Raw genomic sequence first — 117728 nt, forward strand, 5'->3', positions numbered from 1 at the left:
TGCGGCCGAGGGGGTCATGGGAAAGAGTCCACAGGATTTGGCCACTGCCACAGGACCCAGTTTTCCACCGAAAGGTAGGAAGAAGAAAGGGCCCAATGGCAAGAAAGGCCAAGCAAAAGGTGGGAGCAAGAAGAAGCTAGGCTCGACCGGAGGCGTTGGCAAGTCAAAGGGGAAAGGGAAATGCTTCAAGTGTCAACAAGTAGGACATTGGAAGTCTGACTGTCCCATGATGAAGAAAGCTCAAGGTATTTCTACTGCTCTTGTAACAGAAACATACTCAGTTTCGAGATCTTCCCATCAATAGGTTGTTGACTCGGGTGCAACTGACCATGTTTGTTACACCTTGCAGGGGTTCCTGCGGACAAGGGAGCTTCGTGGAGGCGAGCTGGCACTCTCCATGGGAAATGAAGCAAGCTTACCTGTTGTTTCAATTGGAGATGTGAATTTATTGATTGATGGACATGTTTTGGTTTTGAGAGATGTACTCTATGTTCCGGGTTTTCGGAAAAACTTGATTTCGACTATTCAATTACGAAAGTATGGATATTCTGTTCTTTTAGAAGACAATGCAGTATTCATCAAAGATGGTCAAGTTTTATTTAGAAGTGCGGCTGATTCTCTTTATACTTTTTCATGTCCATTCGATTATTCTTCATCTACTTATACTTTGACTACAAACCAAAAGAAGAGAAAGACTTCTTCTCAGGAGAACCAAACTCTTCTTTGGCACCTAAGATTAGGTCACATCAATCTAAGGAGGATCCAAAGACTGGTTTCCGATGGTATCTTGGAGTCTCTCCAAGTAGAACCAATCCCAGTCTGCGAATCCTGCATAGAGGGAAAGATGACGACTCGGCCTTTCAAGGCCAAGGGGTATAGGGCCAAAGAAGTGTTGGAACTGGTTCATTCTGACTTGTGTGGACCCATGTCCACTCAAGCTCGTGGAGGGTACGAGTATTTTGTCACTTTCATTGACGATTACTAAAGGTACGGATACATTTACTTGTTGCGCTACAAGTCTGAATGTTTTGACAAGTTTCAAACATTCAAGGCGGAAGTAGAGAAGCGACATGGTAAAAGTATCAAGTCATTGCGATCTGACCGCGGTGGCGAATACCTCAGTAACGAGTTTAGAGCATACTTGTTAGAATCTGGGATCACATCTCAGTTGACTACACCGGGTACACCCCAACAGAATGGTGTAGCAGAGAGAAGAAATAGGACTCTTCTAGAAATGGTTCGTTCGATGATGAGTTTCGCTACTTTACCTATTTCGTTCTGGGGATATGCCTTAGAAACAGCTGGTTACATTCTAAACTTAGTGCCTTCTAAGTCGGTTGCAAAGACCCCGTCCGAGCTGTGGTCAAGGCGTAAGCCTTCTCTTAACCACATCCGGGTTTGGGGCAGTCCAGCACACGTGCTGAACAAGGATGCCGATAAGTTGAGCCCTAGAACTGAAGTAATGTTGTTCATAGGATATCCTAGAGGAACGAAAGGTGGTTATTTTTATTATCCTAAGGATCAGAAAGTCGTTATTAGCACTAACGTAAGATTCTTGGAAGAGGACTATGTAAATAACCACAAAAGTAGGAGCGAAATCATCCTCGGTAAGGTCAAAGATGATTTATGCTTAATTGTTCTAATTTTAAGGGTTTGCATGTGCAGTTTTTAAGTTAAATCTTCTGGAAATTGGTGCGTTTTATGGTTTATTTTATGCTTTGCAGGAGATTTAGGTTTTATAGATGGAAGAGTGCAATTTTGGAGATTTTGGGCTAAAAATGGCGTTTTGAGCATAGCTTTGTCGCCAGAGCTGAGCTGCGAGCATAGCTCTGTCTCCAGAGCTGAGCTGCGAGTTAGCTCTATCGCCAGAGCTGAGCTGCGAGCGTAGCTCTGTCTCCAGAGTTGAGCTGCGAGCATTGCTCTGTCGCCAGAGCTGAGCTGCGAGCATAGCTCTGTCCCAGAGATGAGCTGCGAGCGTAGCTCTGCCGCCAGAGCTGAGCTGATTTGTAAGTTAGAGCCGAAATTTGCAGAGCTGAACTTCCCTGTGCATAGCTAAAATCTGCAGAGCAGAGCTGAATTCGTTAGAGCTGACTTCCAGCTCTGTCATGCTGTTCCAAAGCTGACTTTCGGCTCTGACTATCTTTCCAGAGCTGACGCACTAGAGTTCGCTTAAGTTCCAGAGCAGAGTTACTCTCGCCAGAGCTGACTTCCAGCTCTGCCATGACCGTCAGGGCTGTCCAGCCCTGCCCTGCCAGGACCGTCAGCGCTGTCCAGCCCAGCTCTGCCATGACCGCCAGAGCTGACTTCCAGCTCTGCCATGACCGCCAGAGCTGACTTCCAGCTCTGCCATGATTGCCAAAGTAAATTTGACAGAGCAGAGCTAAGGATCGACAGAGTCAACTTATGCAGAGTTGACTTTTCAACTCTGCACTTTTTCAGAGCTCGCTAATGCAGAGCTGACTTTCAGCTCTGCACTTCCCTTTCCAGAGTTGAACGTGCAGAGTAGTTAATTTCTCGCCAGTATGGAGATAACTTGCAGAGCACGATTTTGATGGACTTACCTTCTCCTACATGATTCTATTTCCTTAAGAGTCCAGCTTTGCAAGGCAAGTTTGAGGATAATTAGGGTTTGAATTGAAGTCTATAAATAGGGTAGCGTGTATTACTTGTAAAAATCATCCCTTTGTCCTAATCTTTAGTTTCCGCTAGGCAGCCAAAGCTTAGGTTTATTGCTTTCTTAGTCTTAGTTTCGATTCATGTTCTTAGTTAGTTTAGTATAATTCTTTTAATTCATGTTTTAGATTAGTTCTTCGTTTAGAGTTGTAATTAGGTGATAGATTACTTCTCGAGACGGTTTTACGGTATTTCTTTAATCAAGTTTATTTATTTGTTTTTACTTGCTTTCTTTAAATTCTGCAATTTGAATTATGCCTTTTTAATTATTCAATTTAGTTTATGCGTTTTTATGATGCTTTCCTTTAAATTATGCACTTTAAATTATGCAATTTAGTTTCTGCCTAGTTAGATTAGATTAGAAGTTTTAATTAAATTTATTTAAATTTAATTTGCCTAGTTAATTCTTTACTTTAAGTTCATTTAATTCTTGCCTAGGGTTTAATAGTTTCACGCCTAGACAATTTTAAGATTAAGTTTTTAGTTAAGTTTAAATTACAAGCATTAGTTAATAATTCATTTTTGCCTAGTTAAGTTTAATTCACGTTAATTTACTTTCCATGTTTTAGTTTAATAATCTTAAGTACAGCTTTCTCGTGACATAATTAATTGCCCTTAAAGATCTTCCTTGAGAGATGACACTGGGTCAACTTACCATCGCTAGAATGTCCTTGTTCTATTGCAAGTCAAACTAGAGGTGTTTCTAGGTTGAGTCAAATTTTGGCGCCGTTGCCGGGAAAGGTATTAGGCGTTTTAATTGTGTTGCTTTTTACTTGCTTTATTTAAATTTCTGTTTTTCTCATTTTTGTTACCTTTCTCTCCCTCCGGTGCGTTTAATCCGTGTGTTTAGTGTTGTGCATGGAAGGACTCCGCAGTTTGAAAGGACCGTTGGTGTCTCCGTTGGATAGCACGAGCACAAAGGTTTTCAAAAAGAAAGGAGATGAGAGCTCTGATTCAAGTTCGGACGAAAGGGAAAGTGACAGAGCTGACGAGCTCTGCTCTGACCTCGACCGTACAGAGCTGAATTCAGCACAAGAAGATAAAGAAGAAGAGTACAGTGCTGACGAGTCCAGCACTACCGACAAGGAAGAACAGCCACCCCTGCACGCCAAAGAAGATATGGCGCAAAACATGGAGTACATGGGAGATTTCACCAGGCCCGTCATCGGAGATACCAACACATCGACTATTGTGCTTCCCACCGCAGTCAAAAATTACAATCTTAAGCCGAATGACTCAAGTTTGCTGTCGTTGTTCCATGGGATGCCGAGTGAGGATGCCCTGCAATTCATCCGGGATTTTTGCACGCAAGTTCAAACAATTCCATTGCTGACTCTTACGGAGGATCAACTCAAACTTAAGTGCTTTCCTTATGCCCTTAAGGATAGAGTAGGGATGTGGATGCTATCTCTGCCGCCCAACTCCATCACTACTTGGGGAGAAGCTTGTGAAAAGTTTATGCTCAAGTACTATCCCAGCCACAAGACACAGGAGCTCAGAACGCAAATCATGGAGTTCACCCAAGGATCGGACGAGCCCTTACACAAAGCGTGGGATAGATATCAAGAACTCCTCCGTCAATGTCCACAACATCAATTTCCCAACATGATGTTAATGCAATTTTTCTACGATGGGTTAGTGGAAACTGCCCAATTCATGGTGGACAGCACTGCAGGAGGTAACATAGCTCGGAAGACTGCAGCAGAGCTGAAAGAGATATTCAAGACCTTAGCCGAGAGCTCACAACAGAAATCATTCCGTGGGAAGAGAGTTGAGGTCAGCTCTATGACGCAACAGTATGAGCTGCAGAAGCAAGTAGTCGATCTTGTGAGACAAGTGCAGCATCTTAAGATGGGCAAGATGGAAACTCCTCCCGTCCCGGTGCAGAATGGCGAGCCTTGTGGAATATGAGGAGATTTCAACCATGCAGTCAATGAGTGCCACAGAATGGGCGAGTTTACTCCGGAGGGTGAAGCTGAAGTCTATGCTGCACAAGGATTTCAGAGCTATAATCAAATGCAGAGAAGACCTGGCTTAGTGCAAAACTACAATCAAGGGCAAAGCCATAATCAAGGACAGAGCTATAATCAAGGGCAGAGCAGACCACAATTCGGGCAACACTATAATCAAGGGCAGAGCAGACCGCATAATTATAATCAAGGGCAGAACGTCAATAATGGATGGAGAGGTCAGTAGCCATGCCCACAGCAACAAAATTTTCCCCGACAATATCTACCGAGGTATCAACAGCAAGGGAATTTTCAGCCTTCGCAGCAACACGCTCAGCCCCAGAAGTCATCACTTGAAGATACTTTGCAAGCTTTCATGGAGATTAGCAAGAAAAATATGGAGATGACTAAGCAGAATATGGAGTCTCAAGCATCTACCATAAAAAGACTTGAGACCACCGTAGGGCAACTGTCGGGCACCTTGAACCAATTGCAGCAGCAGCAGCCGCCCGAAAAATTTCATGGTCAACCTCTGCAAGCTCACCAAGCTTTAGCTATCACTGCTCTCGAAGAGCAGACTTGGATACCGGAACAAACATGGATTCCAGAGCAGACCAGGGTACCAGAGCTGACGTGGATGCCGGAACTGACTTTGGTACTAGAGCAGAAGAAGGTAACAGCGCTGCCCAGCCCAGCACTACCGAGTGCAACGCTGCCCAGCCCAGCCCTGTCGAGTGCAGTGCTGCCCAGCTCAGCCCTGCCGAGTCCAGCGCTACCCAGGCCAGCCCTGCCGAGTGCAGCGCTGCCCAGCCCAGCACTGCCAGTTCCAGATTTGCAGAATTCAGCCCTGCCCAATTCAGCCATGCAGAACTCGGTCCTACAAGATCTAATCCTGCAAAGTTCAGCCCTGCAGAGTCCAGCCCTGCAAGATCCAGTCCTGCAGAAGTCAGCCTTTCCGAATCCAACTTTGCAGACTCCAGCTATGCAAAACCCAGCTCTGCGGATTTCAGCCTTGCAGAATCCAGCCCTGCCAATTCTAGCTTTGCAACCTCCAGCCTTGCAAAATCTAGCTATGCCAAATCCAGCACTCTAGCATCCAGCTATGCGGTATCCAGCAGTGCAGAATTCAGCTATGCAGCATTGCAGAATCCAACAGAAAAGGACGATAGAGCTGATAAGGCGGCCTGAGCATAAACTTCACAAGTCCACTAAGCCATATCGACCGCCGAAAGTTGTCCAACATCCCAGCCCACCTCTGCCACCACCAATTGGTGATCCAACCCAACCATTACTGAAGCAAGGAGATCCGGGCAGCTTCGTTCTTAGTATTGGTTTGGGTAGAGCTGGAGAGTTCTCGGGAATGTTAGACTTAGGTGCAGCAATCAACTTAATGTCGTTTGCCATTTTTCAGAAATTGGGCAGGAACGAACATGAGCTTAAAAGCACGAATTTGAGACTTCAGCTCGCTGATGGCGCAAATTGCAGCACCCGTGGCATTTTAGAGGATGTCGAAGTCACGGTGAGAGGAATTAAAGCACTGGCAGACTTTGTGGTGCTCGATGCAGGGCAAGGCATTACTGGAGAAAATGGCCATCTTGTTCTGCTTGGCCGGCCGTTTATGGCAACTACCCAGACCCGCATTGATGTGGGATCTGGAACTGTGAGTATGGCCGGGTCCGGTAGATCGGTAACATTTTCTGTGTTCGATAAGAAGCCTGTTATTCCTACTTCGTTATTGCATTTCTGTTCTTTTGTTGAGATGTCTGACCTTGTGAACGAAAGGGAAATTTTCAGCGCTAACAGTCTGTTGCCTAGCATTCCAGCTATGACCATCGTGCCAGCTTTGCCCAGTCCAGCGCTGCCTGTCCAGTGCTGCCCAGTCCAGCGCTGCCGTTTCTACTCTGCAAAAGGCCGCAAACCTCACTTTTCGCCGCCTCTCATGATTTTTCAGCTTTTTAATGCCGATAATCAGGGATGTTTTCTACCGCTTTCTCTTTTGTGCCCTGAGGACATGGCATGCTTTAAGTGTGGGGGTATTGTTTGACTTATGCTTTCAATTGGGCGAGATTGGTCTTTCTATGCTTAGTTTTTTTTCCTGGGATTCATGCTAATTTTGCTTTAGGACAAGCAAAAGGCTAAGTGTGGGGGGGGGGGGAAGGGGTTGATTTATGCTTAATTGTTCTAATTTTAGGGGTTTGCATGTGCAGTTTTTAAGTTAAATCTTTTGGAAATTGGTACGTTTTATGGTTTGTTATATGCTTTGCAGGAGATTTAGGTTTTATAGATGGAAGAGTGCAATTTTGGAGATTTTGGGCTAAGAATGGCGTTTTGAGCACAGCTCGCCAGAGCTGAGCTGCGAGCAAAGCTCTATCTCCAGAGCTGAGCTGCGACTTAGCTCTATCGCCAGAGCTGAGCTGTGAGCGTAGCTCTGTCGCCAGAGTTGAGCTGCGAGCATTGGTCTGTCGCCAGAGCTGAGCTGCGAGCATAGCTCTGTCGCCAGAGCTGAGCTGCGAGCATAGCTCTATCCCAGAGATGAGCTGCGAGCGTAGCTCTGCCGCCAGAGCTGAGTTGACTTGTAAGTTAGAGCCGAAATTTCCAGAGCTGAACTTCCCTGTGCATAGCTAAAATCTGCAGAGCAGAGCTGACTTCCAGCTCTGTCATGCCGTTCCAGAGCTGACTTTCGGCTCTGACTATCATTCCAGAGCTGACGCACTAGAGTTTGCTAAAGTTCCAGAGCAGAGTTACTCTCGCCAGAGCTGACTTCCAGCTCTGCCATGACCGTCAGCGCTGTCCAGCCCAGCTCTGCCAGGACCGTCAGCGCTGTACAGCCCAGCTCTGCCATGACCGCCAGAGCTGACTTCCAGCTCTGCCATGATTGCCAAAGTAAATTTGACAGAGCAGAGCTAAGGATCGACAGAGTCAACTTATGCAGAGCTGACTTTTCAGCTCTGCACTTTTTTAGAGCTCGCTAATGCAGAGCTGACTTTCAGCTTTGCACTTCCCTTTCCAGAGCTGAACGTGCAGAGTAGTTAATTTCTCGCCAGTATGGAGATAACTTGCAGAGCACGATTTTGATGGCCTTACCTTCTCCTACATGATTCTATTTCCTTAAGAGTCCAGCTTTGCAAGGCAAGTTTGAGGATAATTAGGGTTTGAATTGAAGTCTATAAATAGGGCAGCGTGTATTACTTGTAAAAATCATCCCTTTGTCCTAATCTTTAGTTTCCGCTAGGCAATCAAAGCTTAGGTTTATTGCTTTCTTAGTCTTAGTTTCGATTCATGTTCTTAGTTAGTTTAGTATAGATCTTTTAATTCATGTTTTAGATTAGTTCTTCGTTTAGAGTTGTAATTACGTGACAGATTACTTCTCGAGACGGTTTTACGGTATTTCTTTAATCAAGTTTATTTATTTGTTTTTACTTGCTTTCTTTAAATTCTGCCTTTTTAATTATGCAATTTAGTTTATGCATTTTTATGATGCTTTCCTTTAAATTATGCACTTTAAATTATGCAATTTAGTTTCTGCCTAGTTAGATTAGATTAGAAGTTTTAATTAAATTTATTTAAATTTAATTTGCCAAGTTAATTCTTTACTTTAAGTTCATTTAATTCTTGCCTAGGGTTTAATAGTTTCACGCCTAGACAATTTTAAGATTAAGTTTTTAGTTAAGTTTAAATTACAAGCATTAGTTAATAATTCATTTTTGCCTAGTTAAGTTTAATTCACGTTAATTTACTTTCCATGTTTTAGTTTAATAATCTTAAGTTTACAGCTTTCTTGTGACATAATTAATTGCCCTTAAAGATCTTCCTTGAGAGATGACACTGGGTCAACTTACCATCGCTAGAATGTCCTTGTTCTATTGCAAGTCAAACTAGAGGTGTTTCTAGGTTGAGTCAAAAGACATTGGCACGACAAGTCAACCAACTCAGCCAATTGTGCAAGATGTAGTACCCCAAGTCTCATCAGAAAATGCACAAGCTGTCGATGCTGAATCTGCAATAGTGCCACGTCGTAGTGAGAGGGCATCAAAGGAAAAACCGCCAAATCGATATGCGTTTGTCAATGAATCTACGGATTCAGTTGATGATGGGCTTGTCGAAGAAGATCCCTGGACTTACTCAGAAGCACTAGCAGATCCAGATGCTCTTGAATGGGAAGCATGTATGGTTTCTGAATATGAATCCATAACTGCCATGGATGTATACGAGAAATGTTTGCTACCTGTTGGTCGTGAGGTCATTGGTTGCAAATGGGTATACAAACGCAAGAGAGGACCAGATGGGAAGGTTACGGCCTTCAAAGCGAGACTAGTGGTGAAGGGTTATACTCAACGACCTGGTATCGATTATGAGGAAACTTTTTCGCCAGTAGCCATGCTTAAGTCTATTCGAGCTCTCTTGGCCATAGCTGCCCATATGAACCTAGAGGTGTGGCAAATGGATGTCAAGACCGCATTCTTGAATGGGTATCTTGAGGAAGATAGAGACATCTATATGCTACAACCAGAGGGATTCATCAAAGAAGGTGAGGAGCATCTAGTGTGGAAGCTCAAGAAATCCATTTATGGACTTAAGCAAGCTTCACGATCCTGGAACAAACGTTTCGATGACGTGGTCAAAACTTATGGTTTAGAGCAGTGTGTCAACGATAGTTGCGTTTATAGGGTCTGTATCGATGGGAGTCTGGTATTCCTTATACTCTATGTGGACGACATACTTCTCATTAGCCATAATGTGAATGTATTATCTAGCATTAAGGAGTGGTTATCCCAACAGTTTCAAATGAAGGATTTGGGAGAGGCAACATATATTCTCAGAATAAAGATTGGTCGTGACCGATCTAAGAGAATGTTGAGTTTGTCTCAAATATCCTACATTGACACTGTTTTGGCACGGTTCAGCATGCAGAATGCCAAGAAAGGTTTTCTACCTTTCAGACATGGTGTTCCGCTATCTAAGGCAATGTGTCCCACAACGCCTGAGGAGATAGCGAGCATGAAGATAATTCCCTATGCCTCGGCTGTGGGAAGTCTCATGTATGCAATACAGTGTACCAGGCCTGATATTTGTTTTGCCGTTGGCATTACAGCAAGATATCAGGAGAATCCAGGTCAAGCTCATTGGACTGCTGTAAAGCACATACTCAAGTACCTTAAACGCACTAAGAAGTATGCGCTAGTTTACCAGTCTGATGATCTGACACCGGTAGGGTATGTGGACGCCGATTATCAAGGTGATAAGGACAAGAGGCGGTCTACTACTGGCTATGTGTTTAAGTTTGGGGGTGGAGCCATTGTGTGGAGAAGTGTAAAGCAGAAATGCAATTCATTATCTACCATGGAAGCCGAGTATGTAGCTGCTTGTGAAGCTGCTAAAGAGGCTGTATGGCTCAGGAACTTCCTAACTGAGATTGATGTGATTCCTAGTTTGCCGAAGTGCATCACAATTTATTGTGATAACGAGGCTGCTATTGCGAATAGCAAGGATTCAAGATGTCAACAATCCATGAAACACATTGATGGCAAGTATCATTACATTCGGTCTGTGGTCAAGCATGGTGATGTAGCTTTGATGCATATTGCGGGAGTTGATAATCTGGCTGATCCTTTCACGAAGAGTCTTCCTGGTGCGGTGTTCAACAAGCATGTTGAAGGCCTTGGAGTTCGTGGCCTCCCTATACTAAATTAAACTTTAGTATAAGTGGGAGATTTTGTAATAGCTAGAGGAAATTATCAGTTTTCAGTCACATTGTATACTAAAAGTTTGCTTTAGTATAAGTGGGAGAATTGAAGGGTTGTATACTGTAAGCAAGACTTTATGCTTGTATACATTGATTCCTTTGTTCACTGTGATTCTTCTATCTGAAATATTATTATTGCATAATCACATTATAGTCCAATTTATCTCATACTATAGATTATATGGTATGTTGTAGATCACGGAAGATCATATAATTGGAAAAAGTTGAAATATAAATTGAGTTTACAATCGAGGCAAATATGGACGAGTTGCTGGTTTAGATTGTAGCATAAATGGATAAATAGTTTGTCTTGGCCATTTATTTATGCTAGTACCTTCGTGTATTGAACAGGATCACAGTGAGATGAATTCTTATATTCTGACTAATTAAGAATCAAGATCTCGGCGACTTAAATAGTCTTAACCTTAGTTGGATTAATCGGTGTGAATAATAGATTGACTATTGCTTTGATTTATCATGGGTGAGAGTTCTCTTGAAGCTCAATATACTCGATACTTTGGGTGATAGCAATTATTATTTGACATGCGATTATATTGCAATAAGGATCTGTGTCCTGCTAATAACAGGATGATAATATCCTCTCGATGAACTTAATAAGTTTATCGTATTAAACCCTGCAGGTGGAATTAGTTCCGATACGATAATAAGTTTAAGTGGTAGCACTCGAGATGTCGTTTATAATTAAACGACTAATTAATTAATTAATTGATCGTCAGAGGAATTAATTAATTAATGGATATTGGATATCTTAAACACGGGGATTAATTAAGTCTAATACTAGCCCCGACTCACCTAAAGAATAAAGAGGTAATTCAGTATTAATTTTCTAGTGGAATAAATTAATACTTGTGTCTCGATTTTATTCTGGGCTGAATAGGAAAATCGAGCACTGGGAGGCCAAACTTTATTCAAGCTAGTAGATCCCCGCTTGGCCCAATAAAGGCTTAACTCCATATGGGGTGTCCGTCCATCTATTTCTCACGAAAGCCTTTGGGCTTTATTTTAGTTTAATTAGATGATGGGCTTATTATTTAAGGTTTTAATACCCAGTATAAATAATAGGTACAACCCTAATTCTAATTACTTGTGACATTACGTGAGATAAAATAGAGAGAAATTTGTGAGAGCACAGAAAGAGAGGCAGCGCGTTTCCCTAGGAAAATGAGAGGACTTGAAGATCGTTGTCATCCAACGTCAAGTCTTGCCGTGGGAACAAGTTGGAAGATCAACACTGGAGTCGATCATTGCCGGATTTGCAAGTAAGATTCTATCATCTTGCTATAGGCACATGGTTTTTGTATGTATTCATTTGATATCCGAAATGGATCACGGGCACGTGAATCATATGTCAAAATATGATTCCTTTATTTATGCCTCGTCACAGTTGATGGATAGTCTCTAGAGAAGCCCAAGACTAGGAAAGGACAGTGTATCCCATCAATCCTGTCCCCACCTTCCGGATCTACAACACCTTTTGTTGACGCTGCTCAGCTACTCGGTCGTGGGTATACCGGTTGTCACGCCCTGGTATCCCCTGGCCTTTGCTTAACACGGACAGCGTTTTACCAAATGGAGATCACCCGTTTGGCCCCTACTGCCCATGATTTCGAACAGATCCTTCCGGAACCACGAGACTCAACCGAAAGAACAAATGCCTCACGAATGTTTACATATTGACAACAATTATTTCCACCCTTTAAACCTCACCAAGGGAATTACCCACACATTGCAGTAAACATAAATGCAAAATTAATTAAACACAACATGTAACAAAAAAGAAATGCTTGAATAAAAGAAATAGTACCTAAGGCCACGAGCCTTACGATCTTATTCTTACTCGAATTGAAAACGGAAATGATAAAATACTGAAAATGTAAATTGTTTGGATGCCACAACTCGGCAGAATTTAGCGTAATAAACTAAGTAAAACAAAAGTTCAGTGGGGCCAAAAAGCTTCTTCACGCAGCTCGTCTTCATTCTTTTATACTGCAAAACGGTGGAGGTCTAACCCTAGCTGCGCCAGCTTCATATCTTCATCGAGATCTTCTTTCCTTCTTTAGCTCAATCCTTGATTGATCCGATTGGAGATATCTTCCAGCTGCGTGCTGTAATCAACCTTCCCCTTTCCAGATTCTTCCAGTTCCTTCTCCGTTCTTCTGCATCCTTCTGCCAAATCTTCGGGATTTACTTTCCTTTCTCGGCTTCGGCTGTTTGCTTCTCCTTGTAGTGGTCAGACGGATTGCTTCATTCGGCTTGACTCATACCAGGTGGGTTGCTTCGGGTTCCCATACCCCAAGTTAGACTTGAGAGGTACTGCGCCTAGGCTCCATGCTGGTAAACATAACATTGCAATCTGGGTTTGGTAATGCCCATTCCAACCATATTTCTTCTGTTTCCGCTCCATTGGGCCTTTGTTAGGTCCGAGGGGTCTCGAATAGGTGTATGGGGGGGGAATACACCTATAGGCTATTTTTGATCTATCTACCAACCTCAATCAGAGGGATCTCAGTCAGAGATAGAAAAGAAACTTTACACGCAAACCAGACTCCTGTTTAACCGAAATTAGTTTTGACCAACAGGGTTGACGACTGATACTGAAAGCTCTTCAGTAAAGAGTTATCAGTTAAGTCACAAGAACATAACTGATCCACGTAAGGGCTTCAGTCGTGTTTGCAAAGATAGAGATGATATCACTCTTCCTTACTATCAGAGGATAGTTCAGTCAGATTGATATCACACGCAGCGGAAATTAAACTTAGTTTCAAATAGCCTCGGTGGAGCAGATAGTTGGATTAAGGTTTCTCTAGCAGTTAGTCAGTGTTCAGTTTTATCAATAGAAATAGCACAGTTAAGAATGTAAAACTGAAAGTTGTAAATAACACAGAGACTTTTATGTGGTTCGGAAAAACCCTTTCCTACATCCACGGCTGGTTGATCAGACCAACAATCCACTCCGCAAGTGCTTGCCTGGTGCACTGCAAACCGTGAACTGAAGATAAACTCTCTTCAGCACCTACACACCTCGCGTAGGGTTTCTCCACCTATACACCTCGTATAGGATTTCAGCACCTACACAACTCGTGTAGGATTTCCCTGCTAAGCACACCTCGTGCTCAGACTTCTCTTTCAGAGTTCAGAGTACCTTCCTGAATCTCTGAATCACTCAAACACTCTTATGGGGGAGAGGTTTAAACGAGTGCCAACTATACTTACAAAGAACAAGTTCTTTGAAGCAAGTTTAACCTTTGGCTTCTGGGTAAACAGAATATTTGCCTAGGGTCTAAGAGAATGTTTGTAATCAGCAGTGACTGATTTCTGGCTTTGGAATTCTCTTCTTCGATTCAAGCTTTGAGCAGTTTAAGCTTTGGGCTGAGTAGCTATTTCGGCAGAGCTTCAGCTTATGTTGTTGAATCGGTGAAGATTGAAGTGATCATCGAGCGCTATTTGTAGGAGAACTCCTGAATAGATCCGTTGGCGTAAATCGTCCTCAAGATTTCTTCCGTTGGAGAGCAATTCGAATTTGGGCTGAAGCTTCAATCTTCGAGGTTCCTTGTCTGTGTGGAAACGGCTCTCTTTGAATGACAGGAGATGTGACATCTCTGAAAAGTAACCACCAGATAGGAATGACCTCTGCAGAGATAAGATATTGAGATATCCCTGCATTTAATGCGGCTGTACTTGAGCGTACGTGGCTTCCTCTGAACGTTGGAAGATCAGTCCTAGGAGGAATGTTCAACTGATACTTGACTTTAGTATCAGTCTATGGCGCGCATTAAATAATCAGTCTTCAACTGATTCTTCAACTGACACTTCAGTTGGTAACTCCAGTCTTCAGTCTTCAGTCTTCATTCTTCAGTCTTCAGTCTTTGACACCGCTACTAAACTAGAAACGAACTCTAACACTTGAGTCCAAAACGATTCTAGTCTATTACATTTGAGTCCTATGAATTTTGGTATCATCAAAACAAGGGTTAGGATATTCCACAAGGTTCCCAACAATTTCCCCCTTTTTGATGATGCCAAAACCACACAGCAGTTCTAGACAATAAAAAGACTGAGCTCTCAGTATAAGTTCTAGACGAGGGGTGAAAACAGTTCCCCCTTAACAATAGAACCTAAACAACTTGTACTTAGAGCAAGAACGAAAACAGTTCTAAACACAGAACTTAAAGAAGACAGAAAAACCATAAATCAGAGCCTGGACAAAGAGTTATTGTCTTCAGGGTGAGATCAATAAGAAGTTGTTCTTTTTATAAAGAAGAGACTGATAAAGCATCAGTTTTAAGATTACATCTTTAGAACATAAAAAGAACATTACAGAGTATTTTACTTAAGGTACTTGATTGTAGAGTTTGAATACTGCTTCCCATACCTTACCGGCTTCTTTAGAGTCTGGATGAAAGTTCCAGATTCTGCAGACGGCTCTGAATTCTTTCTTGATCTTCTCTCTGTCGACACCATTCCTGAATTTTGGTGGAGCTGCTACTTTCTTCTGAGGATCAGGTATGCTTTGCCCATAAGCCTTATGTGCTTCCAACATTTGATGAACAGGTTCTTGTTCCTGTAAATGCATCAGGAAGTACTTCCAGGCTTCATTCCTGCGCTCCTTTTCTCCTTGAATATTCGCAAACACCATCCATTTGGTGTAGCGTTCCTTAAGTTGTTCCCACCAGTCATTCAGCTTTGATGGTATCCATTTATCTGATCGCTCAAACTTTTCCAGATGAGATACAATCAGTCCACTCTTGAGATAATGCTCAAGCTTTTGACTTTCCTTCAGAGTTGAGATGAATTCGACAGTTTTCTTCTTCTTCAGTTCTGATTCACTCGAAGAACTTTCTCTACCTCTTTTTCTGCTAGCTTCAACTGAGGCGAAAGTGGGAGCGACTCTTGCCGTGATTTCCTCGGCCCTGTTTTCCATCCTATTGAAAACAGCGGGGAGCATGTCCGCTTCTTTTTGCATACGCTTTAATAAATCCTCTTCCCCCTTTTTGGCATCAGCTGGAGGAAGTCGGCTTTGTAGCTCTTGAAGATCAGTGAGCATCTTCTGAATGAGGGCGGTGTCAGGAGATTCTTTGGTTTGTTGAAGTTCCCTTTCCACTTTTGCAAGTCGTTCCATTATTGGCTGTACCGTTGTTGCAACGAGTTCCTGGACCTCGGTTCTTGGCATGAACGTCTTTAGGAACTCAAGTTCCATTTTCTCGAGCTGTGAAGTTAGACGAATATAGTGTGTTTTCCTTTCAATCTCTGCTTCGAGAAAGAGAGTGTAGAGTTCCTCGTGCTCCTTCTTAACTTTGGGGAAGCCAATCTTTGTATCAATCATCTCAAGCTTGTATTCAATCAGAGAATCCTTCTGTGCCTTTATCTTCTGTTGGATCTTATTGATTAACTCAGCATGATGGATCATGTCAGCGGTTGCCTGTTCTCCGACTTCTTTGAGCTTTTTCACAAATTTTTCACCATAGATTTGCTGTCGTTCGAGCTCGTGCTTAAGTGAAGCAATTTCAAGCCGTTGATCAGCAAGCTGGTTCAGCAGTATATCCATAGGTCTTTCTTCATTATCAGCGATCCTTAATAGATGTCTGTGTGGCCGATTTTGTTTCCAGAGAGTAAGACGCACATCAGTTTCTTCATCTGAATCAAATAGAACAGGTCCTTCTGGGCGAGGAAGCTCGACATGTTCTATTGGAATATCTGATTCGTCAGGAAGGTTTTGCTCTTGCTGACGCTTTTTATCAGTCTTGGATGTGGCAGGGCAATCTGTTTTTTCTTCAATGGATTGCGGAGTTTCTTGTTCTGCACTGATGTTCTGGCTTTCAGGTGGTATTGGCTCATCAGTGTTCAAGAATGTTGATGAGGTCGGAGGAGACTTCAAGATGTCATCAACTCGTTCTGGATCAGCATTGTCTGCTGATCTTTCTTCTTCTATCGAAGTAGGAGCATCAACTGCAGTGATGCGTGACTGGTCTGCTTCAGCCGGAAATGTCGGATAAGAGGAAGGTGGTTCCTGTTGACTGATTGAGTCAGTTAAAGGTTGATCATCAAAGGCAGGATCAACAGCAGCTTCCTCTGGTTGTGAATTTTCATTATCAGGAGAGTTGTGAGCTGTAATTACTTACTTCAAGACGAGAGGCTCATCCAACACCTTTGATGTCCCTGCTTCGTCGTTTGATGGCAGAGGGAGTCTGAATTGTTTGGACGAGTTCAAGTAATTCATGACAAAACTGTCAAAGTTATGAATTACGTCCCAAACATGTTCAATTTGAAAGAGGCTGATTAGAGAAGCCTCTTCCATTTCAAATGAGTCTTCAGCTTCAGGGCAGCAGAGACTTTTGATTTTCGGACATGGCGCTGTCTTTAGAAGAGTAAACGTGAGATGTCTATGAAGATCCCGGTAGACTTCTAGAGACGTATCATCATCACCAATTATGCGTTGTAGGCGATTGGTGGCAATTTGTTGAACTTCAGACTGCAGTTCAACAGCTTCTTGAGTACCTTCGAAGATGAAGGTGGAGGCTGGTTCTGGTACAGTTTCCATAACTGCTTTGCCTTTGGATCTTGGAGAGAATTTCCAAGGCATCTCTGTTGGTATCGATGGTTTCTTGGGGAGGAAAGTACGAACACGTCGTGGCACATTTGTGCGAGGATTTGAAGGAGGTGACTCAGGGGCTTCAGAATCAGATGATGGTGGAGAAGAGATGTCGATTACCTTTGCCTTCGAGGAAGGTTTGGTATCTCTTCTGGCGACTTTGAAGAGACGTAGGCTGTCTGAGAATTTGATCATCTTAGGCCATTGCACACACTTGTGCGTCTTTGTCCCCTCGATGATGATTTGGGATACTCTGTTCCCCTGTCGGACCATCGTTGCCGGTCGTGTGTTGTGGGCTTCATTGTAAAGAAGCTTTAGATAAGCTTCTTCCCAGTTGAAGCACTCCTTCTTCATAAGAGCAGCCATGACATTCTTCTGCGGTTGAGAGGCTTTGTCTGGAGTTCCTGTAGCACCTATCCAGCACTTCTGGATAATTTTGCCCAATCTGGCAAATTCTGGGTGAAGATGAGATAGAGTGATCTGACTCTTTGTTGATTCAGATTTATCCTTCAGGGCAGTCTTGAGGGTTTCATTCGCTTCATCATCAGTCAGTGAGGAGAGTAGAGATCCATTGTTTGGGAGTTTGAACAATTCTCTGACAATATCAGAGACGTTGAGAGTCTCTTCAAGGCAATTTGCTCCATCGATGATGCTGACCTTTGAGATTAGTACTCCGGATTTGATGAATTTGAGATTTTTGTAGAATTCTCTGACAGCTTCATCGAGTAAGTAATTTGGTTCGCTTGTGACAAACCTCATCCAACCATTCTGGCGAAGTATTTCAGTGACCTTCGTGAATTCAGGCTTCTTTTCAAATGATTCCTCATGCACTGTCTGTTCATATCTGACTTCTTTCTTCATTGAGACTTCCTTCTCGTTGTCAGTCTTCTTCATGTTAGTATTGACCATCTTGAATAGAATATCTGTGAAGAGAAATTTTGCAGATAATGATCTCACAGTAGATTGCTGTGGATTCGGAAAGTTAGAGAGAATGGGAAAAAGTGATGGAGAAGGTGAAATAGCAGTAGTAATGGAGAAAGTGTGATCGTGGGAGATGAACAGTTTCCTAGGGTAAGCGAAAAGACGTGAGCGCGGTTTGAATTATGCGCGCTAAGTCAATTATAATAAATTTTGACGTCCGTAGTAATTGCCTGACAATAATATGCCTAGAAAAAAGAGATATGCACTGATATAGAATGTTTGTCATAATCACTTGCCGTAAATAGGCGGCGAGCAGTGCCTGCAATGATTCGAAAAGATATGCACAAAAGGAGATTATGGAAAATGAAAGACAAAAGAAGTACGCAATGTCATCAGTTAGCCAAAATCATACCTAGACTCTATTTTCATTTATTCCAAGAAAAAGATATGAACAAGTTCCCAACAATAGGCAAAGAGGGAAAGAAAAAAAAAACTTGAACAGAGTTCCCCCTATATAAGATAACCTATACTCATCAAGAGAAAATTAGGCAAAGAACTAAAACTGAATAAGCATGAATCATTGTAAACAAGATACAAAACAATAAGAACCAAGTATGCCGAAGATCATAACAAGGAAGAGCTAGCTAGGATAAACTAAGAACATCATGTACAAAATAATGAGTTTCTGTTTAGATGACATTCCTTGTTCTTTCTTAGTCCTTAGTTGATGCGGAGTTGTTTGCTTGACTTCCTTGGAGGACTTCCTTTTGGTTCTTCAGTCAGCTTCCCTTTTCCTTTCCTGTCCTTGTCTTCTGACGCGGGGACATTACTGACTTTGTCCTGGATGTCCAATTGTTGTTGAAAATGAGTGACAGTTGATTCCAGAACAGCGATCTGGACTCTTTGCTCATATGAAACTTCTTCTTGAATGAGCATCCTTTCTTCTAGCATCTGGACTCTTTCATCAGTGGTGGTTTCAGTAGGCTCTTGTTCTTCAGCTTGCTTCTCTTCTTCGGTTGCTTTGGCTGAAGCCGACTGATAAGGTGGACCTTCAAAGTTCTCATTATTATCTTCTTTGAGAAGACCTCTGGAAGTGAGGTAAAGTCTGAAGTTGGGTGCCCAGTCGTGAATGCCATCCCAAACATTTGTGACTCTGAACTTCTCAAATATGCTATTCTCCAAGGCTTTTATCTCACCATCAGTGAGAACTTCATCAATCTCTTTGTATTGTGATTTGGGTAGGGTCTTGATGAAGATATAGAAGAAATAGCTGACGAGTGCTTGAAACTCTTCCGGATTCAGGGATGCTAAAACTGTGGGAAAAAGGGTAGTGACACAGTGTTCGGACAGTTGTGTCACAAAGCTTTTGAGAAGGGCTTTTTGATTGACAATGACTGAGGATGAGGATGCAGCATTGTCGTTAGAGACCTCATCAAACTTTCCCTTTTTGTTGAACCCTTCAAGACAGTAATGGAAGAAACCTCTGAGATGAAGTTCTTCAGATTCTGTTTTTCTGTCAAAGGTTGATTGAGTTTCCTCTGACGGTTGTTTTTCTTCATTTGCTGTAGTTACAGAAGGAGTCTGTTGTTGAGGAGTTTCTGTGCTTGGCATTGGAACCTTTTCAGAAGATTTTGGAGCGTCTTCTTCATGTTTCTCATTGTGGGATTCCTGTGGGGTATTCAATGAGATCTTTACTGGAGATGACATGCTTTCAGATTTTCTTTTGGTTGATCTTCGAGTCTTGTATCGTGACTCGAAAGAAAGGAGAGGAATTTCAGTCGAGATGCTGAAATTTCCTTTGAGTGAACTTTTCTGTTTTTCAAACAGATTGATGGTAGAAGACACTTGGGTAGTGTTCTTCCAGAAGCAAGTAGTCCCCTTAGCACTGTGGAGAATGAGTGCTGAGACTCTTGTACCTTGACGCAGATGTCTGGTGGAGTGAGACTCTTTCTTTTCTTCAGCGAGGATCTGAACGTAGGCCTTTTCCCAGTTGAATGGGCCTTTCTGCATCAGGGCGATCAACACTAGTTTGTGTGGTCTTGAAAGGTGACCATGGGATCCAAGAGTGCCAAACCAGCATCTCTTGATCATCTTCGCAATGGGTCTGAGATGAGTATGAATTCTTGAAGTACTCAGTACATTTGTGATGACGCGATCCGCAGGTGTATTGCTTGTGAGTGCTTCCCTCATGTGCTCAGTGGCTTCTTCGTCGTTGAAGAATGGGGCTGGTCCATCGGTTGGGAGATTGAACATATCCCTTACTGCTTCAGATATGTTGATGGACATCTTGGTTGAGTCTGAGAAATCTTCACTTGTAAACACAGAAATCTCTGTGATGAGTTCACCAGTCGATTCATCGGTCTTGATGTTATCGTAGAACTCTTGGATGATCGATTTGTCGAGAAGGAAGCTTGGTGAGCATTGGACGAACTTCATCCATCCATGTCGTCCTAGGATTTCCTCGATCTTTTTGAAATCAGCAAACTGTTGGAGTGATTCTAGTGTTGTTACAGATTCGTAACACACAACTTGTTGTGACGCTGATTTACCCATGAGGATTTTCTGAGAGGTTTTCTGCAAAAGTCTTGAAGATTGATTCTCACAGGGAAAAAACTGTGGATACTTTTCGTTAGTATTGCAGAAAAATGCACACTCAAAAATTTACCACACAAAGATTTCTCTGAGATTGAGTAAATCTTTTGTTGAAGATGAAACGGTTTTTGAAGAAGGTGTGAGAGGACGTGCTAGAGGCGGTTTCAATAAACATTTGAAATCCGTGCAAATGGAATCGTGCCACGTGGATCACTCCGCTTGTTAGTAAAAAGGGCGGGATCGTGTGATCGTGTGACAACTGACTTAAATGCAGGTGTGCACGTGCCAACAGAAAATTGTGGAGAAGGACACTTGGACAAATTAAATTTAAGCACAATACAGCCAGAAGTATTACAAAGAAGTAGTCATATATACAAATCAAAAGTTGAGGGAGACTTACATAGTGATTTACAAAAAAAAAATTCATTGATTGAAGTGTAAGTTCCCCCTGAGTTTTATGACTGATTTTCTTTGGATTTTGGGTCCGTTGATTGTTGTTGCACTCTTCTTTCTCGTTCAATCTTTCTTCTGTGCAGTAGTGACTCCTCACGAATCACTCTTTCAAAAACTTCTGACGTCGTTTTGAATTCTGTCTCAGTTTCCTTGAGACGTTGAAGAAGTTCTTATTTCTGAGACTGAAGAAGTTTCAGTCTGTGCTCCTGTACATCTCTTTTGGTTGCTTCGTCTTCATCTGAAACGAAGTGGAGCCTGACGATCCTTCGAGCATCTTGCACACGATCAATCTCTTTGAGAATCTGTTTGTGCTCCCTAAGAAGATCTTCAAATCTTGATCTTAGGTGTTGATACTCTAGTTGCATTTGATCATATCTGCTTGGATCTTCTGGTTGTGAGTGAGTTGGACTAATGTTCTCTTCTGGAAAGATGAATCTTTCTTCTTCATCGGAGTCCAATGGTCTTAACTCCAATCCGCTGATTCCGCGAAAATATGTATGAACATAATCGCTGGAGAAATCCTTCTTGTTCGTGTTCATGGTTAGAGTAAGCAGGAGAAGCACACAAAAGAAAAAATCACAACCAAGCAGATACAAGAGTAAACTTGAGAAGAGATTATGGATCAAATACAACGTCACCCCCAAGAGGATCTAGTTCAAATAGGAACTAGTCAGATACAGATAGTTCTTACGAACAACCTGCTCTGATACCAATTGTTAGGTCCGGGGGGTCTCGAATAGGTGTATGGGGGGGGAATACACCTATAGGCTATTTTTGATCTATCTACCAACCTCAATCAGAGGGATCTCAGTCAGAGATAGAAAAGAAACTTTACACGCAAACCAGACTCCTGTTTAACCGAAATTAGTTTTGACCAACAGGGTTGACGACTGATACTGAAAGCTCTTCAGTAAAGAGTTATCAGTTAAGTCACAAGAACTTAACTGATCCACGTAAGGGCTTCAGTCGTGTTTGCAAAGATAGAGATGATATCACTCTTCCTTACTATCAGATGATAGTTCAGTCAGATTGATATCACACGCAGCGGAAATTAAACTTAGTTTCAAATAGCCTCGGTGGAGCAGATAGTTGGATTAAGGTTTCTCTAGCAGTTAGTCAGTGTTCAGTTTTATCAATAGAAATAGCACAGTTAAGAATGTAAAACTGAAAGCTGTAAATAACACAGAGACTTTTACGTGGTTCGGAAAAACCCTTTCCTACATCCACGGCTGGTTGATCAGACCAACAATCCACTCCGCAAGTGCTTGCCTGGTGCACTGCAAACCATGAACTGAAGATAAACTCTCTTCAGCACCTACACACCTCGCGTAGGGTTTCTCCACCTATACACCTCGTATAGGATTTCAGCACCTACACAACTCGTGTAGGATTTCCCTGCTAAGCACACCTCGTGCTCAGACTTCTCTTTCAGAGTTTAGAGTACCTTCCTGAATCTCTGAATCACTCAAACACTCTTATGGGGGAGAGGTTTAAACGAGTGCCAACTATACTTACAAAGAACAAGTTCTTTGAAGCAAGTTTGACCTTTGGCTTCTGGGTAAACATAATATTTGCCTAGGGTCTAAGAGAATGTTTGTAATCAGCAGTGACTGATTTCTGGCTTTGGAATTCTCTTCTTCGATTCAAGCTTTGAGCAGTTTAAGCTTTGGGCTGAGTAGCTATTTCGGCAGAGCTTCAGCTTATGTTGTTGAATCGGTGAAGATTGAAGTGATCCTCGAGCGCTATTTGTAGGAGAACTCCTGAATAGATCCGTTGGCGTAAATCGTCCTCAAGATTTCTTCCGTTGGAGAGCAATTCGAATTTGGGCTGAGGCTTCAATCTTCGAGGTTCCTTGTCTGTGTGGAAACGGCTCTCTTTGAATGACAGGAGATGTGACATCTCTGAAAAGTAACCACCAGATAGGAATGACCTCTGCAGAGATAAGATATTGAGATATCCCTGCATTTAATGCGGCTGTACTTGAGCGTACGTGGCTTCCTCTGAACGTTGGAAGATCAGTCCTAGGAGGAATGTTCAACTGATACTTGACTTTAGTATCAGTCTATGGCGCGCATTAAATAATCAGTCTTCAACTGATTCTTCAACTAACACTTCAGTTGGTAACTCCAGTCTTCAGTCTTCAGTCTTCAGTCTTCAGTCTTCATTCTTCAGTCTTCAGTCTTTGACACCGCTACTAAACTAGAAACGAACTCTAACACTTGAGTCCAAAACGATTCTAGTCTATTACATTTGAGTCCTATGAATTTTGGTATCATCAAAACAAGGGTTAGGATATTCCACAAGGTTCCCAACAGCCTTCCTTCCCTAACAACATTGTTTTCCCCTAGATGGACCTGAACTGACACAAACAAAAGAGAAAAACAGGGCCAAACGGCCCAAAAGTCGAAGACGCATCAAGCTCCCTGATATATTTTGCCTGATTGAGAGAGAAGTGATGATTAGCACTTTTGGAAACTTGAATTCCCAGAAAATAGCTTACTAGACCCAAACTCTTTGAGAGCAAACTCTTGAGATAGTTGAGAGATTAAAGCAGAGACCAGTTTGCTATCTTCCCCTGTGATGAGTATATCATCAACATACACAAGAACCAATAGAAGCTTACTAGATTTTCTCATAATGAACAGTGAATGATCAGAGGTGGAACACTTAAAACCTGACTGAAACAAGTAATTCTTGAGCTTATCATACCAAGCTCTTGGAGCTTGTTTCAGCCCATAAAGTGATTATTTAATTTGCAGACATGATGAGGAAACTTTGAGTCAACAAAGCCTTCAGGTTGATGCATGGAAACAGGATGATCAAGATGCCCATGAGAAAGGCGTTGTATATATCTATATGTTGAACTTCCCACTTGAATGTAGCAGCAAGAGCAAACATGAGCCTAACCGAGACAGGTTCGACAACAGGACTGAAGGTCTCTGTAAAATCTACCCCAGCCCTTTGTTGGAAACCTTTGGCAACTAATCGTGCTTTTAACCTGTCAAGAGTACCATCTGCATTTTTCTTGACTCTGAAAACCCACTTACACTGAATAACATTCATATCATCGGAATAAGGAATCAACTCCCAGGTGGATTTGTCAATAATAGCTTGGAACTCTTGTTCTATTGCTTTAAGCCATAGAGGTTCTTTAAGTGCTTCAGAGGCAGTAACCGGTTCAATGATGGTGACAACAGTTTGGCCAGTATGTGTGTCAATTGAGGTAGTAAAAGATTTTGGCTTATGAATGCCAAGTTTTGCTCTAGTGTTCATATGATGTTTGTTCACAGGAGCTGAGGTGATGGTAGGATTGGTTGGTGGAGGTGGTGTAGGGTTTGGTGGTGGAGATGGTGTTGTAGATGATGAAGAAGATGTAGAATTTATAGGGGTAGAAGAGCTAGAGGAAGAACTAGTGACTGGCTGAATAGGAGGAGTAGCTTGAGGAAGAAAAGCAGGTACTGTAATATGTATAGGTGGGGTTAGAGTGATAGGTGGAGTAGGTGAGAAAAAAAAGTTGAGGATAAGGAAATTCAGTCTCATGAAAAGTACAGTACGAGCTATATAAATTCCGCCAGTAGGGTGAAGACATCTATAGCCTTTATGTGACATTCTATAACCAAGAAACACACATTTTGAAGAGATCTAAACTCAAGTTTTGTGTTATTGTAAGGCCTGAGTAGAGGAAAGCAACTACATCCAAAGCATTTTAACAGATGATATTCTGGGAGTGTGTGAAAAAGTTTCTAAAAATGAGATATATTACTAAGGGTAGGAGTTGGGAGGCGATTGATGAGATACACAGCAGTAGCAAATGTATCCCACCAGAATTTTTGAGGAAGATGGGCAGCAGCTAGAAGAGTGAGACCTAGCTCAGTAATATGCCTATGTTTCCTTTCTGATCTTCCATTTTGTTGATGGGTGTGAGGGCAAGGATGTCTAAAGTGAATTCCTAAATTGTCAAAGAGTGTTTTCAGTGGTCTATATTTCCCTCCCCAATCTGATTGAATGGCTTTGATTTTAGTATTGAATTGTCTTTCTATGAATGAGTTAAATTTGAGAAAGGTATTATAGACTTCCGATTTGGCTTGTAGATGGTATATCCAGGTGAACCTAATATAGTCATCAATAAAGTGGATATAATACTTGTAGTTTTCAGTAGATACAGTAGGACTAGGTCCCCATAGGTCAGTATGCACTAATTGAAAAGAAGTTGTGGTTTTAATATGTAATGAAGGAAAGTTCATACAATGAATCTTACCAACAGCACATGCATCACAGAACAAATGAGTAGAAGAAGGTAGTTTCATAGTATGTAAAGTTTTATTCAATACAGAGATACATGGATGGCCTAGCCTGTTATGCCAGAGATTGGCTGTAGTAGACTTATCTACTAAGAAACAGGTGGACTTCTGGATTGTGGCTGAAGCAGAAGTGTGTGGTTGGGGTAAATCCAGATGATAGAGTCCATCCTTAAGCCTGCCCTCCAGGAGTGTGTTGTGTGTTTGAGCATCCTTAACACAGCAGTAGGAAGAGTGAAACTCAAGATATACATTATTATCAAGAGTTAATCTAGAAATACTAAGCAAATTCTTGGTGATAGTAGGAACACATAGCATATTACTGAGCGCCAAAGGTCTATGGAGATGAGGTATTTGAGTTGAACCTACATGAGTAATAGGAAGGTGAGATCCATTACCTACTGTGAGAGTATCATGACCAGTGTAAGAGGAATGCATTTGCATGTTGTTGAAGTCAAAAGTGACATGAGCCGAAGCTACAGTATCCAGATACCATTCATGAGTTTAATTAGGTGTGGATGATGAGGATATTGTTGTTGTATCCTCCATTGGATCGACCACCACCTCTTCCACCATGATTTGCAGAACCTCCTATGCCATTACCACAACCACGACCTCTATAGTTTTGTTGTTGCGAAGAGTAGTTGGTGGTGTAGGCAACATTTGCCTGGGCTGAAGCAGATATTCCACTTGTCATAGCCTGATTTTGAAGCCTGATTTCATGCGTTTGCAACGCAAATTGAGCATCATGTAGTGTTAGTTCATCACACCGAGATTGAAGGAACACACTAACACTTTCAAATTCTTGACCTAAACCAGCCAGAACATGATTTACCAGATCAGATTCAGTAATAGGTTGACCAATACTGTAAAGCTGATCAGAAATGTCACGAAATTTAACACATAATCATCAATTGATGATTCTCCTTTCTTCATGGTTTGTAGTTGAAATCGGAGCTGCATAGCTCGAGCCTTCGATTGCGATTGAAATAATTTCTCAAAAGCAATCCAGATTTTAGAAGAGGACGAGCATTTGCCGATGTAGCCAATCATTGATGGTGAAATAGAGGCGAGAATCCAGCTGAAGACGTATTGATCGCGGTGAAGCCACTTGAGATACTCTGGATTATCAATGCTCTCATTTGAATCGGAGACGATGAGCTGTGATGGCTTTGAAGTCTGTTGTAACACATCTTCAAATCCAAAGGCACGCGCAGTGGCTGCAACTTGAGTTTTCCAAAAATTATAGTTGGAACGATCAAGTTTGACGCTAATAGGATGAAGTGACGGAAGATTTGTGGTTGAAGAAGAGGAATCCATGGTTGCGATGAGATTTTGAGTGAGGTGGATCTATGAAAGTGTGAAGAAGATGAAGGAAAGCGGAAGCTTAGATCTTTGAGAAAAAATTATGGCTTGATACCATGTTGAAATATAAGATAGACTCAGATTTGTGTGAAGGAAGCCAACCTTCCATAGATCCATTTCTTCAATATTTATAACATTGTGGGGGTACAGTATACAGCTGCATGTGCTAGCATGCATGAGATAATAACTCATATAACTACTCCTAAGAATCTAACAGCTCAGCAGTTGAGCTTTAACAACTCTAAACTAATTTCTCATTTGCATATTATTTAATACATATCAATAATTATGATGAACATGTCAATAATTTTTTATGAATGGACGTATTTGTTGAAAATCTTGCACTCCAGGATTCAAACGTCAAATGTTCAATAAAATTATTGGTATGTTCATATATATTTATTAACATGTTCAACGTTTCTAAATTTCGCAAAAAAAATAATTTCTCCATAGAAACTAACCATATATATAAGAATGGGTTATACTGAGAATGTTATCTTTCGTGAGAAATGAGAATGATTGCATAAGTCAGTATATAATGTTACATAAGCTGTTGTACAATACTACATAAAAATTTTACCTCAGTTCAAATCCTGGAGGGAGCGAAAATTTTGTCTAATTAATTGAATTTCGTTATGCAGTCATTACAAGCAGCTTATGTAAATTACTAGCATCTTATGCAACATATATATTGGCTTATGCAATCATTCTCCATTCTCACCATATTTGTCCATTCTCATTTGATCTTATCCCTATATATATATATATATATATATAGAAAGGTTCAACCGAGAAGTACAAGTATTTAGAGAAGAGAGAAGTGATCTGGAGCATTGATTCCTTTAAATCCAATGGCCGAATTTTAATCAGCAAAATCCCCTTAATTATTTTCGAAAAGGTCATTAATTTCATTTCATAACTAACCGTATAGTAAGATATGTAATCTTAAATTATCTTCTTTTTTTTGGTAAGATTTGATTATACCATACCTATTCAATAAAATTTCTCTGACTGTGAAATTCCTCCTACCGTAAAACTCAGTATCAAAATTCATTATCAATCTCAGAAGCTTCGTTTTAGAAAGTTTAAAAAAAATGACGTATGTTCTTCAGAATATTGAAGTCGGCTTCCATGGATGATACAAGTAATTTTTTTTTCGTTTCATTATAGTTTTACGCGGTGATTCCAAACAAGTATATATTTTTTGTTTTTTTTTGAACTCGTGCATTATATGTTCACAATGTGTTGGGAACCTTGTGGAATATCCTAACCCTTGTTTTGATGATACCAAAATTCATAGGACTTAATTGTAATAGACTAGAATCTCTTTGAACTCAAGTGTTAGAGTTCGTTTCTAGTTTAGCTTGCGGTGTCAAAGACTGAAGAACGAAGGACTGAAGACTGAAGACTGCAGATACCAACTGAAGTATCAGTTGAAGAATCAGTTGAAAACTGATTACTTAATGCGCGCAATGGACTGATACTAAAGTCAAGTATCAGTTAAATATTCTTCCTCGGACTAATCTTCCAACGTTCAGAGGAAGCCACGTACTCACAAAGTACAGCCGCATTAAATGCAGAGATCTCATAATCTTATCTCTGCAGAGGTCATTCCTATCTGGTGGTTACTTTTCAGAGACGTCACATCTCCTGTCCATCAAAGAGAGCCGTTTCCACCCAGACAAGGAACCTCGAAGATTGAAGCCTCAGCCCAAATTCGAATTGCTCTCCAACAGAAGAAATCTAGAGGACGATCTACGCCAACGGATCTATTCAAGAGTTCTCCTACAAATAGCGCTCGAGGATCACTTCAACCTTCACCGATTCAACGACATAAGCTGAAGCTCTGCCGAAATTGCTACTCAGCCTAAAGCTTAAATCTCCCCAAAGCTTGAATCGAAGAAGAGAATTCCAAAGCCAAAATCAGTCACTGCTGATTACACACATTCTCTTAGACTTTAGGCAAACCTCTGTTTACCCAGAAGCCAAAGGTCAAACTTGCTTCAAAGAACTTGTTCTTTGTAAGCATAGTTGGCACTCGATCAAACCTCCCCCCCATAAGAGTGTTTGAGTGTTTCAGAGTTCAGGAAGGTACTCTGACTCTGAGTGAGAAGTCTTAGCACGGGTTGTGTTGAGCAGAGAAATCCAACGCGAGTGAAACGTGGATCCTGAAGAAGGGTTTTCTTCAGTGGTACGGTTGTGTGCACCCGGCAAGCACAAGGTTTGGTTTGCAGTGCACCTGTTAAGCACTTGCGGAGTGGATTATTGGTCTGATCAACCAACCGTGGATGTAGGAAAGGGTTTTTTCGAACCACGTAAAAGTCTCTGTGTTGTTTACAGTTTTCAGTTTTACATTCTTACTTGTGTTATTTCAATTGATAAACTGAACACTGATTAACTGCAAAGAGAAACCTAATAACCAACAACGTGCTCCACTGAGGCTATTGCGAAACTAAGTTTAATTTCCGCTACGTATGATATCAGTCTGACTGATCTATCTTTTGATAGTCAGGAAGAGTGTTATCATCTCTGTCTTAGCAAACTCGACTGAAGCCCTTACTTGCATCAGTTAAGTTCCAGCAACTTAACTGATAACTCTTTACTGAAGAGCTTTCAGTATCAGTCGTCAACCCTGTTTGGTCAAAACTGATTTCAGTAAAACAGGAGTCTTTGTTTGCATGTAAAGTTTCGTTTTGATCTCTGACTGAGATCCCTCTGATTGAGGATTGTTTAAAAATAGCCCATAGGTGTATCCCCCCCCCATACACCTATTCGAAACCCTCTGGACCTAACACAATGATTTAGTGAGATCTTTTTGTTAATGATTTGCGTACTGTTCTGTTTGATTCTACACTTATCCATCTACACCAGTTTCTTGTATAATGTTATGCGTACTGTTCTGTTCGATTCTTAATAGTTTCTGTTCATTTATTTAAATGAATAATTCATTTGTGTAATGTGTTTTGCGCTGTCATTTGTACACATTTTTTGTTTTTTGTAACTACTATATATTAGCTTCGAATTTTTAATGTTTGCACTTCATAGTACATTATATTATTCCAGTTTACCTATAATTCATTTAATGAGCATTAACACTTCATCATGTTCTAAAATTGTCTCTATTGTATTTTTTGTTTTCAAGGATATCCGGCGTATGAAGAAAATAAAACAGGTGAACTTATAATCCCTGAATGCGAGGCTAAGAGCAAACCGTTTGTGGGGCAGATTTTTCCAAATTTGGATGTAGGATGTAAGTTTTACGACGACTATGCAGAGTTATGCGGTTTTACATCCAGAAAAAGCACAAGCACAAAGGATGATGATGGTACAATTATTTTATACTATGTGTTATGCAATAGAGAAGGTATTCCTCCTAAGCCTGACGAGTCATTGATGCCCAAAAGTAAACGCTCAACCAAGAAGCGTAAGAGGACGTCATGCAAGGTGAATTGCAGGGCTCAGATTATTTTCCAAATTTCAGATTTTGGTATGTATAATGTGCGCACGTTCATTGAGGGTCATAATCACACCATGGTTCCTACTGTATCTAGACACCTTATGCCCGTGAACAAGAACGTTACCCCTGCCCATGAGATGTGGATTACGTCCGTGATTAAAGCAAACATTGGGCCTATTAGATCTTTCCGTATGTACAGAGAGATTATGGGCGAGTATGAGGATATTGGTTGTGTCAGTAATGATTTCAAGAATTTTGTACGTGATCTTAATGTTTACGCACTTGATTCAGATGCTCACATGATTTTGCAAACATTCTTGAATAAAAAAGAGTTAGGCAATGGCTTCCAATATTTCTATGATGTAGACGATGAGAATAGGCTTCGTCGATTGATTTGGACCGACGAAGTCTCTGTTAAGAACTACAAATTATTTGGTGAAGCCGTGTCCTTCGACGCAACATACAATACCAACAGGTATTTTTAATTTTTCTCTGTTCTGTATAATTTTGTTCTTTTTTCTTTATGTGTCAAATTATTTATTAAAATCGTTCCTGTTTAGTTTTGTGTTCAAACGTTTTTACACAAATGTTCAGATTGTATTTGATAACTGTTCAAATAGGTTGAAAAGTCAGTTTTATTATTTTTTATATTGTTGTAGTATGAACATTTATTTTTTTCCGTTTTGTTCTCATAGTATTAAAGATTCATTTTTTTCTTTGACATGTATAAAATGATCTTCACACCGTTCACGGGTAGGGATAACCATGGCAAGTGTTTGTCTTTTGGTGCAGCCACCATATCTCAAGAAGATGTTGATTCGTATTCTTGGGTTTTGGAGAAGTTTGTTGAATGCGTGGGAAATGCCCCACCACTATTAATAACTGATCAAGATCCAGGGTTGAAAAAGGCTGTTGCGGCAGTTTGGCCTCAAACACGTCACAGATACTGCATGTGGCATATTACAATGAAGGTTGCTGAGAAGATGCCGCAAAGACTGAGGGATAGCACTGAGTTCAAAACCAACTTTGGGAATATTATTTAGTCTGAATTTGATGAGCCTGCTGTTTTTTAGGAGAATTGGCAAAATCTTATGGATGAGTACGACCTGTCGGATAATAGATGGTTTTCTGATATGTTCGATGATCGTTCACACTGGATCCCTGCATACTTTAGAGATGTCAGTATGAGTGGATTATTCAGAACTACATCGTTGTCAGAGAGCGAGAATAGCTACTTCAAACGGTTTGTCCATAAGAATGCAAATCTTATGTTGTTTTATATGCAATATTGCAGTGCATTGGAGGCTCAACGACATAATTATCATAAGACTACCTTTGCTGACGAGACTGGCGTTCTACCCATGAAGACGAGACTTAAAATAGAGAAGCATGCTGCAACCATATACACCAACAACATATTCAAGGAGATACAAGACGAGATAGATGATTCGCAAACCCATTGCAATATGTATAAGATGGAGGAGCAAGTTGATGAGAGCATATATACTGTGCATGACAATGTTGATGGGAAATTCGTGGTGCGACATAGACTGTCGGACACTTATACATCTTGCAGCTGCAATCTGTTCGTCAGGAAAGGTATTCTGTGCAAACACATTTTTCTTGCATTTCGCACATTGCAAGTTGAAAGAATTCCTGATAAATACATATCAATTCGCTGAAGCAAATTTAGTATATTGTCGGCCATGGTTCCTGGTTTTGAGCTCGGCGTGCACCAAGCCAAAATTCTGTTATTGGTAACAATAAATTTTTCAACATTGTTGGCAGTTGTATTGGGTATGTTGGTGACAATCAAGTGCTACGTGAAGAACTCCTTGCAGCGTTGATTGAAGTTGAAAAAAGATTTGCGAAGGAGAGGGCAGTACAGAGTCTAAGCTAGAAGCTAAGCATAGGCTTTTCAAGGATTTTTATGGTACTACAGCACCGGAAGTACCATCTGTGTTACCTCCTCTCATATCCAAAACGAAAGGCAGTGGCGCAGGTGGAAGAAGAAAATCGAACCAAGATAAGGCCATGGATCTTGCTAAGAAGCCATTGCGTAATTGCAAGAAATGCAATACGATGGGGCATCATGATTCGAGGAATTGCCCAACAAATAAGCTTTCTAATTGATCTAAGTGATTTACTCTTTTTTATTTTTTTTATTATTGTGAACCTTTATTGATTTGATTTTCAATAACGATGCTGGACTTTTTTAGTTGATATCATTTTGTTGACTTTTTTTATTCATTATGCGTATAGATCATCTAGTTAACATCATGATGTCATGAAATTCACGTATGGAAAAATTCTACCCATTTTCTGGCGACATATTTTGTATGTTCATTTTTTTATTTGTTTTGTTCAAAATTTAATGCAATCTGTTCAGTTCTATTTGTTGACTTCCATACAAAGCATTATTAAGTTTTATTAAATCTTAATATGATAGACTTTCCTATAAGTTACAATCGATTTTTGTAACGATTTTATATTATACTACTGTAAAGAACCATTTGCATAATAAGAACCATTGGACATGAATTTGAAATAAGCTTTCTAATTGATCTACGTTATTTAATCTTGTTGAGTATTTTTTTTTTATAGTGAACCTTTATCTATTTAATATTCAATAACGATGGTGGACTTTTTTGTTTTATATCATTTTGGTGACTTTTTTATTTTCACTATATCATGAAATTCACGTATGGAAAAATTGTACCCATGTTGTGGCGACATTTTGTATGTTCATAATTTGATCTACTTTTGTTCAAATTTTAATGTATTCTGTTCATTTTCCTAATATGATCACCTAATATGAATTTGAGATATTACACTTTAAATAGCAATTTAAATACAATTAAATAGCCCAATTGAATAAAGAACACTTACAAAAAAAATACCATAAATTAATAAAAAAACACAATTTAAATAGGTCCAAAAATCAAGATAATTCAACTTAAATCAATAACATCTCAAAAACAATCGAAATCCATAATATCTCTAAAAAACGATCAAGTCACTTGGGAGTGATAAGTTAAATATGTTCAAAATTCAAGATAATTTAAATTTATTTAGAAATCAATCTAACTCAACCCACCAAGACTGAATCTATGTTAACCGATGGATCACTGCATATCTTGTGATATTCAACTGCAGCATTCTCCTCAATCACTTTCTTCACTTCGTTCCCAGACCATGATATTATGGATGAGCAATACCTCACGCGCATTCGAGAGATTTGTCGTGTACTTGCGTTGGACATGTCACACTTCCAATTTGACGAACTATCTCCCATGAAGGTCTATAAATGTCGCATAAGATAAATAGCTGTGTCCAATGTATTTCTCTTGTCCGGCCACTTCAGTTTGACAATATGCATCTTGGAATTAGTCACCGATTTTGCCTTGATGGTCTCTTCTTTGTCGTTTAGATAATACACCAATAGTGTACGCTGCAATTTATAAAAAAAATTGTAACTTCAGACATGTATAAACATCTGTGTATACATCGATAGTACTTCAAAACACTTACAACTTTGGTGCAGAGGCTGTCATACTTCATCACATCAATGTCATCTGGTATGTCTATGAGATTGTCCAGCACAAAGATTCGTTCTCTTTTTAAATCCACACACAGTGCAAAGTATCGTTCTTGTTCATATACGGGAAAGAAAAACTGTCCAATAACAAATATATTTATAAATAATACTTACATTATAAAGCAAAGTACAATTCATGTTCATTTAAAAAAGTAGTTGCGTACCATGTCAATGTTCCCAACTGGATTTTTTCCAAACTCTATCAACTCTACATATAACTCCATCAAGAATTTAGCTCGTTGTGATTCAAGACTTAAATTTTGCGGAGCTATGCTATCGAGCTAAAAAAATAGTAAAATGTAAATTAGAGTCTATTTTTATTGAATATGAAAATATATAACTTACATATAGGCTGGCCGTAGAAAAAAACCGAAGTGGTGAACTATTTGATCGATATTGCTCTTTCCAGTTCAGAACTAGCGTCCATGCATCTATAATAGAAATGTTCACCACATTGCCTCTTCTCATTGATAACAACTCAAAACGCCTTACTTGTATATCCATCAATTCGAATAAAATTTCCTTGCTACATATAATATAAAAAAATTAATATAAACAAAATTCCTAGCAATATATTTAAAGTAGAAAAGTCAACAAAATAACGACTTACTTCTCCCCACTGTCCAAGTACATGGCATAAAATCCCAACTCCTTCTCATTTTTTTTCAACGGTTTTGAAGTGCTTATATCACATTGAAAATAGGGCGAGCGGAATTTTAAAGTATGCAAGAACATGCTCTTCCCTGTAGCTTTAGTCTCGCGTCTTTCTGGACTAATAATCTTCAAAGAAAATAAAAATGATTGAATACTACAAATGGATTTATAATAGTAATTCATATATATAGATCATCAAACACTCCCAAAATAAGATAAAATCATCAAGCCATCAATATAAACAATTCAAAAGGACACATACGTTTGTGTCAATGGCTTGTAACGGTAACCGATCCACCACAACTATTGTTTTGGAGTTCTCGTCAACCTGCTAAAATTATTTAATTAACATACAACCATATCGAATTATTTTTTTGCTTTCTTCACAGGGTATGCCACCTTTACCCCTGTCTTTGTTGTGGTAGGACGAAGCACCTGCTTCCCGGCATCACCCACCTGGATCCCCTTAACCTGACATGTTCCAACATACATTTTTTTTACACGTATAAGAACACATAGCAGAATAAAACGAACAAGTATAATACTCAAACGAACATATCTTGACAATTTACCCTGTTAGAACGTCTGACCTCCTGCCTAACAACGGTAGCGCCACTAACATCGTCGCCTTGAACCTTTTCACTTCCAGTTGCAGCATCCATTAAAACCTGAATAAACAAAATAGTAAAATCTCCATTTTTAATGGATTATAGATTTCATACCCATATCATATTTAGGGTTAGTAATCAAATACCTCATTCATGGTTGAACCATCTAGCTGACCCCTTACACTTTGAACCATCGTCTCCTTACTAACGGCAATTTCAGTTTCACCAACTATGCTTTCACCATTTTCAAGAAGGATTCCATCGTTAATCCAATCGTTTGACAAAGTTAAGAACAATAAATGAACATATCAGATAAATGTATTCGAATATAATTAGAGTCATGACGAAGGTGGCACTATCTTACCTTTTCTGTCGCGATAGTCTTGCCCACAACATCGATATTCTGAATCTCAGTGTCTGTCTCCTTTATATTTTGTCTTTCATTCTATTCCAAAACCTGCTATTAAAAAACATATAAAATAAATAAATATACATTATGATAATTTACTATGTTATATGCAAAAGCTAATGTATGGTTTGTTTAAAACATACATCATCCGTCAATCCCTTTGTTGCATCAACCTCAGACACGTCACCTAGCCCTCCACCATTTTGTCCATGGTTTTCAGTCACACTTCCATGTATAACACCACCCTTTGACAAAAATTTGTTAAAATAGTATGTCAAACCAATAAACAAACAAAATACAGCAAATAAACGAACAAACAAGCACATATAAACAAACTGAATTAAACTATTACTATTTTAAAATAAAGAATTTGAACAGAACAATTGTAAAATCGAACAGAATTATATTTTAACATATTTTAACACTTAAGAAAGAACACTTACATTGGTTTCAGGATATTCGAATTCTTGTTCAACGTTCAGCGAGAAACTTGGGATATCAACATTCGCATCCACATGCCTTGTTTTCTCATGCAAAGCATCAGATGAAGCTGCATCAACTGCAGCGTGAACTTCGTCCATATACCAATATGGGTCAGTTTCAGGTTCCATTCCCTCGGGCAATTTAGAATGCAACTTCCCATCGACAGCAATCTTTACTCCTATAATTTTTGAAGCTGCTACCAAGCTATCCTTGAAGTACTTTGAGTCCTTCTCCTCAGCTGAAACTTTATGGACTAGTTCTCGTGCTTTATGGATCATTTCACCAATTACAATTGCGTCCTTCATCAATTGTGTGGCCACTGGACCCCTGTATTCACCGTGTGCATCTTCACATGTTTCTTCAGCTTTGTACTCATCGTCTGGCAGATCTATTGGTGGTAAAACAGCACCACCACCAAAGAAATCATCGTCTAGCTCTTTTTCCTGACGGTCCCGCAAAGTTTTTCCATCCCAGTTCACGAAAATAGGAAAACTTCTAGGCACAGTTTCCCTACCGATCTGAACTCTATCCACGTAGAAAAGCTGTACCAAAAAGTGAACAAGTCAATAAAAAGAATGTATATCATAAGTTATTCAAAATATATGTACATATTTTTTTTAATGAACACTGTACTTACAACTAAGAACAATGTCGGCCCACCAAATACTTTTGTCTTGTCCGCCATCCATGATCTCTTGTGATCTATCAAACAACGCAGTAGATACTCTCCCCAGTTCCAGGTCTTGATTTCATTGATGTTTGCCAGAGCTCCAAATATGTACGGATGTACTGTCCCATTAGTGCAACTCTCCATCAACGAGAAACACATAGCAATGACGAAATGGCGCTTAAACCACGTCCCGCCATCTGCACAATCAATCATATGACGTAACACTGCCTTTATTTTGATTTTATCTCTGTTCACAACGCCGAAGAATGACATCCACTCTATAAAGAGCTCGTTCACTGCTGTGCGCTCAAATTCCTTAATGAGCTTTTTTCCCTTGGGAAATCCGTACACCCTGTAGACATCATCTTCCACAATTTGGACCTTGGTCAAATTATCAATCTCAAGTGTGCAATTCCTATTATTGAATCTGTCCAGCACCCAATATGCCATTTTTGATGGCACCCTATTCACATTAAAGTCCAATATCTTTCCGAAACCAATATCCTGGACGGCAGCCTTTTGGGCATCGTTCAATTCAGCCAATTTTTTGAAGAAAGCTCTAGTTGTTGTACGCGTCTTCAACTTCGGATGGTCTGCTTTTTCCTTCGGTTGAACACCATTTTTGTTCTACAGAACGCGTCTTCTACATTTGACATTCTTTGGATTTACAAATAACTTTTTTTACCCCTCTTTCTCTTTGGTTCATCTGTAAATATGTAAATCAAGTCCAAAGATTTTATATATTTCAATCAGCCATCCTAATCCTAAATATATTGAACAGACTAATTAGTTTAAAGAACACAACAAGTAATATTAGATGACATTATATATTTCGAACAAGCATAACAAATAATTTGAGCAGACATATAATATAAAAAGAACTCATTTATAAAAATCAAATACATCATTAACACAACAAGTAATATTAGATGAAAATCCATTTGTAGATAGCATAATATATTTCGAACAGACATCACAAATAATTTGAACAGACACATAATATCAAAAGAAATCATTTATAAAAATCAAATCCATCATTAACACAATAAGAAATATTAAATGGAAAATCCATTTGTATATGTCATTATATACTTCGAACAGACATCATAAATAATTTGAACAGACACATAATATCAAAAGAAATCATTTATAAAAAACAAATCCATCATTAACACACTAAGAAATATTAAATGAAAAATCAATTTGTATATGGCATTATATATTTCGAACAGTCATCACAAATAATTTGAACAGACACATAATATAAAAAGAACTCATTTATAAAAAAACAAATCCATCATTAACTACAAAGAACTCATTTGAACTGACATATAAACTACAAAGAGTTCATTTGTAAACACATTTGTTAAGAACAGAATATGTTATATACCTTCCATATTTTTCACTCCTGATGTTTCGCCGATCTTTTTCTTCTTTGCTACACGAGCAGATGACGATTCTTCGCCTATACATTATTTTATATTCATTAAATAAAAAATAATAATCTGTTATGCAATGTATCATATTAAAAATATTGATCACACCTTTTTGTCTTTTCCTTCCTTTGTGAGTAGTTGTACCATCTGTTATGCAATGTTCAATTAGCAACAATATAAAATAAACTATATTTGTAACCATTAAACCTAATCGATCCATACCCTCTAAAGCTTTTTCCTTGCCTTTTGCCGAACCCATAGTCAACAGAATTCCTACAACATTAATAGGACAACCACACTTTATCTGACATTTAAACCATAGTAAAATGAACAAATATAAACTGTAATACTAGTGGGGGACCATATTTTGTTTTTGGTAATTTCATAGATCTCAAAGCTCTATAAAAAATTCAATACCCAAAAGACAAAGAAGTGTAAAATTAAGGTGGGACCAAATTACGTTTTTTGGTCGACACCATGTTCTATTTCAGCACCCAAAAGAGATTTCAACATCAAACACCCAAGATCTTGTCGAAAGCATGTTCTATTTAAAGTCAAAAATCAAAGCCCCAATTGAAATTTCGAACAAATTCAAACACCCAATGTCATAATCTCTATATCAACCAATATTTTCAGATCTTAAATTCCCAAATAAGAACGAACAAAATCAAAAAAATCATATTGAAATTTTGAACAAAATAAAAAATCCTATGAAATTTCGAACACAAAATCATGAGCTGTTGAACACAAAATCGCAAACACATAAAATTCCTAGAAAATTTTCGAACAAAATCGCAAACACAAAATCATTTACAAAAATCAAAAGTAAAGAACAACCAAAAATGAAAAAGAAAAAAGCCATTTAACAGACTCACCTGTTGAATGTTTGTTCGAAATAGTGTTTTGATTCACCGATTCCCCGAAAAATCGCAGCACTCGCCGATTTCCAGAAGATTTGTAGCAGTCGCCGATTCCCCGGAGAAAACCCTTGAGATACTAGGTTTGGTAAATATGCGGTGGTTAAGAAGACGATGTGGCACAGTAAATGTGGAGTAATTTTTGGGCCAGCCGTTTTTACCGTGTTCAAATTACTATGCCACCCTTTTCGAATTTTAATCAGTATTTTGTATTTAAAAATTGTATATAATTGCATGTATTTACAATAAATATTAACCGTTAGATCTGTTCATTTATATGGTTAAGATCTATTCTTTATTCTCTATAATTGCATGTATTTACAATAAATACTATTCCTCCTTAACAAGATAACCTATAAACTTGCACCCAGAGGAAAAACAGAACAGAGAGAAAAACAGAGCGAGGACAAAACTGAAATAAGTAATCAGAGCCTGAACAAAAATATATTGTCTTCAGGTTGAGATCAAAATGAGTTATAATTTTATTTCAAAATAACTGATGAGAAATCAGTTGAGGTACAGAGCAGAACAAGGGAAAATAAAATACAGAGAAAACACAACACTGAAAAGTGTTGGACTCCAGCTAGATCTTCACCTTGATCTTCATCTTCATCATCTTCTTCTTGTTCCTTTGTTTGTTTCTTCTTCAACACTTGTTTTCCATTGACTCGAGGTTTTTCTGGTTCGTCTCCCTTTTGAGCTTCTGGTGATCCTTTTGCTTTACCAACTTCAGTCTCAGATGGTTTTTCTTTGCCTTCTTTTCCCCCCTTTTGGCAACATCAAAAAGGAAGGATGACTGATGATGGAAGCTATGATCGGACGATACCCAACTCTGTTTCTCAAAAGTCCGTGAGAAGATTCGAGAGGAGTTTGAGCAGAGGTGACTCAGAAGAGGATGACGCCAGTAGGTGAGGGAGATGATAAGGGATGGAGAAGATGAGCGCGGATGTGGAGATGAAGGTGGGTATGCATAGCTCTTGTGAAAAAGATAAAGAAGAGCGGCTATGCATACGGACCTCAAAGAGGAAGATGAGGGTTTGGGATGGAGAAAGAGGGAGAGTACGTAAGATGGGTGTGAGAAGAAAATATCGAATCAGTGACAGTCGTGAGGACTAACACTGTCGATTTGCCTGCGCCAGGTCTAAGTTGAGAAGACCATGCGCGGCAGAAAATGCCGGCAAACAACGAGTGAGGGCTCGTTGTTGTTGCATGCCATGTAGGTATACAGGATACGTGAGATGAGCTTGATAACCAGTTGAAGTAACTTTTGGAGATTGTTACTTCAACTTGTATCCTCCTGAAGCTTAGAAGCTTCTTGGCGCCTGGCATAAGGATGGAAGACACTTTCGTTGCTGGAAACAAGTGAGAGAAGAGAGGAACTTGACTTCGGAGAAGTGTTGCAATCCAGTGGAATGGTCCGGCATAGACCAGGTGTGCGAGCATCATTTTCCCACTCCATGACTTCTTCGTCATTGATCTCTCCATGGTCGGAACAAGAATTTTCTGTAGAAGGAAAGTGTTCTCACAGAAAAGTCTGTGGAAAATTGTAAGTTGTGATGAAGAAAAGTTTCAAGGCATAATGTATTTAAAATGCTAGAATTGTGAAGATTTTTCGATTTTGGTGCCTTAAACCAATTTTAATAGAAAACTTCACGTCCGCCGTCTCTGCAGGAGACGTGTACCTCAAAAGTAGAGAAAATCAAATCAATGATTCTTGTCAAATTAGCGAAGTTTGCAAGATTTTGTAGCAGAGGCAGGTGAAAAGGCGGAACAAATCGAGATATTTTAAAGGTAACATAAAAGATTTTGTCCAGCAAGGATAATTCAGTTAAAGTTTCCAACAACCAGTTGAAAGAAAAAAAAAATATTTATCTGTTGGAAAGTTGCTTAAACAAAGGTGAAAGTTCATAACTGAAGTAACTGATATACTGCATAATTTGAAATGGTTACTGGTCGACTGATCATTGTTGTCAGTCGATACCACGTCAACAGATGAACTGTTGAGATCAGTTCTCCCTTAAGAAGACACATCTTCTTGGATTGCTCAATCCTCTGGATATAGTAATCCGATCCTTCCACATAGATCATTGAATAATGTTGCAATATCTTTTCAATATACACGACCAACTTGTTATTTATCCACTCATTAATCAATTATCTATATTTATAAAATTAAATAAAATGCACAGAATACCAACAAATAGAAGAAGTGATACAAAATTAACTATCATAGCTTCTATTTAACCACCCTTTAATCATAAGCATAATTTGCAACACAAAATAGTATCAGAATTAAGAATAGTAGACAAGAATAATGCAATAAAATTAATTAGAATATAGTATATTTTTTTAAATCAGAGGTGGGCTGAATTATTATTATTTATGAATAATAATAAAAAAAATATTTATGAAACAAAATTGGGGGTGTGCTTCAGCCCACCCTAGCCCATACATGGCTTCGTCACTGTATATCTATCTATATATATATATATATATATATATATATATATATATATATACACATATATAATATATATATAGGGTGCTTCAATGGAGACCACTTCCCTATATAGAGAATAAAGACCAAATTAGAGCCATTGATCTCACCAAAATCAATGAATCAGATTCATCCGAATTCTTCAAGTTTAGGAAATCCCGTAAATTCCTCATTTTCTAATTCTGGGAACCAACGAACATTATTATTATGAACTTACGAACATACTAATGTTCGTCGATGCATTCTTATAAAAAATAAATGAACATACTAATGTTCGTATAAAAACAAATGAACATACAAATAAACATACTTATGTTCGTAAGTTCATAATAATGTTCGTTGGTTCCCAGAATTGGAAAATGAGGAATTTACGGGATTTCCTAAACTTGAAGAATTCAGATGAATCTGATTCATTGATTTTGGTGAGATCAATGGCTCTGATTTGGTCTTCATTCTCTATATAGGGGAGTGGTCTCCATTGAACTCTTCCCTATCTATACTATATTAGAAAAATAGTTTCCAATTTGAAATCAATTTCGAAATTGAGTGACAATTTTGTAGTTATAATAAAATTGAAGGTTTATGTTTAAACTATATTTTTCTTTTTATTTTTCATTTATGTAACTTCTTATTTGTTGTTTTATCTATTTCTAAAATTGTGAAATTCTATTAATTATAAATATTTAATATGCATATCAAATTAAAGATCACAATAAGAGCTTCAATTTGATATATTTTATACAAATATTTGAGTTAAAATGTACAAATTAAATTTGTTTAAATATTAAAATTTTATAAATTTCTCTCCCCTCTCTCATCTTTTTGAAAAAAAAATGTATTTTAAATTCTTTTTTATTAGTATTTTTTATTTTTTTATCTTTTTTTTTGCTTTTCATAATATCAAATTTTATAATTGTACATTATTTTTTATTTTTTATTTTTTTATTATTAATATTCAATTCAAATATATTTAATTAAAATTAATTTTTATTATATTTATGAGTATGATAATTAAATTAGTATTAATTTATATAAAATAAAAAATATTTTTCCGTCCATTGCACTGGCTGCAAATATATATATATATATATATATATATATATATGTGTGTGTGTGTGTGTGTGTGTGTGTGTGAATTTAGGAATATATAAGATTGGATCTCAAATTGTCATAAAAAATTGAAAATCCTTTATAGTAATTAGTTAAGAATGTTCAATTTCCAATCTACAACGGGTAAATCTATAGGACATACACGAACACATACTTCACAAGCAATGCATTTATCAAATTGAAAGTGGATTCGGCCTCGGAAACGTTCTGATGTAATCAATTTTTCGTAGGGGTATTGAATAGTTACAGGTAAACGATTTGCATGGGACAAGGTAATCACGAAACCTTGACCAATGTACCTGGCAGCTCGTATTGTTTGTTGACCAGCGTTCAAGAACCGAGTTAGCATAGGGAACATGTCGGAATATCTATAAATAAATTTACTCGTTTATTTCTCTTGTTTGAGACAAGTTATGAAGAATAGAATATTCTATTCCTTTACAGTGAAAGAAGTTGGAACGAAGTCGTTAATAATAGATTAAGGTAAATAAAATGTTCAAAAGGTGAGATGTATTAACTATTAACTTAATTTATTGAATAATTAGGTTATCGGTCATGCTTGAAAATAATGCTACGAGTTACCATTTTATTCTTGCTTTAATGTATCATGAACACGAACAGATAAAATTGCATATATTTTCTTTTTGGAAGTAGTTGTCATTGATTTCTCAAACAGAAATAACTAGCTCACCAAATATTAATTATAAATAATTTGTAATATTTTTTTTAGGAAATTATTTGTAATATATTGAAACTATATAATCTATGAAAATATTGTTCGTTGTTATTATATTTTTTAAGAAAAAATATTTAAAGAGTTAATATATAGAAGTATCCACTTTCATATTGTAAAATTAAAATCTAGCCTATGAAATAAAAACATTAAAATATGGCCAGTTTTTGTGTAAAAGTACAAAAGTACCCCCACTTAAAAATTGTAAAAAAATGGCCGGTCATAATTCACAACACACCTTCAATCCCCTCTCTCTCTTCCTCTCCGGTTCTCCCTCTCCCTCTTGCCACCCGTCCGCCGCGCCGCGGCCACTCAATCTCCGGCAATCGCATCGGCAGCAGCGCCGTACAGCCACCACCACCGCGACGCATAGCGGCAGCAGATCTCTGGTCGCGCTGGAAGCCTTTGCTGCAGATCTCGGGCTGGACGGTGTCGAACTCGACTGCGAAGATGGCGGTGGCTAACGGACGACGCGATGACGACGAAGATGGCGCCGCTCTCTTCGAGGAAGAAGGCGTGGACTTCGCCGAGGACATCGACCACTTCGATACACCTATTCATCTCCGTCCCCTCGTTTCCGCTTCCGAGTCTGGCGACCTCAACGCCCTCCGCCAAGCCTTAGGTTTTTAATACGTTTTTAATTTTTTTGTGATTTTCTTAAGAAGATGCACGATTCTAGATGAAATTTGTTGTTTTGCATTGTATATTAGAAGAAATTTGATGTTTTGGTCCTGCTTTTTGGTTTTTGACTAATTAAACCTACGCCTAAAGCTTCTTCTACAAATTAGCTCGTGTCTGAACCTCTGGGAAACCTCCTGGCGGTGGTGGTGGTGGTGACGGCTTTGGTGAAGCTGAAGATGGCGGATTTGCAGGAATGTGGGACGAGTTCAGCCAAGTGATTCTAGCAACTATGGGCTTTATATTCCTGGTACTCTTTCACTTGCAGTGCAGAAGCTGCATGTTCTTTACACTTTTTTGTATTCCACCTTCTAATGTGATGAACATATTGCATATGTTTTTCTTATGCCATCTTCTGAATTACTTGAAGAAATTTCCGATTCTTTTGCTGTAAATTTTTTATGCTTATACTTTATCTTCTGCTTCACCTTAACATAGTTTACAGATGTAACTGCTACTTTAGGTCTCTGCCTGCAGCAGGACTAAAGAAGATCTAGATGCAATGAAAGATGCATTGCACTTAATTCTTCAGGGAATTAGTTGTAAGCATTTGGTTTTGTCTCGCTTAGTGACAACTCTTGTCGTTTATTTCTCTACATCTCCTTTCTATACTAAAATTTTAAACTGTCTGCAGGTAGATTGAAGAATCATGTATATTTGATTCAAAAAATGGCAAGCAGTATTGCTTTAGTATTTTCAAAGATTATAGACCCAAATAATCCTTTGTATCTTGACGATAGTTGCCAGGAAGAAACCATTGACTGGGATTTTGGGTTAGCAACCCCCAGTCCCAGAGAGGTATCTGCCACTACAAAAGTGCTTGGGGGAGAAAAAGCTCAAGAAAGAGAAAGCTCTTCTACCCTAATACGAATGGTCACTCTTGAATTAGATTTTACTGTAATTGACTGTGAGACTTGATACTTCACTGAGGGGAGCAGATATTCATCGCCTCACTGATCCATTAGCAGAAGCAGTGATGACGAGGACAATGATGAGGCTGACTCTACCTTTGGCCAACTCTTGAAGCACATGAGGATTAGTGGGTGAAACTTCAACGAGGAAGGCTTCCAATTGGAACTTGTTTTCCCAGCTGATGATGCGGCTGCCAAACAAGTTGTAATTTAAGAGGAGGATGAGAGTTGTGATGATGCAGGAGGTGGTGGTGCAGCGGCAGTCTTGCGGACAATGTTGGTTTTGAAGGATAGTTTGGATGATCAGAGGCAGAGGGTGGGGCAGATTATTGCATTCCTTGGAGGTGGGAAGCGGTGGAAGCGGTGGAAGACGCCCTTTTCAGAGACCTCGCTGATTTCGCTAAGGCCAAGTCGTCGTCGCCCAAACCAAATCGGTCGTATTAGGGGAAATACTATGCACAGATTGCTTGCTGTCTGCAAATCATTGTGACTTGCTATAATATGTTTGGACCTGTCTATTATGTCGACATGAACCTCAACTTCCGAGATATGATCAGATTGTGTTTTTTTTTTTTTTTGCTTTTTTACCTTTGTTAATATATTACTTCAATTCGGTTTCTATTGTTTTGACATTTAAACATTTCTTATGGTGGCTTAGGCCTTGCATTTGTATCGGAGTTGCAGAGTGCTGCTGTTAATGATTTCTTGTTATAATAGCTTCTCTTTTTTCTCAATATTTGCAGCTTACTAGTTTCTTTTTATAGTTGAAATGTTGAAACATATTCTTGATTCTTGAACAATTTTGGGATTAAAATGAGGAAATAATCTTCGTTGAACATGAATTGGTAGTCAAGAAATCACCTGAATAAGTTACATACAGAAGAATCAAATGACCTTGGAAACAATTCTTGCTAGTATGAATTCACAATAAAAATTCATAACTTATTGTTTTTGAGTTCACAACCATCTTGATGAATTCACAACTTAATATTTTTGAATTCACAACCATATCTATGAATTTACAACTAAAATTCGAATTCACAACAAAAATAAGTTATAGTTTTAATTGTGAATTCAAACTTTAAAAACTCAAATTCGCAACTTTTTGAATTCACAATCAAAATAAATTCTGGTTGTGAATTAAATTCTAGTTGTGAATTCGATTGGTCGTGAATTCACAACCAACTCGATGAATTCACAACTTAATGTTCTTGAATTCACAACCAACTCGATGAATTCACAACTTAATGTTCTTGAATTCACAACCAACTCGATGAATTCACAACTTAATATTTTTGAATTCACAACAAAATCTATGAATTTATAACTAAAACTAGAATTCACAATCAAAATAAATTATACTTTTAATTGTGAATTCAAACTTTAAAAATTCAAATTCACAACTACTTGAATTCACAACAAAAATAAATTTTGGTTGTGAATTAAATTATGTTTGTGAATTCGACTAATTGTGAATTCACAACCAAAAATTTCTGGTTGTGAATTCGACTGGTTGTAAATTCACAACCAAATTTTTTTGGTTGTGAATTAAATTTTGGCTGTGAATTCGACAGGTTGTTCATTCACAAACAAAAAATTCTGATTGTGAATTCGACTGGTTGTGAATTGTGAATTCACAACCAAAATAAATTCTAGTTGTGAATTCGACTGATTGTGAATTCACAACCAACATAAATCTGGTTGTGAATTAAATTTTGATTGTGAATTTGTTTGGTTGCGAATTCACAACCAAAAAATTCTGGTTGTGAATTAAATTTTGGTTGTGAATTCGACTGGTTGTGAATTAAATTTTGGCTGTGAATTCGACTAGTTGTGAATTCACAAACAAAAAATTTTGGTTGTGAATTCACACTGGTTGTGAATTGCGGGATTTTTTAAAGGGGTGATGTAAAGTGAACATTTTTTTTAATTTTTAATGTGAAAGGGTCTTTTGGTAACAGTGGTCATTTTTTAATATTTTTATCTTAATGGACAATTTTTAATTTTACAATATGAAAGTGGTCATTTTAAAAATCCACTCATATTTAAAATGTACGAGATGCCAAAAAAAAAGAACAAATGGGGCTTACCGAGTACCGCCCCAAAAATCTTGTACAAGTTCAACCCGAACTAAATTCTTGGCTCCATCATTTGGGCCTAATTAGGTCCATCACCTGCTTCCATTCAACTCTAAATTTAATTTCTAAAACCTTGAGCTTGGAGCTACCAATATGTGTGTTCATACTTTTAGCTTTCCTTGCCTACTTCCAAACTACACGCAGTCCACACACATTTGGTACCACCGCCCCATATTTGATTTATTAAGTTGAGAATCACTCAACACAAGCTTTAAATTTAGTTTAAATATAGATATATATACTCCACAAATTTGTTTGCAAGTGATAGATTCAATGGAGGAAAAGATGAAGGATTGGGAGGGGAAGAAAGTATGCGTGACTGGTGCTGCTGGTTTTGTAGCTTCGTGGCTTGTGAAGCGCCTTCTTCTTTCTGGTTATCGCGTGATCGGAACGGTGAGAGATCCAGGTATGTATGTAAGTACGCATAATATGAGTAAATCAAATTAACCAAATTGATTAAGCTGATACTCGACGCAGATGACGAGAAGAAAGTGGGGCATCTTCTAAGGCTGGAGGGCGCGAGAGAGAGGCTCCAACTAGTGAGAGCCGATCTGATGGAGGAAGGAAGCTTCGACAACGCCATTTTAGGATGCCATGGAGTTTTCCATCTCGCGTCGCCCGTGCTTGGCCAGCCTAAGTCCGATCCAAAGGTCTCGATTCGTACCTGATTATGAATTAATTCAATTCCGATCTGGCGATCCATCTCATGTGAGTGAATGAATTGAACTAGCTAGGCTGAGATACTGCAACCGGCGATCGATGGGACGTTGAACGTGCTGCGCTCGTGCAAGAAGAATCCATGGCTGAGGCGCGTGGTTCTCACATCTTCGTCCTCGACGGTGAGGATACGAGACGATCTCCTTCCCGGCGTGCCGCTGGATGAGTCTTCCTGGAGTAGCGAGGAGCTCTGTGAGAACCTCAAGGTGCGTAATTCTCAAAATTAATCAGCAATTGATATACATTAACGGTCGGAAGCTGCAGATCTGGTATCCACTGTCGAAAACTCTGGCTGAGAAGGCAGCATGGAAATTCTGCGAGGACAACGGCATAGATCTGGTGACCCTCATCCCCTCATTTGTGGTTGGACCAAGCTTGCCCCCTGTTTTGAGCTCCACAGCATCTGACGTGCTTGGTTTGCTCAAAGGAGAGAGGGAAAAGTTTGAGTTTCATGGAAGAATGGGATATGTTCACATTGATGATGTTGCGTTGAGCCATATTCTGGTTTACGAGAAGGAAAACGCACGAGGCCGCTATCTCTGCACCTCTACGGTTCTCGACATTGACGAGTTAGCTGCAAAACTCGCACCACGCTATCCGGCTCTACCAATCCCCAAAACGTAATTTCAATTATTCACAAATTAATATGTACCATATGTTCATTACTCAGCTTCAATGGCTATTTGATTTTTCAGGTTTAAGAAAGTTGAGAGACCACACTATGACTTCGACGTCTCAAAAATCAAGGGCTTGGGAATGAGATTCAGATCAATCGAAGAAATGTTTGATGATTGTGTTCACTTTTTCACCATGCAAGCCCTTCTCTCTCCACTCTCACAACCTTCATCTTGACTCTTGAGGGCATAATTAATTATAAGCCATGTTTATCTATATTTCAAACCTCAAATATTAGTAGCTTCTGTTTGAACTAGCTACAAATTAAAAAAAAAAAAAAAATGTTATATCAAGAAATTATCGTGTTATACTACTCGTGAGATGTTATATAATGTTATATAACTACTCGTGAGTGATCTAATTTGTGTGACCAACGATAAATATTCAGTAAATGTATAATGAAAGTGATATCAATGATAATATGTAAATCGTTTGATAATTGTAGTAGAAAGACAGAATAAAATTAGATATCATTGTATCCATCACAAATTACAGAGGTAACAAAACTTTCACTGTGAAATTATTTTAACTAGTACACGCGCCCGTCCGATGCACGACCAACATCAAAATTAAATTATATTTTAAATAAAAAGTATATCTATTTAATATATTCAAAATATAAATCATATTTTTAAAAGTGAAATATTTCACATCAATTAATTAAAAAAAATATGAATACGAAAACATATGAATTTTTAACTTTATATTTTCAATATTTCAAATATCAATTAATTAATTTTAATTGATAATGAGCAATACATAAATTTATCAAATAAATAAAGATCTACAAAATCATCTATTTTTATATAGTTTAATATATTTTTTGAATGCATATTTAAATTATCTTTACTCGTCATTTTGTCTAAATAAAATTTTTACAAATAAAGTTCTCAAAATTCTGACTTTGCAAAAAGAGATATGATTTATTTTCATAAATAATAATTTCTGAATTGATTAAGTTTAATTTTATACTCCCTTCTTCCCACATTAATAAGTCATAAGGGCCGGACACAGATTTTAAGAAATAAATAATTTATACTAATAAAATAAGAAAGAGAGTACTTTTTTTTTAAGATATGTTTTTCAAAAAAGTAAGAGAGATAATTATGAGTGGATCACATTGACATATGATTTAAATAATGGGTTATATGATTGTTATGTAATAAGCTTCCAATTTAGGAAATGACCTATTAAAATGGGACGTCCAAATAAGGAAATGTAACCCATTAGTATGCAACGGCAGGAGTAATATTGAATAATAATGTTCCGTTATTTTAGTTGGGTTTCGATTTTAATAAAAAAATTAATTTGAATATATATGACAACATTCATATTTATATGCATTTAAATTTTAATTTGTATTTTTTATAGACAAATAATTTTTTTATCAATCGATTAGTGGAAAAAAAAATGAGGTTGAACATGGTATAATTACCATTTAAATTCAAATAGACGTGCTACTACAAAATTAAACTGTTCAATTTACTTTTTATTTTATTTCTAAATAGGATCAATAATGATGCTCCGATTAATGATTTTTCAATGGTAATTTTGATGCTTAATATATACGTAAATCTAACGTAAAATCTAATTAAAAATAATAATAGTAGATAAGTTAATATAAGTAAATATAAAAAAAAAATAACACAAACATAACTACAAATTTAATATTTAAGATGATATAATTAATTATTCATCTATAAATTTATATTAAAAATATGTTAACCTCTACTTCAAAAATAATATTTTTAAATTAAAGAACTTTGAAATGAGCTAATATAATAAAAATATAAAATAAAATTATTTTTAAAAAAGAATAATAAAACAACCGCAAAAAAAGAAGAATGGACATAGGAGAGAGGAGAGAGAAGAAAGGAAAGAGAAAAAAAATTAATTTTATGATTTCAAACTACAATAACTTTTTCGAGTTAGTTTTATTTTATGTAATTTTTACATCAAATTAAAGATCTTGTCATGATCTTTAATTTAACATCCATATTAAATATTTTTCATGAAGAGAATTTGATGATTTTTAAAAAGAATAAAAAAAGAAAGTGAGAAAAAATTGGTGGATATCAAAAAATACTATAGATTGTGACTTGTGAGAAGTGAGAGAAGTGATAGACATGTGAGTTGGTTAGCTAGGAGAGAGAAAATGTGATGAAATAAGTGATATAAGGAGAGAGAAAAATTGACGGGTAAAACTATCCGTTGAAAATTAGTGTTTCATATATATATAGATTAATTGTCAATTTCTTCTCATATATTTCAAATGGAAACTTGTATAAGTTCTCTTGGGACACTTCCCAGTGATTTGGGCAATTTTGTGCATTTCCTTTGTTGAATTCAATTTTACAAGATCAATTATGAAATAAATGCTTAAAAGTCTAATATCTAATTTATGATCAAATTTAACAATTAAAATATCTGTAAGCTATCTCAAATATGGTTACATGTTAAAATAGAAGTTCGATGTGTAGTGTGACCGAGCAAATAACGAAATCAACTCTAAACGGAGTCAGTCCTAAAGTTGATAAAAATAGTTAGATCTAAAAAAGATAAAAGTCAAACTTGAGGAAGACAGTTAGTGATGAAAGACACATGTCACATCCAATATATTTGAGTCAGATTTGATAGCTTAAAAAAGAATTATCGACTTTGAAAGATAGAAAATATATGTAATCTGAACTACACTCCCTCTGTCCTATTATTGTTGGCATATTTTCCTTATTGGTGTATCCCATTAATATTGACATGTTCCTATTTTTGGTAATGATTTTGCACTCCAAACTATGTGGTATCACACGTCTTTACACATTTTTACACTACAATCCTATTTTTCTAAATATTCGTGTTAAAAAAATAGGTCAACAATAATAAGATGAAAGGAATATTATTTAAATCAAATATCTTTTTTCCTTTACTGGTATATTCTTTTTTCACTGAATTTTCACAAAAAAAATAAAAAATTAACTAGGATTTGGGCAAATGACCTTCATCAATGGATCCACAGTATTAAGTTTTATTTGTAGGTTCAATTGATAAACTATAAAAAGGACCTCATTCAAGTGAATACACATTCAAGCATTTTTTAATTATTAATTCCATTTCACGGTTTTTTACAATTAATGTTGAGATTAAGGAGGATGTATTGGTTTGAGATTCTGTTGGATTTTTTTGGACTTTAAAAAGTTCATGAATTTTTGTGGGTTTAGGAAATCCATAAACTCTATGCAGAATTTGACTGACTTATTTTATGGATTTTCATGAATTTTCATCGACTTGATAGGAATTAGGATGACATCAACCCAGAGCCGATTGGAGCCCATGTTACGCCTCAAGGCCCAACTGATGGTCCTGACGTTGCGGCCCAATCCGAGGAGCCCCAGAAAAGGGAGAAGCCCAAATGTGTGATCCAGCAGCCCCTTCACTTGAAGGATTATGTAGTTGGTTAGGGGAAAGCTGAATTGTGGTCCCTGTTTGTTAGGAAATCTGAAGATGTTGTCGCTTAATCCCTAGATGTTTGTTATGCTTTTCTAGAAGGCTGTTAGCCATAAGTAGGACTTTTGCTTGTTTCTTTTGGGATATGAAAATGATTATCAAGTTTCTCTCTCTTTCTATCTAGCTTTCTTATCTTTTGTTCTGGAGTTTGTGCTCACTCGAAGAGCTCGTGAGTTAGGATCTTAACAACTGGTGCTTTCATTGTTTTATCTCTGCCATGTCTCACTCCGATGTCCTCGCCGCCATCGAATCTCTACGTCTCAACCTCGAGAGTCAAATCATCGCCACAAATGCCACAGTCAAGGATTTCATGTCCACTGTGGACTCACGCTTTGACTCCCTCCATTTTTGCTGGCCACCTCCGACCACCGATCCGCCGCCTCAGTTCACCGATATCTCTCCCCTGCTGCGTTCCATGAAGATGGACGTCCCGCGCTTCGACGGATCTGACCCCCACGGCTGGCTCTTCTGTATTGAGGAGTTCTTTGATTTTCATGGTACTCCCGAAGAACTTGGACTGTGAATCGTCTCCTTCCACATGGAGGGGAAGGCAGCAGCCTGGTTTCAATGGGCTAAAGCTAACAACCTCCTCTCGACATGGCCTGCCTTTCTCTCAGCCATCAAGGAGCGTTTTAGCTCATCCTTGTTCTCCGACCCGCAGGGAGCCCTCTCTAAACTCACACAGACGAGTTCGGTGGCCGATTTCCAAACGTCGTTCGAGGATTTGATGAATCAAGTTCGCAGCATTCCGGAGCATCTATTAATCAGTTTTTTTGTGTCTGGTCTGAAGCCGGAGATACGCCGGGAATTGAGCATCTCTAAGCCCACCTCCCTCATGGAGGCGTTTGCGCTGGCCCGTGCGTATGAGGCTCGATTCGAGGAATCCCGCCTCAGTTCACCTCTACCTTCGCGGTGGCCCATCAAGGTTGTTCCTCTTAGCTCTACTCCGCCAACCTCCAGCCCACCATTCACAATCCCGACTCCATCGCCGCCACTCATCACAGCACCTACAGCTACGTCTACTTCCAGCTGTCCGCCGCGGACCCTGCTGCTTGCTACCCCCCACTACCCATCAAGCGTTTGAGTCCATCTGAAATTAAGGACAAACGCGAACGAGGCCTTTGTTACAATTGCGATAAAAAATGGTCCATTGGCCACCGTTGCCGCAACAAATTTCTACTTCTCGTGGGCAACGAGGAGGAAGACGAACCAGACCCCACAGATGATTCTCCTGGGGAAGTTCATGATGACGCCTCTGTTGGAGACATATCCAGTCTCCATTCCCTATCAGGGGCCTTCTCTCCGCGATCTCTGCAGCTCACCGGCTCTATCGGCGGTGCTCTCCTTCGCGTCCTCGTCGACAACGGGAGCACTCACAATTTCATACAACCCACCATCGCCAAATCCCTACAGTTACCAATCCGCAACATCTCTTCATTTCGCGTCTTCGTGGGCAATGGCGATTTCTTAGTATGTTGGCATGTTTGTCCAGCGGTGCCCATTCAAATCCAAGGGCACACGTTCAACGTTGATCTCCATGTTCTGGATGTTACCGACCCCACTATCGTTTTGGGTATTCAATGGCTGCAGTAACTAGGCCCAGTCACGCACCACTATGCGGATCAATTCATGGAATTTGATCGCGACAGCCATCGGATTCAGCTTCGCGGGGATCCGGTTCCGGAGACTCCGGTTGTTACCTTCGCTCAACTTTAGAGTCTCGCCGCAGAAGGTCACCTTGACCAAGTTTTTGAGATATGCATCTGGTCCACGGAGGACGAGCCCAAGTTGCTACTAGGGTTAGAGCCCAGGCCCAACGAAATTATTAATGAAGGCCCAATCCCAGATTTCCCTCCTATCTCCAGCCCTAGCGAGCTCCACCCGCACTCCATCAATATCAGCGGCTCTTCCGTCCTCCGATGGGGTTCCCACCGTATCGCTCCGTCGACCACCGCATCCACCTGCTGCCGGGTTCGGCTCCAGTTAATGTACGGCCATACAGGTACCCCCAATTTCAAAAGCTAGAGATTGCTAAATTGGTGTCAGATATGCTGGCTCAGGGGACCATTCGACCGAGCCGCAGTCCCTTCTCTTCACCGGTGTTGCTCGTCCACAAGAAGGATGAAACTTACCGATTTTGCATCGATTACAAGCCCTTAACGCTGTTACGGTGCGCGATCATTTCCCCATTCCTACCATCGATGAACTTTTCAATGATTTGGGCACTGCTAGAGTCTTCTCCAAATTGGATCTCCACTCTGGGTATCATCAAATCCGTGTTTATCGTAGAGATATTCACAAGACGACGTTCCAAACTACCGATGGCCATTACGAGTTCATGGTAATGCCCTTCGGACTTTGTAATGCACCATCCACATTTCAATCGGTCATGAACCAAATTTTTGCACCTCACTTGCACAAATTTGTTGTCATCTTTTTCGATGATATATTAGTCTTCAGTGTGACGATGGCGGACCATTATCTACATCTCCAATCGGTTTTCGATTGTTTGATAACTAACCAATACTGCTTGAAGCTTTCCAAGTGTGTTTTTGGCCAAATTTCAGTTGATTATTTGGGGCATATCTTGACCAACGGCTGTGTTATGGCTGACCCGAGCAAGCTCTCGGCAATGGAAACATGGCCTGTTCCCAAGACACAGAGGCAGCTTAGGGCATTCCTAGGCCTGACCGGATACTATCGCCGCTTCGTGCGGGGGTATGCTGGCATCGCCGCCCCGCTCACAGACCTCCTTCGCAAAGATTCCTTCCAGTGGACGCCTGCTGCACAGGAAGCCTTTGATGCTCTCAAGGCTGCCATGACCTCGGTGCCGGTTCTTCATCTGCCCCACTTTGAACATGAGTTTATTGTCGAGACCGATGCATCCAATGTGGGGATGGGAGCCGTGCTCATGCAGTTAGAGCACCCAATCGCTTTTTTCAGCAAGAAATTGGGGCCACGGTTGCAAGCGGCATCGACATATATGAAGGAGCTATACGCTATCACGGAATCGGTGAGAAAATGGCGTCAATATCTGCTATGAAGGTTCTTTGTGGTTCGAACCGACCATAAGAGTATTCGAGAGCTCTTGCAACAGACGATCCAAACCCCGGAACAACAGCGATATGTCAGTAAGTTGATGGGATTTCACTTCCGTATTGAGTATCGTACGGGCAGTTCTAACCGCACAGCCGACGCCTTGTCTCGCCTACCAGAGGATCCCAGCGAGCCTTCCCCGCAACTCCTCGCTCTGACCCTCGCCAGTATGCCTATGTCCGAGCTCATCGACCTCATTCGCCTCGAAAATTCCACAAGGCCTGACCTTATAGGCCTTCATAAGCAAAGAGAGGCTCAAAAACTGAATCACAACTTCACGGTCCGCAATGGGATTCTGCTGTTTCGTAACAGATACTATATCAGCCCCGAGTCTCCGCTCATACCTCGCCTCCTCCACGAGGCCCATGCGATTCCTACCTCAGGTCATGGTGGAGTGAAGCGCACACTAGTTCGCTTGGCTGCTATGTTCTTTTGGCCTCGGATGCGAGCTGTTGTGGAGAAGTATGTGGCTTCTTGCATCACTTGCCAACACACCAAGTACTCAACCCAACCTCCAGCAGGGTTGCTCCAACCTCTCCCTATACCGAATCAGGTTTGGGAGGACATCACGATGGACTTCATCACGGGGCTGCCCCCGAGCCGTCATTACACTGCGATACTTGTGGTGGTCGATCGTCTCACCAAGTCTGCCCATTTTGGGCCGTTACTGGCGCATTTCACAGCGACATCCGTAGCTTCCCTCTTTATGGAGATGGTTGTCAAATACCATGGATTTTCAGCTTCGATAATATCCGATCGTGACCCCATGTTCCTAAGTAAATTCTGGCACAAGCTCTTCCAATTGTCGGGCACCACGCTGAATCATAGCACAGCTTACCACCCGTAGACGGACGGTCAAACAGAGATAGTTAACCGCGGCTTAAAGCAGTACCTCCGAGCGTTTGCTCACTTGAAACCAACATCATGGGCGCAATTCTTGAGCTGGGCAGAGTTCTCTTACAACACATCGTATTGCTCTAGCATTCGCATGTCTCCGTTTCAGGCATTATATGGGCGGCTACCACCGTCCGTTCCTCCCTACGTCCGGGGAACCTCGAAGATCCAAGTTGTCGAGGATCTTCTTCTGGAACGAGATCAGTTGTTGCAACAGCTGAAGCTCACTCTGCGGCAAACACAGGCCCGAATGAAGCAAAATAGTGATCGGCGTTGACGAGAGCTCGAGTTTAAGGTGGGAGATGAGGTCTTGGTGCGCCTACAACCATATTGCCAAGTTTCCATTTCAGGACGGGCGATTCCCAAACTGGCTCGTCGGTATTATGGACCGTTCACCATATCGGAGCAAGTTGGACCAGTGGCCTATCGCCTGGAGTTGCCTCCCACCAGCCGCATCCATCCAGTGTTCCACGTCTCAGCTCTGAAGCCTTACAAGGGAGATAGCTCAGTTAGCCCCTGCGACCTGCCCCCGGAGTCGCACGACTCTCAGTCCATCCCCGTTCCCTTAGCCATTTGCTCCCATCGCCGCGTTCTGGGTACAGGCGGACCGCGCCCTCAAATTCTTGTTCAATGGTTAGGCGAACCTCCGGAAAATGCTACTTGGGGAGATTTAGAGGACTTCCGCAGCGCATATCCTCAGTTTCACCTTGAGGACAAGGTGATTGCAGAAGCGGAAGGGAGTGTTACGCCTCAAGGCCCAACTGATGGTCCTGACGTTGCGGCCCAATCCGAGGAGCCCCAGAAAAGGGAGAAGCCCAAACGTGTGATCCAGCAGCCCCTGCACTTGAAGGATTATGTAGTTGGTTAGGGGAAAGCTGAATTGTGGTCCCTGTTTGTTAGGAAATTTGAAGATGTTGTCGCTTAATCCCTAGATGTTTGTTATGCTTTTCCAGAAGGCTGTTAGCCATAAGTAGGACTTTTGCTTGTTTCTTTTGGGATATGAAAATGATTATCAAGTTTCTCTCTCTTTCTATCTAGCTTTCTTATCTTTTGTTCTGGAGTTTGTGCTCACTCGAAGAGCTCGTGAGTTAGGATCTTAACAGCCCAGCTACCGCTGGAATTGAAAAATTATGTTAATATATTTAGTTTTTTTTTTTAAGATTTGGAATGAAGATCAGATTGCCAGTTGAATAACAAGATGAAACAGGAGAGTGCAAATGGTAAGCTTTGCGTACATGGTGTGATTGAGTTGAGTCTGCTTCTTTTTTGTTGGGAAATATTTGTATGCAATAATTCCACTATTTGTTGAGAAGTATAGAACTTTGGTTTTAATGGGTTTTGACTTGAGAGGCCCTCTGAATATATGATGATAGGCATCATTTGATAACCATGTTTTTTGTTTCCAATAAGCATCATGGCGTGACAAGTCTCGGGTTGAATTACTAATTTGTACTCCCTCCGTCCCAACTTTTAGTATCCAACTTTCCTTTTTTGGCTGTCCCACATTTTGGTATCTATTTCTATTTTTAGTAAAAGTAGGTGGGGTCCTTACTCCACTTTAATTATTTTAACTCTCACATAAAATGTGGGACCCATATTCCACTCACAACACATCAATCACTTTATTAAAACCCGTGTCGTTCTCAACTGGATACCAAAAGCCGGGACGGAGGGAGTAATACTTAGCGTAACAAGTCTTTTTACTTAAAAATAAAATAAAAAAGATGAAGCAGTAGAAGTGCAGAAGGTGAGCTTTGCGTACATGGTGTGATTGAGTCTGCTTCTTTTTTGTTGGGAATATTTTATATGCAATAATTCCACTATTTGTTGAGAAGTATTGACATGAATAAAAGTTATACTTTTGAAAGAATCCACAGAATCTCATGTGATGAGGTGAGATTTCCCTCTTTGTATTTTTTAAGGAGAATCCATCAAAATTCATAAAGTTTTAAACCCACAAACTTTTGAATACTTAAAGATTTTTTTAAATCCATATTGAATACCTCTAAATTTTTGAAAACTTTTAAAAATCTGAATTGAGTACCTCCAAATTTTTAAAATCCAAAAAAATCCTATAAAATCTCAAACCAATACAGCCCCTAATTCCATTCTCAATAGTCAACACCTAGAGGCCTTGAACTTTAAAGTCAATTGACACTTATCAAGTTAAATTATGGAGATCATGAAATGATCGAAGTCGAGTTAATGAAGTAGTATTAAATTGCGAAAAATGACAAACGACCAATTTTATAATTTAATATGCGGTAATTGGACTTAAATACATTAATTTTCACCTAATTTTGTTATACACACACATTAAAATTAAATTTTATTTACATTCTCATTTTGGATACGAATTAAAAATTATGTCATCAAATACGTAAAATTTTCAATTGGTTTAAACGAATATTGATTTAACGGCCGTAAAAAAGTTTGAGAGTGCGATATATTTCCTCTTGTGATCTACAAATGCATGGATTTGGAAATTCTGGTATTCAAACTTGAACAAGAGGGAAAAATCTATGTAACATTGCGTGGTTTGATGTAAAATATTGAAGCTAATTCAAGCTAGGGCGGATGGAAACACGTTCCGCGAAATAGTAGATGTTAATTTTCAGTTGGAATTTTAACTAACAAGTTTCCAGATCCAAGTTTCGGTATCTGATTTCCAAGTCGCGGCAGTGGTGGACTTGGGATAGTCGCGCGTCGTTTCTTCCGTTGAAAGCTATTGATTTTGTCGGCGACCGACCTACACCAACACCAACAGAGAGAGAGAGTACGCAATCAATCAAGAATGAGGAGGTGCTCTTGCGACTACCGGTACCTCCTCCTCCTCGCCGCCGTGCCCTTCATCTACATCCAGGTCTAACCCTATTTAGTTGCACCTCTCTGCTTTATATTTTCCCCCCTAAATGAATTATTATTTGTTTCTGAATTAGACTGCAATTACAATTACTTAATTGCGGGTGATCCTAATTGGACGGCCTGCATGTCCAGAGTCGTGAATTCGTTGAGCAAGATTGTGGAATCTCATCGTTTTAGTGATGAACTTAGCATAACCGGATTTTCTTATCGATGGTCACCACAGATGGAGTAAACTTGTGATTTTGCGGTGAAACTATCTAAATGATTTTGTGAATTGCCAAAAGCCATTTTCTTCCTCAGCGCATACAATCTGAACGATTTTGTGCATTCTGCCCTATGCTTTTTCATTCTTTTCTTTTTTGGCCTGGCTGATTATAATGGGAATGCCTTAAGCTGCTAAGTTTTGGTCTGAGTGATTCATTTTCTTGATGTGCAGATGCGCCTCTTTACAACTCAATCAGAGTATGCCGATCGCCTAAGTGATGCTGTATGTCACCTTTATTTTAATTCGGTGAAACTAATAGAGGCTTATAAATATGTCTAACTCGTAAGGCACTCATGCCAACATTACCATATGTAAGCTTCTGTTACATTCTGGTAGTGGTCCAGCCACGGTATTAGTTTCTGGACCTTTACAGCATTTTTGTTTCGAGTACCTAAGCAAAGTTCAGAACTCTCGATTCCAAGATCTGTCTGTATGAAGAACATGAAAATAATTATCCTAATTATACATCTCACTTTGCAAACATGAAGTGTATGACAAAAGCCTCATTATTTTCTGATTCCAGATCGAGGCAGAAAATCAGTGCACAAGACAGACACGATTACTGATAGATCAGATTAGCTCGCAACAAGGACGACTTCTTTCTCTTGAAGGTGCACTATCATTCTAATTCAAATTTCGATGTGTGGCAATCACTTCCTTTGGTTTTTTAGTTTATCTTTTCTCAAAGTAGAGGGGTTTAGTATCTTCCGACAATTTATAGAATGTATTCATATAACGTGTTTTGTATTTATAGTTGTAAGAGTTGACAATGAATATTCTACCCATATATAAAGCTTTTTTAGGAGAATGGTTTAAGACTGCAGTTTAAAAGGATGACAAGGAAACTTTACTGACTTTTTCTTTACTTAAGTCTGTGTCTGTGAAATTATAATTTTGTACTAGATACTTTGTTTTTCTACCGTAAATAGATATTGAGTTCTTCTTGCTGATTTTACAATCATGAGTTTTGAATTTCAGAAGAAAAGAAACGCCGAGATCTGGAGTGCAGCCAGTTGAGAGCTCTTGTTCAAGATCTGCAACGTATGTTTGTGTAGCTATTTTTTTTTTATCTCCTAAGAAATTTCTTTTGTGCTTTTTAAGTAACAAGGTATTCATCATGTACCCTACTGCACTTGGTATGAATAATTTGAAAAGTGGAGTACTCTTAAACTACATACAAGAGGAATATGACATCAAGAAGAGACTTCTCAATGTGGAACTCAGCAATTGCCTACAGAAACTACGATAATTATTCATTTAAGGGCACCGACAATGAAAGGCTCTTGGCACGTAGAATGCTTGCCGGTTACTAACTTGCTGGAATTATAAGAGAATGCTATTTTGCATACAAAATCCAGTGCCCTCTTTTGTATTTTGTTCCAGGGTTTTTTATTTAAATTCATGTAGCACCATATGCCGCACTTTCTGACGTTGTGTCCCTAGCAACTGATCCTCATTGAAGTTTTACTTTGTCTTGCTAACGGGGTTTCGCTTATTAAAATATTGCCGTTATTGTCACTTTAAGCTTTCACACATGTATGTATGTTTTTTTGCCTCCGGGGGTACATTTGTTATGAATATGTTTAAAAAATAATCCTCTTATGCTTCAACTTTGTTTGCGTAATAGTTGGCTGTTACATATTGGCCCCCTTTTCTCCTCTTCTTTTGTAGTCTATTTTCACTGTGGGCTCAGCCTGTTTTCCCTGGTCGATGGCTGGACGTGGTTGGTATGATCATGACTATATCTCTGTTATACTGCAGGGAAGGGTGTTGAGAAACTGGTTGGTGATGTACAGGTTTGCTGAGCTGAAAATATGATTTTTTGTCCGTCATGCTATTCTGTTAACACCTTTTCACTGAATATGCTCCTGAATGATCAGGCTCCAGTAGCAGCTGTCGTGGTTATGGCCTGTAACCGTGCTGATTACCTTGACAGGACTATAAAGTCGATTTTGACGTATGATTCATTTCATTCAAATTTTTGGTGCTTTAGTTGCTAACAGTCGACTGACTACATTTCATGCTTATAGGTATCAAAGTCCTGTTGCATCAAAATATCCTCTCTTCATATCACAGGTACCCAAAAATAACACTTTTAATTGTATTAGTACATCATTTCTGATTTCTCATGTATTCAGTGCGTAATTCAGAATGAGGAGGTGTACTTGCACACAAATTATTCTTTTCTTTTCATTTTGTACAGGATGGGTCAGATCCTCGTGTTAAAAGTAAAGCATTGAGTTATGATCACCTAACCTACATGCAGGTACTTGATTTCCATTTCATATCGTCACAAACAGCATCATACTGTAATAGCTGAGCTTCAAGCCAGCTAATTTGATAACGCATTATCCACCTTTCCCCACATTCGCATTTTAATAAAAACATAAATATACAACAATGATAATCTTAAGTTGTTTTTCCAAGACATCAATTAAGAGATGGCTGGACTTAGTTATCTCAAGTCTAATTCAGTCTTATTTACTAAATTATGATAATCCTAACAGAATGCTTATATCTACCTCAGCATCTGGATTATGAACCTGTGCAAACAGAAAGACCTGGGGAGTTGATAGCATACTACAAGATTGCACGTAAAATATTCAATTTGTTGTTCATAATCATCTGTTATGTCGGAGGAAATTGATATTGCCTAAATAATTCCATCTATTGTCTTTCAGAGCATTATAAGTGGGCACTGGATCAATTGTTCTACAAACATAAATTTAGCCGGGTGATCATCCTTGAAGGTGTCTATGAATTCTTTTTTCCCATCCTTTCTAGTTGATTTCTTCTATTCAGTCTGAGCATATCAACATGCAGATGATATGGAAATTGCTCCTGATTTCTTTGACTTTTTTGAGGCTGGAGCTGCCCTCATGGACCGTGACAAGTGAGGTTTTCGGACTCTCTTGATATCTGATCAGTATATACATTTATGTGCATCACCAGTTTCTGATTGAAGTTGCTTCAATTTGTTAAATTTAACTTCACAGGTCCATCATGGCAGTTTCTTCATGGAATGACAATGGACAAAAACAGTTTGTACACGATCCTTGTAAGTTAGTTCCTTATAAATGATCTTCAAGACTCCTAATAAATTGTCTCTACGTACAAGTTAGTATATTCCTTTGAACTCGGGTAAATATGGTGATGCAAAATCGAGATTAATAGGGATGAAAAGATTGGTTAGACTTGGCATAAATTCTCTAAACATCAAGGTATAGGACTTAAATTGAAAATTCTTAATCAATATGATTTAGATTTAGTAGTTGAATGCCTAGAAAGTTCTTTTTTCTAAACAAAACCCAAATACATGTTTTACCTAGACGACTCGTGTATTACCAATTTACCATGACTCTTCACTTTCAAGTTTATTTAACTTTTCCAAGTCGATTATCTACATCATGTGGTCTGTGGACGGTCTGGGTCTTCATAATTTCATATGCTATAGTGAGTTGCTGAGGAAAACTGAGTTACTAGATTGTTCTGTTTTATGCTCTTTGTCTGTCTGATGGGTCGAGTTCTTCTTCTACCTGTCCCTACTATATCTTCAAGATGTGATTTCCTTGACTACTAGGTATCAGCTATATTCTGTGTTCATGCATATTCACATACCTCTTGCAGATGTGCTTTACCGCTCAGATTTTTTCCCTGGCCTTGGGTGGATGCTTTCAAGATCCACATGGGATGAACTTTCTCCTAAATGGCCAAAGGCATATCCTTCAAGCATTGTATTTGTTTTTCATATTTAATTATTGAAAAAATTGATATTTTTTAACCTAAAAGTATGGTTTAATTACATACTGCGATCTTGAGATTTTTCTTGACCAAGAATTACTTATTGGGATGACTGGCTGAGATTGAAAGAGAACCACAAAGGACGACAATTCATTCGCCCAGAAGTATGCAGAACATATAATTTTGGAGAGCATGTACGTATTGAATCAATCTCCAGATTGCTTTTGAATACCTAATGCTGTGGTTGTCACCCGTATCAGTTAATAAGTTATGTCAAAAAAAAAAAAAATCAAGTTGTCTCTTAATTCTTTTTTTTTTTTTTTTGGGGGGGGGGGGGGGTGCATGGCACACTCTACATGGTACCGTCCTGCAACTGGCTTCTTTTTTTGGTGGAACTCTATACGCTTCTATGTGGCAGTGTTCTTGAGTAATGTAGCCTTGATCTCCGTGAGCGTCAAGCATCTGTCTGCTTTATGCAATGAGTTTTAGTGTTTTACTACAGTACTGTGCTAGATATTGTTTCTCTCGGAGCTTGCATTTATGAGGATATTTTTTCTCATAGGGTTCCAGCATGGGTCAGTTCTTCAAACAATATCTTGAACCCATCAAACTGAATGATGTCCAGGTATGCAACCATTTGGCCTTTATTCATCTCCTTTTCTTGTGCTTGCCATTTTCTGAAAATGTCTTTTGTCATCTCTGTGGAAGGTTGATTGGAAGTCAATGGACCTGAGCTACCTGGAGGAGGTAATTCTTGTATGATGGTTGTAGAGTGTCATGCATACAGAAAATTAGTTGCTTAGAATATTCTAATCTAATAGCTTTTATAGGACAAGTATGTGGAGCACTTTGCTGATTTGGTTAAAAAAGCGACTCCTATACAAGGAACTGATGCTGTTCTGAAGGCATCTAACATAAATGGAGATGTCCGTATTTTGTACCTAGACCAGCGAGATTTTGAGCAGATTGCAAGTCAATTTGGTATTTTTGAAGAATGGAAGGTAATGTTGTTATAGTGGTTTTCTTGTCTTACTTTTCATAAATAACTTGTGTTACATCACCAATTAGAATTAGGTAATCTGTAATTATATTCAATCTGTTTTATTTGTATCTTTAGGGGGCGTTTACTTTGCATGATTGATTATATGCAAGATTGAATATTTTTATCCTCAAGAGTAGGATATCTCCAATCCTACCCTTTCCATGGGATAAGAATCAAAGGATAGAAATAATCAAGGGCCTTGAGATATCCCAAAGTTGCAATCCATCAAAGTGAACAAGGGATTAGCCTTACTATTTTTATCTATCAAACCTAATCCTCCAAAGTAAACTCCTCCTTAGTAAATTGACTTTTGGATATTTCTTGCCCAACTATTACTGCATTGAACAATTAAATATTGGAATCTCTGTCCTTGCTACTGGTTGGGGTCTGTTTATGTGAAAGTAGGTTGGCCTGGAGAGAATCCCTTCTCTTCAATCTCCTGATTTTCTTTGTGGCGGTTTATTGCATTTTGCAGGACGGTGTCCCAAGAGCAGGATATAAAGGCGTAGTAGTTTTCCGGTATCAAACACAGAAACGTGTATTCCTTGTTGGCCCTGATTCTTTACAACAACTAGGAATCAAATAGACTAGATGCATATTGATTCCAGTAACATGATGAGATTTTGATTGAAGCAGTGACCTGATATAGTTGGTTTTGCTTCTAGCTAGTTTTACACTGCCTTTTGTCCCATGTATTACAAATACAATTATAGTGATTTGTTTTTATTGCTCATGACTCGTGTGGGTGGTATCTTCAACTTTTGACAATCGTATATTATTACTCGTTGAATGCATGCCAACTTTTGTCCCATGGGAGCTATTGAAAACGTGAAGTAGTAGAAGAAGAAGAAGTAGACTTTTGTGAATTTTGACATTGTGGATGACTTATTCAAGTCTCCTGCAGAAATTGTAGTAGAAACGGGTGGAGAGTTGATGTGGCCTGGATGAATATGATTGAATTTGTGATATCAGTTTGTGGAATAATACGAGGCCCGCCTGCATATATGTTTGGTGTGCACGAACATTGTGCGAGTTGGGGAGTAGGTCGAACATGGCGGACAAGGACATGAGAGGAAGATCTGGTGGCAATTCTTGCAGGCAGGTAACCTTTGTTAACAAGATGTGCTACTTGTGATATGTATGTGCAGGTGTAGTAGGTTCATGTTCAATGATGGAGTGCAGCAGCAACACTCGGTCACTCGCAGAAGAAGAAGAAGAAGAAGAAGTAGAAGTAGTAGTAAAATTCCTCATATTATTAGTTTGTCCATCCATGTGCTCTTGCTACTCAACACTGCCCACAATGTGATATTCGAGTGTCCTATCAATTAGTTTTGCAAGCCAATTTAATAAAGTGGATACCTATTGTCAATTTTATGTGCTTTTAAGAAATAGTAATACGGCATTGAATTATTAAGGAGACTGCAAAAAGTCCAATTTTCTTCAGTAATGAGAGAAAGAAACTAAGTAGGAGTGTTATTTCATGTAAATCATTGTCGAAACAGATAATAAGAGAATGAATGGTGGGGTAAGAGTGTGAGGCTGCGAGCTAGTTTTCTTTTTCTATAGTAGACTTTGGCATTGACGTATATAATAAGATCATTTGATTTTCTTTTAAGAATTAAACTGAAGCAGCGCGTTTGATAATGACGTGCAAAAGCTTCAAACCATGTGGGACAATTCAGAAATAAAATATTAATTTTCTATTGACTGTCAAATTGAATTTGAAAGTCGATGAATCTGGATATTGCATCAAACACGCCATCTGTGATTAATTTAATTATGCTGTTTCTAGAATCTATACCATGACATACATATTCATACAAACTTCTTCCTAAAATTTGAAGCTATATAGCCTTAACTCGTTTTGACTCATTTCTTTTTCTTAACAAAGCAAAGCAAAGCGCAAAAAGAACCAAAATGATTTGTAATCATGCAAAAGATACACGCTGACGTGTGTTCGTGTTGTGATTTTTCCTTCTAATTTCCTTCTTTCTTCCATTAGAATCCCAATGGTCCTTCTCCTTCCGACCACCGACCATGCATCTTCCTCTCAATAATCATCGTGCTACTTCCTCCGTTCCGCAAAGTTTGAGCAATTTTTTTCGACACGAATAAAGAGTTAATATTTTGTGTGCTAAGTGTGGTGGGTGAAAAAGTGAAAATGTGAATAAAGGGAAAAACTTTTATCATATAAGAAATGAAGGATTATTGTCCCAACGAGATCGTTTCTTGGATATCTTAATTTGCCATACAATGATTAATTCCTAACATGCTCCTATGATTTAAGTGCTGCACATAGGAGTTAGAATTACTTACTTGAAAACTGTATGCAAAGGCTGTCGATGATCGAGTTGAACGACTCCAGCTCTGACCTTCTGAACTGTATCCCGCTCAGCTTTCACCGTTGGATGGACAACGAGCTATGAAAGTCCCAAGGAAGATAACCCTGCACTGTCGCGCCTCATGTGCTGCTCTCAAAACCCTAATTTTGGTGTGTGTTTCCTGAGAGCAGACAACTGTATTTAAATACAAAAATACAACGCTGGGGGCGCCAATTCTATGCTGGGGGAATTCTCCAGCTAGGGCAAGGAGACTTTGGGCCAGTCCAGGGACCAGATACAAGGAATAAAGATGGGCCTCAATGAATTAATTTCTATGATCAGACTAGATCATAATTAATTCATAAGTATTAATTCATTCCACTAGAGAATCAATACTGACTTACCCCTTTATTGCCGGTGATGAGTCGGGGCTTGTATTTAGACTTATTAAATCTCTGTATTTAAAATATCCGACATTCATTAATTAATTAGAGCTCTGACAGCTTAAATTAATTAATATCTTTGTAATCCTTAAGCAGTACCACTCAAACTTTATTATTGCGTCTGAACTTAATCAACCTGCAGGGTTTAACGCAATAAACCTTATTGAACTCCTTAAGGGGATGTCATTATCCTATACCGGATATGGGTACTAATACAGATAATCAAATATCATATATTGATCGCTATCACTCAAGATACAGAGTACTCAAGTTACTATATAACTCTCACCCATAGTAAGTCAAATTGATATATGAATCAACATATATATTTGAAATCTTATTAGTATTAAGATTCTATTAAGTCACCGAGATCTTGATTCTTCACTTATGTCAGAGAGAAGAATACATCTCACTGTGATCCTATCAATACGTTATGACGTACCAGTATAGACAAGTAGTCAAGACAAACTCCTTCCATCTATACTGCAGCCTAAACCAATGACTCATCCTAGAGTCATCTCGACTGTGATCATTTTATGTCTCTTAAGGTTATTCCAATTATATGGTCTTCTGTGATCTACAACACACCATATAATCTACTTATATAGAGATAAAGGACATACATATGCAATCATGAACACAATCAGATATGAGATTAAATAGTGAACACAAATATCATTGTATACAAGCATAAAACGTTCTTGCTTTCAGTATACAAATCCAACAATCTCCCACTTATACTAAAGCAAACTTTTAGTATACAATGCGTCTATTTACCAATCACCTAACACTTCTCCCACTTATACTTAAAGTTTCCTAAGTGGGTGGCATCAATCGCATTCCCATCTTTCAATGACCAATTGCGATAAGCCTTTTGTGAAAAGATTAGTAGGTTTCTCCAATATGTTAGAATTTATTCTATGAGCACATAACCTCGATTTACGAATAATCGTATAATTTGGTACTTAGTCTCCATGTGTTTGACCCCTTGTGGTTCATGGATTCCTTAGAGTTTGCAACTGCACTTGAGTTATCACGAAGGTGATCCTCTCACGCAAACTAGAAATCACTCTTAGATCCTGGAGGTAGTGGTCAAACCAAAAGGTTTTACCTCCCAAGGAAAACACATAGCTCGAGGTAATTATTCTTTGTTCCGGTCAGCCTGGAAATCCAAAATCGTATAATCCAAAAAGGAACTAAACTGTCTAACTGGTAAACTATCCTTACTGGAGGTAGTGGTCAAACCAAAAGGTTTTACCTCCCAAGGAAAACACATAGCTCGAGGTAATTATTCTTTGTTCCGGTCAGCCTGGAAATCCAAAATCGTATAATCCAAAAAGGAACTAAACTGTCTAACTGGTAAACTATCCTTATTCTCTAGTCAGGGACTTGAGAATATAATTTACCACAGTTCAGTGTCCTTAACTAGGACTATACTGATATCTTACAACCATGCTAACTGCATAAATATAAGATCTCGTACATAGCAATCCATACATGAAGTTATCTACTGCGGAAACGTAGAATACTGCCTTCATTTCCTCAACCTTAATAGGCATCTTAAGACATATGTCTTTAGATAAAGGAACGCCATAGCTCAAAGGTTGCAATCCTTTCTTGGCGGTATGCATACTAAAATGAGTATTCTCAGTATCAATGTAAGACACTCGAGATAAGCCCAACATCTTATTCTAGTGATCCTTTATAACCTTGATCACAAAGATGTCTATACCTCCTTAGTCTTTCATCTGAAACTGTTCGGATAACCACTTCTTTATGTCCGATAATAGCGCCACATTGTTGCCAATGAGGAGGATATCATCTACATAAAGTGCAAGGAAAACCACGTCACCATTGACATCTAAACGGTACACGTAACTTTCGTTCTCACAACGAGTAAATCCATAGGATTTAATGACCTCGTCGAAACGTTTGTTCCATGACCTCGAAGCTTGCTTAAGTCCATAAATGGACTTCTTCAGCTTCCATACAAGATGCTCTTCGCCCTTCTTCACAAACCCTTCGAGTTGCTGCATATAGATGTCCCTTCCTTCTTCAAGGAAACCGTTTAAGAAAGCGGTCTTGACATCCATTTGCCAAACCTCAAGGTTCATGTGGGATGCTATGACAAGGAGTATTCGAATGGACTTAAGCATGGCAACCGGCGAAAAGGTTTCATCATAATCTATACCATGTTCCTGGGTATAACCTTTCGCCACCAGTCTAGCTTTAAAAGCCGCGACGTCATCCGAATCTCTTTTTCTCTTGTATACCCACCTACTACCTATGGCCAAGAAGCCATCTAGTAATTCAGTTTTCTTGTATACATCCATAGCAGTCATGGATTCTATTTCAGAAACCATGGCGTTGTACCAAGAATATGCATCTAAATCTTCCATCGCTTGTCTAAAGTTATCAGGGTCGATATCCTTTTATTCATCAACAAGAAGAAGATCCGAAGATTCTCCCAAGAACATAAATCGATCAGGTTGGACGATAACCCTCCCACTACGACAAAGCGGTGGTGGTACAGCTGTGACAATGGTTTGTGCAGTGTCCTGTTGTGCATTCACTTGCACACTTGGCTTGGGTTATGGAATCGCCTGTCTATTGCCTTCAATTTCTTGAAGCACAATATCTGACTTGGATGAATTATTATTCACATAGTCCACTTCTAAGAATCGCTTGTCATTGCTAATAACCTCCTTCTGATTCTTTAGGACTAATTGCAAAGATGCATAACTCATCATCGAACATATTTTTCCAAGAGTGACCTATTTCTTCCCTCCACCACACCATCTTATATAGGGATTACATGGTGTAGTAAGTTGGGTTGGAATCCCAAACACTGACAATGAATCAGAGAAGATAATTCCTAACACATTATTGGCCCTTTATCCCCTTTGCCATGAATGACCCGGTCTCCATCTTTTCCTCTATATAGGATTCGCAGGTTCCAAATGGTACAACCTGGATTGAATCCAATGTACTATTTAGACACGAGCCTTTGGATCCTGTTAAGATAGATGTGACCTAATTTAGGGTATCAATATATGTATAAGATCCTCATGAGAGATTAGCCTTAACTTTTCTCTTTCTTTTGTTCGATGATGTAAATGCAATATAAAGGTATTTCATAGACAAGTTATAGTATGAAGAGAGATGTTCAGAATACCAGAATAGACAACTTTGCCATTTCTTATGCTAGAAACACCACTATAAAAAATGACATAAGATCCATCTATTCAAAATTTTTGGAACATGATAAGGAACTCTCAAAAACTAAACTATGTCTTTAGGATTTAAAGACAAGTCTCCAATTGCAACAACTGCGACTCTAGTCACGTTGCCTATGAAGACAATCATCTCATCACTTCTCAGCTTCCTTGTCAGCTTAAAAAGCCATGCAAGATGTAACAATCATTATCAGTTTCTCTCGTTATGTACTACTCACAACTGAGTAGAAAACGAGCTGACATGTCTCAGTTACTACAGCAAGTGAAGTACCTTAACCCCTTGCATTGAGTATTAAAAAAATTCTCCAATACTCAATCTTATCACACCACTACTCCCACTATTTCCCTTGTCTTTGTTGCCCCTTGGACCCTTCTTCTTCCCGTCTTTCGACGAAGAAGATGGCTCTTCTTTGACAATAACAAGTGCTTGCACATCTCTTTCCCACAACTTCCTTAGCCGTAACTAAAGCATTCAACAACTCAAAAAGAGTATTATCCTTCTTGCTCATAACAGCGTTGAGGCGAAAGTTCTTAATTAAAAGACTCGGGAAGATAGTTCAGGATAATATCAACTTTTACCTCACCGTCGATACTCCCACTAAGCAAGTCAAGTCCATCAAACAAGTTTGCCATGTGCATGACATGCTCGTGCACTGAGCTATGCTCGTTCATAACAAGATTACTCTCATCAAAATTAAACGAGTAGCCCAGTCCGACTCTCCGAACATTTTCTTGAGATTCAGCATAATGCTAAGAGCATCGTCCATGCTCTGATGTTAGAGTTGCAACATTTGTGACATTATTCTCATAATATAGCATTTAGCCACATTATTCGTCACATGCCACCTTTTATGCAGTTCACTTTTCCCATCAGTTGTCTCATCGTGCGAACAAAAAGAATGTGGAGTAGTAAGAACACAAAAATTGTGCTAGTTTGTGATGAAGATAAACTCCAAAATGCGTTTCCATATATATATATATGAACCGGTTAAAGACTTTGTGCAAGAATAAATAAACAATAGGAGACATAGACATATCTGAAAGTAAACAAAATAAACATGTAAGAACATGAAGCACATAATTCGTAACAATAATATTGTAACCTTTTGATAAAACAATATTAATGAAACCTCCAACTGCCCAAGGAATCTCACGAGTAAGCCACGATTGTGTGGACGTTTACACATGAACCCCTCAACCAGACTATTTACCTAGTCGTTTAATTTCCATCCATGTCAACTTAACTTTTTGACAAAGGAAATTAATAGTTGGACCTTAACTAGACCATATCATATTCAAGAAGGGACTCCGATGGGGAGTTGTACATTGTACTTGAAATGATATCTAAGCAGCGACCACAATTTAACCTTGACAATTAAATTCTCGAAATTAGCATACTCACTAGGACCATACCGCTTTCAATTTAACCTCTTGGTTATCTTATTTAAAATCCATCCTCTAAAGTACTTATGAAAATCATACGAGTAAGCCACGATCGTGTGGACGTTTACCGCATAACTCCCACTACTTAAATGGATTTAAATATTTTTAATAGAAATCTCAACTTAACAAACTTGTGAAATCAAATATGAAGTAAGCCACGATCGTGTGGACGTTTACTCATATTCTCAATCACTTTGTCTTGAGACCGCATGTGGAGGTCTAAAATAATTTTTAAATACCATAAAAATTATTAAATCAGCTTAGTCTTTTTTTCTTTCAAAAGGTTTGATCATGCTCAACACATAATCCTAAACATGCTCTTCTAGAACACAACACGTAAAACATGCTCGCAGAATTCTAAAACATGCTTAAGAAAATGATAAACCTAGCATGCTTGTCTAAGCGCAGTTAATAAACACATATTAACAAGCAAAAATAAAAACAGCATGCAAAGAGCATAAATGATTAACACCACGACATGCAAAGAACATAATAAAAGAAATAAAATTCTTTGTGACCCATTCGTGGAATCCCAATTCTAATATATTACATTTAAAACAGAAAAGAAAAGCTCAAAAATGTAAAACTCGGCCCAAGCAGCTTCGTTAGGCCGGTGTTTAAAAAAACTAGGGTTTGCCTCGAAAACCATGCGCTGCCGCGGAAAATGCTGCCCAGCGCAGCCCTGCTGGGAGCGCAGCTCAACTCTGCTGGTAGCGCAACTCAGCTCTGGAGGGTAGCTGGACTCTAGCCTTTGAAAATTTTCTCATTCTTATTTTTTCCCTCTCTAAATTGTTTGTGGTGTTAATCTGCCTATTTCAGTTCTTGTCTAATACTCACGATACTTATTTGTGTATTCACTTCATAGCTAATATTCAATTTGAACTTGAATAATAATAATGTAATACTCTTAAATACTAAAATAAAATATAATTAGAACTTAACAGAGTTGGTCTTATAATTGTTAACCTACCCATTCGTGATTTCAGCCAAATAATAATTTTTACATATGTATATTATGAGTTTTTTCTAGCACTATATTCTTTATTTTTATTTTTCAGTGTTTACACGAAATTAGGTTCTATTTTTCTGTCAATTATGACTTATGAGTTCTCTCTTAGAATATAGAGAGCTAGGTTCTACTCTAGAACATGAAAAATAGGAAAGAAATGTTATGTTTTTTTTTTTGACTTGTTATGTAACTTAAATTATATTCTAATAATGTTAATGATTATTATTTTATTTTTTTAATTATTAATTTTATTTAAAAAAAATTGGACCCTGTGCCGAAAGTCTGGCTCCGCCCATGGCCGAAGGAACATATCATATTGCCGGTGCATGTCCTATGTATCTATTGACATCACAAAAATACACTCAAATTATTCTTTTTATGGGAAGGATACATATTAGGGATATTGGAATAGAAAATAAAAAATATTTTTTGTGGACACAATTGGGTCAGAAGGTAAATCTTGCAACTAACGCCTCAAGAACGATTCTCATTAATGAGTGTGAACAACATTTCTATAAAATAATGCAGGTTGACTTAATTCGTTTTATAAATCTTAACCGATTTGAATGCATTGACTTGTTTTTATACTACAAAACTGCTTGTAAGAATTGCTTTAGTTGTTAAGATTCTATTTTGTAGCTCTTATATTTCTATTCAACAACCCCACATTAATTTAATATCATCATGAAGGCTCTCAAAGTAGCATAAGGATTTGCAAATGTTCAATGGAGTTTAGTGCCAAGAATCACTTGACACAAAAAAACACTATTACCCTTTACAAGATGGAGTATTTCCAACAAGTTTCTTACATTAGTGCTTTAAAGTAATTAGTAGTATTTGAATATTCTCTATTACTATATTCAAATTTCTACGTATACGCTGCTTTTTGACTTGACTTTTGTTGTGCACTCTTCCTTCCCGTTCTCACTTCTCACCATTCATTTTATAACTAAATTCCTCTCTCTCTCTCTCCCCCACTACGATCCATAACCTCTCTCTCTCTGTCTCCCCATTCTAGTGAAGCCCCACTAGTTGATTATATTAAACAGGTAGTGGAATCTGCGCCATTTGTAGCTAATAGTATACTGTAACTCAAAATTCATTTGTGCTTTAGTCAACAAAGAAGAATTAAAAGATCATCAAACGAAAGAAAGGCCCTTTAACCAGGAAAAAGAGAGGCAGTGAAGAAGAAAAAGCGAAAGGGGTGTGATGTGGGAGAGATAAGTCTGAACCGATCGTGGGGCTCAAAAAAAAAAAGTCTGAACCGATCGTGCAATCATCGAGATAATTCAACTTTGGTTAGAATTTGCGATTTTGAAGATCAGCATGGGAATTTGCTTCAGTTCTGCCTCTGTTGATCAAAGCCCGCCGCCCTCCACAAACCAATTCAGTTCAGGTAACCCTCTCTCTCTCTCTCTCTTCGATTTATTTCAGCTGTAAAGATGGAGTTGACTATAAAGATGGAGTCTGCAGTGGCGGCGTCGGAGGCGACGACGACGAGCACGATGACGTCTTCGAGCGGCGGCAGCAGCAGCACAGTTTCGGGCGGAAGGAGCGAAGATGGGAGTTTCAGCCCGGCGGGGCAGATGCTTGCCCAGCCCAATTTGAGGGTTTTCAGCTTAGCAGAGCTCAAGGCTGCCACTCGGAATTTCAGAAGTGATTCAGTGCTGGGAGAAGGAGGCTTCGGCAAGGTCTACAAGGGGTGGCTGCAGGATGACAGAGCCACCTCCAAAACAACCATCATTGCTGTCAAGAAGCTCAATAATGAAAGTATGCAAGGCTTTCAAGAGTGGCAGGTATACATATATATATAGTAATTGCCTAAATAGGTTGAGATGATTAGAATTGATTTATATATGTGTTGTGTTTGCAGTCTGAGGTGAACTTCCTAGGAAGACTTTCTCATCCCAATCTGGTGAAGCTCTTGGGGTATGGTTTGGAGGATACAGAGCTCCTTCTTGTGTATGAATTCATGGCCAAGGGCAGCTTGGAGAACCATCTCTTTGGAAGTAAGTAATTCATTAATTCATCAATATTGTTAGTTGATTTGGTTACTGATCTGTGTTGGTATGGTTAGGGGGCGCGTCTGTGCAGCCGCTTCCATGGGAAATTAGGCTCAAGATATTGATCGGAGCAGCTCGTGGGCTCGCATTCCTCCACGCTTCAGATAAAAAGGTTATCTACAGAGACTTCAAGGCCTCAAACATATTGCTTGACGGGGTAAGCTAGCTTCCTACTTACCTCTCTTTCTCTCACATTCAAACATGAAACAATCATATTAGTTCTCATTGATTCTATATTGATCTATCACTCAGTCATACAATGCCAAGATATCCGACTTTGGCCTAGCGAAGAACGGCCCGACAGCTAGTAAATCCCATGTGACCACTCAGGTTATGGGAACGTACGGCTATGCTGCTCCCGAGTATGTTGCCACAGGTAGTAACCACACCCCCTAACCCGATATGCTTTTATGAGTTGAGTTGAGTTGAGTTGGTTAGTACTATTGTTTCAGGGCACTTGTATGTGAAGAGCGACGTGTATGGGTTCGGTGTGGTGATGGTGGAAATGCTGACAGCGCTGCGCGCCCTTGACACCAACCGGCCTTCTGGGCAGCACAGCCTGGGTGATTGGATCAAGCCACATCTATCAGATAGGAGGAAGTTGAAGCGCATCATTGATGTCCGTCTAGAAGGCCAGTATCCGAGGAAATCAGCACTACAAATAGCTCAGCTTGCCTTAAATTGCCTTGAAAGTGAGCCCAAAAACAGACCATCTATGCAGGTGATAGTTGAGACACTCGAAAGAATCGGTTCTTCTATTGAGAGGCCGAGAGACCGTAGAGGGCAGCAGTCGAGTCCGCATGCAGTGAGTCGTCGTGCCCATCAGCCGCTACAGTATCGTTCTCCACTTCATCCTAGACCAGAGGCCACACAAGCCTATCCGTTGCCACAGCACACGTAAAACACTTATATATATATGTATGTATGTTCCTAGCTATTCATGTTTGTATTTCTGTCAACTTCGTGTTTCTGTGATAGTAAAGAGTAGGCATAAAGTGTATGTACCATTTTTGTGGTTGATGTGAAGTTGTGTAAAATGTGGAGAATGGAGATGCTTCTGTCATGTGTTCAAATTTATGTTATCTATATATTATGTGCCACAAATGCTCTTGCAACTGTTGTTACTCTTTACTGCTAAATACTCCTTTCTTCCCATAAAAAGTATACACACTTTGCTATTTTTGTGTATTCCACAAAAATATGAACACTATGTTTTTAACTTTAATATCTCAACTTATTTATAACAAATATTAAGTGTTGACTCTTTTCTTCCATCACAACACACTCAACAAATATTCTTATGCCGGAAAAAAGTATGCAAACTCTTTCGAGACGGAGGGAGTATCATTGTCCATTTGATGTACAAGTTGATCTAGCGTTTGACGCTCAACATAGGCAGATAAGATCCTCTATACCACACTCTATATCTCTCATTAGCTGTGTTTCACTATTAATTTAACTATTTTAACAATTATTATTATAAAATAAAAATCTACTATTATATTATGAACTCTAATTAACTTTTGTTACAAATAAATGGAATTTAAAAAATTAATATACTCTAAATTTAGAATAATCAACTTAAATAATCATTTTTAAGCTTTAAAAATACAAATTAAATATAAAAAATTAATTATAAATTTTAATTGGGTGGGTGAATCCTAGAAAATAATTGTAAAATTGAATTAAAGCACAAAAAATTGAAATTAATGAAGAAAAAAAAATGATAGTAGGGCACTAGGAGTCCAGGACACTAAAGTTGAGATAGTGATCTCAAGTGCAACATAGGAGGTAAGCTAGATGGGTCTATACTAACAAGCTGGCCCAACATAGAAGATAAGCTAGTTGGGCTATTCTATTAAGATGGGCCAACTAGGAGTTAAACTAGCTGGGCCTATACTAACATGATGGGTCACAGAGAAATTGAGCTTTAATTCCATGCAATTATCCATCACAAGCCCAACGTATTAACATCAGTAACATCTCAAATATAAATCAACTAGGGTGAAAATGGGATATACCCGACGAAACATAAAAAATACCCACTTTTGTAAAATAATAAATTATACCCATTTGAGACCCTTTTACCCTTATATATATATATGGGAGCGCTCTAATGAGATCCCCTATTTTTAGTGAGATCTTAGACGCAATCTCGTGCGTTTATTTTATCAATCCTATGGCTGATATTATACCTAGAGAGCGAATTTTTTTCTCAGGGTTCGAATCCTGGAGGGAGCGAAATATTTTAAATTTCGTTATCATCAGTATATACTGCATTGTTCATCATTATATACTATCTTGTTCATCAGTATATATGTCTTATTCATTAAAAAATATGGGTCTCAGTATCTCACGAAAAATAAGGGTCTCATTGGAGCGCACCCCTATATATATATATATATATATATATATATATATATATATAGGGATGGATTATAATGAGAATGTTATCTTTCGTGAGAAATATGAATGATTGCATAAGCTGCAGTATAATACTGCATAAAACTTTTACTTGGGTTCGAATCCTGCAGGAAGCAAAAATTTTATCTAATTAATTGAATTTCGTTATGCAGTCATTACAAGCATCTTATGCAACATATATACTGACTTATGCAATCATTCTCCATTCTCACCACATTTGTCCATTCTCATTTATATATATAGGGAAGGGCTAAAATAAGAGCATTTCTTAAGATATAAAATAAGAATCATTTTCAAACCTTAGATTATCAAGATCTACGGTTGATTCGTAATCCTGTTGGATGGATTTATGGTCTTGAGTTCGAATCTCAAAGGTAGCAAAAATTTATTTTTCACAATTCATACCTTTATACAGTGAATTCATACTTGTTCTACATAAAATTCATACATTAAAAATTGCTCTTATTTCTTATTTTAATATGTGCTCTCATGGTAGCCCACCCATATATATATATATATATATATATATAGGGAAGGGCTAAAAATAAGAGCATTTCTTAAAATATAAAATAAGAATCATTTTCAACCCTTAGATCATCAAGATCTACGGTTGATTCGTAATCATGTTGGATGGATTTATGGTCCTGAGTTCGAATCCCAAAGGTAGCAAAAATTTATTTTTCACAATTCATACCTTTATACAGTGAATTCATACGTGTTCTACATAAAATTCATATATTAAAAAATTGCTCTTATTTCTTATTTTAAGATGTGCTCTCATGGTAGCCCACCATATATATATATATATATATATATATATATACAGTTTTGATATGCTAAGCACCTATTTGAGTGATTTTTGTGAGCACTTATTCTTATCTCATTTAATTCCTTTCCACGTTTTTAGTTAGTTTCTTTGAATAATTAGTGATATCTTTATTCTTTTATAATCATAATGGAGTACCATATTTGTCTCTTTATTTCACCATTTCTTATATTCTTTTTTTGCCACACATTCTGCTCCATTCTTCATCTTTTTTTTCGCCGGACGTCCCCTGCCGTCCCTCTTCATCGTACTTCTCTCTCGATATTTTATCCTCTCCATCTCGTCGGCGGTGGCGACTCATTGATTGTGAATCGAGGTCCTAAAAATCAGCATATCAACCCTCCCTTACTCCTCAACCTTTACCCGCAGCAATGAAGCTCGACGTCGGAGACTCATTTCCGAAGGCATTACTCTACAAGTTTGAAGGCCGTGGGGTTGATTCAGAGGTTTTGTGGTAGATCTGGGTCGTGCATTTGAAGGCAGTGGGTTTGTTTGAAAAACTTCTCTGAGACCTTTCTTCGAACACTTGGCGAATGCAGTAAATTTGATGGAGAAAAATATGAGAAAACATTAGAATACCTCAAGAATCGTTCTTTAGAAAACAAATAGCTCTTGATCCTATTGTGAACTATTCATGTTTAATCAATCAACTTCAAATCCAAGAAAATAAACGAAAAATCACAAAGATGAAAAGAAAACAAGTGACGAACTTCCGATGCAGAACATAACAGAAAACAAGTGACACACTTGTGCTGCATAACATGGTCTCCAAACAATTTTTCCATTTATATTGTATTCTATTTAGGATATTCTAGGAACTATCTTTAATGAACAGTGCATAAGAAATTGTCCTATTAATATAACAAAGTTATATTTATTAGTGGAAATTGTCAAACTAATCGCAAATTGCTTAATTATAAGCATGATGAGTCTGCTTCTATATCTATTTCGCAAATTCGTAATAGCCAAGATAGGTAAAAAGCTTAGACCATCCCCAACGCCACCTATCCCATGACGAATGCATAATGAGCAGAAAATCTCTGACGTCGACTTACGCTGCAGAACAGGGCCTTCGAAGAGAAATCTCCAACGTCAAGCTTCGTTGTTGCGGGTGAAGGTGAGGAGTGAGGGGGTCAGTCCGCTGATTTTTGGGACCTCGATTCACAACTTATGAGTCGCGATTGCCGACGAGATGAAGAGAGGCGATATTGTGAGAGAGAATTATGATGCGGCGGCGGGATGTCGAGAGAGAAAAGAAGTAGACGGGGAGTATTATATGCATATCAAATATAGAGATATAGTTGTAATTAGTAAAAGGAAATATAATATAATAAAAAAGGAATTAAATGAGATAAGAATAAGTGCTCACAAAAATCGCTCAAATAGGTGCTTAGCATATCAAAACTGTATATATATATATATATATATATATATATATATATATATATAGGGGTGGACTATAATAAAAACACATCTTTTTGTAAAAACTAAAAACGACTGAATTCTATGTAGAACACTTATGAATTGGCTGTGTAACTGTATGAATTGCGAAAGGTCCTGAGTTCGACTGAATTCTATGTAGAACACATATGAATTTCGCAATTCATACAGTTACACAGCTAATTCATACGTGTTCTACATAGAATTCATACATTTTAGCCGTTTTTAGTTTTTACAAAAAAATGTGTTTTTATTATAGCCCATCCCTATATATATATATATATATATATATATATATATATATATATATAAATGTTATGCTACATACCTTATGTGAGCTCCTTACGTGAGCACCGCTCACGTTTAGCATTCGTTAGCGTTATCTTTTTTGTTTTAGACATTTACTTTTATTCTAATACTTCATAAATTGTTATTGAGATCACTAATTTTTTAAATTTCATAAAAATCAAAGTCCAATTTGTTCATATTTCCTTTAACTTCAAATAATTAATAAAAATAACTAATTGTACTTTGTTTTTTTATATAATTTATAAAATTAATGATCTTGATAACAATTTATGAAGTATTAGAATAAAAGTAAATGTCTAAAACAAAAAAGATAACGTTAATGAATGCTAAACGTGAGCGGTGCTCACATAAAGTATGTAGCATAACTTTTTCCTATATATATATATATATATATATATATAGGGTTAGGTTCAATGAAAAAGGCCTAAATGTAAGAAAGAAGAGAGAAGTAATCTCATCCGTTGATCTTATCTAATCTAACGGACATGATTTATTCATGCCATGTTCAACGGATTTTTTCGTTGAACATTCATGAACATATACAATATTTTTGGGGGTTCTGGGTTTCGATCCCCCATATGTTCAACGAAAAAATCCGTTGAACATGGCGTGAATAAATCATGTCCGTTAGATTAGATAAGATCAACGGATTAGATTACTTCTCTCGTCTTTCTTACATTTAGGCCTTCTTCATTGAACTTTAGCCTATATATATATACATATATATATATATATATATATATATATATATATATAGGAAAAAGTTATAATAAGAATTTTATATTTCGTGAGAAATGAGAATGATTGAATAAGCCAGCATATAGTGTTGCATAAGCTGCTTGTAATGACTGAATAACGAAATTCAATTAATTAGATAGAATTTTCGGTCTCTCCAGGATTCGAACCCATGTAAAAATGTTATTTAGTCATTACAAGCAGCTAATGCAACACTATATACTGGCTTATTCAATCATTCTCATTTCTCACGAAATATAGCATTCTTAGTATAACTCATCCATATATATATATTAAAATCTTAAAAGTAAATAAAATAGCAAAAAAATGAAAATATACCAAAAATTTAAAAACAACAGCAACCGTCATCCATTTTTCACTTTCAAACTCTTAAAAAGTAAATTTAGGGATTTATTTTTAGGTTAATTTTACTATTTGCCCTATTTAAAAGATAAAAACAAAAATATACCCACCATAAAAGAAATGTATAAAAAGTACTAATTTTGGACTTCAAAGGACAAAGATACCCTTATTTTTCTTTTTTTCTTTTATTTTCATTTTTTACCTTTCACTTAATTTATAAACTAACTAAAAATATTATATGTAGTTAATATAACTCTGCAAATTGAAAATCAATCAAAAAATAAAACTTCACAAAATATTTGTCTTCAAAATCAGGAAAGTTTCTTCTTCAATTTTGGGCGTCTTCAATTCGTACTTAATTCGGTGGTTTGAAATGTATATTGACTATTGAGGTCTTCCATACAATATTTATAGTCATTAAAGTTATTTTTATAGTTTAGGAACAACATTTTTGACTTGCAGTTGATATATTTCAAAGATTTGTCTGTTTGTTCTACATTGCTCGATTCGCGAATTTCGCTCGGCATGCTTGACAAGTCAAGCATGTCGAGCATAGGTGGTATATGAACAAATGCTTGATATGCTCGACCATTTGGAGTCGAGCATTAAGCATTTAGAACTGTTACTTGACATGCTTGACTTGTTGAGCATGTCGAACGAAGTTACAATTACTCGACATGCTCGACAAGTCATACATGTCGAGCAATAATTTGCAAGTCGAGCGATATAGAACAACAACAATTGTTGGACATGCTCGACTCAAAGTGAGTCGAGCATGTCGAGAACCGTAGATGTTTGTAAAAAAAATTGAAAAAATATCATTTTGATATTTATTATATTTCGTTGTTATTTTCATATGAGTCCATTATGTATGGTTGTATCCTAAGAAGCATAGGGACGAATACGAAATACGAAAGCGATACGGTACGGGGACAAAAATACGTCATTTTTCCAAAAAACATGATACGATACGTCAAAAATATGTTTTTATTTTTTTATTTAAAATATTTTTTATATGGCCTATAAATTCGTAATTCATCAATAAAATAAGCAAAATACTACTAATTCATAATAAAGTTAACCAAATAGCAAACAAAACATATATCTAAATTAATAGTTAATAAAATACACTAAACAAATAAAAGTTCAATCATTCAATCATTTTCTCAGCCCTCTTCGTTCTTCATCCTCATCCTCATTCTCCTCCTCCTCTTCCTCTTCCGTAATATGTTCATCTTTATCATTGAAGACAACACTCTCCAACTCTGGCTCATCAAGAGATAACTATGCAAACTCTAACTTCCCAACATCCGCAAATGTACCAAACTTATCTTCTCCAATATCCCACATCTTTGTTTCTTCTTTGTTGTAGTCGGGTGTTCTTCTTGATAGCAAACAAAGGTTGCTATGATCGAACACCAAATCTTCAGCATGTTTAGGCGTCATCTTATTTCTTCGCAAAGAATGGATGAAGGAGTATGTGCTCCAATTCCTCTCAGCACATGATGAAGATGATGGTTGCATAAGTAGCTTCAATGCTAAACTTTGAAGTGTGGGTGCACTTGTTCCTTATGTAACCCACCAACTCTTGGGATCCATATTATGGCGCTGTGCGATCGAATCAGAATCGGCAAAATCACCTGCCATGCTAGAGAAGCTAGCAAAATCATGTGCCACAACTCTTCTTTCAGATATGAGTGGAAAGTATTTTTTCAAACAATTGATCATTTATTTAACAACTTCCAGATCCCTATGTGGTACAACTCGGGAAGAGTCCTCTGAAAGCCATTCATGGCTATAATATCTAAAATTCAAACAACAAAATAAATAAAAACATAGTCTAATAGTAAATTAGTAATTAAGTTAGATATTTAATATAAATTATTACCTTGGAATGAGGGAATGTCACGACCGCACTTGCTAAGGATAGCAAATTCGGGGAAACCGCGACTAAGGGAGGGGATTTAGGAGCGGGAGTAAGAAAGGGGCATATTCGGTTTCTTGATGAATCGACTTGTATAAGGAAAACAATTGAAATTAACTAGAATTTAACGAAGGTCAAAAGGGACCGTACATAATATTATCCAAAAGAGGTACTCAACGAGTTTGAGTACATTATTAAATAATACATATTGTTTTGACAAGATAACATAATGTCTTTAGTAAAATCAGTGTTCGCAGCGGAATAACAATAACTTGAGTATATGTATGAAGACATATACTCCACTCTGAGGTTCTCGTTCTATATTGACAAAAGCTCCGCTTGCACACTACATCCTCGATCACAGCTCAACCTGCACATTTAAAAATACATGCAGGGCTAAGTACAAAAGTACTTAGTGGACACTTGCCGAAATTTACATATATGCATAATATTTTATTGTCAAGCCTTTCAACAGTAGTAAGATACGAGGGTTTTCCTTTAAAGACTCGTATTTACCAAACATAATATCATTTCTTTCATCAATAACCCGCGCAGGTATTTTATATCATTAATCACCATATCAGTAACTCGTGCCGAGAGGGAGGCCTCCCTCTACGGACACTATGATCGGCCAACCCGCTAGATGACTCACAATCACAAGGTGTACACTAATTCCGAAGGGATTTGCGGTCCCATCCAGAATCCGAATTCGATTAACATCAGATAGGCAATTAATAATAAAACATAAAGCATTTAGGCATTGACAATATCATTTAAATTCATAAGCATAAAGTCTTAACAATTCTAATATATAATTTTAGTTTATACGTAGAAAGCCCACCTGAATAGCAGACTCACGGTTTAGCTCTAACTCTGGTGCTTGACCTTTAATTCGAGAAAATAAAATAAGATTCTAATTCTCGAAAAATCTCAATAAATGAGGATGCGTGAAATGATTATGCATGACTCATATTCCTTTAATTAAATTATGAGATGCTAATCCTATTTAAGGAATTAAAGCTCGTCTTATGAGGTCGGATTATTAATCTTATCTCGTCAAAACCTTAAACTCAAAACATTATCACATAACTATCATTTAGGTTCGAAACTATTTATTCGAACATCAACATGCGCATTAATCATAACTCGTTCTATTTATGTCATCAAGTCAAATATTCCGTCATTTAAAAACAAATCCTATAATATTACATAGATAAATTATATCATCATAGATCATGCTTTCTTATTTTTAAAATCATTTAATCATTTTCAAATAATCCATATTAATAAGTCATTTGAAAAGAATTAATTTAAATGAGAGTTTAACTCAAAATATTTCATTTTATAATCCATTTATAAATACTTGAAATAAAGAACTCCATTTAAATAATTAATTTAAAGGTCAATATATAATTAAATTAATCAAGCTCAATTTAAATTAATAATTAAGAGCTCAAATAATTTAAATAGATATAAGCCCAAATTAATTAGATAAATTAAGTCTATCATGTTTTTCTTTGAATAAGGCTCAAACAATTTAATTAAAATAGGCCCAAATCCTTTAATTAAAAGAAGCCCATCAGATTTTATTTGTAAAGGGCCGAGCCCAAACATTTAAATCGAAGCCCATCTGTTAATTAAATAAGGGCCCAAACACTTATTAAAATCGGCCCAAGTCTCGGCCCAAATAATTAATAAAATCGGCCCAAACAATTTAATTAAATCGGCCCAAACAATTTAATTAAATCGGCCCAAACAATTTAATTAAATCGGCTCAAGAGGGAGCCCAACATTTAAAAAAAATCGGCCCAAACCCGGCCCAATTCCTAACCTAAATATACACACACAATTACACCTCCCAACACACACACAATCTGCGCCTTCCTCTCTTCTTTCTCACTCTCTCTCTCGGACCTCTCTCTCTCCCGACTCTCTCTCTGCTCTCTATCGTTTTCTGCCGCCGCCGCTGCCGTTCAACGGCGCCGTCGCCGCCGGCGAGCGGCGCGGCCTCTCCTTCTCTCTCCCTGAACTCTTCCCCCCTCTCTTCTCCTCTATCTCTCTCGCTCACTCTCGGCCGCTGGAACAAGGCACAGCAGCGCAACCACGCCGCCGCTGTCATCTCCTCCGCCTCTCCTCCACGGCAGATCCGCCGCCGCCGTTCAACGCCACGGCCGCCCCTTGTTCTCCCTCTCTCTCTATCCCTAACTCTCAATTTCATCTCGATCTCTCTCTCTAACCTCACTGCCACACACGCCGGCAGACACGGCGTAAGCCGCGCCGCCGCGTCGCCCTCCCTCTCGCTGGCTGCACAGGCCCACGGCCGTTGAGGAGCCGCCGTCGCCGGAGACAGCCCAGGTAAACCCTAAGTTTCCCCTTCTCCTTTCATTTTAAATTTCCTCATTTTTTTTTTCCTCTTTGGCAGATCGGAAGCCACCGCGGCTCCGTCGCCGTCCGTCAACCGCCGGCGACGACGAGCCACCGAGGCTGCCCTCCCCCTGACCTCGACTCACACACGCAATCAGCCAACACAAAGGGTCTTTGTGCAAGAATCATATACTGTAATTGCTCAAATAATAGTTTTAACTCTTTCCTTGTAACTTCAGTTCACAAGTACATATTTAGTAACTGTAAATCTATGAATTTGCTACTCATTTTCTTCATTTATCAAAGCATATGTAAATCTGAGTTAATGAGCATGTGTTGGTGTTCTGGAGTTGATGTATACAATTGAAGGATATCATAATATATAAATTAGAATATAAACCTTGAATGATGAAAGATGTGGTGTCGTTTCTTGGCTGCGAGAGAGATGGTAGATGAATGTGAGAGGTGGGAATTGGCTGAAAAATGGTGTAGGTTATAAAAGAAAAATAGGGTGGCTTGGATGGAAATTCTTCAACTTACAGGTATGAACACTTTCAGCCAGCATGTATGACTGAAGAATTTCTTCAGCATGCGCTCAAAATTCTTCAGCATGCTTAGGATTCAGCATGCTTAGGATTATATATGTAATAAAATATCTAAGAGATTAATATATTAATTATATGGTTCCAAACTCATTTAAATACATTAAGACATATAAGCCTAATTCTTATTGAAGCATAAAATCCATTTGAGCTTGCTTCTAACATAAATTAAATTACTCATGGGCTTAAGTAAACAATCGATAAAAGATTCATATTTAACACTTCAGTGTTAAATTCTCCACAATAAATTAATGGACTCAAAATATATTTTGAGTGCATCATCTATTGAAAATAAAAAAAATAAATCATCACATATATAAATTATCAAATTCATATAAGTTCGTATTTTATTAATGGATGCTGAACTCTAATTACCATAATCAATCCTTAAATCAGTAATTAAAAGTATATAATCCTTAATAAAAAGTCGGGTCATTACATACTATCCCCCTTAAAAGAAATTTCGTCCCGAAATTTGCATACCTATGTGAAAAGTTCTGGGTATTTTTCTTTCATCTGGTCCTCAAGTTCCCACGTTGCTTCTTCCGGTCCATGGTGTCTCCACAGTATTTTGACCGACGCGATCGATTTATTCCTTAACTCTTGCACCTTTCGGTCCAAAATGGCTTCAGGTTTTTCCTCGTACGTCAAGTCTGGGTTAAGGATCATTTCATCTTGGTGAATCACGTGTTTGGGGTCAAACACGTACCGTCTCAGCTGTGACACGTGGAACACATTGTGGACGTTTCCAAAGCTAGGTGGCAGTGCCAACCTATACGCTACGGGACCTATTCTTTCAAGGATCTCATAAGGTCCTACAAAACGGGGTCTCAACTTACCCTTAACACCGAATCTAACGATCCCTTTCGAGGGTGATATTTTAAGGAAAACCTTGTCTCCAATCTGAAATTGTAGTTCAGTTCGTCGGGTATCAGCATAAGACTTCTGTCTGTCTTGAGCCTCTTTAATTCTTGCTCTAATCTGGCGGATGGTCTCGATCATCTCGCTTACTGCATCTGGCCCAAGGATTTTTCTTTCACCCACTTCATCCCAGTAAAGTGGTGATCTACACTTCCTTCCATACAGCGCCTCATAAGGTGCCATATCAATGGTTGCCTGGTAACTATTGTTGTAGGCGAATTCGATTAACGGCAGCACTGATTCCCAACTTCCTCCTCGGTCTAGCACCACTGTCCTCAACATATCTTCAAGGGTCTGAATTGTCCTTTCTGATTGTCCATCTGTTTGAGGGTGAAAGGCGGTGCTAAAGTTTAATCTCGTTCCCAACTCTTTCTGTAAACTGATCCAAAATCTAGAAGTAAATTTTGAATCTCTATCTGAAGTAATGGATATTGGTATTCCATGTAGCCGTACAATCTCACGAATGTACAGTTGGGCTAGTTTCTCCGATCCATGGGTAATTGGAATCGGTATAAAATGAGCGCTCTTTGTGAGACGGTCTACTATTACCCAAATAGCTGTGTTGCCCCTATTTGTCTTGGGTAAACCCGTCACGAAATCCATCGCTATGTGCTCCCACTTCCATTCTGGGATTTCCAATGGCTGTAATTTCCCATATGGTCGTTGATGTAAAGCTTTCACTTGCTGGCATGTAAGGCAACGCTCTACAAACGAGGCTATATCTTGCTTCATCCCGTCCCACCAAAACTTCTGTTTTAGATCTTGGTACATTTTGGTACTTCCGGGATGAGCGGTATAGGGCGTGTCATGAGCTTCACTCATGATCTCGTTTCTCAGTTCCTCGTTATGGGGAACACACAATCTTCCTTCAAAAAGAACTGCGTTATCCGTTGCCTCTTGGTAACCTCCTGGCGTGCCTGTTCGGATTTTGAGACGAACTTTTTCCAAGCTCTCATCCGCTCTCTGGGCACTGACGATCCTTTCTCTGAGGTCTGGGACGGCTACTAGAGTTGCAATAATTGCTCTTGTCGTTGCCGGTGGCTGAACCACTTCTATCTTCAATTTGTCAAAATCCCTTACAAGCGTGTCCTCTTGAGTGAGAAGAAGTCCTAACTCGGATTGAGTTTTACGACTTAAAGCATCAGCTACTACATTAGCTTTTCCCGGGTGGTAGTTGATACCGCAGTCGTAATCCTTCACGAGCTCGAGCCATCTCCTCTGTCTCATATTCAAGTCTTTCTGTTCGAAAAAATACTTAAGGCTTTTGTGATCAGTGAAGATTTCACATCTAACTCCGTATAGATGGTGTCTCCAAATTTTCAAAGCATGCACAATTGCTGCCAGTTCCAGATCATGAGTGGGGTAGTTCAATTCATGTGGCCTTAGTTGTCGCGAGGCGTAGGCAATGACCTTTCCTTCTTGCATCAACACACAACCTAGCCCATTTTTGGACGCGTCCGTGAAGATCACGTATTCTTTATCGGCTGCTGGAACTGCTAGCACTGGTGCAGTTGTCAATTTCTTCTTCAGCTCTTGGAAGCTGGCTTCACACTCTTCGTTCCACTTATACTTGATTCCTTTGCGAAGTAATTGCGTCATTGGTCTCGCTATTTTAGAGAATCCTTCGATGAATCTCCGGTAGTATCCTGCCAAACCTAAGAAACTTCGGATTTCATTAGGTGTGGTTGGTGATTTCCACTCGCGCACTGCTTGCACCTTGGCGGGGTCCACCTTGATTCCATCTGCTGATACGATGTGCCCTAGAAACATTACTTCTTTCAACCAAAATTCGCACTTGCTGAATTTGGCGAACAACTTCTCCGTCTTTAATGTCTCCAGGATGATTCTCAAATGATTTTCATGCTCTTGGTCATTCTTAGAATAGATGAGGATATCATCTATAAACACTAAGACAAATTTGTCTAAGTATGGATGGAAAACTCGATTCATGAGGTCCATGAATACTGCCGGTGCATTGGTTAGACCAAATGGCATGACAATGAATTCATAGTGACCATATCTTGTGCGGAAAGCGGTCTTAGATATATCCTCTGGTCTGATCTTCAGTTGATGATAACCAGACCTTAAATCTATTTTTGAGAATACACTGGCTCCTTTGAGTTGATCGAACAAATCATCTATCCTTGGAAGAGGGTATTGGTTTTTAAGCGTCAGTTTGTTCAACTCTCGATAATCAATGCACATTCTCATGGTTCCATCTTTCTTCTTGACAAAGAGTACAGGCGCTCCCCAAGGCGAGACACTGGGCCTGATGAAACCCAAGTCCAAGAGTTCCTGTAGTTGCACCTTCAATTCTTGTAGTTCCTTTGGGGCCATCCTGTACGGTGCCTTTGATACTGGGGCAGATCCAGGTTCTAGATCAATGGTGAAATCTAGTTGCCTGTCTGGAGGTAGTCCTGGCAATATTTCAGGAAAAACTTCTGGAAAGTCTCGTACTATTGCCACATCTTCCACCTTCTTGTCTTTACTAGCTTCCCCGTTTAGGTAGACGAGATAAGCTGTGCTTTCTTCCTTCATCATCTCTTTTCTGGCTTGTAATGCGGATATCACTGGTACTCTTTTCTTCATACCTATGCCGTGAAATTCCGTCGGTTCCTTTCCAGGTGGTCGAAGAGAAATTTTTCGTTCACTACAAAGGATGGTGGCGTGATTCTCAGCTAGCCAGTCCATTCCTAAGATCATATCTACGTCCCACATGAGCAGAATATTAAGATTGTTTGCTACCATCTTAAGTTCTCCTATTTCAAATTCTACGTTCGAGCAAACATGTGTGGTGGTAGATCTTTCTCCTGAGGGTGTAGTGATTCTTAAGGCACACTTAGCTCGTTCTGATTCGATTTCTACGGTATCTACGCAAGGGGCAGATATAAAAGAATGCGAGGCACCAGTATCGAACAGAATCATTATGGAAAAACCTTTAAGCTTGCCCATACCTGCCAGGTTTCCTTGGTTTTTCTCGGGCTGGTTTTGGGTGAGAGCAAAGGCTCTCGCCTGCTGCGGCAATGGTTGCTGCCGCCTCTGTTGCTGTTGGCGCTGTTGGTGCTTGTGTTGGTATTGCTGCTGGTATGGCTGTTGTTGGCGGGGCTGGTATTGGTATTGCTGCTGATATGGCTGTTGTTGGCGGGGCTGGTGTTGCCCTTGAACTGCTTGTAGGGGCTGGGCATAAGTGGCCCTGATTGCCGCGCCCTGCTGTTTGTTGGGGCATTGTGAGGAGTAGTGGCCCTTCTGGCCACACGTGTAGCAACTGTCAGTTCCAGCCTTACAGACACCACGATGTGGTTTGTGGCATTTTGGACAAAGGGGAACTTCATTTTGTCTTTGGCTGCTTCCAGCCGGGGCAGGACCCTGTTGCTTCCCTTGTCCTTGTTGCTGATATTGTCTCAACGGCGCATTTCCTTGCCATGGCCTCTTGTTAGTCTGGTTTTCATTTCCTCCATGGTCATTCCAGTTGCGCTTCCCTTTAAAGTTCTGAGGGCGTGCAGGTGGGTTGGCTGGCGCTGGAGTCTGTGATGGAGCCAACCTTTCTACTGGACCTAGGTTTCATCAGACCTAGTGTATCCCCATGGGGAGCACCAGTTTTGTTTGTCAAAAAGAAAGATGGCACCTTGAGAATGTGCATTGACTATAGAGAACTGAACAAGCTAACACTCAAGAACAAATATCCTTTGCCAAGGATAGATGATTTGTTTGACCAACTTAGGGGTGCGAGTGTATTTTAAAAAATCGACTTGAGATCTGGCTATCATCAACTGAAGGTCAGACAAGAAGATATACCCAAAACAGCTTTTCGAACAAGGTATGGCCACTACGAGTTCGTAGTTATGCCATTCGGGCTAACAAATGCACCAGCTGTATTCATGGATCTCATGAATAGGGTTTTTCACCCCTACTTGGACAAGTTCGTCTTAGTGTTCATAGATGACGTCCTCATCTACTCCAAAAATGAAGAAGAACATAAAGAGCATTTGAGGACCACTCTACAAACGCTAAGGAATGAACGACTCTACGCCAAATTCAGCAAATGCGAGTTTTGGCTGAGAGAAGTCACATTTCTAGGACACATCGTATCATCAGAAGGAATCAAGGTAGATCCTGCTAAAGTGGAAGCAGTACAGGAATGGAAGTCGCCAACAAATCCAAACGAGATCAGGAGTTTCTTAGGATTGGCTGGCTATTATCGAAGGTTTATTGAAGGATTTTCGAAAATAGCAAGGCCAATGACGCAACTGCTCAAGAAAGGGATCAAGTATACTTGGACGGACGAGTGTGAGGAGAGTTTCCAAAAACTCAAGAAGATGCTAACTACTGCGCCGGTTTTAGCAGTCCCCGAACCAGACAAAGAATATGTAATCTACACGGATGCGTCCAAAAATGGACTAGGTTGCGTGTTGATGCAAGATGGCAAGGTAATAGCATATGCATCACGACAACTTAGACCTCATGAGTTGAATTATCCGACTCATGATCTGGAACTAGCTGCAGTAGTACATGCATTAAAAATCTGGAGACATCACCTATATGGAGTTAGGTGTGAGATTTTTACTGATCACAAAAGTCTGAAGTACTTTTTCGAGCAAAAAGATCTAAACATGAGACAAAGGAGATGGCTCGAATTAGTAAAGGACTATGACTGTGGTATTAACTACCACCCAGGCAAGGCTAATGTAGTAGCCGACGCATTAAGCCGAAAAGTCTCGTCAAAATTAGGACATCTTCTCATGAGAGAAGTTGAGCTTATAAAAGAATTTGACAAGATGAAGATAGAAGTGATTAAACCACCTGGAACTATAGCAGGCGTTGTTGAGACAATACCTAGTTTAAGAAAAATGGTGCTAGAAGCACAAAGAAAGGATGAGAAGATGGAAAAATTACGGGAAAATATAAGATTAGGAGATCTCAAAGATTTCCAAGAAGCACCAGACAATGCCATACTCTTTGAAGGAAGGATATGCATTCCTCAAGATGAAGAACTTAAGAATAAAATCTTGAGCGAAGCCCATGATACCCCTTATACTGCCCACCCGGGAAGTACTAAGATGTATCAAGATCTAAAAGAGAATTTCTGGTGGGAAGGAATGAAACGAGATGTAGCCTCGTTTGTTGAACGATGTCTTGCTTGCCAGCAAGTGAAAGCCTTACACCAAAGGCCTTACGGGGAACTACAACCCTTGGAGATACCAGAATGGAAATGGGATGATATAGCAATGGACTTCGTCACAGGATTGCCAAGATCCAAGCGAGGTAACACGGCTATATGGGTCATTGTGGACAGACTTACGAAGTGTGCGCACTTTATACCAATCCCAATCACCCATGGATCCGACAAGTTAGCTCAACTTTATGTTAGAGAAATTGTGCGTTTGCACGGAGTGCCAAAGTCAATTACATCGGACAGAGATTCCAAGTTCACATCCAGATTCTGGATCAGTTTACAAAAAGAACTGGGCACAAGATTGAATTTTAGTACAGCTTTTCACCCACAGACAGATGGTCAGTCTGAAAGAACGATTCAAACATTGGAGGATATGCTGAGGACAGTAGTGCTAGACCAGGGTGAAAACTGGGAGCACATTTTGCCACTCATCGAGTTTGCATATAATAATAGTCACCAAGCGACTATCGCTATGGCACCCTACGAAGCACTGTATGGGAGAAAGTGTAGATCGCCACTTTATTGGGATGAAGTGGGCGAGAGAAAAATCCTAGGGCCAGACACAATAGGTGAAATGATTGAAATCGTTCGCCAAATCCGACAGAGGATTAAGGAGGCCCAGGATAGACAAAAGTCATATGCTGATAAACGCCGAACTGACTTACAATTTGAGAATGGAGAAAAAGTCTTTCTGAAAGTTTCTCCATCAAAAGGGATCATTAGGTTCGGAGTTAAAGGGAAACTTAGATCCCGATTTATAGGACCCTATGAGATCCTAGAAAGAATAGGCCCAGTGGCTTACAGGCTGGCATTACCGCCAAGCCTAGGAAATGTCCATAATGTTTTCCACGTATCACAACTTAGGAAGTACGTTTTCGATCCAAAGCACGTGATACACCAAAATGAGATGATCCTTAATCCAGACCTGAGCTATGAAGAAAGACCCGAAGCGATTTTAGATAAAAAGGTGCAACAACTCCGAAATAAATCAATCACCTCAGTGAAAGTTCTTTGGAGGCACCATGGGCAAGAAGAAGCTACGTGGGAGCTCGAAGACAAGATGAAAGAAAAATATCCAGAGTTGTTTAACGAAGGTATGCAAATTTCGGGACGAAATTTATTTTAAGGGGGGTAGTATGTGATGCCCCGCTCTTTTAAATACATATTAGATTAAATATGTGCATTAGTTATAAAATTCTTTTAATTATTTATGGTGATTATTTTGTTCAGATAATATTATTTCAGCAAAAGTCTGTATAAGAGATACAGAGCTGCGATTTAATATTCAGTCATGAATGAAACCAATAATTAAATTTATTGGTTTAACTATACGTTTGAGACTTTATTTTACCAGTTTATTGATTTAATCAATATTATTAGAAAATTTAGATTTATAACCGATTTTATAAATCGTGTTATTTAAATCAAATTGCTAGAATTATAACTTGAGATCATATGCATAATAATTTTATTATTTCGCGTTATATGTGTTAAGGTATTAAGTCGCGAATTAATTCCGACTTTCACGTATTAAATCTCAAGATTGAGGATTTAATTTATATAAATACGAGGAGTATTTATTAAACGAGAATTGGAGAATTATTACAGGAACTAGGAGAAACTAGATCACGGCACTACACGTATGTCTCGATTTTTCATCCAACACATCAATTCCTACACTATTTCCTACACTATTCCCTATACTATTCCACCTTCCCCTCCAATACACCATTACTGCAGAAGTTTTTCTAAAGATTGCAGATTTCTTCCTGTAGCATATCTGAACTCCATCACACCCCAAAGTTTCCTGTAGGAGAAGAAAATCACGCCAATATCCACAATTTTCAAAAGCTTCAGCACGCCGAGAAAGAAATTTCACGGCAAGATCACAATTGTCAAAGGATGCAAATTTCAACGATCAAATCTTCAAAAGTTGCAACTCCCGGTACCAAAATTTCCACCATTTTGATTCTGTTGTCTGCAGAAACTCCTCTATAAATTGAGGAGAGTTCTGCAGAAGGAAGAAGTGCAGCAAGAGGTGTGAGGCAAGAGAGAGTTTAGGAGATTTTTTTTTTACTTGAAAGAGCTCAAGTGAGCTCCCTTCGCCGGGCCATTTCTTCGTCGACCGGCCACTAGGCTCTGAACCGAGAACGTGTACTCGTTCCTCCATCTTTAGGCTACCAAACCCAACAATCGAAAGGCCGAAACCTTCTCTATATTTTCCGGACCAAAGGCCACAATATCCTTCGGAGGCCAACGTCGAATTCCCGACTTAGCCACCGGCCAACTTACGGCCTTCGTTTCTCACTATCCTTACGACGAAAAAGGATCGAGAAACCATCGTTATGTAGCCTGATCTATCTCGCACGAGGAAAACTAAGTCGTAGACCTTCGCGGCTAAACCGCATCGCGGAACGACGACCAGAAAAAAACCCCGGCGAACAACTTCCATTAGTACTCACTTGGACAAGGGTAAGTTGACGCCCTTATTTCGATGCATTCCCGTTTCTATTATATTATGAGAAATTTCTGGGGTATAGATGGGAGTGTGGTAAATATTCGTACAAAGTTTCATATCATTTGAACTTCGTTTACTACCCTTTTAAAATTCGAGAAGTCTACTGCCCGTATCTGCTAAAACTGTCGTGAGGCAGATGATTAGGTTAATTATTTCAGTAACCATATGTTGATATTTAGCTCTCAAATTTTTATTCTATGAAGATATATGTGTTAGCTATCTACATATAAAATTTGAGCTCATTCAGGTAACGTTTGCTATTTTTCCAAAATCTGGACTTTCAGTTGGCAGAAACTGCCGAATCTGGTAGGCGATGGGAAAATCGCTATATCTCTTAAACTACTTGGAGTTTTTCAACATACTTTTTTTTAATTAAACTAGACTCAAAGAGGTTTCTATTGATATAAAATTAGACTCCATACGAGTTCGGAGTAAAAGCAGTTTATTAGTTGAAGTTGAATATATACAGTTTTGTTGAGATGGAAATGATTCAAAATAATTCTTATTAAGGATTTTAAAGTTTTATTGTTGATAAAATATCACTTTTAGTTTATAAATGAGCTATTGAGATATATAAATATTCTGAGAAAGATTTCACGAGAACTTGTTGGTAAAATTATATTAGATGGAATAGTTGATAAATGAAATATTAAAGATTTATTAATTAAATGGTTAAAATATTAAAATTATTAGATCTTCTCGAAAATTTCTTTTTATAGTTAACTCCTTTTATTATTTTAAAATATTTTTACAAATGTTCCTAAAATCTCACAAAGAAAATTTCATCAGGAATTAATGTTTAGAATTTATTAATGACTTATTAGTTCTTTTAATAGTAGCAATATATATATATTGATTGGCATTATTAAATGGGGAAAAGGAAAATATTTTATGAATTATTCTTTATTTATAATGGATAAATAAATGAATAATATAAAATGAGCTTTCCTACATCCTCAAAGGTACATGAAGTATTTCGATAAAAGAAGAACGATTGTATATGAGTTAGATACAGTCGTTTAAGGAAATATGGGTAGTTAGAGAAATGAGTGAATAGTGATTCACTGCATTTGTTGTTATCTTTTCTATTATTCACTCGAACACATGTTTCGTGTTATCAAAGGTTCAAATAAACAAAAGCGCCTGAGTAACCTATCGCGCTAAGGAAAGAGAATCATTGTCTTAAGTAGCAAAACACTGCAATCAGGTAGGCATTACTTTCATATATATCAAATGAGTTTAAATGTTACGTTCAAGCAAATTATTTCATGACAAAATCTTTGAATTGATGTTATTTCAAGTATTGTCTTGCCATAAAATGTTTCAATTTCAGTATGATATCTATCTGATATGGCTTTGCCAATTATCATGTAATCGAATTCGAGTCTTGAGCAGTCGATAGCTATCCTGCCTTGGCTAGTGTACACCAGTGACCGTGAGTCATCTAGCGGGTTGGCCGGTCAAGTGACCGTGAGAGGTGGCCACCTCTCCGGCACACAGATTCAGATATGATAGATTACAAAAGAACTTAGTCTGATCAGACGAACTTTAGAATCACAAATGAATTTAGTATGCTTAGGGCCTTTTTAAGTAAAAAAACCCTTTGTTATACTATTGAAATGGCATGACAATTTACATTTATTATGTATGTATATGATTTTCGGCATATGTCTACTGAGTACTTTGTACTCAGCCCTGCATGTATTTCTAAATGTGCAGGTTGAGCAGTGATGAGTGATGATGGGGTGTCGTGCGGAGCTTTGTCATATTTACTAAATAAACTCTTGGCGATACATGTCTTCATACATGTATCACGTTCTTATTTCCGCTGCGAACACTCAGTTATGATGCAGTTTATCCTATTATGTTGGATTGTCAAATCAAGTTATTGTATAAACACTTAAATCGGATACTCATGACCAATTACTCGTTATTATCTATATATATGTGTGACTTATTCTCATATGATGTCTAAATCTTAATTTAATTCATTTATAATTATTTATCACCCCTTTCTGTCCCCTCTCCTAATTTCCCTTCCCTAGTCACGGTTTCCCGGCTTACCTATCCTTAGTTAAGTCCGGTCGTGACAGAATGGTATCAGAGCAGTTCGTTTGCTCTGAACCCAAGAGTTATCCCAAAATTTATTCTTTACTGAATACTAGTGTTAGAAAGGTCAGTTGACAAAAGCTCAGCACCTCATCACAACATCCTGCTCAACAGAGAAACAGAGGTAAATATTTATTAAATGTTGAGAAAGTTGTATTTTCAAATGTTTGTACAAGTGCTTAAATCTCATGCTATATGATTGAGTAGATTCCTTGATGAACTTAGATGCGTTAGAAATGTTTGATCACTCTTACAAAGAACATAGAAGCAAAACATATACATGAGTTTAGTTATCATTCACTACAGTTGAAGTGAAAAACACAATAGAAGAAAGAAAATCAGGCGTCACTCGAGGATGTATAAAGATAGAGACATGACGGAGCGTGTCACTCATGATGATACGGGCATAGTTCGAATTGTTCAAACATATCAACTATTGCCTTACCCAATAAATTTATTTATTATATAGCTCGTAGTGACAAAAGTGCATTGAATGATTTACTATTTGTGCAATGAGTTGAATCTCTTTCAACCCTTAAAATTTCAATACATATGTAAGTATTGGGATTATGACTGCACGATCTAGGACTTGAGAATTATTAATTATGCATAAGTCAGAGATTAAGACCAATATTACTTATGATATGATCACGACTTGTGTTGTTAATACATGAGAGTAATTAGAAACCTACTGCTATAATAACTTATTATGAGTTTAATTATAGAACGTCATTCTTTCAAAGATGGCAAGAACACGACGCACCGCTAGAAAGCAAATGACGAGGCGACCAAGTCCTGAAAGTATCCTCAGGGAATACCGAACCTACACACGTTGTTGGAGAGATGACCTAGGAGAGTTCCTCGCCCATTATTATCGACTGTGGAAAGCTGCACATCCCCATGGAGCCACTGGTTATGACGGGATCATGCGCTTGATCTTATTACTTCCACCAGACTGGCAGAGATGGGCTACAGAGCTCGCAGGTGACTACGTACACACTGCAGAAGAGTCGTTTGATCCAGAAGGCGATTTTCCACGGTTCATCGCAGCAATTCACTACACCTATGATGCCTTTGGCAGAGCATTCAGGGGACCATATATGAGGCCAGGAGACCTTGCTCCTGTTGGAGTTCGTCCGGAAGAAAGGACCCCACTTATGCCTACTCAAGCTCCTATAACAGCAGATCCACCCATCCCAGTGCAGATTGTTTCCCCACAACTGTCTGTTCTCGGTCATCGATGCCGAAACGACTTCGAGGCCGGGACATCACGTCCAAAAACCCAAAGGAAAGAGACGCCACCACCCCAATCACCAGTCGGTACACCCCCGATACAGCCACCTCCACCAGGGGAAGAGGACCCCATTTACAGTGCGGCCATGAAACAATTAGAAGAAGTCTTGCGTCAAGCACGCGAACTTATTGATAAGGGCAAAGCCCTGGCAGGCACTGACAACGATGAAGGTGAGATCTTGCGCCAGGCACTCAAGACTGCTGAAAAAGGGAAAGCTCCAGCCCACGATGACACTGGGGGAAGTAGGAAGAAAACTCCAGGCAACGCGAGTTGGAAGCCACTACCTGCTCAGCCTCTTTCCCTTAAGAAGGGTACTACGACCTCCGATGCAGGAACGCCCTGCAAGGATGTGGTGAAAATCCGACTTCTCGGTGGTCGTGTTCAGCTCGGGGCAGAGGGTGAGGAAACAGAGGACTACTACCTGGATATCGACTCCGAAGAGGATCCGGAGGAAGACCCAGAAGAGGATCCGGAGAAGAGCAAGTCTGCTAGCTCCCATGGATCGATAGTCTAGGGCAGTTGTATTTGCTTGTATGATGTATCTCGAACTCGTGGGTTGTAATATTCATCTATCTAGGAAGTTGTTACTACAGGAACGGTAACTACCTATGGACCGTTCTATAACTCCATATTATTCGAAGAGGCCTCTAGGAGGCAGAATCTTTAAGTACTTATATATAAATTCACGCCTTCAGTAAATTCGTGTGTTAAGTACTTATTATATTTCGTTGATTTAAAAGTTTTGCATACGATATAGCTAGTACAAGGAATTGAAGAAGCAATGAACGAGTGTTAGAATACATCTACCATGTACTAATAAACATATTATATTGACTTATCAGAATGCCACCAAAGAGAGGACGTCCAAGAGGTGGGAGAAGAATCCCACAAAATGATGAAAGAGGTCCAGAACCAGGGCCAGAACCAGAAATAGCTCCACAACCAATACGGCCAGAACGTAGAATAGAGGAATTGTTTTTACGTCAAAACCCACCTGTATTCAGCGGTACAGGAGATCCAGCTGAGGCTGAAACTTGGGTGCGTGCAATCGAACGCATCTTCAACTTTCTGCGCTGCACCGACCAGGAACGTTTAACCTGTGTGTCTTTCCAACTAACGGGATCGGCTGACTTCTGGTGGGAAGCCAGAATGAAGACAATGACAGCTGATCAACTAGAAAACTTCACCTGGGAGCAGTTCAAGATAGGGATATATGATAAATATATACCCAAAAGTTACCGGAAGAAGAAAGAGATGGAATTCTATAACCTGAAACAGGGAAGAATGACGGTAACACAGTATGATAGGATGTTTTGCGACATGTCTAGGTATGCCCCAGAACTAGTTGATACAGACGAGAAAATGGCTGAAAAATTTTATGCCGGTCTGAGGCATGAAATCAGGATGGCTTTGGCTAGTCATGGAGGGTTATCGTATACTGAATCCCTCAGTAGAGCTCTAGACATTGAGGCAGCAATGCCATGGGAAAGACCAGTGGCAACACCTATGCCACCACCCCCACAAGCCCAATCCCAGAACTACAAAGGGAAACGAAAATGGGAAGGCAATTACAATGGCCAAACTGAGAAGAAACCATGGCAGGGACAACCACCCCAGCAACAGGGCTTTGGAAGGCAAGTTGCTCCTAATCAGGCGGGGAACAACCAACAGAAAACTTCACCCTGCCCAAAGTGCAACAAAAACCATGGTGGAATCTGCAAGGCTGGCAGTGATAGTTGTTACATCTGTAACCAGAAGGGGCATTATGCAAATCGTTGCCCAAATAAGCAACACGGGATGAGCTTAAGGCCAAACCCACCATTCCAAGCCCCACATCTGAGAGCTATCCAAGCGCTACCCCAGCCACGTCATCTGCAATTGTCGCAGCCTCAACAATCACATCAACCACAGCTGCCACAACCACAGCCACGTCAGCAGCAACAAAAGATGCAACCGTATCACGCAAGAGCCTATGCTATCAAACAGAACCAGCCCGAGAAAAACCAGGGAAACCTGGCAGGTATGGGCATGCTACTCAACACACCTGTTGTACTTCTGTTTGATACGGGTGCTTCACATTCTTTCATTGCAAGTGCATGCGTGGACACCCTAGGACTCAAAATAGAAAGATCTAATCAGGACATGAGTATCTCTTCACCAATAGGAGGAACAATGACAGTAACGCATGTTTGCTCGAACTTAGAATTGAACATAGGATCACTAGAGGTCATAGAAAACAACGTATATGTTATACCGATGTCGGACGTTGATATAATCCTAGGAATGGATTGGCTAGCTGAAAACTACGCTACAATCTTATGCAAGGAGCGGAAGATCTCTTTCAAATTTCCAGAAAAAAATGCTTGGGAATTTCACGGGACAAGAATGGGTAGGAGAATACCAATTATATCCACCCTACAAGCAAGAAAGATGATGAATAAGAAGGACTCTCAGGCATTCCTCGTGTACCTAAACGGGAAAACTGAGACAAAAAGAGCAATTGAAGATGTGGATATCGTACGAGAATTCCGTGATGTGTTTCCAGAAGACTTGCCAGGATTGCCACCTAATAGGCAAGTGGAATTTACCATAGACTTAGAACCGGGAGCGGCGCCAGTATCAAAGGCACCGTATAGGATGGCTCCAAAAGAATTGGAGGAACTAAAAATTCAATTGCAGGAACTACTGGACCTAGATTTCATCAGACCTAGTGTATCCCCATGGGGAGCACCAGTTTTGTTTGTCAAAAAGAAAGATGGCACCTTGAGAATGTGCATTGACTATAGAGAACTGAACAAGCTAACACTCAAGAACAAATATCCTTTGCCAAGGATAGATGATTTGTTTGACCAACTTAGGGGTGCGAGTGTATTTTAAAAAATCGACTTGAGATCTGGCTATCATCAACTGAAGGTCAGACAAGAAGATATACCCAAAACAGCTTTTCGAACAAGGTATGGCCACTACGAGTTCGTAGTTATGCCATTCGGGCTAACAAATGCACCAGCTGTATTCATGGATCTCATGAATAGGGTTTTTCACCCCTACTTGGACAAGTTCGTCTTAGTGTTCATAGATGACGTCCTCATCTACTCCAAAAATGAAGAAGAACATAAAGAGCATTTGAGGACCACTCTACAAACGCTAAGGAATGAACGACTCTACGCCAAATTCAGCAAATGCGAGTTTTGGCTGAGAGAAGTCACATTTCTAGGACACATCGTATCATCAGAAGGAATCAAGGTAGATCCTGCTAAAGTGGAAGCAGTACAGGAATGGAAGTCGCCAACAAATCCAAACGAGATCAGGAGTTTCTTAGGATTGGCTGGCTATTATCGAAGGTTTATTGAAGGATTTTCGAAAATAGCAAGGCCAATGACGCAACTGCTCAAGAAAGGGATCAAGTATACTTGGACGGACGAGTGTGAGGAGAGTTTCCAAAAACTCAAGAAGATGCTAACTACTGCGCCGGTTTTAGCAGTCCCCGAACCAGACAAAGAATATGTAATCTACACGGATGCGTCCAAAAATGGACTAGGTTGCGTGTTGATGCAAGATGGCAAGGTAATAGCATATGCATCACGACAACTTAGACCTCATGAGTTGAATTATCCGACTCATGATCTGGAACTAGCTGCAGTAGCACATGCATTAAAAATCTGGAGACATCACCTATATGGAGTTAGGTGTGAGATTTTTACTGATCACAAAAGTCTGAAGTACTTTTTCGAGCAAAAAGATCTAAACATGAGACAAAGGAGATGGCTCGAATTAGTAAAGGACTATGACTGTGGTATTAACTACCACCCAGGCAAGGCTAATGTAGTAGCCGACGCATTAAGCCGAAAAGTCTCGTCAAAATTAGGACATCTTCTCACGAGAGAAGTTGAGCTTATAAAAGAATTTGACAAGATGAAGATAGAAGTGATTAAACCACCTGGAACTATAGCAGGCGTTGTTGAGACAATACCTAGTTTAAGAAAAATGGTGCTAGAAGCACAAAGAAAGGATGAGAAGATGGAAAAATTACGGGAAAATATAAGATTAGGAGATCTCAAAGATTTCCAAGAAGCACCAGACAATGCCATACTCTTTGAAGGAAGGATATGCATTCCTCAAGATGAAGAACTTAAGAATAAAATCTTGAGCGAAGCCCATGATACCCCTTATACTGCCCACCCGGGAAGTACTAAGATGTATCAAGATCTAAAAGAGAATTTCTGGTGGGAAGGAATGAAACGAGATGTAGCCTCGTTTGTTGAACGATGTCTTGCTTGCCAGCAAGTGAAAGCCTTACACCAAAGGCCTTACGGGGAACTACAACCCTTGGAGATACCAGAATGGAAATGGGATGATATAGCAATGGACTTCGTCACAGGATTGCCAAGATCCAAGCGAGGTAACACGGCTATATGGGTCATTGTGGACAGACTTACGAAGTGTGCGCACTTTATACCAATCCCAATCACCCATGGATCCGACAAGTTAGCTCAACTTTATGTTAGAGAAATTGTGCGTTTGCACGGAGTGCCAAAGTCAATTACATCGGACAGAGATTCCAAGTTCACATCCAGATTCTGGATCAGTTTACAAAAAGAACTGGGCACAAGATTGAATTTTAGTACAGCTTTTCACCCACAGACAGATGGTCAGTCTGAAAGAACGATTCAAACATTGGAGGATATGCTGAGGACAGTAGTGCTAGACCAGGGTGAAAACTGGGAGCACATTTTGCCACTCATCGAGTTTGCATATAATAATAGTCACCAAGCGACTATCGCTATGGCACCCTACGAAGCACTGTATGGGAGAAAGTGTAGATCGCCACTTTATTGGGATGAAGTGGGCGAGAGAAAAATCCTAGGGCCAGACACAATAGGTGAAATGATTGAAATCGTTCGCCAAATCCGACAGAGGATTAAGGAGGCCCAGGATAGACAAAAGTCATATGCTGATAAACGCCGAACTGACTTACAATTTGAGAATGGAGAAAAAGTCTTTCTGAAAGTTTCTCCATCAAAAGGGATCATTAGGTTCGGAGTTAAAGGGAAACTTAGACCCCGATTTATAGGACCCTATGAGATCCTAGAAAGAATAGGCCCAGTGGCTTACAGGCTGGCATTACCGCCAAGCCTAGGAAATGTCCATAATGTTTTCCACGTATCACAACTTAGGAAGTACGTTTTCGATCCAAAGCACGTGATACACCAAAATGAGATGATCCTTAATCCAGACCTGAGCTATGAAGAAAGACCCGAAGCGATTTTAGATAAAAAGGTGCAACAACTCCGAAATAAATCAATCACCTCAGTGAAAGTTCTTTGGAGGCACCATGGGCAAGAAGAAGCTACGTGGGAGCTCGAAGACAAGATGAAAGAAAAATATCCAGAGTTGTTTAACGAAGGTATGCAAATTTCGGGACGAAATTTATTTTAAGGGGGGTAGTATGTGATGCCCCGCTCTTTTAAATACATATTAGATTAAATATGTGCATTAGTTATAAAATTCTTTTAATTATTTATGGTGATTATTTTGTTCAGATAATATTATTTCAGCAAAAGTCTGTATAAGAGATACAGAGCTGCGATTTAATATTCAGTCATGAATGAAACCAATAATTAAATTTATTGGTTTAACTATACGTTTGAGACTTTATTTTACCAGTTTATTGATTTAATCAATATTATTAGAAAATTTAGATTTATAACCGATTTTATAAATCGTGTTATTTAAATCAAATTGCTAGAATTATAACTTGAGATCATATGCATAATAATTTTATTATTTCGCGTTATATGTGTTAAGGTATTAAGTCGCGAATTAATTCCGACTTTCACGTATTAAATCTCAAGATTGAGGATTTAATTTATATAAATACGAGGAGTATTTATTAAACGAGAATTGGAGAATTATTACAGGAACTAGGAGAAACTAGATCACGGCACTACACGTATGTCTCGATTTTTCATCCAACACATCAATTCCTACACTATTTCCTACACTATTCCCTATACTATTCCACCTTCCCCTCCAATACACCATTACTGCAGAAGTTTTTCTAAAGATTGCAGATTTCTTCCTGTAGCATATCTGAACTCCATCACACCCCAAAGTTTCCTGTAGGAGAAGAAAATCACGCCAATATCCACAATTTTCAAAAGCTTCAGCACGCCGAGAAAGAAATTTCACGGCAAGATCACAATTGTCAAAGGATGCAAATTTCAACGATCAAATCTTCAAAAGTTGCAACTCCCGGTACCAAAATTTCCACCATTTTGATTCTGTTGTCTGCAGAAACTCCTCTATAAATTGAGGAGAGTTCTGCAGAAGGAAGAAGTGCAGCAAGAGGTGTGAGGCAAGAGAGAGTTTAGGAGATTTTTTTTTTACTTGAAAGAGCTCAAGTGAGCTCCCTTCGCCGGGCCATTTCTTCGTCGACCGGCCACTAGGCTCTGAACCGAGAACGTGTACTCGTTCCTCCATCTTTAGGCTACCAAACCCAACAATCGAAAGGCCGAAACCTTCTCTATATTTTCCGGACCAAAGGCCACAATATCCTTCGGAGGCCAACGTCGAATTCCCGACTTAGCCACCGGCCAACTTACGGCCTTCGTTTCTCACTATCCTTACGACGAAAAAGGATCGAGAAACCATCGTTATGTAGCCTGATCTATCTCGCACGAGGAAAACTAAGTCGTAGACCTTCGCGGCTAAACCGCATCGCGGAACGACGACCAGAAAAAAACCCCGGCGAACAACTTCCATTAGTACTCACTTGGACAAGGGTAAGTTGACGCCCTTATTTCGATGCATTCCCGTTTCTATTATATTATGAGAAATTTCTGGGGTATAGATGGGAGTGTGGTAAATATTCGTACAAAGTTTCATATCATTTGAACTTCGTTTACTACCCTTTTAAAATTCGAGAAGTCTACTGCCCGTATCTGCTAAAACTGTCGTGAGGCAGATGATTAGGTTAATTATTTCAGTAACCATATGTTGATATTTAGCTCTCAAATTTTTATTCTATGAAGATATATGTGTTAGCTATCTACATATAAAATTTGAGCTCATTCAGGTAACGTTTGCTATTTTTCAAAAATCTGGACTTTCAGTTGGCAGAAACTGCCGAATCTGGTAGGCGATGGGAAAATCGCTATATCTCTTAAACTACTTGGAGTTTTTCAACATACTTTTTTTTAATTAAACTAGACTCAAAGAGGTTTCTATTGATATAAAATTAGACTCCATACGAGTTCGGAGTAAAAGCAGTTTATTAGTTGAAGTTGAATATATACAGTTTTGTTGAGATGGAAATGATTCAAAATAATTCTTATTAAGGATTTTAAAGTTTTATTGTTGATAAAATATCACTTTTAGTTTATAAATGAGCTATTGAGATATATAAATATTCTGAGAAAGATTTCACGAGAACTTGTTGGTAAAATTATATTAGATGGAATAGTTGATAAATGAAATATTAAAGATTTATTAATTAAATGGTTAAAATATTAAAATTATTAGATCTTCTCGAAAATTTCTTTTTATAGTTAACTCCTTTTATTATTTTAAAATATTTTTACAAATGTTCCTAAAATCTCACAAAGAAAATTTCATCAGGAATTAATGTTTAGAATTTATTAATGACTTATTAGTTCTTTTAATAGTAGCAATATATATATATTGATTGGCATTATTAAATGGGGAAAAGGAAAATATTTTATGAATTATTCTTTATTTATAATGGATAAATAAATGAATAATATAAAATGAGCTTTCCTACATCCTCAAAGGTACATGAAGTATTTCGATAAAAGAAGAACGATTGTATATGAGTTAGATACAGTCGTTTAAGGAAATATGGGTAGTTAGAGAAATGAGTGAATAGTGATTCACTGCATTTGTTGTTATCTTTTCTATTATTCACTCGAACACATGTTTCGTGTTATCAAAGGTTCAAATAAACAAAAGCGCCTGAGTAACCTATCGCGCTAAGGAAAGAGAATCATTGTCTTAAGTAGCAAAACACTGCAATCAGGTAGGCATTACTTTCATATATATCAAATGAGTTTAAATGTTACGTTCAAGCAAATTATTTCATGACAAAATCTTTGAATTGATGTTATTTCAAGTATTGTCTTGCCATAAAATGTTTCAATTTCAGTATGATATCTATCTGATATGGCTTTGCCAATTATCATGTAATCGAATTCGAGTCTTGAGCAGTCGATAGCTATCCTGCCTTGGCTAGTGTACACCAGTGACCGTGAGTCATCTAGCGGGTTGGCCGGTCAAGTGACCGTGAGAGGTGGCCACCTCTCCGGCACACAGATTCAGATATGATAGATTACAAAAGAACTTAGTCTGATCAGACGAACTTTAGAATCACAAATGAATTTAGTATGCTTAGGGCCTTTTTAAGTAAAAAAACCCTTTGTTATACTATTGAAATGGCATGACAATTTACATTTATTATGTATGTATATGATTTTCGGCATATGTCTACTGAGTACTTTGTACTCAGCCCTGCATGTATTTCTAAATGTGCAGGTTGAGCAGTGATGAGTGATGATGGGGTGTCGTGCGGAGCTTTGTCATATTTACTAAATAAACTCTTGGCGATACATGTCTTCATACATGTATCACGTTCTTATTTCCGCTGCGAACACTCAGTTATGATGCAGTTTATCCTATTATGTTGGATTGTCAAATCAAGTTATTGTATAAACACTTAAATCGGATACTCATGACCAATTACTCGTTATTATCTATATATATGTGTGACTTATTCTCATATGATGTCTAAATCTTAATTTAATTCATTTATAATTATTTATCACCCCTTTCTGTCCCCTCTCCTAATTTCCCTTCCCTAGTCACGGTTTCCCGGCTTACCTATCCTTAGTTAAGTCCGGTCGTGACACATATAATCCCGTCTTAAAGTCTTCCCAAGTGTATGCTGCCCATTGTTCGGGAGTCAGAGTCTTTCGGCGGGCTTCCCACCAAAAGTCAGCCGATCCGGCTAGTTGGAAAGACATACACGAGAGTCGCTCCTCTTCTGTGCAGTGTAGGAAGGTGAAGATACGCTCCAAGGCGCGTATCCAAGCTTCGGCCTCGGCTGGGTCGCCTGTCCCAGTGAATGTGGGCGGATTCTGTCGAAGAAACAGTTCTTCAGTCCTTCTAGCAGGGGGTGGAGGGGGTGGGGTAGGTTCCCTGTCGTTTCGTCGTCCTTCAGGTATTTCATCGCGATTTCCATCATTGTTAACGTTTCTCCTAGGGGGGCGACCTCGTTTAGGCGGCATTCTGCAAATTACAAACACCCTTTTTAATACATTCTATACAGGAATCTCTAAGGCAATTAATAAAGATCTGTTTGTCAAATTTAACTTATCATAACTCCAAAAAAATATAACAGGATCTGTTGCATACACGAGTCACATTATTCAAAGTTACTACATTCTTAACTGACTCGTGAAGAATAAGAACCCGTAGAGAAACATAAAATATATACGAGATCGTCGCAGAAAGCCCATGCTAGGGTCATATATAGATATATCATGGAAAAATTGCCTCATCGAGGGCTTTTACATCGTCAACCAAAACGTAAGTAAAGTCGATCCGAGTACTCCCTATGGTGTACCGGTTTACTAGCTAAGCAACCTCGCAAGGGTACTTAATCATGGAACGTCCTAGAGACCAACGTTTTCGTACTAATGCTAGCTAGAAACAACATAAATAAAAACATAGTCATTGGAACGAATTATCGTTTCCGGAGTACATCCACAAGCTAAAAACTATCAAATCTGTGAATCCTGAGTTGCGGTACGACTGCTCCTCGGTGACGCCAGGGGGTCCTCTTCTGGATCCTCCTCGGGGTCCTCCTCCTCATCCTCCTCGGGGTCCTCCTCCTCATCCTCGCCCGGCTCCCAGCTGGGCAACGGAGTCTCTCCCTGGCCCTCGCCTGTCTCCTGCATGATCTGGGCTGAGCGGAAGATATCGTCCACAATCTCACGGATCGGATCGTCTCTGGTGCTGATCCTGGCCGTGGCACGAGGCTTGATCGGAGCTGGAGTTGGCACGGGCTTGGGACGAGTAATTCTCATCGTACCATACTGTGCTGTATCGTCATCCTCCTGCATAGGGTATTTGCCCCTATCTAGAAACTCCCTCATGTTGGCCATGACCCTGTCGACATCTGCCATGGCAGCCTCAAACCTTGCGTCTATCGTAGGTATCAGTGGTGGTGGAGTAGAAGTAGCTCGGATCACTGAGTCAGGAGGCGATGGGAAATCCCTGCGAGCCCATGGACGAGAAGGGCCTGTCTCGTCATCGTGCCTACCACGGCGCCCTAGAACTGAGGCACGTGGTGTAGAATCTCGTGGCAAGACCATCGGAGACTCAGGGGCCTAGAGGGGCGCGGAAGGATGTAGGGCCCTAGAGGGGCGCGGCCCCACAAAGTGAAACAGATCTGAAGCTCTGCAATAAAGCTAGGGAAGTCTCCCATGAGGTCGTGGTAATCTTCTCGGCGAAAGATGTAGTGGGCAGAAATCTGTCTAGCCCATCCCTGCCACTCGGAAGGTAACAGTAAGATCAACCTCTGGATACCGTCATACCCTGATACTCCATGTGCACTCGCCTCGACCCAGTGTCTGTGAAAACCTGCGAGGAACTGTCCGAGGTTATCCCCGTGACATGGAGCATAGGTGCGGTAGGACCGCTCGACCTCCTCTGGACTAGCCCATGGGGGCAGTGGTCGTCGTCGGGTGAAAACAGTCCTCGCCATCTAACGAAAGAAGTTCTATCGTCAAAAGTAGCACACGACAAGTAACTTAAGGCGATAAGGTTCTAAATATCTAAAATCGGAAAACAAGTTCGGTTCAATAACCATAACGTGCAAAAACACCTCATCATCTAAATCTAGCATTTACACAAGCCATACAGGTTCTTAATACTTAATCACAGATTACTAATTCGACTATCATATATTTCTAGTGTCGTTGTTTACCGAACTTAGGGCTTGTTATGTGATGATGATATTTTCTTAAATCTAGCAACGAGCACTAAAAGTTTCAACAAAATAAGTTCAAAAGGCCAAGCTAATTCGAGATCTCATCGTAGAAAAACACTCGAATATTTAAGCTATGCCCATGTCATCAACGTACTATTGGCGTTCGTTATGCTGCTCAATCTTCATGCTCGTGGTTTCATCATGCGACCCTTCGTGTGATTCTTCTTTCTCTATTTCGACCGTCATTGTCGATGTCATCGTAACATGAAGAAAAGTTAAGGCATCTCCCTAAGTTCTCTTCTATGTTCCGTCGTGAGAGTGAGTATATATAACTTAACAGTTCTAAGTTCTTGTGATTCATACAATAGTCATATTTATTCATGCTTCATACGTTTCAAGAAATTAACTTAATTAAAACTTGAAAGTACTTACCATAACCTCCGTTGAGCGTGACGAGATGTAGTGCCAAGCTTTTGTCAACTAGTTCAAAAGTGTATTAACTTACTTAATCTAGACTCAACTTAGAAGGAATGAGTAGTACTCAGAGCAAAAGAAATGCTCTGATACCATTCTGTCACGACCGCACTTGCTAAGGATAGCAAATTCGGGGAAACCGCGACTAAGGGAGGGGATTTAGGAGCGGGAGTAAGAAAGGGGCATATTCGGTTTCTTGATGAATCGACTTGTATAAGGAAAACAATTGAAATTAACTAGAATTTAACGAAGGTCAAAAGGGACCGTACATAATATTATCCAAAAGAGGTACTCAACGAGTTTGAGTACATTATTAAATAATACATATTGTTTTGACAAGATAACATAATGTCTTTAGTAAAATCAGTGTTCGCAGCGGAATAACAATAACTTGAGTATATGTATGAAGACATATACTCCACTCTGAGGTTCTCGTTCTATATTGACAAAAGCTCCGCTTGCACACTACATCCTCGATCACAGCTCAACCTGCACATTTAAAAATACATGCAGGGCTAAGTACAAAAGTACTTAGTGGACACTTGCCGAAATTTACATATATGCATAATATTTTATTGTCAAGCCTTTCAACAGTAGTAAGATACGAGGGTTTTCCTTTAAAGACTCGTATTTACCAAACATAATATCATTTCTTTCATCAATAACCCGCGCAGGTATTTTATATCATTAATCACCATATCAGTAACTCGTGCCGAGAGGGAGGCCTCCCTCTACGGACACTATGATCGGCCAACCCGCTAGATGACTCACGATCACAAGGTGTACACTAATTCCGAAGGGATTTGCGGTCCCATCCAGAATCCGAATTCGATTAACATCAGATAGGCAATTAATAATAAAACATAAAGCATTTAGGCATTGACAATATCATTTAAATTCATAAGCATAAAGTCTTAACAATTCTAATATATAATTTTAGTTTATACGTAGAAAGCCCACCTGAATAGCAGACTCACGGTTTAGCTCTAACTCTGGTGCTTGACCTTTAATTCGAGAAAATAAAATAAGATTCTAATTCTCGAAAAATCTCAATAAATGAGGATGCGTGAAATGATTATGCATGACTCATATTCCTTTAATTAAATTATGAGATGCTAATCCTATTTAAGGAATTAAAGCTCGTCTTATGAGGTCGGATTATTAATCTTATCTCGTCAAAACCTTAAACTCAAAACATTATCACATAACTATCATTTAGGTTCGAAACTATTTATTCGAACATCAACATGCGCATTAATCATAACTCGTTCTATTTATGTCATCAAGTCAAATATTCCGTCATTTAAAAACAAATCCTATAATATTACATAGATAAATTATATCATCATAGATCATGCTTTCTTATTTTTAAAATCATTTAATCATTTTCAAATAATCCATATTAATAAGTCATTTGAAAAGAATTAATTTAAATGAGAGTTTAACTCAAAATATTTCATTTTATAATCCATTTATAAATACTTGAAATAAAGAACTCCATTTAAATAATTAATTTAAAGGTCAATATATAATTAAATTAATCAAGCTCAATTTAAATTAATAATTAAGAGCTCAAATAATTTAAATAGATATAAGCCCAAATTAATTAGATAAATTAAGTCTATCATGTTTTTCTTTGAATAAGGCCCAAACAATTTAATTAAAATAGGCCCAAATCCTTTAATTAAAAGAAGCCCATCAGATTTTATTTGTAAAGGGCCGAGCCCAAACATTTAAATCGAAGCCCATCTGTTAATTAAATAAGGGCCCAAACACTTATTAAAATCGGCCCAAGTCTCGGCCCAAACAATTAATAAAATCGGCCCAAACAATTTAATTAAATCGGCCCAAACAATTTAATTAAATCGGCCCAAACAATTTAATTAAATCGGCCCAAACAATTTAATTAAATCGGCTCAAGAGGGAGCCCAACATTTAAAAAAAATCGGCCCAAACCCGGCCCAATTCCTAACCTAAATATACACACACAATTACACCTCCCAACACACACACAATCTGCGCCTTCCTCTCTTCTTTCTCACTCTCTCTCTCGGACCTCTCTCTCTCCCGACTCTCTCTCTGCTCTCTATCGTTTTCTGCCGCCGCCGCTGCCGTTCAACGGCGCCGTCGCCGCCGGCGAGCGGCGCGGCCTCTCCTTCTCTCTCCCTGAACTCTTCCCCCCTCTCTTCTCCTCTATCTCTCTCGCTCACTCTCGGCCGCTGGAACAAGGCACAGCAGCGCAACCACGCCGCCGCTGTCATCTCCTCCGCCTCTCCTCCACGGCAGATCCGCCGCCGCCGTTCAACGCCACGGCCGCCCCTTGTTCTCCCTCTCTCTCTATCCCTAACTCTCAATTTCATCTCGATCTCTCTCTCTAACCTCACTGCCACACACGCCGGCAGACACGGCGTAAGCCGCGCCGCCGCGTCGCCCTCCCTCTCGCTGGCTGCACAGGCCCACGGCCGTTGAGGAGCCGCCGTCGCCGGAGACAGCCCAGGTAAACCCTAAGTTTCCCCTTCTCCTTTCATTTTAAATTTCCTCATTTTTTTTTTCCTCTTTGGCAGATCGGAAGCCACCGCGGCTCCGTCGCCGTCCGTCAACCGCCGGCGACGACGAGCCACCGAGGCTGCCCTCCCCCTGACCTCGACTCACACACGCAATCAGCCAACACAAAGGGTCTTTGTGCAAGAATCATATACTGTAATTGCTCAAATAAAAGTTTTAACTCTTTCCTTGTAACTTCAGTTCACAAGTACATATTTAGTAACTGTAAATCTATGAATTTGCTACTCATTTTCTTCATTTATCAAAGCATATGTAAATCTGAGTTAATGAGCATGTGTTGGTGTTCTGGAGTTGATGTATACAATTGAAGGATATCATAATATATAAATTAGAATATAAACCTTGAATGATGAAAGATGTGGTGTCGTTTCTTGGCTGCGAGAGAGATGGTAGATGAATGTGAGAGGTGGGAATTGGCTGAAAAATGGTGTAGGTTATAAAAGAAAAATGGGGTGGCTTGGATGGAAATTCTTCAACTTACAGGTATGAACACTTTCAGCCAGCATGTATGACTGAAGAATTTCTTCAGCATGCGCTCAAAATTCTTCAGCATGCTTAGGATTCAGCATGCTTAGGATTATATATGTAATAAAATATCTAAGAGATTAATATATTAATTATATGGTTCCAAACTCATTTAAATACATTAAGACATATAAGCCTAATTCTTATTGAAGCATAAAATCCATTTGAGCTTGCTTCTAACATAAATTAAATTACTCATGGGCTTAAGTAAACAATCGATAAAAGATTCATATTTAACACTTCAGTGTTAAATTCTCCACAATAAATTAATGGACTCAAAATATATTTTGAGTGCATCATCTATTGAAAATAAAAAAAATAAATCATCACATATATAAATTATCAAATTCATATAAGTTCGTATTTTATTAATGGATGCTGAACTCTAATTACCATAATCAATCCTTAAATCAGTAATTAAAAGTATATAATCCTTAATAAAAAGTCGGGTCATTACAGGGAATGAGCCAAACAATGAAGAGGAGTGTTGTTTTTGTTCCAACGACTGACTAAGATTGCATGAACAACATCATAAAAGTTGCTTGTCTGCTCTGGTTGAAGTCTTTCATGCTTGTAGATTGTCTGCTTCACTTTTTCAATCATAGTATCCCACATGTCGTAGACTAAGTGAAGACACGGCTTATCCGTGTCACAAGCACGAAGCATCTCATACAAATGAGCCGTAAATGAAAGTATATAGTCAAGCTTAATTTTAATATGGCTTGCCTTCTCAACATCATCCTCTCAATATGCTTCCCATTGTTCACTAATGACCAATTCAAGAAGACATCTCCTGATAAGCTTCAAACACTTCAACATCACAATAACTGAAGCAAATCGAGTTGGAGCAATCGAAAGCAACTTCAAAAGCACAAACTTGTTGAGCATTGCCAATCACATTCCATTATTCATGATGAAGTTCTTGATCAAGTTAGCATCCGTAGAAACATCAGAGATCCAAGAACACAATTCATAGGTCTCTTGATTGTTTTCAACATTCTTTGCGGCGCATCTGTTCTGAAGTGCCAAGTTGAGCGTATGCACAACACATGGTGTCCACACAATTCTAGGATATGTTCCTTCAACAAGGAGCCCCGCTGCTTGACAATTCTTTGCATTATCTATGATTACTTGAACCACATTTTGGGGTCCAACATCTTCAGTCACCTCCTTCATGAGGTTATCTTTAACCTCCCCAGAACAATCCATTGCCCTAAAATACATAGGTCCACTCTCACTGACAGCCATGAAGTTAATCAATGGCCTTCTTTGTGAGTCACTCCATCCATCAATCACGATACTTATTCATTTCTCAGCCCATGTGGTCTTGATGGGTTCCAACAAACGCTCAACATTTCCTTTCTCATGCTCAAGCAAATGAGTCCTCAATGCATTGTATCCAGATGGTACATAACCAGCCAAATTGTTTGTGGCTGCATAATGGTAGCTGCTCCTGTAGTAAGGGTTTCTTGCCAAATGAAATGGTAAACCCGATGAGTAGAACAACCTTGCAATCATCGCATCCAACATCTTTCGACCTTGAACATTGAATGCATTCTCAAGAGCCGATGAGCTTCCTTCACTCCCCTTTCTTTTCTTTGTTGCATAACTCGTATAGAGTTCATTTGAAATCGTTTGGGGTTGAAGGAATAATAAACTTAATTAATACTCGATTTGTCCGATGATCGTTTCTTGGATTATCTTAATTCACCATACATCGATTAAACCTAGCATGCTCCTATTAATTTAAATACTGCACCGAGTAGTTCAGAAATACCTGAAGAATTCCTAAGAATTCATCAATTCGTCGTTGAACATGTCAGTCAACTTCAACGTTCCGTTTCACCTCTCAAACGACCTCCAATCGTATTTTTCCATGAAATACGACTTCTTCATCTTCGAAAGAGCTTTCCGTGGCCGCCTGATTCACCTCAATCGGAGTTCTATAGAGGAAGGTATGGCTGTTTTTGGAGACTGCCAGAACTTGGTTTCCTGCGAAAATCTGACTCCAGCTCAGATCTTCTGAACTGTATCCCGCTCAGTTCCCAATGTTGGATGGACAACGAACTATGAGAACTCCCAGAGAATTCGACCCCTATAGTTGGCGCCTCCTTATTGCTCTGCTCTCTAAAACCCTAATTTTTGTGTGTTTTATTCTGAGTGCAGATATCTGTATTTAAAGACAAAACACAGACCTAAGGCCTTAATAATTGTAGTAGGCGACTCCTACTGGGCTCAAGAGACTTTGGGCCAGTCCAGGGATCAGATACAAGGAATAAAGATGGGCCTCAAATGAATTAATTCTTATGATCAGCCCAGATCACAATTAATTCATAAATATTAATTCATTCCACTAGAAAATCAATATTGACTTACCCATTTATTACCGATGATGAGTCGGGCTTGTATTTAGACTTATTAGACATCCGTATTTAAAATATCCGACATTCATTAATTAATTAAAGCTCTGACAGCTTATATTAATTAATCCATTTGTAATCCTTAAGTAGTATCACTCAACCCTTATTATTGCGTCTGAACTTAATCAACCTGTAGGGTTTAACGCAATAAACTTTTTGAGCTCCTTAAGGGGATGTCATTATCCTATACCGGATACGGGTACTAATACAGATAACCAAATATCATATATTAACCGCTATCACCCAAGATACAGAGTACTCAAGTTAATATATAACTCTCACCTATAGTAAATCAAAGTGATACATGAATCAACATATATATTTGAAACCTTATTAGTATTAAGATCTTATTAAGTCACCAAGATCTTGATCATTCACATATGTCAGATAGAAGAATACATCTCACTGTGATCCTATCAATACGTTACGATGTACCAGTATAGACAAGTAGTCAAGACAAACTCCTTCCATCTATACTGCAGCCTAAACCAACGACTCGTCATAGAGTCATCTCGGCTGTGATCAGTTTATATCTCTTAAGGTTATTCCAATTATATGGTCTTCTGTGATCTACAACACACCAATAATCTACTTATATAGAGATAATTGGACATACATATGCAATCATGAACACAATTAGATAGGAGATTAAATAGTGAACTTAGGAAACATTGTATACAAGCATAAAACGTTCTTACTTTCAGTATACAAATCCAACAGCTAGGTGGCAATGGGACAGGTTAGGCGCACTAGTGGTTGTTCTTCTCACTTCTTCCTCCATTAGCTTGCACATTTTATTCATATATGCTTCAGTTACTTTTGGACAAGGTGCAACTCCTTTGTGCATTTTCAACAAATGATACATGGCCCTAGTATACGGCAGAAGATGAACGACGGTAATTAGGGTTAGCGAAAAAAGGGTTTCGTGGGGATATCATTTTCCATATCTTCGTGGACGGGAAGAGTATAATTTACACATAATTAAATAATTTAACATATTAAATTATAAAATAACCTGGTATTTGATCTCTTTCCTTGGTATAAGAAACAAACTTTCAATTTGTTGTGTTTCGTAAGTCCCAAACATTTTTTTTTTGTTTCGAATGTTTCAGATAAATTTTGTTGTGTTTCCTTTCATCCACCAAACCAATATATGGTGAAATTTCCTAGTTTACCCATGAACTTTTTGTACCTTATTGATGTTGACAAATCAGTCACAAGAATTTAGTATAGTTGCTAAAATCATTCACGTGAAAGTGAAGAATAAGTGTAAGCACGGTACATAAATTGTGTATAAATAATACTTTATGCGCAGTTTTAAAAAAAATTATGCACATAAAATAGACAAATAAATCATTGTAATTACTAAAATCCTGGAATTTCGCAAAAAAGGAAAATTAATGCACATTAGAAATAATTATGTGCAAAATACTTATGAATTCAGTACACATATCAAAAATTGCGCAAAATAATTGCCGCATTCGCATAAATTGGTCAATTTATGCGCATATAATTATGAATTCGCGCATATATTTACGGATTCGCGCAAAAATGTCTAATAAGGTGGAAATATCAAAATTAATAACCAACACATATTGCACAAAAAAATAAAGATCTGCACAAAATTTTGGGAAATTATGCGCAATAACAAATATTGCGCAGACAATTTAATTGCGCAACAAATTAAATTTTGCAAAATAATTTAATTGCGCAAAATAATTTAAGTGCGCAAAACTAGAAAATTTTGAATGAAATTGTCAATGTCTCGAATTTGTAAATTTTTGAAAATTATTTTTGCGTGAATATCATTTCGGAAACAATTTTTTTGCGCCTAACTGAAATTTTGTGGAGATTTATTTTCTTGTGGAGATTTGCGCAAATTATTTTTTCAAAATAATTAAAAACGTTGCGCAATGTAAATAGTAATTAAAATTCAGCATTAAAAATTAATTTGTATTCCACGCAAAATAAAATAGTCGCACATTCATTACAAATCTTTAATTCTGACATTATATATACTCCCTTCGTCCCACGAATCTTGAAACATTTGGTTTCGACACGGGAATTAAGGTGCTGTAGATTAGTATTTTAAGTGTGTAGTTAATAAAGTATAAAAGTGATAAAGTAGGAGATAGAATGTAATAATTATTATCTTATTTGAAAATGTGTCAAGATTCGTGGGACGGCCCAAAAAGGAATACGTGTCAAGATTCGTGGGACGAATGGATTATTCAATTCACGCATTAAATAGCGCATAAATAAGTCAATATCTTCAATTACGCATAATTGACATATATTTCACATAAATGATAAGATAGTTGCATTAATCTTGTAGTGCGCATAAATCTTTATAATGCACATCTACCATCCGCATAAATTTAATTATCACGCATGTACAACCCCCGTAAATTAAGGGAACTGCCTATTTGTACATTGAATACTCTAAAATATAAATCACCCCCCAATTATTTGTACTTATATGACACAACTATGACACAACGCAGCTTTGCCATGCCAAATAAATAATAAAAAATTGAAATGGATATGGAGTGTAGCAAATTTGAAAAGTGGATTAGATAAGATTGATAGGATTGGAGGGGTGATTAAATAATTCAACCAACTTTAGGGTGATAAACAATCATTCATTTGAGTGAGTAGATACGGGCCGAGTTATCAATCACAAGCTCAATCATGCAAATCAAACACTTGATTAAGGTGGATTATTTTATCAATCATGCCTTATCACTCAAACCAAACGCCTCCTATATTGTACAATGTGGGTAGTTTAGAAAATACCCTTTATATTATTTAGTTAGTTTATAAATTAAGTGAAAAGTGAAAAAACGAAAAAAAAAAGAAAAAAAAGAAAGGTAAGGACATATTTGTCCTTTTAAGTCCAAAATGGATACTTTTTATACATTTCTTTTAGACTACATCCATCGGTGAGATTATAGTGAAAGTCATCATAGGAAGACAAAAGGCCAAACTTATAAATTAAATAAAAGTTGAAGTAATGTCGTGACTTTTGACGGATGACCGCCCTTGAGGCAAACCAATGTCATTGCCATGTGGCACCCTTTCATTGGGTGCCACTTAATTATGTATATAATTTTAAATACTCCCTCCGTCCATGAAAGATATGAAGTTCTTTCGTGGACGGAGGGAGTATTAATTTTTAATAATTATTTGTGATATAAAAAAATTAAAAAATGGAGAAAAAATTCTATATATAGACAACAAAATTTATATCATCAACACAAAATCATAAACAACCTTTTCAACATCTTTATTTTCTATCTCCATCTCTTCTTCATTTTGAAGCTATGGATCCAAATGACTCCAATTATTATTCAACTTTTGGATCTTTTTTTCACCCTAAAAAATTTTCAAATCAGAAGATGTTCAAAATTCTCAGTGCTATGAGAATTTCCAATTTTCTCCACACCTCAACCATATTTCTATCTCTCACGAACATCCCATTCCATAAAATATCTCTCATAATTTATTTTAAGATGTCGAACAC

The 117728-nt window shown here is 38.6% G+C and overlaps 7 protein-coding genes and 1 long non-coding RNA gene across 17 annotated transcripts; 7 read left to right on the top strand and 1 right to left on the bottom strand.

Moving 5' to 3' along the window:
• Nucleotides 1-27735: 27735 nt before the first annotated feature.
• LOC130990798 (protein FAR1-RELATED SEQUENCE 5-like) lies at nucleotides 27736-31961 on the top strand. Its single transcript, XM_057915032.1, has 6 exons — nucleotides 27736-27748; nucleotides 29747-30536; nucleotides 30819-31032; nucleotides 31135-31304; nucleotides 31356-31646; nucleotides 31850-31961. Exons 1-6 carry the CDS (start codon nucleotides 27736-27738, stop codon nucleotides 31959-31961), a joined length of 1590 nt encoding a protein of 529 aa, XP_057771015.1.
• Nucleotides 31962-33031: 1070 nt separating this feature from the next.
• Nucleotides 33032-37946, bottom strand: LOC130989175 (uncharacterized). Of its 4 annotated transcripts, none has more exons than XM_057913114.1 (11): nucleotides 35474-35744; nucleotides 35286-35378; nucleotides 35068-35150; nucleotides 34886-34981; nucleotides 34719-34784; nucleotides 34576-34641; nucleotides 34270-34439; nucleotides 34005-34185; nucleotides 33824-33940; nucleotides 33593-33736; nucleotides 33032-33512 (listed from the first exon to the last, which is right to left on the bottom strand). In XM_057913114.1, exons 3-11 carry the CDS (start codon nucleotides 35113-35115, stop codon nucleotides 33363-33365), a joined length of 1038 nt encoding a protein of 345 aa, XP_057769097.1. In that variant the 5' UTR covers nucleotides 35116-35150; nucleotides 35286-35378; nucleotides 35474-35744; the 3' UTR covers nucleotides 33032-33362. The 4 variants fall into 4 exon arrangements, 2 of the variants coding, with proteins under 2 accessions (XP_057769097.1, XP_057769096.1); XM_057913113.1 differs by having other exon boundaries at nucleotides 35068-35155; XR_009090519.1 differs by lacking the exons at nucleotides 33032-33512; nucleotides 33593-33736; nucleotides 33824-33940; ... (3 more) ...; nucleotides 34719-34784; nucleotides 34886-34981 and adding exons at nucleotides 35774-36355; nucleotides 36451-37189; nucleotides 37874-37946 and having other exon boundaries at nucleotides 35068-35155; nucleotides 35474-35575.
• A 5404-nt stretch (nucleotides 37947-43350) lies between these two features.
• Nucleotides 43351-45497, top strand: LOC130989177 (uncharacterized). Of its 6 annotated transcripts, none has more exons than XM_057913116.1 (4): nucleotides 43351-43798; nucleotides 43965-44104; nucleotides 44318-44396; nucleotides 44489-45497. In XM_057913116.1, exons 2-4 carry the CDS (start codon nucleotides 44051-44053, stop codon nucleotides 44770-44772), a joined length of 417 nt encoding a protein of 138 aa, XP_057769099.1. In that variant the 5' UTR covers nucleotides 43351-43798; nucleotides 43965-44050; the 3' UTR covers nucleotides 44773-45497. The 6 variants fall into 6 exon arrangements, 2 of the variants coding, with proteins under 2 accessions (XP_057769099.1, XP_057769098.1); XR_009090524.1 differs by having other exon boundaries at nucleotides 43386-43798; nucleotides 44300-44396; XM_057913115.1 differs by having other exon boundaries at nucleotides 43395-43798; nucleotides 43948-44104.
• A 1374-nt stretch (nucleotides 45498-46871) lies between these two features.
• Nucleotides 46872-48715, top strand: LOC130989178 (tetraketide alpha-pyrone reductase 1). Its single transcript, XM_057913118.1, has 5 exons — nucleotides 46872-47309; nucleotides 47381-47553; nucleotides 47638-47826; nucleotides 47885-48240; nucleotides 48316-48715. Exons 1-5 carry the CDS (start codon nucleotides 47177-47179, stop codon nucleotides 48470-48472), a joined length of 1008 nt encoding a protein of 335 aa, XP_057769101.1. The 5' UTR covers nucleotides 46872-47176; the 3' UTR covers nucleotides 48473-48715.
• Nucleotides 48716-54263: 5548 nt separating this feature from the next.
• On the top strand, nucleotides 54264-54839 carry LOC130990799 (uncharacterized mitochondrial protein AtMg00860-like). Its single transcript, XM_057915033.1, has one exon. The coding sequence runs from the start codon at nucleotides 54264-54266 to the stop codon at nucleotides 54837-54839; it is 576 nt and encodes a 191-aa protein (XP_057771016.1).
• A 3325-nt stretch (nucleotides 54840-58164) lies between these two features.
• LOC130989179 (alpha-1,3-mannosyl-glycoprotein 2-beta-N-acetylglucosaminyltransferase) lies at nucleotides 58165-64432 on the top strand. Of its 2 annotated transcripts, XM_057913119.1 has the most exons (18): nucleotides 58165-58649; nucleotides 59088-59138; nucleotides 59440-59527; nucleotides 59895-59957; nucleotides 60678-60712; nucleotides 60797-60873; nucleotides 60947-60992; nucleotides 61120-61182; nucleotides 61444-61510; nucleotides 61598-61666; nucleotides 61740-61809; nucleotides 61913-61974; nucleotides 62544-62633; nucleotides 62757-62851; nucleotides 63220-63282; nucleotides 63366-63404; nucleotides 63488-63658; nucleotides 64175-64432. In XM_057913119.1, exons 1-18 carry the CDS (start codon nucleotides 58581-58583, stop codon nucleotides 64283-64285), a joined length of 1329 nt encoding a protein of 442 aa, XP_057769102.1. In that variant the 5' UTR covers nucleotides 58165-58580; the 3' UTR covers nucleotides 64286-64432. The 2 variants fall into 2 exon arrangements, with proteins under 2 accessions (XP_057769102.1, XP_057769103.1); XM_057913120.1 differs by lacking the exons at nucleotides 58165-58649; nucleotides 59088-59138 and adding an exon at nucleotides 59170-59227.
• Nucleotides 64433-73124: 8692 nt separating this feature from the next.
• LOC130989180 (probable serine/threonine-protein kinase PIX13) lies at nucleotides 73125-75318 on the top strand. Its single transcript, XM_057913121.1, has 7 exons — nucleotides 73125-73373; nucleotides 73407-73547; nucleotides 73625-73947; nucleotides 74025-74160; nucleotides 74229-74371; nucleotides 74467-74590; nucleotides 74667-75318. The coding sequence occupies exons 2-7, from the start codon at nucleotides 73478-73480 to the stop codon at nucleotides 75113-75115; spliced, it is 1245 nt and encodes a 414-aa protein (XP_057769104.1). The 5' UTR covers nucleotides 73125-73373; nucleotides 73407-73477; the 3' UTR covers nucleotides 75116-75318.
• A 35714-nt stretch (nucleotides 75319-111032) lies between these two features.
• On the top strand, nucleotides 111033-111488 carry LOC130989181 (uncharacterized). The gene is made up of 2 exons (XR_009090525.1): nucleotides 111033-111192; nucleotides 111260-111488. It is a non-coding gene; the product is annotated as an uncharacterized LOC130989181 (long non-coding RNA).
• The last annotated feature ends 6240 nt before the right edge of the window (nucleotides 111489-117728 follow it).

The sequence above is a fragment of the Salvia miltiorrhiza genome, chromosome 6 (assembly GCF_028751815.1).
Source record: "Salvia miltiorrhiza cultivar Shanhuang (shh) chromosome 6, IMPLAD_Smil_shh, whole genome shotgun sequence".
Lineage (NCBI taxonomy): Eukaryota > Viridiplantae > Streptophyta > Magnoliopsida > Lamiales > Lamiaceae > Salvia > Salvia miltiorrhiza.

What these genes read in the sequence shown, in the direction of transcription:
- LOC130990799 (XM_057915033.1), top strand. Translation starts at nt 54,264, where the DNA reads ATGGCGGACCATTATCTACATCTCCAATCGGTTTTCGATTGTTTGATA.
- LOC130989175 (XM_057913113.1), bottom strand. Translation starts at nt 35,317, where the DNA reads ATGTTGTGGGCAAGACTATCGCGACAGAAAAG. An exon ending in AGACTATCGCGACAGAAAAG is followed by an intron (nt 35,156 to 35,285) that starts GTAAGATAGTGC and finishes AAATGGTGAAAG; the next exon opens with CATAGTTGGTGAAACTGAAA. An exon ending in TACAAGCCATTGACACAAAC is followed by an intron (nt 34,440 to 34,575) that starts GTATGTGTCCTT and finishes TTTTCTTTGAAG; the next exon opens with ATTATTAGTCCAGAAAGACG.
- LOC130989177 (XM_057913116.1), top strand. Translation starts at nt 44,051, where the DNA reads ATGTGGGACGAGTTCAGCCAAGTGATTCTAGCAACTATGGGCTTTATA. An exon ending in CTATGGGCTTTATATTCCTG is followed by an intron (nt 44,105 to 44,317) that starts GTACTCTTTCAC and finishes CTGCTACTTTAG; the next exon opens with GTCTCTGCCTGCAGCAGGAC. An exon ending in AATTCTTCAGGGAATTAGTT is followed by an intron (nt 44,397 to 44,488) that starts GTAAGCATTTGG and finishes AACTGTCTGCAG; the next exon opens with GTAGATTGAAGAATCATGTA.
- LOC130989180 (XM_057913121.1), top strand. Translation starts at nt 73,478, where the DNA reads ATGGGAATTTGCTTCAGTTCTGCCTCTGTTGATCAAAGCCCGCCGCCC. An exon ending in CACAAACCAATTCAGTTCAG is followed by an intron (nt 73,548 to 73,624) that starts GTAACCCTCTCT and finishes TGGAGTCTGCAG; the next exon opens with TGGCGGCGTCGGAGGCGACG. An exon ending in CAAACATATTGCTTGACGGG is followed by an intron (nt 74,372 to 74,466) that starts GTAAGCTAGCTT and finishes TCTATCACTCAG; the next exon opens with TCATACAATGCCAAGATATC.
- LOC130990798 (XM_057915032.1), top strand. An exon ending in GCAACATACAATACCAACAG is followed by an intron (nt 30,537 to 30,818) that starts GTATTTTTAATT and finishes GTTCACGGGTAG; the next exon opens with GGATAACCATGGCAAGTGTT. An exon ending in GAGAATAGCTACTTCAAACG is followed by an intron (nt 31,305 to 31,355) that starts GTTTGTCCATAA and finishes GCAATATTGCAG; the next exon opens with TGCATTGGAGGCTCAACGAC.
- LOC130989178 (XM_057913118.1), top strand. Translation starts at nt 47,177, where the DNA reads ATGGAGGAAAAGATGAAGGATTGGGAGGGGAAGAAAGTATGCGTGACT. An exon ending in AGCTCTGTGAGAACCTCAAG is followed by an intron (nt 47,827 to 47,884) that starts GTGCGTAATTCT and finishes CGGAAGCTGCAG; the next exon opens with ATCTGGTATCCACTGTCGAA. An exon ending in GCTCTACCAATCCCCAAAAC is followed by an intron (nt 48,241 to 48,315) that starts GTAATTTCAATT and finishes TTGATTTTTCAG; the next exon opens with GTTTAAGAAAGTTGAGAGAC.
- LOC130989179 (XM_057913119.1), top strand. Translation starts at nt 58,581, where the DNA reads ATGAGGAGGTGCTCTTGCGACTACCGGTACCTCCTCCTCCTCGCCGCC. An exon ending in AACTGGTTGGTGATGTACAG is followed by an intron (nt 60,713 to 60,796) that starts GTTTGCTGAGCT and finishes CTGAATGATCAG; the next exon opens with GCTCCAGTAGCAGCTGTCGT. An exon ending in ATCACCTAACCTACATGCAG is followed by an intron (nt 61,183 to 61,443) that starts GTACTTGATTTC and finishes TATCTACCTCAG; the next exon opens with CATCTGGATTATGAACCTGT.